This window comes from Sciurus vulgaris, assembly GCF_902686455.1.
Source record: "Sciurus vulgaris genome assembly, chromosome: 2".
Classification (NCBI taxonomy): Eukaryota; Metazoa; Chordata; class Mammalia; order Rodentia; family Sciuridae; genus Sciurus; species Sciurus vulgaris.
The window spans coordinates 71,451,877-71,596,055 of NC_136462.1; the positions used below are offsets into that span (position 1 = coordinate 71,451,877).

At 36.1% G+C, this 144,179-nt stretch overlaps 1 pseudogene across 1 annotated transcript; it reads left to right on the top strand.

Annotated features, from left to right (window-relative positions):
* Positions 1-85,292: 85,292 nt before the first annotated feature.
* LOC306654751 (cullin-4A-like) lies at positions 85,293-86,272 on the top strand (annotated as a pseudogene). The gene has a single exon. The product of its transcript is annotated as a cullin-4A-like (transcript).
* The last annotated feature ends 57,907 nt before the right edge of the window (positions 86,273-144,179 follow it).

Here is a 144,179-nt window from a genome sequence, read left to right on the forward strand (position 1 = left end):
AGCTTCAAGGAAACTTCCAAAGTCTGGTAAGGGGATTCCAAGAAATGTACTTAGAAATCATAATGTAAGCAAGAATTATCTCAGTTGACTTAATGTTTTAAAAAATTAGTGTCTGTTGTTGACTAGCTCTTATGATGCCAAAGGAATTTTTGAAGGGGCTATTTAATTTATCTTTTTTTCTATTCAAATTTGTGAGTATGTTAATTATTAGGTAGGAAAAAGTGAACAGGGAAGAAGGAAACATTTAAATAAAAAAGCCATCTAGATTCAATAAGGAGAAACTATTATAATAAAGTGAATTATTTCCAAGAGGCATCATAGCTCAAAAAGCATGAGAGAGGAAGCCAGAATAATTATGTATATATACATTAGAAGGCACAGTTGCCTTTAAGAAAAGCATATTGGCTAGCTAAGCAGTGTTCTAGAGAATATGATCAAAATAACTGTGGTCTATCTGGTAATTTCTCAAAATTTCCCATCAAAATAAAAGAAATTATTTTCCTAGAAAAACTAATGGTTGATGGAAATAGACTTTCAAATGCTATGTTGAAATAAGTTATTAATAGAACTATGAAGAGCAAGAGTTTTGAATGAATATTTGTATTACCTATGCAATATTTCCAGATGGTGGTGAAAAGTCTGAGGACAAAAATTTAAAGATGATAATGACTGTGGTCTGGGTTTTCCTCTTTTATATAAGAGAACTTAAACCGTTTTGGAAAAGTAAACAACATTTAGAGTGCAGACTTTCTAGGGAAAAATTCCATGCCATGAAGGGAGTGAATATAACTCTCCGTGGATACAATCCATGCTGGCCTTATTAGAAAAATAGTAGTAGAAAGTAAATCCATTAAGATAAAACATTTGATGAGAAAATGTTCAGTGGGGCCAATTGGCACTGAATTAATGATTAAAAGGAGAAGGAGAAAAAGAAGAGATGCTTTTTTTCTTTTAACTTATCTTGACTTTAAACTGACTTTACCAGACTTAGATTGAATAATGCTAAAAAGTCAAAACAAGGCCAACTCTTGATTATTGGTGTGACTATATGGTTTATTGGTATATAATTAATAACAGTTGATTTCAAATGTATATTACAATATTCCTTAAACTTTGATGCATTTTGGAATTACATAGTGATATTTAAAAATACTGTTTTTGGTTTCTACTTGTAGAGATCTTGATTTGATTTGTTTGGGTATAACCTGAGCAGATTTAAAAAATTTTTTCTGTGTCATTCTAGTGTGGAACCAAATCTGGGAATAATGTACTGCCAGTGAAAACAAGTATTACCTACTTTTTCTTTTATTGACTTGAGAATTCCCACTACTCACATTGCCCCAGAGGGGTTGATATTGAAACATTTACTCTCTGTAGCTAAAGAAAAGTTTGTACAGACGCATGCTATTGGATAGGGAGTGGATAAAGCAGGGGAAGAAAGGAAATAGTCTGAGAATAGAAGATTATAGGAAAGGACTAAAGAGTCTGATACAAAATGACGTCTATATTTTGAAGTCTATATTACAAAGAGTATATTCCCCCATTTCACCTAATCATGGACTTTAGTGAAGCCTCATTAATTTGCTTAAATTGATTTTCTATAGAATATATATATTCATATTCAAATGTCAGTTCAAAAATATTAAAAGGTAAATTTTGATGATTCACTCTTCTGAATTATTTAAGCTGTGAGCAATAATCAGAGGTCTATTTTCTGAAAGGGAAAAACACTTCAGATTGTTGATCATTACAATCACTACTCTAGGTAGATATATATTATACTTTTGTTGTCTTTAATTTCAATGATTCTCTGAACTAAAACTTGTTGTAATACTACCCTTCTTAATGGCCCTTTGGCTGGTTCTGTGATAAAAGAGCAAGATAGTAATTTCAAGATGTATTTCCTACATGACACTGCTTTTGTGACTTTATTGATCTCAACATTATCTGAACTCTTTCCCCCCTAGTTTTGGGATATCAGATGAGAGGGAGTTATTTTTACTATCTCTTGGAGAAGAACATCGATGAACTATTTCGTCCAATGCAGCATAAATTGTTTCGTCCGCAGTGGATTTCCACCTAAAGAAGGCACACTCTGATTACTGGTTATTAAGTAGTTTTTTTTTTTTTCCTTCCCCATATGTCTGAATGGAAAAGGGCAGATTTTCCTTTGGGTTTCAACAAAGTGTTTTCTCAAACTGCAACAAAACTAGTTGATTGAAATGCCATGATAACAGTGGTGGTAGTTGATTGTTGTTGCTTCTTGATAAAACAAGATTGTGCCATTTCAAAATCAGGGTAACTCTGAGCAAAGGGATAAGGCCTTGAGACCAAAGATCCAATTTGCTGTTAGCCCAATCCCAGTTGGTAATGAAGAACATTTGCTTGTTTGGAGATTCTGTAGACAGGTTATTAATTTCTTTTCTTCCTAAACTTACAAGAAGCACCGCAGAGTGAGGCAGAAAATGCCAGAGCAGCATTTACATTGGGTGATGTTTGTGTACTTACGTGGGAGGGAAATGGCACTTTTTTCCTGTTCAGAAGCATTCCCAATCCATTTGGGGTGATGGTTAATGGGGCTGTTCATCAGCCCAGAAATGCATAAGAGAGAATGCATTAGCCACGATTTGTCTTGATAATGTTCTCTTTGCTCATTCTGGTACAAGACAGATATATTCTGCAGAAGATTGCCTTGCTAGCAGCACCAATCACAGTGGTTTTGTTAGGTTTCCTAAGGCATCGAAGTGAACACTCTTGATTGTGATGTGATGTAATTGTTTTATTTCCCAGTCTGAAGACAAAAGTGTTTATCTAAAATTAATGAGGAAATTTTTGATAAAACCATACTAAAAATCAAAGTCTTAGAGTCTTGGGTATCATGCAGACTGAGACTAAAATTTATGATGTTATATCACTAAAATTATGGACCTTGATATATTGAATTAATTATATATATATATATATATATATATTTGTTTTCATCCCAAACTATTTATTTTTTATTGTGGTAAAATCTACATATTCTAACATTCGTTGTTTTAGCAATTTTAAGTGTAAAGTTATATGTCATTAAGCACATTCACATGTTGTTCAGCAATTATTATTATAAATCCTTAGAAGAGTTTCACTTTCCCAAACTAAAATTCCATATCCGTTAAACAATAACTCTACATTACCTCCCCATAAACCATTATTCTGCTTTCTATGAATTTGACTATTCTAGGTACCCCATGTAAACAGAATCATACAAATTTGTCCTTTTGTCTTATAAATTCTTTTTAAAGCATCTGGTTTCATAAAATCATGCAGTCATCACAATTTAGACCAGAAAATGATTAGTAATGCCAGTCTACTTTCATGGGTAAGACAGCTGATAAAGAGAATGCTGGCTAATTTATTCAGCTAGTTCAGAATGCATTTTATACAGTTTAAGATAATCCATGAAATACACTGTGTATTCCTATATTCACTTTAATGCCATTTGGGCCCAGAAACTCTTCAACATTTCTCACTTGTCCTCTCTCTGCTGGCCCTGAACTTTTTTTTTTTTTTTTTTTGCTTATTTTAAACCTCATTGCTAAGTTATATCCTTGATATGGATCTCATTTAGTCAACATCTTGTAAGGTCAGCATCCCTAAAGTACTCCTATTATACTCATTTACAGATGAGGAAACTGAAGTGTAAAAAGTCAGGTTGCCTCCACTAGGTTGTAAAGTCAATGATAGTAGAGCAAGGACTCTGAATGATAGCCTTTATCCAACTGATATTTAATAAATAGAAACCTGTATATTGAAATGAACTGGGTTGGACAGCATATTAAAATTTTTTAAATATACAAAATTTCTATTTTTTAGTTTTGCCAATTATGAATTTTCATGGTAATTCAGTTTATTAATATATAAAATGATCACCTGCTTAGTATAAATCAAGGAGAAGACTAAATTGGCTAAATAATAGGGTTGCATTATTATTCAAATGTATAAAATTTTGAAAGGATTATCTTTGACTCTTACCTATATGATTCGATTTGTGTTGTACATATATGGTAGACATTAAGGAAATCAGTGACAGTAAGAACTATGAAGAAAGAGATGAAAACAAGTTAATCCTAATATGGGCAGAATGGTATTGTGTTGATTCTCTTAACTGCAGAAATTTAAAGTTTTGCATCCTAAATCCACATTCTTGGATAGACCAGCAGCACCTATCAGGCTACAATTTTCTGTCTTCTTTTTATGGTTTTATTCACAATTTGCCTTCCAAATGAAGCCAATTTGGTGTAAGGATTCTCTCAATTCCATCCAAGAGTCTTTGTAGAAGGGAATAGACCCGACCAGTCAGCAAGGCAGAGCTGAACAATAGTCAGCTAGGATGTTGTGGGTTATCCAGTGACTGACAATATCTGATAAGGATTCAAATAATATCTTGTTTCTCAGTCTTCCACATCACATCAATCAGTGATTAGAATTCCCTTAGTCACTTCCTCTCTGATAGCCCAACTTCATACACAGCACATGAAAATACCTAGCCATGCAAGTCTCTTTTGTAACAGGTAGTAGGAGTGCACACTACTACAAGACAACAAGGTGTCTTTTAAAAATATTATATTAGAGTTTTATTATGATTAGTTTGACAATGTGGAGATTTTAACCCCTAGATATGAGATCGAATATACATATTTAATTTTTTTATGTTTTAGACATTTGTTTAGGATTTAGCATGTGGTTGTACTTTTTACTAGTGATGTTTCATTACTCATGTTGGACAATCCTTCTCCTTTTTTGTACAGTTCTTATTTTTTTCTAAGACTATTTTCTAAAACTGTTACTTGTAATTGCCTGGTTTTTTTTTTTTTTTTACTTTTTGTATGTATTAACTAGAAACAAGTATACATCATATATATGCAAATATGTGAGTAATGAAGCAAAGGACTCTTGGTCAATACTATCCCTACAGTATGCTACATAGAAGAACAGAATACATAATTTGTACCTACACATGCACACACAATCATTTATTATAAGGAATTGGTGTACATTTTGAATTTGGAGGAAAGGTCTTTTAACCTCTAATCTTGGGGAAAAGTTTTTTTCCTTACTTTGAACATTTGCTTCAGGACTAGACCAGTTCAGGGCCAGAAAGGAGCCATGGTGTTTATTCCCAGGTTCTCCAGCATTTAGTTTAACACCTGAAACAGATCTTCATTGGATAGAACCTTTAAATTCAGGTTATCTATATCCAGGTACTTAGGGCTGTGTCATCTGGGTCTCCTCCCTTGCATCTTTCCTCTATTTCACAGTCTTTCATCAAAAAACTCTTCCCTGGGATTACATCCCCCATTAAGTCATCATAATTTTTATATAATGTATATATTGTTTGTAATGTGTCATTTTCCTTTATATTGTTACATTGTAAACATGCTGTGTTAAAATATGTTAAATTGGTTTAAACAAGTTTCCTTTTTAGATGCCTTTAATTTAGCTCACATTGGTCTAAATCCATGAAGAACCATATATTAAACACTCTTGAATAGCTTCTATGAAAAGAAACTTAATTTATGATATTTAGTATTATACATTATACAGTTTCTTTATTTTTCACTCAGTTCATCATGCTGTGAAAATTCATGAATATTTAACTATTAAATGAAATGCAAAATTTTCATTATCATTTTATTGAAAACTTGACATCTTAAAATACCATACATACCATTAGTATTCTAATGCATTGTCACCTTATTGAAAAATGCTGCTAAAAAACAATACAGCCATTCAGAAAAAAAAATTTTGTCCGCCCAAGGCTATTAACTATAGTTCTACACATACATTAGTGACAAATAAGTGAAGCAGCCAATGCTCACAAAAGATGTCACTAAAATGCTAGGAAACAACTGTAACCATAGAAACCATCTCACACTGCAATCTGAACATCTTTTGTCAGTGTGTGACTAGAAATGAGATGCTTAAAATCATTAGACTATCAAAAAATCTGAACATCTCTCCATTGAAATTTACATATTTAAATATTTTGAAACCTGCAAAAACTTCAACATGATACTTCTATAAAATATTGTTTCAGCTCCTAGCCCTCAACTATCAGTTTAGATATAACAACAAAAATTATACATGAAGACTTACAATTTTTCTCCCTCTTTCTTTAGGCTACACGCTTTGTCTGAGGAGCCTAAACAAACACCCCAGAGAACAGAGGTTAGCTCCGAGGGCTGTCTACCTTCCTGCTCTAATCTTTACAATGGTGCCATTCTTCACCTTTCCTTTCTCTCTTGAACAATCACTGGCTTAAATTGTACCTGTTCCAGCAAGACAGGTTTGCAGGTTTCATAAGCCTTCATGACAGTAAGTACAAAATTGTCTTAGATAATGAGATATTTAAATAAAGGATTTGACAAACCAGTGTAGGAGAGCGTGAGTTTGGATGAATGCAGAGCAGCCTTTGCAACCATGGATATGGAACTGAATTCTTCCCCTTGTCTTCATCTTCTCAGAAACTCCTGAAAGGTCTGGTTATTTAGCTGAATGCTCTGCATTTAAGGGGCAGTGGAAGTCATTTTCCTTGAAACCTGTTTGAAACCAAAGGTTAAGAAACTCCTGGAGCAGCCTGGATGATTGAGACTTTAATGTTTCTAAGTTGAAGGAGTTTAAAAACTCCCTGCCTCCTTCAGTCATCATTCTGCAAACATTTATGGAGCACCCACAATGTACCAGGCACCCTTCTAGGCATAAGGGATCCATCAGTGAGCAAAGCAATGCTCACCACCTGAGGAGCTTACATCTTAGCAGAAGGGACAGACAAGAGACAATGGAACAAGTACATAAAAGTCTATATAGTGTGGTATTTGCTGAGCACTGCCACATGCCAGTCACTGTTCCAGGCTTTTGGGCACTGGACAGGAGAGCAAGTTTTCATCCTAGAGAAATCATAAGAAGTATTTAGCAAATTCATGGATGCATAGGATCTTTAATCTCTGAGAATTTATCATTGAGGTTGGAGAGGTATAATATGCATAGCTCCTACCAAGCATATTATTAGCGGTAGACATGACATAAACAAGGAAGTGTCATGGAGTAATTCTAATTGGTTGACCATGTATCTAAAGTATAGTGTCCAGTGACCTATTTCTTCTCAGTGTATTTCTTTCCTGCTTTCCAAATCCTCTTCTCTATGGAAAATGATACTCCTATCCTTCGTGAATAATTAATTTCTATTCCCCACTGTCAAATAACAATGGTGTTTACCCCATGAATTTCTATAAATTTAAATTTGCCAGAGTTAATAATAAATATTTAATATGTGAAATGTATATTTATACTCATAAATAGGTATATATCTGAAACATACAAACATATGCACTATCTTTTTGAATACTTACTATGTGCTGGACACCATCTGAAAATATCATTTACATAAAAGATCTTGCCGAGATGGGCATTACCATCATCATTTTCCAGGTAGGAAAAGTAAGAATTAGAGTAGTATAAGAACTGGCCAAAAGATATATAGCTACTGTCTGGTATTGCTGGGACTTGAACATGAACCCAACAGACTTCAAACTCTATGCTTTCTCCCACCATTTTGAGTCAGGTTGGAGAAAGATCCTTCTCCCCAATCCATCATGTGCCCAAAAGAGGATTCTCCTGGGTGACAAGGGTTACACTTCTTCATGGTCATGGAGCTTCTTCTATTCCTCTTGGGGTGATTCCTTCCTACTCACCACATTCCAATATCTTCTCTATACAGCTGTAACTTCTCCATGAACCCCAATGTCCACAATGTTAATACAGGGATGGAGTTAGGGATCAGGTTAAACAGGGGAGCTTCTCATGATTGTTTAGTAATGACCTCCTGTTCACAAATGTTTAGGCTCTTAAAGTCATAAGGGACCATGAGGATATCTCTTCCATTATATTGATGCATAAATGGGGATTTAGAGCACATATTAAAGTTCTTTGTTTTAAGTTGAATTTCTGGTGTAAATTTTACTTCTGGATTATTGACTTTGTTTCTCATTTAATTTCTTTTGTGATTGTTTAAAATGCCAACTGTCCTATCATAAACAACCTTGAGTCATTTGAAAGCATCAGAGGAGGGACTAGAAAAATGATTTTGAGTCTTATTCATCAAGGCCTCCATTTTACTCCACCCCTTAGTTCCTCCCACAGAGTCAATACTATTGTTCACACCATTCCAAATCCCTACATTGCCTGTGAAGATTCACTTGAGAGCAGGAATTCGTTGTTTTTTTTTGTTTGTTTGTTTGTTTGTTTGTTTTTTCTTTTTTTGAGGTGGCCTTGTGCTTGATAGGAAAGCACTCCACAAACTAAGCTAAATCCCCAGCCCCTGTTTTTAAATAATCTCTACATGATATATATGCATACATGTGTGTTCTATATATATATAAAATGTGCATCCATTTAAAGTCCACATATTCACATATGCACTTCTCTTTACAATAAGTATAAATGTGCTATGAAATAGTTAAAGTACCTTTTCAGATAATAGAGAAGGCAATGCTGAGTGTTAAAAGGTTCTTTAATAAGTGAATAAAATAACAAAAAATTTAATAAAAATGGAACATCAACTTACTCTTTGCCTTGCTGGTACAGGGTGGGCTTCTATTCCATCCCTCAGTCACCAGAATGATATCAAATCTAAGATGTAAGTGGTTTTTGTTCACATTGCAACCTAATATCCAGCTGTTTGCTTTTCTTCCAGCACCCTGCTGTACACCCCACCTCTACCTGAGGGCAGGAAGCACTATTAATCATTCTTTTGCTCATTATTGAACTGAATTCTTCTCAGTGCCTCAGCACCCCCCAGGGTATGGGGAAAACCTGCTTAGGCAGACCACCCAGGATTCCACAGAAAAGTGGTCAGTCTGAACGCAGGTGGTTGGTCTCCTGCTCAGGTTTCTGTTAAGACCATTAGCTTGACCCTGATGGGCACTTAAGAGTATTAACTCCTTCATTCCCAGGCCTTCCAGACATTGGAGTTTTTTGAATGTGTGGACGAATTACTGCCACTCCTGGAGAATCCTGGGGACTAGAAACTCTAGTTCTAATGAGAGAACAGCAATCAGAAAAAAAACAGGCTAGGATCCAAGTTAGCACCAGGAAATTCCAGCAGGCACCTCTTGGATAACAGAGAAGTGCTCTCAGTAATGGAACTGGAGATCCAGTTATATTTTAGGAGACTTTGGGAAACTTCCTCTGAGATCGTAAGGACTTTTTTCTCTCAGTTTTCCAATGATTTCAAATGTGCCATTACAGCTCTATTCATTTTGCTTAAGATTTTGTCATCTGTAGGAATGCAAATACCCGTGGAGAGCCAGCATATTAGTTCTTATGAATTAAGTAAACCCTTAAAGGAGAGACCTGACCAGACTCATTCTAAGGTTCGGATAGAAGGAGTGAAAGTGCAAGGAGGAGGGCATAGAGTAAGGGCAGGTGGAAAACAAGAAGAAAGGGAGGCTGGGTTTCCCATTATTAGTAGAAATTATGATAATTGAAGAATTTTAACTGGGGGGATGGGGGAGAGGAGACAAACGGAAGAGGGAGGTAGGAAAGGAAAAAGGAAGAGAAAGAGGCAGAGAGAGAGAGAGAGAGAGAGAGAGAGAGAGAGAGAGAGACTGATAAGACACAAGATTGATTTGCTTTAAATGCAAACACTGGACAGAAGAGGTGCTGATTATTTTATGGAGTAGATATTAAGCGGGGAAAGGAGAGGTTGATGTCATCATAGTAAATTCTGGTTGGCAGTGCAGTGTAGGTAGAAATTAATATTTTTGTTTGAAAATCATTCAATTTCTTTGTTGTCATCTTCTCCTCTTTTTCCAGTAACATCTTCAATGTTGCACATGAAGCATGGAGACTTAGTACATATTTGTTGCATTGAACTAAAATTAAAACACTGCTAAGCAATTTCTCTTAAGTCTCTTCGCACGATATCACTACCCTGACAAATAGGTCTGGGAAATTCCCACCCACAAGTGAATGAAAGTGAGGCTCTTTTTCTAGGCTTACCACCTCTTAGATGTCAATAATTTCTCCTCTAGGCAGAGCATGTTTGCTGTCTTCTGTATAGTTCTCCTGTTTTCTAGTTTTGAACCTCTCCATATACCAATGTCTCACATTAAATCCTCCCTCCGCTGGCCTTCAGTTACTTTTCAGATTTTTATCAACTAATAAAAAGTAACCATTGTTAGCACTAGACTAACAATGCACTTCCATAAATAGTTCTGACCCAGCATCCCGACATACATTGAATTGCATTTTGATTAATACACTGAGATATAAAAGATAATACGGGGATGGTAGGGAGGAGAGTGGGTGATGGAATGAATGAGGTCATTAGATCTGGAAATTGACTGATTGTTGACACCAACCTTTCTGACTTGTAACTTCAATCAAGCCTTTACCTATGGTGATAGAACATAGACTTAGGGAAGGGATATCAACCAGATGTAATGGAAACATGTTAAGAATCATTTTTGGAGCTAGTTCTATGGTAAGCATTGAGACAGTACTATAAGATAACCAAGACTTATCTCTTAGACTGTTTCAATATAACCCTTAAAAACTGGTCCTAAAACTCTGGGGACAATGTCCATGTCTCTTATCTTCTTCCATAAGACATGCACTTTCTGTTTGTGTTCATTCCTGGGAGTTTATACACCCTAGTAAACTTATAAATCTGGATTTCCTATCCCATTAGGATAAACATGGGGTTTGGTTCTTGCATTGCTACCTTTAATTTTCATTGCTATACAGTGTGGCGGTTAAAAAGCCCTACATAGATAATAACCATGGTGATCCTTACTGACCAAATCACTTCACCAACGTATATGGTCCTTGGATAGAGTATGGTTATCTGGGAGGGAGAATAAAGTGCGAAGGGAGGGAAAATGACTAATCTTAGCTAAAGATACCCAAGAACATTTTGAATGATCCCAGAATCATGGTTTTTTGGATCACTCCAGAGTCATGGCTCTTAGAAATCAACTCCTCCAAATCCATATGCCATGGAACCCACATGCCCAGGCACACCACATCATAAGTAATCTAGGTAGCTCCTCCTGCTAAAGACATGAAATACCTGTCCTTCTTTTATAAAGATCTACCTCCAAGAATTTTGGCAATTTTTCCTTCTCAACCCTTAAGCCCAAAATGTACGTAAACAACAAAATTGAAGTGCTTCTGTTAACTTGGTGCAAACCAGGGCTTCTCTATTTTAGTGGCTTTTTATAAGAATGGCTAACAGAATTTTTTGCTTGGAAGAGATTTAGAGACTCATTAATCCAGGATAAGTCTAGCAAATAGACTTTAGAATAACTCTAATTTTCTCTCCAATGTCAGACATACCTAATCAATCATATAAATATTTACTGATGAACCCTTATTCAACCTTGTAATTCTTCCCCATTTAAGTCTTCAGGAAGGTACTGCCAGTTGATCAGAGTTGTTCTGCAAGATGAAAATTATTTGCCACCTAAATTTAACTTGACTTCCTTTGGGAGAAAGAGAGAGAGAGAAAGAAATGGAAAGGAAGGAATGGAGGAAGAAAGGGTAAGTACCTTGTCAAGATCATATAGCTAGTAATTATAGAAGCCAGACCTATTTGTTGTCCAAGATTTTTTGGTACCACTGAGAATATGATTAATATTATGCCAGTCTTTAACATTTTCATTAATATTAATAGTTTTTGCTTCACAGAACTTATATTGAAGAATAAATTCTCCCTAGAGAGCAATCCTATAGACAAGTTGTGGCATTGTCCCACATACTGGCTCTGAACCACTAGAATGAAAGGAAATTTGCTGCTCTTTAATTTCCAGGCAATTTTTGTTTCTACCCCACTGGGAGCACAGCTACTAATCCCACAAACTCACTTACAGGCTAAGAAGTGATGGTGTGACTTGGTTGCAGATCTTTATTGTTCATGAGTGCCTAAATGCCAAATGGACTCAACTCCAAACTTTCTGCCGTCACTTTTGTTATGGAGACTGAAAGCAGGTCAAGTGTGTGGGCTCATCATTCATCTATTTTGAAATAAATGGTCCACTTAGGCTGGGCCTACATAATGCCACATCAACTCATTGAAAAATGAAAAACTAGGTCAATCACCTAGCTATTTTGATACCAAATAAAAAGTCATCAGTGTGTTCATTTTGAGTTTTAGGCATATGCCATCAAAATCCATTATTAGTAGTACACACACACACAACACACACACACACACACATATATATATATACTAAATGCTATGAAGATCCTTGATTCAATAATAATATGTGGCATTAACAAATACCTTCATATGCCACATACAATGCTGTCTTAGAACTTTAAATATATTATCTTATTTAACCCCCACAATAACTTTATGAGGCAAATTCTGTTTTCTCCATTTCAGATATGAGGATTAAGAAGCATGTTTATTTTTCTTCTTTATTTAAATATGGATTATATATTTAATAAAATAAATGCACTTTAATATTGTGGCTTATTATAAGCCTGAGGAGCTTCTATTAGAAAATGGATCAGTGCACTGCCATAGATTTGATTTCTAAAATTCTTCAGAGTAAAAAGTGAATTTAGAAAATTAGGCTAGTGATCTAGATTACAGAAATCATTCAGGAGAGTTGAGACTTTAGTGGAGTTTAGAGTCTTTATTTTCCATTTCCTGACCCTCTAAAATGGCTGGAGGCCACAGTGTCAAAATTTAGATCCTGTTTACATTTCACTCAGCTCCAACTAAGGGGACCTGGGCTATGGATGAGTACAGAATGGGACAGCCTAGATGTTCTACCTGCCGAGATCACTCAGCAGAAGGCACACAGTCTAGAAAAGTTACATTACTCACTATCAATCCTTCATCGTTTGTATATACACATCAAATGCTAAAATTAAACAAGAAGGAGGGAAGTCCTGAAGGGAAAAAGAAGTCCAAATTAATCCATCAATAGGCTATGTAAGAGAGGGGACACGTAAGGAAGATAGGAGTGCACTGTCATTTTGCCTTGGTAATGACAAAAGAGATGGTAGGTCAATTGTAAATATGTAGAGTTTCAAGTCATTTTAATAGCCTTAGGTAAACTTCGTTTTTTACTATAATCAGTTGCCTCTTTGGGTCAGTAATACATCCTGACGGATAAAGCTCTCTCCAAAGTTTGCAGCTCAGATAATAGCTGCAACCTCCCCCAACAACTTTATGCTTTGGTCATAGATGTGCGTGCCAGGTTTGTTTCTTGATCAAGACATAGAACAAGACTGCAAGTAGAGACTTGTGCAACATGTGTTTTATATGAGATGGCAGAGAGAGCCATCTCTTCAAGTCTACACATTGGACCTGGAAGTCGGGAAGTTGGTAAGTGTATGTGCATGAGTGAAGAAGCTCTTAGGGCCAGAAGATGAATGTGAAGGAGAAGAAAAGAAAGGCACACAGTACAGGAAGTGGAAGTACAACAGGAAGTAGAAACTAGAAAACACCCTTTTGATATTGAGGTTGATGCTTAAGAAGCATTAGTCTCAGAAAAGTGTTTGGGTGGGGGAAGAGTTTGGCGAGGGGAAATAGACAAAAAGTGTTTTGTTCCTTTCCAGATTAAACCGACTTTTTAATAGTCTGAGAGATGTACAAGGTAGTGACCATAATATCAGCACCTTCAGACTTTTGGAAAAATCTTGGCTTCCTGCTGCCTGGCCTGGGAAAGCCAGGGATCAAAATATATGGGCAAGATAAAATCGATGAATACAAATGTGTGAGGTTTAAAACTCAAGGGTAAGTTGCTATCTTGAAGCAGATGACACCAAAAGAGGGCTGCTGACACCGCCCGTTCAAAGAATCGCACTTGGGCAGCCAGTTTGTCTCAAGTGCAATTGTGATTTGTTTGTCAAGAGATTTAGTCTCTGGCAAACAGAAATGAACAGAGAGGAAGTCCAAGTAAGGTTATTGAATAAAAATGTTTTAAGTGCTTTTTCACTTAAAAAGTAGCTCAATGATCTCTCCTTATATATTGACGGAACTTGGATTGGTTTAACTTTGTTGAATGTTGTCATCATCTTTGACTCACTGCTGCTATATGAAGCTGCAATTTTTCCATCATGGGAAGATTTTAATTTTTTTCTGGTGAGATAAATGTTCTTTTTTGGTAGTCCTCACTCAACTCCCTGTTCTGTAGCCTTTTATTCTGCTCACTATTTTTCTAAGCATGAAGTTCAACCACTGGAGATTTCACTGACATCCAACTGCAATCATAGTCTTTGGAAGATAGAAATAATTAAACTAGATTATATTCATATTTCATATCTTTTTATAACTTCATATACTTTAATACACCCACAGCGACAGGTAAAAGTGAGTCAAGATTTCCATAAAGAGACATTTCACCTCATGTCTAATTGAAAATGCAAAATAAGAAGTGAGTTTTAGCAATGAAACCACATTGGAAGAGAAGCCCTGGCATACAAATTAGTTTGCTCTTCAGAAAAATGCATAAAGATCTATTGTTTAATTTGACCAAATCCATTCCCTTCTATTTTTGTTGGAGGTGGGTGAAGGGGAAGAATATTTACTAGATATGTGAGCTTGGACAAATCTTTCAATGTTCTGGGCTTGAGTTTTCTCATATGAAATGAAGAAATTGGATTAGATTATTTTAGTACTTTCTCTGGTTTTCAAATTCCATGTTCAGTTCTAGAAATCATAGAAGCACTCTGCATAAGAGATGAATGCTTTGGAAAGAAGAAAAGTTTTCAAAAGATGCCCCAGTTTAATTTATGATGTTCATTATTTTCCTTAGTCTATTATAGTAAATGAAATATCCATGTCTACAAGGAACAGCATCATTTTCTTTTGGACTGAAATTGATTAAGTCCCCCAAGCAGCATGGTACATAATATGTGAGATGATTTCTGCATTTTACAACCACATTTTCCTAAAGGCAACACTAGTTACTTTTAGTATGTGTTCTTGAGCAGAGGGAGTGAGTTGTATGTGAGTTTAGAAAGCTCAGTAGAAAGTAAGGCCAGCTCATGAAGAGTCTTGTATGCTGCAAGAAAGTGGCTTTGATCTCAGTGCCTTATTATGGAGGTGGTGAAAAGCCATCAGAGACTTTTAATAAGGGGAGGATTGGTGAGAAAGAAATGATCTGATTTGTATTTTAGAGAGAAAACTCTGGCACAAAGTAGAAGACAAATGGTTGTGGGGATAGCCTCCAACTGGTGCCAACAGTTAAGATGCTGTGGGCAGAGTCTAGGCAGAAGATGAAAAGTCAATTAAAATGGAACCAGTAAAGATGCAGAGAGAGGGATGGACACAATGGTAAGTTCAGGGGGGGAATCTTCAGGTTTTAGCTGTTTCATACATGTGAAAGGCTAGAGAAGGAGGGAAGTTGAAGAATACCCTTAACTTTTTATCTTGGGAAACCAAAGAGTTGGTGGATGTTTGGGTAGAGAAAAGTGTGGACTCAATTTTCTGCCTAGTGAATGAAGTATTTCAGGAATGGCCGAGGGAAAGAAGTAGGAAGTATTAGAAATATGGACTTGAAGCATGGGGAAAAAAGGGAATTCAAAGAGAGAAGGCACAGATCTTATAGGCAGGGCTGTGGACTTCACAACACATCTTGTTACTGCGGCCCTTGACTGGATCAGCTGATTGAACAGACAGATCTTCACATCTCAGGAGCTTGGGTTTGAGAGACAGAGAAAAATCACCAAACCACCATGGGAGAAGCCAGCCGCATGCTCCTCTCTGTATTCCTGATGCCAATCATGATGTGTGACAAAGAGTAGGCCACATCATGCTTGCAGAATGAAGGGATAAATTCTTTAATGATGTTCTAGAGCAAAATACGAAAAACATGGTAAGGATATGGGACCATAGAGGAAACCCTGGCCTATTTTTGAGTAAAAGTCAGATAATATTTCACAAAGAAAGTGGCATTTAATCTTTGTCATGAAAGCAGAGAATGAGAAAAATAATAGAGCAAAGGGAATGGCATGTGAAGGCCTATCACTATTACCCTTTATTTTGAGCTCGGAAGAAGGATGTCCTTTTCTGACAGTAGTGTTGAATTCTATGTTAGTATGGATAATCACACAGGAATGGTTTCTTTCTTGAATTCCTACAAAGACTTTTTTTTCTTGAAAATATGACTCTATTTCATGGTTTGTAGGATTAGTATGTTATTATGCTTTGTACATAAAATAAACATTAATGATATATACAGTTTCCCTCATTTAAATCTAACAGGGAAAATAATTCAACTAAGTTATTCCCTCAGTCAGTGGGTGAATGAGGCAATGATGCTCTTAGGTGAACCATAGCATCAAAAGTGATGGGCAAACCCTGGTAATGTTTAAAGACCTAATTTTTGGAATAAATTAAGTTCTAAAAACTACTATTAATTTTTAAAAATAAACTGTAGAGCTGAACAGCCACAAATATGCATATTTTCACTCTCCTTTCGATCTTTACAGATGGTAGTTCAGAACCCCATCCTAAGGTGTCAACATTCTGATATCTTGTAACTTATTTGTAAAATATGACAAACAAGATTCCTTAGCCTATTTACAATGTATGTTCCCTTCTTTAAATTACCAAATATTGTTTAATATAGTATAATATCATATATCACGAGTAGTATTTTGGCTTATGAGAGGCTTGTAGACCAGGAGGAAAGACAAAATATACCCAAATGAAAAACAGAAAGTAATCAACAACCGAGCTTTGTGATTCTGGTTATTATCCCCAAAGAAGTTAAGTTCTCCTTTTAGATACTCTCTTGTATTGCATGTTGGTAATAAAAACCTCTTCCCACCCACAAGCCTAGTGTACTCATATGAAGTATTTAAGTTTTATTCACCTTTGCCACTAGATCTCTACATACACCCTGAGCTTTTATCTGACAGAGTTGCTTTTATGAGCACTTTCAGAAGGCTTGAATTCAAAGCCATTTATTGAGTCCTTCCTATGTCACAGTCACCCTGCCAGTTAGTTTGGAGGATTCGGAGACGAAAAAAGTCACAGATCCTGCCCTCAAGGTGCTGTATTTGGGGATGAGAAGGACAGGACTGATAGGAGCTAGACAAGTACTGAAATGAGTGTGCCCTAGACAGTTAGTTAAGAATCACAGAAGAATGAAATCAAAACACTATGGTTGAAAGCAATGATCTCTTAAGCCATCAGAAAAAAAAAAAATAGTAGTGGGAACCTTCTATGTATTTGTTACAATGTGAAATAAAAAGGTCAAGGACATAGTTTCTCAAAGCCTTCATAGAAATAAAACAGTAAAATCAAGATTTTTGTTTGCATGTAAACCTTCAATAGATGATAGAGAGCATCATCTCCTGACTTTGAAAGGTTCAAAGAAATCCTATTGTGTTGGATAATAGCATTGTGTCCTAGCTACTGTCTGAGCTCAGGACCTGGGACAGTTGTCCCTTATTTTTGAGATTTGAGTACTTTGAGAGGAGAAGACAACTTGATGGTTTTCTCCTGTTTCTCACAACAGCTCTTATTAAGAACACCACTGTGGGCTAATTTCTAGCATCAATCATCTAGTGCATGGGTGGTACCCAGTTCCAGTTTGGCTTGCTATTATGACTCCCAAGAGCAAAATTTGGTGGAGCAGCTCTTTGTGCTTCACATAATTAGAACCACAACTTATTTTCAACTCACGCTTTGGGTGGGTGTATTAAATCGCAAACTTGTATTTCTGTCTCTTGTAGAGTTGACTTCCCAGCTGTTCCAAAGGTTCCGTGGATTCTACTGACCTAGATCAGCCTTGAGGATTCCTCAAGGAGGTTTATAGTTTCAGATCCTGGCCACACCCCTGTGAGATTTTTATTTAAGAAGAAAGCAAGTGTTTTTTTAACACTCAGAAGTGATTTTTATAAGTAGGCAAGTTGGAGAAGTGCAGCGTGCTCCATTGGGTGACCTCTGGGTTCTGGTTGCCCCTTGTTTCTGAAAGAGCAGACTACTCCTTTAAGGTAGGAAGTATGACTTTACCAAGTCCTACTGTTCTAGGAAAAACCAACTAGAGTAGTTCGTGGTCAACTGAAAAAAGTGTGTGTAAATATTTTCCTCACAATTCCATAGTAGTTTGTCAGTTTTCCTCAATCCTTCGATTGACAAATATCTCTTAAGTAGCTATTATGGCAGCCACTGTCCAAGACTGATGGGATGCAGCCATAAGAGACTTTCTTCTGCTAATAAGAACATTGTAACAGACATTCTTACCTCATGTACATATATGCCTGCATGACTGATGTGATCCTACAACATGTACAATCAGAAAAATGAGAGATTACACTCCATTTATGTACGATCTATCAAAATGTATAAATGCATCCTATTGTCATGTACAACTAATTAGAACAAATAAAAAATTAGTTTAAAAAATTTTAAAAATCTAGGTAAAGGGGGAAAAAAAAAGAAGTTACATCGTACAACAGAATGAATATAAGCTTCAAATCAGAAAACCCTCAGCTGTCAGCCAGCACCAATTTCCATACATATGAATGAGACTATTCTGGACTTCTGATCCCAGTCAAGTCGTCAGGTGATTTAGTTACTGGGAGATCCTCTGTGAGACCAACGTAAGAACCACCTACTCAAGACCCAAGATTGTGTGAAAATAACAAGTCACTGAATTTGGGGGCTATTTGTTATATATCAATATATAACTGAAACAGAGATCAAAACAATTTCTTTCAATAGTTTTTCTAGAAAAAGTACATAAAAACTTAATGTATTGTTCTGCACACAGCAGGTGTTTATTAAATGATCACTTTCATCATCATCATTATTGGATCAGGAGGCAAAGTGCACATACTCAAAGATCTCACTAACAGCAGTGATAATAAATGATAATGGGTTAAACAGATGTCATGGGAATCTAGGAGACATTCACTTTGGACTAGAAGATGGAGTAGCCTTGGAGCTAGTTTGTGAAACTTGTGGGCATTTGAAAAACCTGCAGAAATCCCATTGTCCTGCAAAACTTTGCCTGGTTCAGCTTACTGTCATTAATTTTATAACCACTGCCCACTTCTTTTTACTGCTCCTCATGTTATTAATGTGAAGGAATATGAGCCCCTGCTAACACTCTCCAAAGTCACAGAATTCTATTAAAAACAAGAGGTTTCTATTAAAAACAATTGCTATGGAAGGAGAAAATTTAAACAGAGTATAAGCAATTACCTGAAGACCTGTTCTTTGATTTCCCTTGGGTGGTTTTCTGGGTTTTCTGAAAGGTGCTGGCATATGAGTCAGTGTGCATAGTTTCATGACTGTGAGAGGTCATCAGAAGGAGGATATTCCTATTCTTTACAGAAAAAAATAAGGCAGATCAACGTAAGAGTGTTAAACTCGCAGTAACTACTAGGATCTTGAATTTCAAAGACATCTTGAAATACTTTAGAAAGGATTTCAAGTCATTGCTATTTTGATACTGCCAAGAGGTTAGTCTAAGTGCCATTGCCTTTGAAAGCAAAAAAAAAAAAATTTTTAACCAAAAGATGAGTTAATCATTAAATGGCAATTTGGTCCAATAAGCAGGAGTAAGGCAGTATCAGCATGAATTTCAAAAACCTGCTAAGAGCTATAAATATAGCCTGCAATATTTTGCAATATCTAAAGTGTTTGGCCTAATGTTGAACATGCTCCATTGTTCAAACCAGCTGTGTTCTTTCACTCTTTCATTTCTATAAAACTAGGATAAAGGCTGTCAAAGCAAACGCGGCGGCAGCAGCAGCAGACTTTCTTGCTGAAAAGTTCTGTGTACATAGTACATAGCAATCTCAAGATGGAACTTTGAATGTTTCAAACCAGAACAAAATCTTCATCTAATTATAAGTGAACTATATTAAGCACAAAAGGCAATTTCAAATTATACTGAAGAAAGTTACATTTTACTCTTTGCTTTCAAAATGCATTTATCGCAATTTCACAAACTAATTGCAAATTCATTTTGCTTAATTTTCTTAGGTTATTTCTTTTATTGCTTTCAAGTGCTCTGCATATTTCTAAACCATCAAAATCCATAAGGAGATTTAGAGGGGTTTTTTCATTTTGTTGTTAATTTGTATTTAAAATTGTAGAATAGGAAATGAATCATTTTTTTTTGTTTTGTTTCTTATTCTTGGATTAATATGGTGACCACTAAACCAGCTCCACTCACTATAGACACATTCAAAATAAAGGAAGACTGAACAAAATAAGGAAGAAAAAAATTACCAGTTGACAAGCACATTTGGAAAATTGGATTTGGAGAAAGATAATTTCAGATGCAAACTCAAATGGGGCCATATATAACCATCTTCCATCTATACCTATATGATTGCAGGTCTTTGTATAACTGCATGGTTTTAAAACAGAGGAGGCTCTCCATTTTCCACCAAGGTTGATTATACATTTTGTAGATTATTGCAAATGGTTCATCGAGGGCTTAGCAATTTGTTCTGTTTACTGTAATTCCAGTTTGTCTCTCCCAATTACATACTTTGCCTGGGATAAAACAATTCTAATGTCTAAAGCTCCTGCGTTCCAAAGTTCAATACAAGTTAATACATTAAAAAAAAAAAGTTTCAGTTATTTTTTTTAAGTTTACAGTCTGGCCTCCTCTCTCATCATAAGTGGGGATAGTAGAGAGTGGCCACATGGCTGCACGTGTGACTGTTTAAACAGATTCACAGATGAAGCACCTTTTGGGTAGGGTTGAATTCATGCTTGATGTAGACTGTATTCATAACTATCCTAAATCAAAGTGAGTGTCACCCCAGTGGTCTGCACTGAAGTCTTAAGGGGGTGTATAGGTATGTGTGTGTGTTGTGGGTGTGGAGGGAGGAAGGAGGGGTGGGAGGGGAGTCAGTACAGTATTGTCCTCCCTGCTTTGGGGCAGATAAGACAGCTACTGTAATTGAATATCTAGGCCCTCATGTTTTTATTATTATTAGCTATCTTCCTGTGACTGATTATTGTTTATGTGCTTGTTAATTAATTTCCCCCAAATAATAGGCACTGTGTATACTTCATTCTGTACCTTGAAGATTTTAGCAGGTTTTGTTTGAGAGGAATGTCATTAAATTGTAATAAAACCCTACATTTACATAGCACCTTCAATACTTTCATATTAAAGGAAGCTAAAATACTTTGAAATTCCTCTGAATAGATGTAAGAGCTATAGATATCTTTCTCAACATCCCAAAATACCATTCTGCCTATAATTAAAATACAGTCATTCTTAAAACATAGCCATGGGAAATGAAAAGCATTATCTCCTTTATTGGAGCTGGGATTAACCAAGCATTTTGGATCTAAAGAACTGGTTTAAGGAGATAGAAATCCAATTCACATTTATGTCGGTACCAGTTCCCACTCTTGTTTGGCCCACCTCCTTGTGGTCATCTAGTCTATCACATATCCTAGAAACAGTCTTTTAAAAAAATTTTATATTAAGCAAGCTGTTCCTCCCCTGCCTTTGCCTCATTGATAGCTGAAGTTTATGGCTCTGCTCTTAATGAGCAAGTATTATCTTCTCAGGTTCTTGCTGAAGATATGATCTCAAACTTTCTGTTGCCCAACTCTTACTGAATGTTCAGCTGAAAGAGACAGTGGCCACACAGAATGGCCTGAAGGATTTCCAGATTACTCATTTCTCCATATATTTTTACTTTCCAATAGGATCGATTTCAACTACAGGAGCTGGGTAGTTTGTTTCTTATTTTACCCTCTCAGATTTTTTTTTCTGAATTTTATTTACTAATTCATTTTTCTTAAGATCAAGTCTGTACATTTATTTCTTATTTTACCCTCCCAGATTTTTTTTCCTGAATTTTATTTACTAATTCATTTTTCTTAAGATCAAGTCTGGACATCTGCTTTTGTTGAGCTGTGTCTGCTATCATGTCAACCTTTGACTGGAGGGAGGTTGGGGGACAAGGTCACTTGAAGCTTCTTTGTTGCAAGAGCATCATACAATGTTCCCTTTATGTGGAACTGAGGGAGATATTTCTCTCTGATTTCAATACTAAGACAAATATGGTTTCTTCATGGCAACTGTGTTGTTTTTTGTAGTGGACAGTATGAATCACTATGTTTTCCCCATTTTAGTGCTCACAGACTCTTAGCCCAATTTGTAGTTCATCTCTAGGAGATGTGCAAACTTTATGTTGTACTTCTCTATGCTAATCTTCCCCTTTTCTTTATTTAAATTTTCTACTTATTTTCCTAGCCCTTCACCCTCTGCAATTTCCTCCTATTATTTTAGCATGATTTACTATATGTATTTTTGAGGTTTTTTTTTTTTTTCAGAAAAAGAGCAGTTGGTATAAATAAACAAATAAGTAGCTAGGGAGAGTATTTGGTGGATTCCCAGGAGTGCCTGGGTTATTTCACCTACAGCTAAAACACAGCAACCTCAGCCAGTGCTTCCTGGTTGGGCAAATCCATCTTTGGGGCCTGGGACTTCAGACACTGTGGCAAGACCTGTTTACTCAGGTGTTTAAGAAGAAAAACTGTCTCAACTCAAGTGTGTGAGTTCTAATCTTCTCCCTTTCCCATGTTGGGTGCCAAAATTCTTAAGGAATGAAATGGGATATTTGGAGGGAATTCCAATTCTATGAATCTTTGAGTGAAGTCAACAACAGAAACTCAAGCTGGACTCCATGGCTCATGGTTCAGTTTTCCACTGAAGAAAATTCTCAGGTAGGAGGAAGAGGCAGAGTCAGGCCCTTGAAACCTCATTAGGCTAAAACAACCCCACATAGGGAGAGTAACTGGTGGCTCATAGAAGATAAACACTAGATAGTCATGGGACAGTCTCCAAGGATGGATCTGCGTAAAACAATTGCTACAGGGTTCTCAGATGGCCCCAAGAAGTGTGTATGACCCAGTTAACAGCAATCTAGGTCAGGAAATTTTAGGGAACAGGGTTCTCAGATAGTTGACAGCTAGAAATCCTATCAGTTTTGGGACCACTAAGCTGAGATTCAGTGAAATGCTTCCATTTCATCCCTTACATGCTTAGCAAACATTTAAATCTTTTGCAATAAGTCCATGCAATTGTGTCCTGTTTGGAAGACAGGAATAGCACAGTCAAATTGCCACTGTGAGCTCAGATTTTTCCCTAACATTCCCCATGGTGGAAACCTTCTCTTAACTAGGTTTCTAATTGGGAAGTTTTATTTTCCCGCAAGGTGGAAAATGGATGGTAGTTCAGGTAAACAAAAAGGCACTTGGATAAAAGTTTTATTTTCTTACACTGACTCTGTTCCCAGGTATGAAGTTTTGTATATTTTTAAAATCAATTTTACTTTAAAAAATATGAACAGAAAATGAGGAGAACTGCACATCACCTCTGACTACCTTACCAACTTCTGTGGGGTGGAAAACAGCACACTTCCTATATATGAGTGATTTGCTAAGGGTTACCCAGAAAGTAGAGTAATTGGAATTGAGACAGATGAGAAGCATTTTAGATTTTCTGAGACAAGACGATAAGATAATAAAAGTTGAAATCAATCAAGAAGATCTAGCTACAACAGAAGACCCCTCTGCCCAGGTTGAAGGGGCACACTTTTCAGCCCTCCTGTGAACTGCAAGTGACAGTGTGGGGAAAGGAGGCATCTGCTCTCCAAACACGACAGTCATGGCACAGGAATGGTAGAACTGGTAGATAGTGCTCTGCTGACTGGGTCAATGACAGGTAAATGAGAGTAGGCTGTCTACACACCTGGGTCTGGCTGCAGGCCTTTGGCACTGTCCCTTCTTTACATGAGTCACAGCTCAGATATCCTCTGGCTTCCTGCCTGGTCTTTGAGTCACAGCCAGTCTGGACTGAGCTCTCAGGGATGCACCAGATACAGGAAACCCTTGGCTTTTAGCATAGTCACAGATCTCTTTGGTCCCACCCTTCTTCTAGTAGCATCATTTGACTCAACTGTTTATGACAAGATTACACTTAAACTAGCTCCCCTAGTTACTTGAGATAAACAGCACAGAGGGAGAGAGAGAACCAAGTAAAGTGATAGAAAAATACATGCTTTCGTGCTGAGACTTTCAGCTACTCATTTTAATTTTCTAAATAGCCCCCACTTCTGAATTCTGAATTTCTGAGATAAAGATGGCAAATCTGATGATTGCCATTTAGAGTTTCTCAGTGACTCATTCATACTGTAAAATAAGGATTCAAAGGGCCAACACAGGATAGGGGTTGGCCAATTTTGGTTTCCTTTCCTCCCAGGATGGTCACCAAAATGAGGTTATTTTGTACAGACACATATCATGTTCTGTCTCCTTATGCCTTGCTTTGCATCTCAGTTAAGGTATGGGTGGGAAATTTCTCTCTTTGCTTCCAATGAAATTATTCCAGTAGAGTAACATGAATTCCCAATTTAGTCTTCCACTTAACTGATATTTGAGTGCCTCCTTTTCCTAAAAATCTATGCTACATGAATCCTACCAGGATGAATGGAGTGGTTCTTTCCTTAAAACAGAGTACAATCCACCAAAGAAGCTGTGGCATATATTCAGTCACTGGCTTGCTGTGACACACACATTGGAAAAGTTAGAAGTAAAACTCTGAGGATGTTTCAAGAATCCAGAGGACATTTTTTTCACTGAGACACTGGAAAATCTCTTCTTAAAACTGGCTTTTATGGTCTGGCCTTGAGAGACATATAAAATAGAATTTTAGATTTGTAAATAAGGAGAGAGATCTAATTTATAGGAACAGGAGTGACAAGAGCTAAGGCCAATGTTAAGTTTAGGGAGGAGACACTGGCCCAAGTGTAGGTTATATAATAATATTAATCACAGCTTATCTCTAGAATGATTTATGACTTTCACATCTTTTGTCCATATATTATCACATTTGATCTTTGTAACAACTCCAGAGAGGAGCTGATTATTAAGGATAAAATTAATGAATGTACTCCTACTCAACAGGCATCTGAGAGTCACAGAAAGTATTCAAGGAGTGAGTGATGATCTGAATTGAGCATAATGAAGGTGTTATGGATTAAATATGTGGTGTCCTTCAAAAGTTCATGTGTGAGTCAATGAAAGAAAGTTTAGAGATGAAAAGATTGGATTATGAGAGCCTTAATTAATCAGTACATTGATCCACTGATATGGATTGACTGGGAGATAACTATAGGCAGGTGGGGTGTGGCTGGAAGAGGTAAGGCACAGAGGTGGGCAGGCCTTTGGGGTTTATATGTTATCCCTGGTGAGTGGTACTCTCTTTCTGCTTCCTGTTGTCATGCGCTGAGCTGCTTTCCTCTGCCATAAATTCCACCATGATATTCGGTTTCATGTTAGGCCCAGAGCTATGGAGTCAACTGACTATGGACTAATCTTTTGTAGGAGAGGTGGGAAATGAAAAAACCTTGGGTTGGGAAGACCAATTCTGAGGCCACGTGATAGTACAAGTTGGGAGTGAGAGAACAGAAAGGAAGAGTTGGGAGAATGGAACTGAGGGTAAGTTGGGAAGGTGGCTCGAAGGCTTCAAGGAGAACGCAAAAATTAATATTTTATGAAATTCTCTGCTCTACTCCTCCCTTAATTAGACTTATTTGCTCTTTATCTGTATTCTCAGAAGATTCTAGTAACTTTCTTTAGCTTTCTGTCTTATTTTACGTATTTGATACCCTTATCGGGTTACTAGGTTGAAGCTTCTGGCAGATAAAGATTAAGTTACTCATCTCCATCTTCCCTTGGGGAAAGCATCTAGCTCGGTCACTTGCACATAACTAGTGTTTAATAAACACTTGCAGTATTTAGCTGAAGTTTGGCAGCAAAAGACAAAATTAGAGCTTAAAGCAGCAGGGTTTCAAGAAGGGGTTTATTTATTTATTTTAAGAAACAAGTGAGATACAGCAGAAAAACATGCAATTTGGAATCAAACTTGGGTTAAAGCTGGAGCTACCCATTTACTTTCTATATGACCTTGGCCAAGTCACGTAATATGTTTTAGCATAATTTTACCTCATATAAAATACCAGTAATAAAATTTACCCTTTGAGGTTGCTGTGAAGTCTACCTAAAGAAAATATTGTGTGCAAATTATTGAATACAGTATTTGGCACAAAGGAGAACTCCAACCATGTTAGTGCACATCCAGGCCTGCTACAGTCCCCTAACTTGACAAAAGGGGAGGAGATTAAGAGATGGAACACACAAGAGAAAGGAGAAATAATAGAACAAGTTCTTGTAAGGTGGAGCTGCAGAGGAAGTTCTTTGAAAAGAAAGATGACTACCATTTCCCTTTAAATAGACAAAAGGGAAAAAAGATAGTAAAACTTTAAATAAATTTTGACAAGTGAAAAAGAAGAGTTCTAGGAACAACAATCTCAGAAAAGTTGAAAAAAGATTATCTTGGGAATGGTTTCTTTGGGTACTAGGTGAGAAGATGGAAAAAACAGGAGAGTAATAATTCTTAGAAGTAGAGAAGTTTGCACGGATGGACTGTCAGGGGACCTGGGGACTAATAGATAGATAGATAGATAGATAGATAGATAGATAGATAGATAGATAGATAGGCAGACACATATATATCTTTCAGTTTGATTATATATATGTATATAAAATCAGACTATATAGATATAGATATAGTCAAAGAAAGATGTATTGATATATTCTGACAAGGAAACAGAATAGTTTATCCAATCTAGTGTGACATTAAATAAAATTTTAAAATTTTATATGCACTAACGACTTTGGAAATTATTTAGTTTAATGCAACCTTCTATATGTAAACTGAGTGTACCTTGCCAGCAATGTCACCAGGAGGCCATGTGGTATAATGGTTTAAGAGTATGGCCCTGAGGTCAGACTACTAAGCTAAGCTTTGATCCCCAGCTGTTTGAATTCCAGCCGTGACTTTGCACAAATTTCTTAACCTATATAAAACTTATTTTAGCCATTTATGAAGTATAGAGAGTTATAACATTATTATTATCCATATAGGGTTGTTTTTAAGGATTAAATGAGATCATCTTTGTAGCTTACTCAGCCTAATGCCTGAGATGCAATAGTAACCCCATAAACCCTTCGTAGACTCAGGTCTCCTGCTTCTTGCCCACAGTTTTGTCTTCTTCATGAGGCCACCTCGTAGGCCAACAGATTTTCCTGAGGAGTGCTGTGGGTAACTTAGTGAAAAGTCTTCTGTGGTGCAACTCTTTTTATAAAAAGGTTTCATTGAATCTATTGCTTCGTGTGTCTATGAATTTGTCTTTAACCCTGGACATACCACATTTTCTGCTCAATTATTCTACTGAACTTAGTGTCTTCACAATAAGGATGATCTTGCTTGACACACTTGTAATCAATAATCTTTTTATATAATTTATGAAACCAGTCACATTTCTTTACAATTGTATGGCTTTCACAACCCCCAATTTTTGAAGATTAGTTGTAATTTTTCTTCAGATTTCTGTAAAAGGGGAAACCAAGAAGTGCTTGGACATGGAAACCAAGGAGCAGAAAGAGTGGGTGAGTTTGATGAGGCCAAACAGTGACAGAAATATTGGGCACAAAGCATGGACTGTCCACAACTTGATATATTACTACGGCTTTTGCTCCACTTACAACCTCAAAACAACATGAACTTATCAAGGGACACTTTCTATGGCTGATGGCATTATATATACGCATGAGATAGACTGTGAAGCATCAGACTCTTCTTTTTAGAACCCAGAAATAATACTTTCTTTTCCCCACCTCGCTCCCTTTAATTTTTGTGGTGATAGAGAAAGAATTAGAAATCAGACTGAGCAAGGCCATTCAGGCCTCAGGGAACAAGTCAATTGTTTGTGTTTACTGCACTCCTGAGATTTTCTGAGGGTTGTTACACACTAGCCTGGAAGAGAGAAGCACCCATGGACGATCTCTTTTCTGACTCAGTCAGCCATCTGGGTGTTGAGACTATTTCCATGGCTTCCAATTCGTCAATGCTTGAAAACATTTACTACGGAAAGGATCGCTGGCTCAGGGAAGACATTTGTCTAATTCGGCAACAGCACTTTACACTGCATTTCCAGATTATGCCTCTCCTTGAAAACGATCTATTACAGGAGCAGTTTATAAAATTAAACACTTGTCATTATGCAATGCAAAATTCATGAAGCAACCAAATGTCAGGGATCTACATATTTAAAAGATGGGAGCTTTAGCATTTCTTCCCTGGCAGGAATTCTGAGCAGTAAAAGGCCCAGAGAAAAACAGCTAATCACAAAACTGTTTTGGAATGGACCAAGTTATTTGGGCGGTGGGGACTGTAGTCCTAAAGGACCTTTTTTCCTTGTGGAAAAATAATTACCTATCCAATAATTATTTGTCAAATATCTCCTATGCATCAGTCTCTTTGAAAAATACTGGGACAGTATCAATGAATATCAGTAACATCAAAGTTCTCAAAGAAATGACATTCCAGTGATCAACAGGGTGGGAGAAATAGGCAATAAACAAGTAAATACATAAATAAGAAAATGATATTTTTGACATACACAAAAATTTCCCTCCCTTCCCACTCACATCATTATTATTTTGTTATATTTTTTCTGTCAGAGAGAAAGAAGATCTAACCCCTCAAACTACAACAGCTCTTTTTGAATTTCCAGGGTAAAATAACTCATCTGTTCAGTTAGCACTGAGCAAGTATGGGGTGTAAAGTATCACATTAGACATGATGGAATACCACAGGGTGAAAAATAAACTAGCTGTCTGTGAAGAACTTTCTGTTGAAGAAGTACGAAATTACCCCCTTGGTAGAACCAAAGGTCATGCTTTTGGGTCTCTTTTAGCTGTCCTTCCTCTCATTACAATTTTGCTTCTAGGTCTGGAGGATGAAGGAACATTCATCCTGAGCTGTGACCTGTGATGCATACAGGACCACTGGGTGATTTATGCCATTAAATCACACAGGGGTCCAAATATCCACCCATTATAGAGTTATGAAGAACAATCTTTGCTAGAGGGACAAGTGACTTAAGAGTTTACCTCTAAAAATAGTCTTCAATGGCAATTATATCTATTGATCATGATTTCTCTTGGGTGCCTTCTCTAACATCTGGAGACCCATGAATATGCTAGGGCTGCCCCCTCAGAGCTCTCTTGTCAGTTCTCATACCATGCTCACCAGCTCACCTCAAAGTTGCAATTATGTTACGACATTTAGACCTGGCTGCTTTGGCATAGTCATTTTGATGCAAGGAAATTGTTAACGTGGAAACATGACTTTCACATAGTACTTTAGCCTCTGACTTTCAGTGTTTTAAAATATGTGTCATAGTGAGAGCTAAGGGTATAATAGTAAGAGTCAGGGATATTGGTTTCACATGTTAATTAGTGATGACAAAACAAAAAAATAGTGATTTTATAAATTGATGGTGCCATTTTGGTGTCAAAACAGTTACTCCAAAATGACTGTTAAAATAAATGCATCAAATCACAATGTCAAAAAGTTCTTCTTGAATACTTCATTTTCATTGCTCATTTAGGGCATGAGAGAGGTACCTGATTCCAGGAAACTCCCTAATCTGAAAATAACATGGATATCCAGCCTCAGTACCAACTCACATAAAGCAGATACCATGTGGTTCCCTGATGAGGCACAGTGCCAGGCACCTGTGCCAGAAAGCAGGCAGCAGCTGCTGGGGTGATGAGGGCCATCAAATGATGACTTGTTAGCAGTCTTTTAATGAACATCTATATTTCCCTGAAAATTAGGGGAGAGCTCAGAGTAGAGGAGATACTGGGTTCAGATGCAATCCATCTTAGATTGCCATCGGGCTCATATGCACTTTGAGATTAATAAGATCAAGTTTTTGGAAAGAGTAAATGAGTCATTCTAGGAAAGAAGAATGCTGTGTTCAAAATATTTCAGTATAGGGAATGCCATAAAGATACATTGGACTGGAACTTGGGCCGTGTGTTCAGGGAACAAGAGGAAGAAAAGATGTAACTGGAAAGAGCCTTGAGTGTGTGAGGTTACAGAAATCAGATGTAATATTGAGAGGCAACTGAAGCAATTATGGCTTTTAACAGGTGAGTTACATGACATCAAAGTGGTGGAAAGACTACCCAAGCTTCTTTTTGAGAGGAACTGAGACAGTAGTAGAATCAGAAGCCAGAAGAGTCATTCTGGAAATTACTTTCTAACACAGGTATAAAGCAATGAGAATTTAAACTCACTGTGCATTGGCTTCAGAAGTGGAAATGAAGATGCATATTTGAATGAAATCAAGAAGAAGGAATTTGAAAGACTTTGGAAAAGATTAAATGTTGGGGGTAAAAAAGAATAAGCTCCAAATGAACCCAAGGCATTGTTCAGGCATGTTGTTGACATTGATGATAGTGAACAGACTTCAGAAGCAGGTCTGTCTGGGATAAGAGTCATAAACTCAAACTTCACTGTCATAGTGTGGTAGGACAACCAAGGACTATTTTGTTGTGAAGATAAATGGTGGTCTGGTCTGGAAAGAGGTTGAAAAGTCATTGTAGGAAAGGAAAATTTGGGAGCTATCTTTGTAGAAGTGGAATTGTGAGCAAATCATCATCATCATCATCACCACTACCACCACTGTCAGGAAACATGATGGGATACAGTAGGGGTTCGTAAGTACACTCCTAAAGACATATGCATGGACAAAATCCACATTAGAGAAAGTCCCCATAAAGACAGTAGTGAAAACTGGAAAACAAGGAGCTATTTGAAAAATAGAGTAAGAAAGGAGAATAAAGAGTGCTTCAAGAAAGAGATGTGTTCAGGGTGTCATGTTGAAACACTGAATTCAAGAAGGGGAAATAGGAATTTGACCATTTGGAGAGGCTAAATTTCTCTTTAGAAAGTTCTGAGTTTACAGGAATGGTTAAGTTGGCTGGAGAATTGGAGGTTGTAATAAACAGCATACAAAAAGGGCAGACTCAAAGTTGGAAGGAACTCAGAGGTCATATGTTCTAATTTTCTCCCATTTCAGGAATCAGTCAGCAACTGCAGTTCTGGCATGCACTCGTCCTTGGGAGAAGAGCCCTCTCTAGTTTGTAGGCAGTCGATTCCATATTTGGACAATGACACACTAGATGAATGAATTCTTCATTTTGTAGAGACAATATATGAAAAGATACAACTGCAGAAGTTAGAAATTTGCTGGCAACAGGAACATACAAAATGATCAAGTTCTTTAAGAGAAGTTTGTTCATTGTTAGAGGAAAAGAGAAAGAAGCATTACCAGGAAAGAGTTAAAGAGTCTAGAAAGGAGAGAGATGGTGTAGATTCTGAGAGGCCAGAGGCAGGAAGTGATTGGAGATTCAGAGGGAAAGGTTGTTTTCTTTTTATTTATCCACCCACTAACCAGAGCCTGATACAGTGCTTTTAAGCATAGCTTGTGTGCAATGGCGAGACATGCTGATTGATTAATTGAGGAGAAGAAAGGTATTTCTGAGATCCAAGAAAAGATAAAGGGAGGGCTTCAGAGGCAGATCTAAGATCTAACTAGTGATACAAATCATGTGAGCTAAGAAGGAAGACAAAATTCTAAAGCTTTCCTTTTGGGCACTGCAAAGAAAATGGCTGCTGTTTTAGCCAATTTTAAAGATAATGGTTTTGTTTTTTTTTTTTAAAGCCATCTGACTCCTTTGTACCTTCTACCCAAACTGAAGTAATAGCAAGGCATTCAGATCAAACTGTCCCTCCAGGAGGAAGAGACTTGCCAAGAGAACCTCGCCAGATGGGAGCTGCAGAAAGAGGCTCAGAGGGGCATTTTGCTTGCCCAGTCAGTTTGGATTTAAACCAGGTGCCTCCAGGGTAGAAGGCCAGAGCTTTGCCAGTCAAGAGCAGGGATGTAAGCTGCCGTTGTGTGAAAACAAGTTAAGTTGCTTGGTTCCAGGGAACATGGTCCAAATGTCATAAATGCATCTGTTTAATAATGCATATCAGTAGCTGTTCCAGAATTTGGGCGCCTTGAGCTGCCTTTGTTTCCTCATTTCCTGAAAAATGAACAAGCCCATGTTTTCACAAAAGCACTAGATGGCAGCATAGGACACATATTCAACTGTCTCTCTCCACAGGCTGCTGGAATTTTGACAGATACAAAACGGTACCTGTGGTTTTGTGTATAAAACTGGTATAACTGTTTGTACATTTAAAAAATGTAACAATAAATTAAACATAAGGGAGAGGGGTTGCTAATAAATACAGTGTTAGACTGCATTTTTGTATACCAGGTGACAAGCTTGGGCATTCAAACCTGATTTGTGTAGGGGATGGGCAGGATGGGAAGCAGGTTGAAGGAGTTGCAAAATGTACATGCTGGGTGGTTAGAGCTTCCTTGAGGGTTGTTGTTGATTTACCCATATGTCTGTGTGCATTACACAGAGGTGAAAATTTAGGAAAGTGAGGGGTACGATATGTCTGAAAGTCTGGTTACAAGGGATTCTAGAAGGAAAGCTGTATTCTGATTCGCTAACTGACTGTTTTGATGGGTGGAAGGTGAATGTGTGAGCTCATTATATTTGTTTTCTTAAAGAGACATAAATCATGCCTCTTCATGCTCATCTTCTTACTCATCATTTAGAAAATGGGCCTCTTAAGCCTGCACACATCCTATCCTATAGGACGAGGCGCAGTACACGCTGTCATCTTTTTCTCTTCAGTCTGGGTTGATTCATTTTCTTGGTTAGAGCAAGCTCTGTCTGAGACACCAAGGATGTGGGTTTGATTCCAGCAAGGGGCAAATGGCATGCTACAGAGAAGAAAATAGAAAACATTTCCAAGACTGTATCAAGTAAACCTCAGCTCTACAAAGATTCTTCATGACTTTGAGATAGATTCAAAGCTCAGATCCTATCAAGATAGTCAGAAGCTTTTTATTGATTGATTCTTTTATTCAATAAACTTATATGATCCATTATGTGCCAAGAATTTTGCTGGGTAATGAAAAAGATATAAAAATAAAAATAAAAACTAAACAAATACCATACAATACTATACAAAGCAGTCTGAAACATAATACCCATCTTCTTTATTACAACGATAACAATAATCATAGTCATAGTAGTTACTAGTGGTCTATGTTCTATAGTGAATGATATACTTTCACCATAATATCTTTTGTTTTTGATTTTCACATTAATCCTGACCTTTGGATCTTTTTTACAGGCAATAAGTCCAGAAGTCCAGAAATAGTTAGTAATTTGCCCAAAATCATAGTCAATATGGCACTTTAAGCTGGTCTTTTGACTCAGTTCTTAAACACTCTCCCTTATACTATACAACTGTAAAGAAAATGTTTCATGTTTTATACTGTTCCAAACTTTTCTGTGAAACTGTCTTAGTCTAAAAGTCTAGATAAAATATTTGAATTCAAGGACCGTGATTATTTAGTTAATAAATAAACAAAGCTTAGAACTCATAGTGTCTACTGCTAAGGAAGACATTTCACTTTGGTTTGTTGTTTTATTGTTTATTCATAAATAGGACAAATGATCTTTTCAATAGTATTCTTTTTTAATTATTTTTATTAAGCTTTTAATTTTTTACAGACTGTATTTTGATTCATCGTACACAAATGGGGTACATAATTTTGTTTCTATGGTTGTACACAATGCAGATTCATATTGTTCATGTAATCATACATGTACATAAGACAATGATGTCTGTCTCATTCCATCATTTTTAATACCCCCCTCCCTCTCATTTTCTTCTACATATTCTAAAGTTCCCCCATTATTCTCTCATTCCCCACCACCTCCATTATATATCATCCTCCACTTATCAGGGAAAACATTCGGCCTTTGGTTTTTTTGGGCTTGGCTTATTTCACTTAGCATGATATTCTCCAATTCCATCCATTTATTTGCAAATGCCATAATATTATTCTTCTTTATGGCTGAATAGTATTCCATTGTGTATATATATACCAGAGTTTTTTTACCCATTCATCTATTGAAGGGCATCTAGGTTGGTTCCACAATCTAGTCATTGTGAACTGAGCTGCTATAAACATTGATGTGGCTGTTACTGTAGTTTGCTGATTTTAGGTCCTTTGGGTATAAACTGAGGAGTGGGATAACTGGATCAAAAGGTGGGTCCATTTCAAATTTTCTTAGGATTCTCCATACTGCTTTCCAGAGTGGCTGCACCAATTTGCAACTCCACCAGCAATGTAAAAGTGTGCCTTTTTCCCCACATCCATGCCAACATCTATTATTGTTTGTGTTCTTGATAAAAGCCATTCTAATTGGAGTGGAGTTGGTATGCATTTTCTTCTGATGAAGGAAGAATGTTCTCCAGATTGGTTTTTGTGTTTTGTTCCATGTAGAATACTTATCATTCTGCCTCACATATGTTCTGTTGACTGAATAGAGTAAATGAAAGTAAAGGGTCTCCATCAATTGCCTTCACTTGTTCCAGCATAAGCCAACCTTTTACTGCATTCCAGAGACTCTCCTAGCTTTAGAATGAGAACTTACCTCAAATCTTGTCTACTAAACAAAGCTGTCCATAACTTTCCCCTATAGCCTATAGTCTATTGCCATACAATCCAGCACCTATTCTAGGTTTTCTTGCACTGTTCTGATTATTTTATGTGGGCAAGTCATGATTTCCAGCCAGAGTGTCAGGTCGGGAGGGTAGTGCCTGCCATCATACACTATCAGTTTGCTACTTCTTAAAACAGGTCTCTCTAAATCTGTAAATTCTGTGTGGTCATGCCTTTCTATGGTGGCACATTCCAGTCCAATCCCATCTACAGGCATTTGAGCATGAGCAGGGGGATAGAGATGCTATCTCCAGGGGGTGCTGCCCAGGTAAGACCATTCTATTTCAATGTGGGCATTCAAAGCCAACAAAGAGGCTGTGTCGCTTTATTCCCAGAGGTTGCTGATTGCCCATTTTAGTGATCTAGGTCCATCATCTCTCTTTTAGCTGGTCACAAAGGGCTGGTTGTAAACAACCACTGTCCAAATTGGATCATATTACCCAGGAGATGAGCAAATGCCAGGTATAGCCTCAGTTAAAGTCTGGAATGCTAAAAACAGCCAGTGATGTAAATCAGAAGCAAAAAGCATGAAAAAGTAGGTTGATTTTCTCTTACTTAGCATTCAGTGGAATGAATCATTTAAGTACTTAGTGATTTTTTAAAAATCTTCAATATAGAGATTAATGAGTTTTCTCCCCGTCTGCTTTCTGTGTATGTGAGCCCACACTTGGATTATCCACAGGCAATAAATACATTGCTGTGTACATGGTAAAATTTGAAGTACACTACAAAGTCTCCAGACTTCTCACCTGCTGGCCCGCAATCTTTGGAAGCATTTATTTTGGATAAAGCACTATTTCCAGAGAAGTTCTCACAAAATAGTTATTACCTGGAAAAGGCATTAGAATTTACTAACAGGAGTAATTCATTAGACTGCCTCATTTTTTACCTAGCACCAGCACTGTCACACTCCTGATGCCATACAGAATAAGTAGGAGGACAGAAAGGGAGATCTTATTACTAAGGGTAGGAGATGATAAAACCACTTTTATTCAGTTAACCTTAGAGTCAATGGAAATTTGGAAAAACACCCAAGTGGAAAATTCTGATCTTGTGAGAATATTTTAGATAGTCACTTCCCACTTCCTATGTTAGTGCGGTTATACTCAATAGGAAGCAATTCAGAATCCTTTCTAAACCTTTAAGCACAACCTCAAGCATACTAAATACTTCCACTTTCTACAGGGATCAGGGACTTAGAAATCCATGTCAATTCTAACAGGTCAGAGATCCAGGCTGAACACCGAGCTCCCGGCTGGGAAGCAGGAGCGCCAGACCCCATCCCTAGCAAGGGGTGTGCAAGTTCTCTTTCTGGCCTCTAAATGTCCTCTTTAAATATGAGGGAAACTTGTAAATCTTAAATTCCAGCTGGTGACCAAAGCATCTCTGCAAATAAGTCCCTGAGTGTGGACGAGAGAGTGCATTTGCATCTGTCCTCTGGAGAGGAGCAAAGGAATTCTCCCGCAGAACAAGTGAGATGAAACCTAACAGTGCTGGCTAATTATGCTGTAAGGATACTGCCTACAGCTCACACTTAGATTTAGTACCTGCTTTTTTATTTTTTGTTCAGCCACTTTTAATTTTATTTTGTGGTGAAGTATAGTTATACATAACAGTGGGCTTTATTTTGACATATTCATAAATGCATATATAACATAATTTTCCAATCCCAAGTACTACCCTTTCCCCCTCATCCTACCTCCCCCTAATCCCCTTCCTCTACTCTGTTGGTCTTCTATTTATTTACTTTCAATTGATGTATTTTAATTACATATAAAATTAAAATGCATGGTGATATATTTATACATGCATACAGTATAACTTCATTCCCCAGTTCTTCCCCTTTCCCTCCTCTTCCCCCTCCCCCTTGGTTGCCTGTTTCTATTCTACTGATCTCCCTTCAATTTTCATGAGATCGCCTTTTTCTATTCTTTATTTTTCTTTAGCTTCTATATATGAGAAAAAAACTTTCAACCCTTGACTTTCTGAGTCTGGCTTATTTCATTTAGCACAATGTTCTCCAGTTCCATCCATTGACCATAATTTCCTTCTTCTTTATTGCTGAGTAAAACTCCACTGTGTGTATATACCATATTTTCTTTATCCCTTTGTCTATTGACAGGCACCTGGGTTGGCTCCATAACTCAGTACCTGCTTTTATAAATGAAGAAAAACTTTTAGACCAGAGGTATAAGATCAAAAGTCTATGGAAACCAGAGGCACATTATCATTACTTTTATATTTTTGTTGGGCATTAGAGGAGAGACTGACCCCAGTTCTATACCTTTAGTCTTCGCCCCACTAGGTTGACTTGTGGTTTAATGCACAGGTCTGTGGGAGCCAATTAAGAAGGTAATCTCTATCAGATTGCTTTAAAGTGACTCAGGCCTTCATTGCCTCAATTGCCAAATGGTCAGCTTTACATTTGACAATGTGCCTAAAGTTGAACTGTTGTAGGGAAAAGAATGAAAATCAAAGTTGTGTGTGTGTGTGTGTGTGTGAACTGTATGAGAGTGTGTGTGTTTGTATATGTATGGGTAGATGTTTAATCTTATATTTCTATAGCTTAGTGGAATGACTGAGAATAATATTATGGTATGAATTTTGACAAATTGCTCACTTACATTATTGGCACTTCCAAGTATCAGCATCTGGGCCAAATGAAAACTGAACTAAGTTACATTCTCAGTTAATTTGCTCTAGTTGTACCAGGCCGCTCAAATGTTGCTAGACCAGTAGGTGATGTGGATGTAAACAGCAGAGGTTATGGAAAGGGCTCAGCTTTAGAGAGGAGTACTCTGGCCTTGACATGTTATCCTACTAGAACACCACCTCATATGGTTGGCTGTAGAAGGAGAAAAATGAAGGCATCTCAAGGTAAGTCCTCAGGATGTGACCTATCATTTAGCAGATTTCCAACAAAGGGACTCTTTCCTTCTACCTGGCATATGGAGCAGGTTGTCCTTCTTACTCCAGAAACCACAATATTACTCCCTTGTTACCATTCTCCCCAAACACACTTTATTTCCCAAATAAGGGCTAAGATACAGTAACAAGATGCCCCCGCCAATAGCACATATTTCTGACATGAGAAAACTATTTCCTATGATCACTGTGGGGACTTTAAATTCTGGAATTTAGCTTTATGGCTCCAACCAGTACTCTAATGACTTGGAACAAGACTTGTAGGAACCCTGTCACTGTTTTCTTTGCACTAACATAAAAATTATCCCTAAAGGCCTAATTCAAATGTCTATGCTGGCCCACAGCCATCTCTTTCACTTTTGTGAATTCTGACTGCCACTAGAATTGCAAGCTCTGGAATTATTTATTCTGTTTTTAACATCTTTCCAAACACATAGTCAGCTCTAACTTTGTGCCATATTTTCTACGATGTAAAATTTTATTGATTGGTGAATAATACTAATGATTTTCTTATCTGAAGAGTAATTATCTAGAATATGAACTACTGCATTTGAATCTCTTTATCTATTTTAAAGCTCCAAGTTCTTCCATCAGACAATGGACAGAATAGAGAAAAGACAATCTGGTCTTTTGATCCATTGTTGGGTGAAAGAAAATTTGAGAAACTACTGTGTGGAATGAGATTTTGAGTTATCTGCAATTCTTCAATTGTCCATGCATTATTACTTTTGGCAAGGGCTCCTGGAGAGAACTTCATGAAAGCTTTATGTAAGAACCACTATTATTACAGGGAAGTAAGGGTTAAGTGTAACATTCAGAATTAAATATAAGTGCTACAGCTGCTCAGCTGGGTATAATAATACATACCTAATGCTACTTATCATTGCTGTCCTAGAAGCAGCTGCTAAGAATTTTTTTGAACCAAGAGAGCACAGAATACTTGTATAATGAATTCCAAATTTAAGAACTTGCTTTATTATTGTTAAATAACAAAAAGAAGAAAAAAAATCAAGCTTTATAATTGGTGCTTCCTTGCCATTTTCTCCCTTCCTTTCTACTTTCCTTCATTCCCTCTTTGCTTTCTTTCCTCCCCTCTATCCCCCTTCCTTCCTCCTACCCTTCCTCCCTTCCTTTTTCTTCTGCCAAAGTTGGAAGGGAGAGGAAGGGATAAGAAGAGGATTGGGGAGAGACGTGTATGTCACAAGTGGGTAGGTAGTTGTCCTGCTGGCCTCTGCCATGATGATGACTGAGAAAACATTCCTAGCAGCTCCCACATTTCCATTTCAATTGCCACCAACATCACACTATCCTAACACTGGATTGCCACGAGCCAGTTTATGTGCTATAGAAAGTGCTGTAATATAGCTTCTATTTACCAACAGCAGACGGCCCAAGCACTGTGGGCACATTTCCCATATGGCACAGCATGGCAGAAGTGTGAGTTTTACCAAAACATTGGTGACCCTCTATAAAATCACAAAAAAGATCAAATAAAGTTAAATTCCAGGGCCAGAAACAGTTTAAACACTAGTAATAGGACTTCCTCTTCCAGTGTTTATATCCCACTTATAATACTCTTTTAGAGTACACTAGATTGGGCTCTAAAGCTAACGGCAATGTCACAGGGCCTTGCTGTTTTATGAATACTATGCAGACAACTTGCCCACCATGGGATGAATGGCAAAATGACTCCACTTTCTGAATGGAGACAGTACGTCTTCTTTCCTTCTAGATTGAAGAGCTATACCTTCAATGACTTTTGGGGCAGTCAGCTGCCACATGCTTCTGCCAACTCCTCCAGAGTTGGGTGAGGGGTATAGAGGAATGGAATGGGTTAGTCAGGAGGCCTACTGTGGCTTTCTTTATCTCTAAAATTTCAAATTTCCAGTGTAGCTTCCCAGTTACTACAAGATCTGAGGCAAAGAATTGAAAGAAGCTGGCTAAATGTCTACATTTCAGAGTTCCAATTGCTTTCGAAGGAAAGTAATAATATTGAGGCAAATATCACTGTGTGTGACTAAGAAGTATAAAAAAGGGAATATCTGCCAAGGATTATCTTGTCTGAAATTATTTTTTTGAGATGAGATGGAAAAGACTTTAATATCTAGTCTTCATTCTTACTTCCCTCCATTGCTTCACATCTACCCCTAAATCCTCAGGAAGCCAGGTCTGTTTGTCTCAGAGTCATTCACCAACACTGCAGAGATCTTCATTCAGGAGAAAAGTATCATATTCTTGGGGTAAGCAGTAGGCAAACTTCTCTGCTGATAGGCTATTCTTGCAATATTTTTAAGGATCATTCCCTCATTGTTTGCCAAATGCCTTACTAGTTATACATACATTATCCTACCAAATGCAGAAGCTGCTTTATAGTGAGGAATAACTGCCCACTGCCTGTAGGCAATGTGGGGCAAAAAGCCCACACTGACCATCTCCCGAGCCCTTCAAGGACAGAAGACTTTATCTGGCTACTCCAAAATTCTAGATGAAATATCACATTTAATTTGTCAATGTCCTGAAGTCTACAGTGATGTTAGACATTGTCCCTAGAATTTAGAAATAGACTACTTAATAACAGATCTTGGACACTTCTTAGGTTGTTCAAGCTGATTACCCTGGAAAAGGGAAAACTAAATTTTTTAAGACCAATGTAATTTATTTGCCATAATTCAGAGACAAATGCTAAATACATAGATTATATCACAGAATTCTCACAAGATCCTAGTATTTAGTCAGGTTAAATATACATATATATTGATAATCACAGAAAGAATCAAGAGAATAACAGATGATACAGTGTGTGTATCAGTCAGCATAGACAAAGTGCTGCAACAAAAGTTCCCAAATCTCAGAGGCTTCACACAATGAACATTATTACTGTACAAGTCACACTCTAATGCAATTTGATGGAGTGGATGAGGATTTTCTTTTCTTTTTTTTTTTTGTACCAGGTATTGAACCCAGAGGCACTTAACCACTAAACCACATCCCCAGTTCATTTTTTTTATTTTGAGACAGGGTCTTTCTAAATTGCTTAGGCCTCACAAAGTTGCTAAGGCTGGCTTTGAACTCATGATCCTCCAGCCTCAGCTTCATGAGCTGCTGGGATTACAGGTGTGCACCACTATGCCCAACTCATAATGATGAGGGTTTTTCATACAGACTTCTTATGTCTTTAAACTACCCCTCCCCCTGAATTCAGAAGGCTGACAAAGAAGAAAAAGAATGTGGAGAAGGCAAGACTATTCAAAATTGCTTTCTCATGGAAGTGGTACAAATTGCTTCTTCCATGTTTTAGCATGAAAACAAGTCACATGACTTTATCTAATTGGAAAGGTCTGGGAAATGCAGCTAACCAAACAGTAGAAGAAGACAAGAACACAGGTAATAGTGGTAGTGGTTTATCATAGTGCAGCTCTCTGTTTTGACAACAACAATATCTTTGCAAACATAGGTCAAACTCTTTTTAAAGAATTATGGTATCTAGCCAGGGGGTACTACCAGCATTACTTCATGTAATAATCTGTAAAAGAATAGCGGACACAGAGAGTGACTGTAAAATTTTCCTTCTGTATCACCTCTTCAACATACATTCCAGCACTGAATTTTACAGCTAGGGATCAACATTTCAGAGAGACAGTAGGAGATTCACCATAATCAGATCTTGTCAAGTGAGCATACACCATAGGGCCTTCATCTGAGCCTGCATAGTTGGTTAAGAGGATTGTCAGTTTCAAGGCAGTGCCATTCCCAGTTGCAATGCCACCTCATGTTTCATTTCTAGCTCCTTGGTGAGAGTGTCTCCTCCCACTGGCATGGCATTTAGATTGTTTTAGTGGTTCCTAAGATGGGTGTGAGGAGAAAAGAAAACTCCTTTGAATTGTAATCAGTCTGTCTGCAGACATAATGCTAGCAAAGATGCTTAAACAGCACTCTGTAAAGATGTTAAGAAAATATTTGTAGTGCTTCACACACACCTATAGACAAAAAACAGTTCTTGTTGCTGTAGAAGCAGCAACACTGTACAACCTTAATTAAAGCATCATCTGACCTATTTCTTTTTTTTTTTTTTTTTTATGTCTACAGTTGCAGAATCCTGCTGAAGAAAAGGATTAATTACAGATGAGCTGTGTGTCATGATAATTAACTATTGCGGCTTCTCTTATTTGCCACATTCTGGTACTTTTTCCGCTTTGGTAGTTCAAGGATTGAGAATTTTTATCACATCCCCTGCCTGAAGTCCCTGATGGATTTGTCACACATAAATTTGCACAGCATACACAAAATATTGAGCTATCAGCATTTTTCTTTATACCTACACACTTTAGAACATAGAACTAAGTTGAGCATGTTAGTAAGGCAAAAAGGTCCAGGTATAGCAATACCAAAGGCATTGGGACTCATAGGAAGAACAGATGGAGAAAAGATCCTGACATGAGGTTGACATAAACTCGCTTTGGAAATATTTAAACATATGTTGACAGGAGGTAAATTGAATCTGAATGATCTTGATGAGACAAGCTCATCTGACTCTGATCCCATTTAGACCTGTGATTTTCCATTTAATACAAGACAAACTCATTTATTGCCAGTGTCACATTAGGTTATACAGTTTTACATAGGATGTAGGACTTCTGAAACTGTCCGTGGAAAGTGGGACCATAATCCTAGAAAATGTATGACTTCCCCCACTTGATAGGGTTCTGTTAGTATTACCATTTGATTTCTTAAGTAAAGTGGCTAAGAGTGCACCCATCACCACTCAAAGTTCTCCTCTGGTTTGTTTTGTGCTCAAGTCAGTAGAGAACTGTGAGTCATCAATCAAGATGATCAATATGGTTTTCTTTGACTCTGGAACTTTTATCCATTTTGGTGCTCCAGGTAGTCATGGGCTATAGCTTTCCCATGACCACTCCACTTCTGGGATTTCTGAAGATGGTTTTTTTCACCCTCATTGTCTCAGTCCTTTTGATGGTTGTGTAAACATGTAAGTCTCTGTACTGAGATTCTAAGCTAAGCAAAATACTTGGGTGGCTTCTGTTTTCCAAATTAAACCCATAGTGATTGCTAAGTATACCTTTTGAGCATAGAATTTTAAATCTGTATTATGTATGTGAAAAAAATTCTAAGTGGTCAAGATTCCAACTTTTTTGAGGTGAGTTATTTTGTAGCACATAAATTATTTTAAAAAATATGAATTCATCTTACCTTTCAAAATAACTTGCAGATGCACTATAATATTGTCCACTGTAAATATCAAACGTATTAATCTAAGGGTACTAGTAATTATCCCTTCACTTAATTACATGTTACTTTTTGGAACAAGGGATACTATAAATAAATAACTCACAAATAAAGTATATTTTGATTTATTAGAACATATACTCCTCATATTTTCTAATGGATGATTTAATTCTATCAAGTATAGATCCATGATCCATATTGCATAGAGAGGTGAGAAGTGTGAATTCTGCCAATATCTAATTGTGGGACCATTTTCTAGTCACTTGTACTTCTGTCCCCCACATGTAAAATCCTGAGAGTCTACTTAATGCCTTATCAAAGTTCAAAAGTATGTTTAATTACACAAGTATATATTTTGAAATAAGATCCCAAATATGAGTTGTCATAATTTATGTTAAAAATTAAAGTCCACAGAAGAAAGACTTTATGACTGATCTCAAAGTCAAAGTTCTAGCTGACTAGACAGTAGATGTGCTTACTCTCCTAGAGAATTTGAATTTCACATAAGGACATGCCTTCTTATGTATGTACTCTGGTTAAGAACAATTGATGGACTTTGGTGGTGATAATCTAGAAATATAATCTAAACATTTGTTTAATATTTGTAAACTTTAATTGTAGATAGATTTCCTCAGTCAAAGTTAGTTTGAGCAAATATGTGGTCTATTGATAAGTGCTATCAGAGGAACATGGAATTCTTCAATGTGCAACATTAAAACAAGAATATGTGACTTTAACATTCCTCCTCAGATATACTTAAATAAAAATTAAGATGGAAATAATTCTGGGACAGAGTTTAAGAATGAAGTTGTAAACTCTAAAAATATTTTTAAGCTTCTCAATTGGAAGTAGGACAATAGTCCTTTGTTTCTATTAATGTTGCATTTTTAAGGTACAGTTTTTCTTATATTTGTTTTAGATTTCTTCACTTATTAAAGCATCTACTTCCATCTTCATAGTAATCTATTTGTTTTAGGTAAATGCCATTTTATTATTCCTATTTTTTAAAAAGTGAGTATTATCTTCATCTCACAGGTAAGGAAATAGGCTTATATTTTCTGGACCAGGCCTGTTAGGTAAGAGATAGGTGGGTTTGTTAACATCTATTTCAGTGTTCTTCTGACTACACTGTACTTCCTAGTTCCCCATATAGAGAAGATAGGTCAAGTGAGCATACACCATAGGCCCTTCATCTGAGCCTGCATAGTTGGTTAAGAGGATTGTCAGTGCCAGTTGCAATGCCACCTCATGTTTCATTTTTAGCTCTTTGGTGAGAGTGTCTTGTTGCTTCCAACTGCACCCTCATGCTTCACTGGTCAGAGTGTGACATTGGCCAGGCTGGAGATTGAAGGAAGTTCTCCTTAAGTTCAATAGGTGTTCAGGGATAATGCATGATGGAGGCAATAAACAGTTTATGAAACATAGATGATGATAAGTCTATAATTCTGGAACAAATGAAAAGACAAAGAAAAAATGGTGTGATGGCCATAAAACAGAACCAGATCTCTGGTTTCAGGGAACACAGGTGACCACCTCACAGTTACACTCTAAACTCTATCATTAAATTCACCCCAAGCACATTTTGATGACCTGTTTCCAGATGATAAAATAGTATGGCACAATCACTAAGATAAGTCTGCTTTTGGGGCTTATGGGACTCCTTTAACTGGCAACTTCAGCTATGTGATTCCTCATTGGTTCCTTCCAAGGTGGTAGATGTGAAGGGATAAGGAACAGATTAAATTCTACGTATCTTTTAGAGGTAGGTAGGACTGAGAATTCACTGACAGTTTATATGTGGGCATGACAGAAAGAAGTCAAGGATGCCTCCAAAGCTTTTGACCCAAGCAACTTGAAGGACAGGTTACCATTGACTGAGTTAGAGAAGGCTTCAGGTAGAACACATTTCCAGCGGTGATAGAAGGAGGGCAGGAATTCAGTAATTTGGTAACATTGAGTTTGAGGTCTCTATTAGACACTTAAGCACATATGTCAAGTGGTCAATTTAATGTCTGAGTCTGGATGTCTAGATTGGAATCATATGTTTGGGAGATGTTACCACATAATGATGAGACTGAAAGAGAACACAGGAGTGAAGCAGTCTAAGGACTGAACCCCAGAGGTCAGGAAGAAGAGAAAAAACTGGCAAAGGAGCCTGAGAAGGAGTAACCAGTAAGGTGAGAGGAAAACTAGGCGAGTACAGTATACCGAACAATCTGTGAGACACACCTAAGGACTTGGAAAGATCAGCATACCTGATTATTGGCATGTCAGAATAGATTGAATTAGAATTCTTCACTACGAGGACATTTGAATTGACTGTGATGTTTAAGCAAGACCAGTTATGAAACTTCAAACTTACTATAAGATAAGAATTAATAAATACGCTTTTGGCTTTAAAGACTCAAAAATGCAACTCAAACCAGCTTCAATAATAGGGTAAATATCTTGGCTTACCTATCTAAAATGTTCAATGATTAGGTGAGCCTTCTTTGACACTTGATTTTTTGACTGAGTGATATCACTCGGATGTGAATTTTTTTCTGTCTCTGCATTTGATTTTTCGCAGTGTGTACTTTATTCTGAAGCTGGCTTCCTTCATAGCTTTAGGTTTTCTATTAACAGCATCTAGGTTAGTACTAATTGCTTCCTCATTCATTTTTGGTGGGATAGAGAAAGTGTCTTTTATGGTAGTTGCAGAGATAAAGATAGAGAGATAGAGAGATTGATATGGGGGTAGGGAGAGTGTTTTCTTTCAGGAATCTTCCAAAAATAAAACATTTGCCCAACTTAAATTTGTGTTCACTCCTGTGGCAAAGGAGATAGAATGGACAGATATGCTTGAACCATTCATCTCCCTCCCTATGACAATAGCAGAGTTGGAAATAGGTCAATACCATCAAAACCTGTGGGGCAAGGAGGAAATGTAGCCAGGGAGGTCCCCTAAGATATGCAAGATAGGTAGACTTCTTGCTACTAAATGCAGCACTTGGTCAAAGATGATGAGTTTTGATGATGGTCCCTTAGGAACAGGATGAAGAATTTTTCCAATACTGTAAGTAACTCTAGGACTTTTTAGTGTAATTCACTAGAAAAAAATAATTAAATAATTCAAAGAAAGTGGCTCTTCTTTTTCAATTAATGAAAGGCAATTCTCCAGCTTGGACTTTGCCTCAGAATCATCAGATTCCTACCCCAAGACTTCCCAAATCAAAATATTCAGAGATGGGACTCAGGATCCTTTTTTGTTTTTTAAGAAAGCTCTGCACTGACTCCCACATGACAAAATGGGGGACTTTGGGAACCTATATCTAAGGCTTATGCAAAGCTCACCTTCAATAATAAAGAATATCAAAGCTCTGGTCTGTGACCTCAATACTAGGGGACAAGATGATCTTTGTTTTGCAAGTTCAAGCTCCAGAAATATAAATGACAAAGAACGCCAATGGTCGCTTATGGCATACAACTTTCTAGGCAGATGAGAAACACAGATTCTGCTGGGAATTTGGGTCCTTCCCTGTCCTACCACATACTTTTTTTGTCTGTGGATGTCATGGTTTGACTCATGCACCTTTCCAAGTAAGTGGTCTTCTTCAGAATCAAAGAATTAAGAGTGAGTGGCAATAGTCCTATGGGGATAAGCCTGAACATCCGATGTGACTCTACGGTAAGAAAAAAATTCAGATGTTTCCCTCTGGACTTCTTACTGTGTGTCAAGCCCTCTTCTAAGTCTTTAGAAGTATTAAATAATTTAATCCTCAAAACAATCATCAGAGGTAGAGGCTATTATTATCTGTATTTTATAAATGAAGAAACGGAGGCCAAGTAACTTTCTAACATTGATGCAGCTAGTAAGTGGCACACTTGGTTCCAGGGTTGGCATAGTGGATTAATGGTAGGCAGCAGAAAGCCTGAATTTAGAAATGTTTCTGGTGATATCAAACATATAGACCATGTGTTTGTGAAATGACACAGTATTTTGACTAATTCTGGACAACAGGGAGCTATCTTGAGATCATTTAGATCATTAGCACATGTCTTAGTTCTTTTGGGGTGCTATAATAAAAGAACATATACTGAGTAATTAATAAACAACAGAAATTTATTTCTTTTACTTCTGGAGGCTGGGAAATCCAAGAATAAGTCACCAGCAGATTCAGTGTCTGTTCAGGGCCTGTTCCTCACAGGTGGTGACTTCTTCCAGCATCCTGACAAGGCAGGAGGGACAAGGATCTAACAAGTTCTCTCAGGCTTCTTTTATAAGGGTACTGATCCTTTTTGTGAGAGCTGTGCCCCCATGACCTAAAAATTACCTCCTAAAGGTCCCATCTCTTAATACCATCACCTTGAAGGTTAGATTTCAAATCATAATTTTGTGTGGGACACAAATATTCAGTCTATAGCAGCACATTAGATAGCAACCTCATTCAAACAAATGTGGAAGAAAGCGGGATGGCATCCTTAGCAATGCTTCTCCTATCCTGTCACACTGATTCGATATTTGACGTGACCAAATTTGGCATCGTAAAGAATCTTCAGATGATGGTTTTCCATTTTAGACAGAGTCACTTTATGTGTATGAGGGGCAGGACTGTAGATTTGAACATTGGGATTGGATCCATACCAAAGAAATGGGGAACTGGATTGCTAATGAGGGCAATGTCTTTCCACCACAGCATAAGGGGAGGTTTGTGAAGGAGCAGGCCAAGTGAGGCAAAGCTTTGCTAATGCAAATTGATTCCTGGAGGGCTTCCAGGTCACAGAGGGTTAGGTCATTATCGCTGCTGTTGAAATAGTTTTAGATAATGAATGGTAACCATTAGACACTGAGTGAAAGTTACTTGGCTTTTGGACACTTCTGCAGCATGTGCTTATGGCATTTTTAAATAACAGGCCCAACTAAACTAGAACTCATTTAATTCAGGTTAGCTTGCTGAAACATGCTTTTGTCTGATAGCTGTGACTTTCTTTGTGTAGTGGGATTTTGATACAGTAGCACTTTGTTCTGTGCATTAAGGTGGGTAGTATTTTGAGTTTCTAGCCTAGAAATTGATTGATCAGTTGACTGATCAATTGGTTCATTCATTCATTCATTCATTCATTCATTCATTCATTCATTCAACCCATTTATTAAGTAAAGGGAAAATTTACAGATGAAAATGAAAATGGCTTGGGTAGTTTAACATCTCCAGGTCATGATCAAGTACCATCTATACCAATGTCTGACATAGTTCTGTACAATTTGACAAAAAGCCTTTTTACTATATAGCCTTAGAGGAATAATGACCATTTACCCCTCAAAACTACATTAGCTTTGCTTTAATTAACCAGATGTTATGCTTCCCTTCTTTTCTTAAGCATGACCTTTCTGTTTGTTTTCATGTTTCAATTCAATCATGAAAATTTGCTGTCTTTTCTGTTTAGTTGCCTATCCTTGGAAGCTCCTGCAAAGATAGCCCCACACATTTCTTGATTCTATAATGAAGCAACCAAGTCACCATTGGTGGCCATTGAATGATAGCTGTCATTTAGTGGTTATACTAAAGACACAGAAAATCCTTCCCAAATTTTAATCTAATTCTCACTGCAGCTCTGAGTTAGACATTCCTATTTCTATGAATATAATAAAATATCCGGGGCTTAGAGACGAAATTATTTACTTAAAATTGTCCTGCTCTTAAGTGGAAGGGTAGAAGTTTGGAACACAGACCTCTGTGGCCCCAAAGCCTTGATTTTTCACATTGTACTGGAGTTTTATCATACAGGCTAAGTACATAGAAATTAATTTCATTTGGTCTACTTTTAAGTTAATAGCAATTTTATTTCTTCGGGCTGACTTTCTGCAATTATTTTCCAGTGCAGTGACTCATTGATAAGACTCTTTTGGAATTCTTTGTTTGTAAATGTTGGACTGGGCAGTGGTCACTTAGCGCCATTTTGTATTCAAGGGGAGAATAGTCTTTCTTCCTTATTTCTCTACCTCTTTTTGCATTTTCATTGCTAGTCTTTCCTGCTTTTCACTCTCCTGATTTATCATTCTCATCTCTTAGTTTTATATGACTATAAAGAAATGTGATAAGAATGAATAAGAAATTTGAAAAAATTAAGAGGAATATGTGAAGAAATGGTGGGAAAATATATCCAGGTTTATTGTCAAACAAACTGTAGGAAATGCAGGTGTGTGTATTGTTTCTACTAGATTGTGTGCTTCTGAAGTTCATGGACTTGCCTCAGAACTAGGCATAGTTTTGTTATAGTATCCAGATTTAAATGCTGCATAGGAATTCAAGAGCCAAGTGGAATTTAAATAAGCCCCCCTGGATGCAAGAAATAGTTTCTATCCATTTGGTCTTTGCACTTGATGTTGAAGATATGTACTTGGGCATATTGAATGACTTACAGGCCCAAATAATATTCTAAACATAGGAAGTCTGATGGTACATGTCACCTAAATGTATAACCAAAGTAGATATAAATAAAACTACTCAACAGCTGACACAAGTGTTGTTCTGTTAAAAAAAAAAAAAAAAAAGCAGTCTTAAAAGATGTGATGAGAATGAAGGGCCCATCCCAAGTAACGTGTATCATCATGTCTCTTGCTGTCAGGTTTCCTTTTCTTTTTTAATCATGGTAGGTGAGTGTCAACAACTTAATCCAAAACTTTTTTGCCAATAACCTCTGAAACAGAACTTGGTTCTGAGACCAGAATAGGACCTGCTAGATTCCAATCTTCCCTTTTTGTTGTGAAATAATGGCACTTGCAGGTTATGGCATTTCAACCATGTTTTAGGAATCCTTATTGCTTAATTAGAACATACCAAACAGATGAGGAAGCTCTGTGACAGATGTTTCTCTACATATATATATATATATATATATATATATATATTTTTTTTTTTTTTTTTTTTTTACCTGATACCATTGAATCGGCATGCCTCATCGCCTCTGCATAAAATGTGGACATTAGCTTCTCTCTCATCTAAACATCCATCCATCCCTTCTTGTTTGAACACAGTCTTGGGGCCTTGGTCTCTTAATTGGTCTGTGAATCGCAGCAGTCACCTAATTTCAACCTTGCCTCAAGTTGTGTCCACTTTTAACCCTCCTTCCATAAGACATCTGGAGTAATCTTTCTATAAGCAAATATAGCCCACCACTCTCTGCTTAAGGAAAAGCTGAGGCAACATGACCCTTTATATAAAATTTAAAAATTTTAGCATAATATACAAAGAACTTCATAAGCTATCTGCAGTTTAATTTTCAGGTGTTATCTCCTGAATTCCTTGTCACCTTCTTACCACACTATAGACCTTATAGTTTAGCTAAACCAGACCAGTGAGTGTGTCACATTTTTTATTTTCTTTTTGCTAACTGTCCTTCCTTGTGTAATGGAATTTCCCCATTGTCAGCTTGGTGAGGTATTTACTTCTCAATTACATCTTGTCTTTAGTTGCAGCTCATCTCTGAAGATGGCTATATTAGCACCTGAAGAATTAGGTGGCAAATTATGTAGCATTCATTTTTGCATTGCACCTCTGATGTCGACTAGGAGCATTTGTTCATCCATGAAACTATAAACTCTTTAAGAATACTTACATATTGTCCAATTTTGAGTAAATTATGAGTACCCTAGTTACTTTCAATGGTTTCTAGAACATATATTTGCTTTGAACTTATTCCTGTTATTGAGTATCATGCAGTGTCTTTGCTACATTATATGATGTCCCATCTTCCATTCTGTCCATAAAAATGTTCAGCTTTTGATTTATCCCTTTAATATTAAGGAATTACATAATGATTTTCAACAGAAGTCTGTGATTTCTTATACCAATCAGTCAATCAACTGTGGCAAGGTGAAAACAGCTGAACTTAACAGCTGGCACCAAAAGATTGATCTGAGAGAAAGATCAATCTTTGCTTAGGCAACTACTTTGATAAATTGCTTGGGATGGAAGAAGAGAGAGAACATGGAAGGGAGAAAAGATAAAGAATCTGAGTATTTGACAAGAATCTGGAACTCAAGTGAATAACATTAGCTAAGGAACGTTTTAAAGAACAAAGGCTAGCTAAAGATGAATGTTACAATATTTGTGACATAAAATATTGCCAGTTCTCCTGAAACTTTAAATGCTGCTATATGATATACTCAAAAAACCTGATAGAAGAGCATAAAATGTTTAATGTATTTTGAGGGGAGGGGAAACTAAGGAAAGAGATTGAGTTTCATGTTCATGTCATCGTGGTATAAACTCAGAACACATATGTGGAAGAGAGAGATGATAATCTGAATCAGCCAAGTAGAGAAAGGAGTTAAAAACCATAGGTGGCTCTGTGAACTGAAGGCTTCCTAAAAGTCACAGGAATTCTGGGGGTATATTTTGGAAATTCCTTGGAAATGGAAAGGTGAGTTAGGCCAATCAATCTAGATCTTAATCAACATAATCGGTGCACAGAAATTGAATTAAATGTGAATTAAATATATCTCAAAAGCTTAAAATAGAATGTGTTATTGTCTTTTTTATCCTCTTCCACCCAATGTTAAACTTTTCCCTTCTGTCCCTACTCCAAGTAATGGTGTCTTTCATTGTTCTTTTGCTTTTAGCTCTGCAATCAGTACTCTGTCTTTTTTTGTGTGTGTATAGTTCAGGCTTTTCGATCATGCCAGTTTTCATTTAGCAAAATCCAGGATGGCTTCTCCCTTGCTGTGGCTAAAGTCTGGGATTTTAACCTTAGATTTTTATGCTTTTCAAAAGATAACTTTCACAATATGAACCAGTTCAGTGCCCTAATTTTTACCCACTAGACTGGCTGAGCTGACTGTTTCAGGAACAATGAGTTCAAAGCCCTCTTTTGATGTTCATGATATTCCCACTTTTATATCTTTTGAAAGCAAATACTTCATGTCTGACCTTTTCGTTTATTCTTCTTAAATTCTCAAGCAATCCATAAAGGTTATTAAAATGATGAAAGTTAAAATTTGCTGTAATAGGTTTTCAAAATTCATGTATGTGAATTAGGTACAATTTACCACTGTATTAGCTGTTTATTTCTATATAACAAATTTATGAAGAAAGGTAGGTTTCCTTGTTTGTTTTGACAGTTATAAATGTATGTTTGTCTACTGATGAGAAAGGCACAGTGGAAAATAAAAATTTTGTGATATAGGAGAGAGAGAGAGAGGAGAGTTATGGACTTATATTCTTGAAATATTGGATCTACTGCACAAAAGGAGGCATGACTTTAAAGGAATGCCTAGAAAGGAATATGGATAATTAATCTATAGTAGAATATGGAAATGTGGAACATATGGCAAAGTGTCAGTAATTGGGAAGGTCTGGTGGTAGAAATCTGGTAGTAGGTGGAAGGAGAATGTGTGGAAGTTCTCTTATGATTGTTTCAATTTTCCAAGTGAAATAAACAAATTTCTTCAACTTAAAGTGAGGATGTGGGTGGATGTATTGAAATATTTGAAGGGAGTTGTGAGATAGTTATCATGAGCAGAACAAATGAACGACAGAACTATAATGTGATTACTGGGCACCATTAAAAACCCATTGGAGTTTAAAGTGAGATCATTCAGTCATGTTCAATTGCTTAGATGCAGGATTGGATTAGGCATAAAGTCGGATTTATACAGGCTTCTGATTGGTCAAACAACTATAATGAAGTGACAGAGCATATGCACTGGAGTTACTAAATGATGAAAGATGGAATTCAAGGTGATTTAAGGAGTAGTGAAAGAGAAGATATGATAGGATTAATGAATTGGAAATATAGGTTGAGCAAAGGTATTCTTGGAGTTGAAGCACTAGAGAGAGTTTCCAACATGGTAGTATGACAATGGGATACAAGAAATCAAGATCATAAAGGGGTTGAAACTGTTATTGAGGCTAAGGCATGGCCATCAGCTTTAATGACTGAGGTAAGGTGAACACTTAAGGTAACAGAGTCATTCATCCTTGTTGAGATGGAAATTCACAAGGATTAAGCAAACAGACTGTTTGATAGGTAACAATGCACCAGGTGCTTAAATTCCTCAAAAATGAGACTGGTTGATGTGAAGGACCATAAGTTAAATAATAAAAACTGAGTGGTGGATACTAATTTCCAATGGCATGAGATTGAAAAGATGAAGACATAAGTTGGGGAACATAACAATAACTTTTTAAAATCTTGGAGATATACAAGAGGTATTCTCAAATCAAGAATAAATCACTATAAAAGGAAACCAACCTAAGAATGAAAAAACAATACAGCCTTTAGAAATTAAAAGTATCATTGTCAAATAAAATCCAGTAGATTGGCTGAACTATAAAATGGTTATAAACAAAGAACAAATTAATGATATGGGAAATAAAGGTGAAAACATTGCCTATGATATAGGCCAAAATTATAAAGACCTGTTATCTAAAAGAGAAGATCTAAATGACATGGTGTAAAGAAATGAGGGTCCAAAGAAGTTCTGGAAGGAGAGGAATACTCAAATCAGTAAAGGAAGAAAATCTCACAGAACTGAGAAAGATCTGATTTCTCATATCGAAAGAGCTGACAAATGCTGAACAGGGTGAAGAAAAAAAGAAACCTACATAGATATAGCATAGTAAGATTAGAATATCAAGGATAAAGCAAAATTCTAATAGGTTCCCGAAAGATTGTTACTTAGCAATGAGAAACAGATTATCACCAAATTTTTTCTGACCATCTCTTTGAATGCAAGATGAAATTTGAGCAATATCTTCAAACTTTTGTGTGTAAATAATTTTTTTCTTTTGTGGTAAAAAATTGCAAAACATTAAATTTACCATCTTTATTTTTATTCATATAGTTTAGTGATGTTAAGTATATTCACGTTGTGTAACAGATCTCTAGAACTTTTTTGTTTTGCAAAACTGAAACTAGATACTCATTATACTAATTCTCCTCTTCTACTCCCCCAGCTCTTGGCAACCACCTTTGTACTTCCTGTTTAAGATTTTGACTGCGTTAGGTAGTTCATATGAGTGGAATCATACAGCATTTGCCCTTTTGTGACTGGCTTATTTCACTTAGCATAACATCCTTAAGGTTCATCCATATGTCCATGTGACAGAATTTCCCTCCTTTTAAAGTTGCATAATACCCTTTAAGTGAAAAGAATGTTTAATGTAGGTGTCTATATGCAGCCTAATTATAATTAAAATATGCAGGCAAAATAAAATCTTTTTCAGGTGTAAGACTTTATTCAAGCAGTTCACAGAAACTTAAGGACACTTCAGATATTATAAAGAAAAATAAATGTTAGAAATACAAGGAGAAAGTAACATCTGAAATCACAGTTGGAAATGTAATATACCTCTTTCAGAATTTGAAAGATGAAGTGAACAAAAACAATAAAAAGGTATAATTTCAAAACTAATCAGCAAGCATGATATAGAATATTTCTATTTTTTATTTCTGTTTCTATATTTATAATCCACACATAGAAAATACATATTCTTTTTGAACTTTCACAAAAATTATCAATATTAATAGAGCTCCCTCCCAGCAATCTCAATAAATTTAAAAAGACAAATAGTTAAGGCTACATACTCTGAACACAATGCAACAAAATTAGAAATTAATGACAACAGGATAGAGAAAAACTCTCTAATAATTGAAATTAACTATTACCTTTGAAGAGAGTAGTAGAATTTAAGTAGTGTGTAAGAGAGAGGTAATACAGATTTTAATTTTTCAAATAAAAAATACATACCTTTCTACTGAGGCTTTGCAAGATTACCTCTGTAATTTTAAAAAACCTATTAGCCTGTCATAATGGTACTCACCAGACAAATCGTAAGTTTGAGGCCAGCCTTGAAAAGTTCTAAGCCAGCCTGGGCAACTTAGCAGGACCCTGTCTAAAAATAAAAAGGGCTGGGGATGTAGCTTAGTGGTACAGCACCCCTGGGTTCCATCCCCAGTATCACAAAAAATCAATCAATTAATAAATAAAATTGCAATCTATAGAAGAAAAAGCAACTTATACCTTAAGTGAGTCTATAAAACTTCAAAATGTTCTTTGTCTTCTGTTCATATAATATTTTCATGACTATCATAGATATAGGTATTATTCTAAACTGATGCAGGGAGAAACTGAGTATAGCTACAAATCTGATAAAAAGATGAAATGATGAACCAATTTTCCCTGTTGGGGAGCTTAGGGAATAAGTCTGGCTTCCCTTTGGACATTTTTAGAAAAATCATGAAAACATCCATTTGTTTATGCAAATAAGTCAGAATCATGCCATAAAGAATGATATTTCTGAAAATTTTCTTGCTTAAAATGTAATCCATTCTAATACTGTGACCAGAAATACAATTTTTCAGACTTCTTTGTTTGCCAAGGACAAATTCTAGCTGTTGATTGAGGCAGCAGAGTTCACCATGTGCTTCATTCTCTGAGAGGCAAATACTTAGGAAATGATGATTCTTACTATGAGGTTTAAACCTTTCATTCCTTGGAAGGGACAAGATAATTCCATATTTGGGAAAGTCATGAACCCTTATTTTGAAAAGAAAATCTTTAAATCTTTTAAAAATAAATTTCTTAAGCATTGAAGAACATATATTCTTTTTTTTAACAAAATATACAGGAAAATGAAAGCTATCTTTTCTTAAAATGAAATCACACAACCTATTAAGAAATGATTTCAGAATTTAAATTCCTCAACCTATTGCAAAAACTTAATAACTACTTTTTTAACATTTTTTTCTCTAATGCCCCTCTTAAGTTGCATTGAGACTTCCTGTGTAAGTCAATATCCTGAATCTTTTCTCCTTGATTTTCCACCAGGATCTTTAAATTCCTTTCCATCCTACTATATGGAGTAGTTCATCTCTTATCAGTCCATAACCCTAACTTTTCCTGAAGCTCAAGATGGAGCTCAGTAAAACAAATAGACCTCCATGTAATAGGATTCATTCTCCTTGAAGGGAGTTGGGATTATACCTAAGTAGGTCTCAGTAGTTGATAGCTTCTTTTCCTAGTATCCTTCAAAAGTAATGCACTTTTCTCAAGGACAAGTTATTGTGAAGATCCTGGGAACACTTATTTAAGCATTTCAAATACTGTATTTTACATTCCCAAATATCCCTGTGCTATGTTCTTGAAACAGTTCTTTCCCTGAGGCAATCAAGAAACTGCAGAAAGAATAGCACCATCACTTCTAGAAGGAAAATATTTGCTTCCTGTGAGAGCTATCAGGACTGAAACTATTTTAGTGAAAGTCAGTTTTATATAACCAAGTCATTTTCATAAGCTTGACACAATGTAAATTAAAGGGGAAAGTTCTCATGGTATATGACTTAAAACAGACTTAACTACATTTGGTTCAACACTTGAGCTGTATATAAATTAGTCATGTGACAGCAGGCTGAAAATGTGACTCTCAGCTGCCTTGAACAATTTCGCCTTTTCAGGGGCAAGTGGATTTTGGAAGTCTGGAATATTTTCAAGTGCATTCTTAGGTTTTTAAATTAATTAACTGGAAAGTCCTTGCTGAGGAGTCAGGTCAGAACACATTGGTACCATTTTGGAGAAGTTCTATTTGTACTGGTGAATTCCTTTTAAACTTCAGAATAGATGTCTCTGCTGAAGCACACATGTTTTGTGAAAAAGGAGTATTTTAGAGGCCTTGGTGAAGGAAATCAAATGTTCAGGAAAGAATGTTTGAAATCAATCTCATTGAGGGCCCAATAAGATCCAACCATAAACTCTTGGCAGAGGTATGGATGAGTAATGACAAAGTGTTAAGATTCAAGCAAGAAACCTGAATACTCTCTTTCTTTATTACCCAACCATACATAATGACAATGTAAATGTTCTACACTTCAATTATTTTTGCATTCCTGGAAACTTGCCTTTAAAGCCTAAGATAATTTCCAATTCCTTTCTTTGAGCTGCATTCTTTTTAGCATTTGTTCTGGCTGCATAATTCAACTTACTGATCTATATCATTTGATTTTCCTGCTTTCTCCCTATTCTTTAGAATTGTTCTGTCTATATATTTCTTTATATATGTCCTTTCCACTCATGTCTCCCTTGGTTTCATCTGTCTCTTTATTTGATTGAAAGAGTGAAATTGTTGGAGTTTGGGGGTAAGAGTTACTGTGTCTGACAACCCTTGTCTCCCTTCCTGAGGTTTGCTTGGGAATCACCTCCCCATATACTCTCAGTTTAAATTGTGAATTCTTAGTGTTGTTAGTGCAAATTCACAGCTCTGGTGAAAACAGAAGAATCACTGGAGGGGTCAGCTTGGTCCTCTGATTGTGAATGACCGCCATAAAGATAGTTCTTGGAGTCAGGATTCCAATAGGCCTCAGAGGCTTGGGTGCCATTTAAGAGAAAACATCTTCATGCTTCCCAGCTGTTCCAGCCCCTGGCAGTTCCAGACTCATGGGGTTTCTTTCAAGAAGCACCTGTTTGCATTGTAGCCTGAATTTGTAGCAAATTATTTCTACACAGTTGGAAATAACATCAAATTGGCTCTTTTACCAGGCACGCTGGACGTCGCATTTGGGTTTCGTAGATGTTTGTGTGTTCTTGTAGTGTGAAAATGCCTTTATTTAAAACAAATACATTTTCCAGCTCATTATCCCACAGTGTGAAGCCCAATTCTGTTAAAAATAATTACAATGGCTGAATTATTTTGCTGAGAAAAACAGGTATCCACACGCCACTCCAAATCCAAACTTTTGTTTCCAACAGGCTTTTGATGCATCCTCTCAGGATATTGTGGTTTGAACGTTTAAGAAATAGTTCTCTCAAGTTACTGTCATCAATATTTTTACTGATATGATGATGAAAATCCTTACAGATACAATAATTGTATTTCATAACCTTCTTAGATTAAATGGAAAGGAAGGGAGTTTATTCTATTCTATTTTTCTTTCTTAAAACTACTGAAACTCATTAGGTACTATCATCCCATTGGAAAGAAAATAAAAGGTTAACCTTCATACTTCTTACGTGTATTTTTAAAAATCTAACTGGTTTTGGAAAAAACCAGAGCAAAGTTCTTAGAAAGGGCTTTTTGAGATGTAAAAATTCCAATTTTCACATAAAGTCTGAGGCTTTCAGGTCCAAACTGACCAACCTTTAAACTCTTTGTCCATATTTATCTTTGTCAGGACTATACAAGGCACATTTTCATGGTTTATATTTCCCTCCATCTTTAATTTGAAGGAAATTATTTCTGGGCAATAAAAGAGATGGTGAGGAGGAGAGACTTGAATACTCTGTTTACCAGAATTTTTTTTCAATATTTGAACCTTCATAACATTCATGCAATTAAGGTTGATCATTAATTCTCAAAAACTCTCTAAGCTTAAGGAATTCTTGTTGTCCAGGGAGACTGGAAAATTCCTCCAGGCTAATACAAGTTTTGCAGTGTGCAATGAAATTTGTACTGTGACTACACTGGCTCTCCTAAAAAGGATATGAGACAGAAAGACACTCTAGTCCCTACGAGTTTACTTTGATAACTCTTAATAGTGCTCCTTGAATAGTATTGTGAGATGTTGGGGAATACTGTATTCTATATTATTCTCTTGGGGATTCACACTGCATTTAAACTAAAAGTTCTAAGTTCTGCAATAAAGTAACTTGTTTAACTTTATTTTAGTTGGTCTTCCAAACTTACACGATCATGGTCCCCATTTTATATGCAACATTGACATTTTGGAGTTGCACAGACAGAATGCTATTTTTTGCATAAAGAGCTTTGTAAGGAAGATTTCCAGAATAATCTTTTGATGTAAAGGTATGATTAATAAAAAATATCAAATGTACTGATATTTCAAAATTATTCTAAAATTGTGGAAAATGTGTGAAAGCCCAGGGTATCAGGAGGATGTAGCAGTGAATATAAGTGTGTAGTTCAGTCTCAGGTTAGGTTTAGGCTTTCTGGCAGGGATCTCAGTCTAATTTGTTTTAAAATGATCACAATTCAATTCTCAAGAATATAAGCTAATGTTTACAGAAAATAGTATACTTGTGCAGCATGGGTGGAGAGTTAAATGTTGATTAGAGTTAAATTTTAAGGAGAAATAGTCCAAAATTTATATTTGAACATGCATACTGTTATGCTTTGGATATGAAGCATCCAACAAAAACTCCTGGTTAATACAGGAATATTCAAAAGTGAAACAATGGGATTGTGAGAGTTGTAACCTAATGAGACCATTCTAGTTTGAATGAACTGAGTACTAACTGTAGATTAGTGGAGTGTGATGGGTTAATGGGGAAGTGCTCTAGATGAGTTCATCTTCCCTGTGGCCCCTTCCCCTCTCTCTCTGTTTCCCAGCTACCATGATCTAAGCAGCTACCTTCCACCATGACTTTCACCATGATGTTCTGCCTCACCTTGAGTCAAGAGCAATGGAGTCTGCTGACCACGGACTGAAGCTCTGAAATTTTGAGCCAAAATAAACTTTTCCTGTAAGTTGTTTTTGTTGGGTTATTTTGGTAACAGGATGAAAAGCTGACTCTTTCCCCCTCTATCTCTGTCTTTCTCTCACACACACATACACAGAAGTATATATTTTCTTTTTAAAACTCTGTAATAGAAATATTTGATTTTTTTTCTCCACTCTCCCACCTTCATGGCCTTTCGCATGTTTATACAGCAATTCTAGATCACATTTTATGCATAGTACCAAGTATAATAGTAAAATGTTAGAGGTGAATGGAGGGTAAGAAGAACAGAGGGATGACACCTACCCTTGAGTGGTGGCTTAGAAAAAATTTCCAGCTGGTCATATGCTGATGGATAAATAGATTTGGTGGGTGATAAAAAAAAGGCAAAATGCATTGTGAGTTGGAGGTTCAGCTCAATGAACAAGAGAAGTAAAAATAAGCATGGTCTCATCTCATGCTCAATGGCATCAGGAAGCAGAAACAGCTTACGTTGCCTTGAGTCAAGTGATTATCAGGTCTCAGCTGGACAACTGCTTGCTTAAAGGAGCATGACCTCTATCTGCAGCCCGAGGATCTGAGGTTCTGCCAGTTTAAAAAATGTAAGGAAAAGAGTTCTGTTGAGGCATGTGAGGAAACTGGATTGTCATAGGGGAAAATTCTACTATAAAACATCTGAAGGCTGTCCCTCTGATGGATATGATAGATGTGATTTATGCAGGATGAGTGAGAACAATTTCCAGTGAGATCATGTTTATCTCATGAAAAAGTTTTTTAAATGGCATTTCAAATACTCATATTTTCATGTAGTGAAGGGAAAAAAAAGTGTGTTGGCCCATGGATAGACATCTAGATACTAGACTTATATTGGAAAGTAGATGATGTTTTCCTAGACCTGGAAAGAAAAGGAAGAAGAGATTTATTTTCTGCTTTTATAAATAGATAAATATTTTTATTTCCTTTTGGGATATGGATTCAGTTTTGAGAAAAGTTAGAAGAAGAGTCAAGAATAAGAAGAGAAGGTAAGGAAGTGTTGGGCTAGTTCATGGCTATTTGCTCTTGATATCAGGGTATCAATTTTTATAGCCTTGATCACTTCTCACCTCCTCTCTCCCAGGGTGCAAAAGGGACACAATCAGGTATTTTATAGTGACCATTGACTTGGAAGATTAGAAAAAGTCCACATTAAATGGTATTATTTCTGGTGAAAGATTAACAAAACACTGCACTTATGATTTTCTGCTATGTACAACCTTTGTTTTTTATGTGCTTGTTAATGAGGGACTTTACCTGTGGGCTGCAGTTAGTTAACCAATTAACTCTCCAAGAATTAACTAGGGCTTTGTAGTCCAAAGATAGAAAATCCCCAAGAAGAGGAAATGAAAAATTTAATTCCTATTGAAAGTAGAAAGGCTTTGTGGATTTCTCTGTTGGGCTCTGGGATTTTGATGCTTTTTCAGACATGATCCAATCCTGCCTTTGCTGTCATTCCTAGACCAGCCTCTGATATAGCAAAGCGAGTACTGTTTAAATGAGGCAAAAAGGTTTTGTTTAATGTTAAAACCACCATGTCTCTTCTTATAAGTATAGAATCAGTACTTTAAAAATGTAGCTGATACAGGTTGTAAGACAGTGTAATTATTCTAAGGGAATTTAAAATTGGTATGTAGGTACATTTAAAACACAAACCTGAAAAATTGCCCTTCAAAAATGCATTGCCCACAAGCATTGAAATTCTACGTTGTCACTTTACCAACATATCTAAAGTTCATACAAGGCAAAAAAAAAAGAACAAATAGGAGTATCAAGTTTGGTTGTCTTAACTAGAGCTTTTTAACTGCCTTACACTCTATACTGGCTATGTTGCATTTTAAGACCTAAAATGTGTAAGCAAGCATGGAAATCATATCCTTGTAGTTGGTCTCATTGGTGGAGATTGCTAAAAGAATTAGCCTAAATGCCAGAATTTTCTCAGCTTCCGTGAATCAAGTCTCACAGCTCAATGGCCACAAAGATTGAGGTGTAGTCTTTGGGGCTAAGAGGCAACTGAGCAGTTGATAGAGTATGGAATGACTGAATAGACTTCTAGAAATTGGCTGACAACTGATCGAAGAAACCTTTGGCTCAGCCCTTGTTCATGAGGTGCCAATAACGAAGCAGACTGGGAGTATAAAACAGAAACATACATGGCACTACAATAGCTTCCTGCACATTACCTCAGGTTCAGGGGTTCAGGAAAATCTCCTTGGAGAATGGTGATCATTCCATGAAGCAAAAATATATAACATGGAGGTTGTTCTCTAAGTGCGGAATACCTAAATGCCAGTTACTGCAATGTTCATAGATGATAAGAAGTATGTGGTATGATGATATTAAGACTTTACATGTGTGCAGTGCCTCAGTTTAACAATGCTCTACAAGCATGACCTCATATCAGTTTAAGGCTGTCTACCTGAGTGTTGCTGAATCCCCTCTTTTCCAGACACATGGCAGGATTATCCTTCCCTAACCCCTTGATCTAAGTGTGGTCATGAGACTTACCTTGACTACAGAAATGTGAAAAGAAGTGATGTGTGTTACTTTGAGGTGGATTTTAAAAACCCGTACACAAGTCACTCTCTCTTTTTCTCTGTTGTGATGATTCAGGAAATCTCTGTGTGAATGAGATGCTCAACTGTGTATTGAGTGACTATGAGAAGCAGTCTCCCTGCCAACTTATAATGGACACATAGTATGAGCAAGAGACACATTTTTGCTGACTAAGTCACTGAGATTATTATGATTGTTATTATTATTACTATTATTATAAACAGTACAACCTTATCTACCAAGGCTGATAGAAATACCCATCCATAATTGCTCCTATGAACACTGAATAAAATATAGAAGCCTTTAATGATTTTTGTGCCTGGAGTCATTCATGATGCTCCAAAGAGGCCTTTCTTGGTTTTCTTTCCTGATGATAGACTAACAAACAGCTGAGTTCTTGTTCAGTGAGGAAGTATTATATAGCAATTGTCTTTAGACATAGTCTAAATGTGCAAGATCTGAAAGAGACATGTAAGTAATGATAATTAAAAAGTCTGTATGATATTAGTTCTAGAATTAGATGACCATAGTTCCAAATGCATTTCAACAGATCTAGAGTGGCCTTTCAAGTTATAGTTTAAAATAATCCAATAACTAATTTGTGCCAACGTATTTACATTGTCTAAGCAAGCAAAAATAGCAATTTGCTTTTTCTGTCTTGGTTAATGACAGCAGTGCTTTCCCTGTCACTAGGCCCGTTTCTCTCCTGTATTTCCCAGGGTTCAAGCAGCCACCCAGGCCTACCATGTCCTGTTGCCCTGCTCCAAAGTTCCTTGCCCATCCATCCTACCTTCCCCCTTCAAGAAAAAGGTCTGCTCCACATTCTGTTCTAACTTTCTGCATTACTGTGTCTTTCTGCCTCCAACTTTTCAGCCTCCAATTTATACTCCATGTTGCTATCCTTTTCTTTCCTCAATCATATCTGGATTTTCAGTTAAAAATGAGAAACTAGAATTTGTACCCTTAAACATTTTTAATGTATCTCCTATTATTTTCACTTTCTGAGTTTTTTTCTCCCTTTACCTTTTCTTATTTGTGTTTGAGCTTCTTGTGCCTATCACATATATGAGTATAAAGTTTTCTATTTATGCAGGAGGACATTTGTTATACTATGCTATAAGAGAGATACTCTTTCCTTATTGTACTGTGATGTACCATAACACACAAAGTATTGTCTAAAATTAGAATAGATTACATGTTTGTCTTTTTATCAAAAAACTTACTGGCCTCCTTGTTCCCACAGAATCAAGGAATTCAGTGATATCTAAATTTATTTTTAACTTCACCTACTATTTTCTCCTTCAAGGTAGAAACTTTTAGTTATTAACTAGTATATAATACACAATATAGTATATCATCAAAATAAATGTTTTCAGAATTGGTTTGCTAAAAGTATTATTTATACAGTGATTTATATTAGGTATAGAAGAGCCTAGGGTTATTTGATAAATTTACTGAAATTTTAAATACGTTTAATAAAACAGAATAAATACCTTCAATGGAAAAAGAACAATTACCTCAGTTGGACTGAGCTAGTAATTTTAGCACTGAATGTAATCTGTAAATTTAGTGGAGAGTTGAACCAAAGTGTCATGTATAACAACATCTTCAAAATTGATCAAGTCTGGTGTTCTTTCAATTACTACTTAATTAAGAATATTGAAGAAAATAGAACAAAAATAAGAACTAGAAAAGGCATTTCACGTAAGTAGGAAGGAGTTACTGAGCCAACTGCTCAGGCCAAACACAGATCTAGCATTTACAAAATATGCAACATCCATTTTAAGTGAATTCAGGCTATAGCAATGTTGAAGAGCAAATGAGGGACCAAACCAAGAAGAACACAAATAGAATATAGTTGTTTGAGGGGAACCAGGAATAATATCTCAGAAAAGGTGAAACTGAACTAGTCTTGATTTGGAAAATAAATGAAAAGAAAAATATTAGGTCCTGGAACAAATGTACAGTTGAGAAAATTGTTTGGAATTCTATTTGTTAGAGAAAAGACTGAAGAAAGTTTGATTAGATAGATTAGACTAGAATTGAAAAGCTTTGAATAGCAAGCAGATGTCTGAACTCTGCACTGAGGGCTCATGCTTCTTAACCGGAGTCAGAGGTGAAAAGGATAACAAAACCTCTAGAACTTCTTAAAATGACTGCCTTACTTTACCCTCTCATGTCGTGCCATCAAAGTAACACTGTGTGGTTTCACCATAGTGAGCTACTGTTACTTATGGAATGAAGGAATAAATTGCCCTAGGAAAGAACAAATACTTGAAAACCACTAGTATAGGTATTTAGGGGCCATTGGAAGTTCACGTGCGTGGAAGAATTTATTCCAAATTCTGTTATATAATAGACAATAAACACAACAGTGCTCCAAATTCCTCTTGAGCTTCTTGGACACCACTTAAAGAACACATGGCAGATGGAAGTAATAGAGACTCTGTTTGCCTTTTTCATTTACTACTATGACACATTATGGAGTTATAAACAACAGCAGAAACGTTCAACTCATATCCCTAAAAATTTGAAGAGGAAATATGGAATTGAAATATCTGTGCACATCATAAATTCTGAAATCACTTTTTCCACTCAATACAGATGATTTTATTGTACACTCCAAGGAGAAATTGTTCTGAGTGAAATGTGATGAAGTAAACTCTATCTGGGACAGAGGTAGTATGGCCAATTTATAAACCTTTTTTAAAAGCAAACCAAGAAGTGCTTCTCTCTCCATCTGTTCTAAGTGTTGCACCTGAAATCAGGATCTGAGTCTGAAGCCTGCCAACATTTACATGCTGATTAATCCTATAAAATTTGATAGAGTCATTCCACTACAACACCTGGAATAATTGCATAGTTGCTGGCAAAAGAGAGCAGAAGGTACTGTTAAATCTGCCAATCACAGTGCAGCTAATAGTTCCCCAGAAATTGCACTAAATACTAGAGTCCTGACCTTTTTGTTTATTCACGACCCATTTTCTTTGTATTCTTCTTCCTTTGATTTGATTGTTTGTTGCTACATTTAACAACAACAAAAAGAAGAAGGAAGCCACCCACACCAAAATCCTCCCTTCATCCATTAAAATTAAGCATTAATAATAACAGAGACTGAGAGAAGAGTGAAGCTGCTGAATCCCAAAGCATCTCAGTAAAATGCAGGAGGGCCCTTTCATCAGCAAGGGAGGTCTGCGGGTTCCCTGGGCCCAAGCCATGTGCACCCCAGCCTGGGAACAATTCTTTCTGGTAAATTATGCTAAATTGTCATTCTAGAGCTCCTTTTGATTTTTTTTTTTATGTTTTATTAATAGTGCTCATTTCTCATATCAATTCTGAAAGCCAAAAAAACACAGGTGCTTTGTTTTCCCATTTTATTAATAGAAAATGAAGACATGAAAGAATTAAATACTTTTCTATAGTTTATTCTGGTCTAATATTAAATAATCACATGAATAAAAAAACTGGTCTACAGAAGTAAGAGGAGTGGTGAATAAAATGGGCTTTATAACAGCAGACCTTCAGTAAGTTACTCAAGCTTGAAAATCCTCAATTTTCTCATCTTTAAAGCACAAATGATAATTGTATATGTTTGTACTCAAGATACATTATTCTCATAACTATATAATTTGCTCAGTTTTTACATTTTCTAAATTTGTAAACTACATTTTGTGGAATGTGTTATGTATGAAGTGCTAATAATTTATTAACACCTTTGCAAACAGTATTTGCCTTTTAATAAAATAGTTTTTTAAAGGAGTAAATGGAATAATTGGGCCATTTATATAAATGAGAGATGCCTGAAATTAATTTTTAGAAACAGATGATTATAAGTAAATTAGAATGAATGAAGATAACAATTTCATTAGACTCTAATCTTCCAAATTCTTTAAAAATAACATTTATTGTGTTTTTGTGATTATAAAAGATTAAATATTCATTATAAAAATTTTGTAAAATATAGAAGAGTTTGGAAGGATTTACAATTATGCACCATAGACTGAAGATAACCCTTTTTCCGGAAAATAAATTGTCTAATATATCAACAAACAAATTTTAAAAAGCATAAAACTTCAAGGACACACAGAAGGGATAGGAGATGACAGCAGACAGAGATGTCAATAAAATTTTGGAAGATGAGAAGCAGAAGGACTGGTGCTAAATAGCTCAGAAGAGTGAGAAAGTTGAAATCTAGTTACAAGGGTGTATAAGGGACGATTAAAAAAATGTCTAACAGTTGTGAGCTTCCAAATTCAGGATCACAGACATATAAAATATTCAATAGCCTGGGGCTGGCGAGGAGCTGAAAATGGGAGGACTACTTTAGAGTCAGCGCAATGAATACTTAGATTCTCAGATTCTCTCACTCCAGCAGAAGACAACTTCTGTGAAAGGCTGAACCAAAGAGACTGCGGATCCAGGATACAACTGAGACACCAAGTGTATTGAGAGAATGCTTATTCCCACTTCTCAGATTACATGTGGAAGGACTTTCCTATAGTAACATTTTTGGCATCTTGTCTTACCCCTGTCTTTCAATTTTCAACAGAGAAGGACAAAATTACCTGATTATTGAGTTACAATTATTGATCTGTTTTATAACCAGTAGGATCTAATCCATCTAAGTTATCTCTCATTGTGAGGTAGCCATCATGGATAAATGACTTGACTTTGAGAGCCTGAATGTTTCCCCATGTTGTGTAACCAAGGTTCAGACTTAGACAAGTACATGGAACTTGATGAAACCCATTCAGCCTTCATATTAAAGCTACATTCTCCAAACTAAATCAGTGAGAAAGATGAGAGCTGGGCTTCTGTCTCTCAGAGAGTTTAAAAATTGAGAGGGCAACAGAAGTGTAACTAGTTGATTCTCTAAATATCACCAATTTGCATCTTAACAAAAAGATGCACAACCCCTTTATCCATTTGATTGACAAAATATTGGCCACTGGGCATTATGTGCTTCAAAGCACATCTCTGGGGGAACTGACCAAGGAAAAACACATATGATATACAATGACACTTGGGAATTTCCCAGAGAAATAGCCAGATTCCTTCCTGCTTACCTACAGTAACACCCACTGACCAATAAGCCAGTCCAGGCAACAAGAGTTTCCAATCATCATTTTAGTGCCTCACTTTGAAATATAAATGTGCAGTCAAGGATGTTGAACTTTAGAGGAAAAGCTCTAATATAATAATCAAAGACAGGGTTTCAAGATGGCGGACTAGAGGGTGGCTGCATTTCATGTTGCTCCAGGACTCAGGATTCAAAAGAGGTGATATTGAGAGACTTGGGACCAACTCAAAGCAGCCGGGTGAGTCTCTCCCGTTGGGCAGGCGTCTTGGATGGGGCAGTAGTCCCAGAACACAGGAAACTTTGTGAAGTAGAGCTGCCCGGCGAGACACCCCTCCCCCCGCTGGAGCAGTGAACTCGAACAACTGCGAGCATCTTAGAGGAGGTCGCTCAGCACAGCGCTTGGACTTGGAGCAACCACTGGGGCTCCGGGTGGCTGCACAGAGGAGGGGCTGTGAGGAGAGCTGTTTGGACTCAGAGCAATCACTCCTGAACGCTGGGGCCTGCCCTGAGGAGGAGGAGGGGGAGGAGGAGTGTGGCCGCTTGGATTCGGAGTGACTATACCAGAGCTACGGGCGGTTGCCAGAGGAGGAGCTGCGCCGCGAGCTGTTTGGACTCAAAGCGACCGTTCCTGAACACCAGGGCCTGCCCGGAGGAGGAGGAGGAGGAGGAGCGCAGCGGGTCGCTTGGACTTGCAGTGACTGCGTTGGAGCTCCAAGCAGCTGCTCAGAGGACGAGGCGAGTGGTGAGTTGTTTGGACTCAAAGCAACTGCTCCTGAACACCGGGGGGCTGCCTGGAGGAGGAGCGAGGTGGGTCACATGGACTCAGAGCGACTCAGAGTGACCGCTCCTGAACACCTGGGGGGCTACCTGGAGGAGGAGGAGGAATGGGGCGGGTCACTTGGACTCGGAGTGACTGCCCAGGGCTACGGGCGGTTGGTGGGAGGAGGAGGCGTGCAGTGAGTTGCTTGGTCTCCTAGCGACTGCACGGGAACACCGGGCAGCTGTCTGGAGGAAGAGGCGTGTGGCGGGTCTCTGGGACTCGGAGCGATTGTACGGGGCTCCAGGTGGCTGCTCAGAAGAGGGGCTGCATAGCCAGGAGATTAGGTGCAGAGCGGGGTCCCGGGACCTAGAAGGCTTCTTGGTGGAAGAGCCACACAGAGACACACTTAGGGGCGGAGCGAAGGTTCCAGGACTGCGGGCAGATTCTCTTAGGAGAGGCAGCCTAGGGAGACTTGTCTGCAAAGGGTGAGGCTCCCAGGCCCAGGAGGTAGGGCCGGGCCCCTGGGAACATTGCAGAGGAAGGCAGCCCAGCCCAGGCAGTAGCTGTAGATTGAGGGGAACCTCTAGGAGGGGAACTGACCAGCAAGACCGCCCCACCAGGTGAGTCTTCCCTGCCGGGTGAGGTTTTCCCACAAGGCCGGTAAAACCAGAGACACAGGCCCAAACAGGCCTTGCCTCAGCCCGCAGCCTAGTTCCTATTTGGATGACCATTGGTCAACAAGTGGAGGTATCTCTGCCCACTAGCAGGGAATATACCCCACCTGAAGGCCACCACCCCTAGAGAGGCAGCTTCCTTGTGGAGCACTGTGCTATCAACTTCCTCCAAGACTTCAGCCCACTGAAGGCTAAAGGGGATATACTAGAAATCTTCAGGGACACTATAAGTCAATAGAGGAAATCTGCAATATCTCAGCGGTCCACTGATACCTGAACAATATGAGAAAAGGGAAGAAAATGCCCCAAACAAATCTAGATGTTACATCAATAAAACCCAATGACAGCATGGCAGAAGAAATGACAGAAAAGGAGTTCAAAATGTACATAATTAAAATGATCAGGGAAGCAAACGATGAGATGAAAGAGCAAACGCAGGCATTGAATGATCGCACCAATCGACAGTTAAAAGAGCAAATACAGGAAGCAAAAGATCATTTCAATAAAAAGTTAGAGATACTGAAAAAAAAACAAACAGAAATCCTTGAAATGAAGGAAACAATAAACCAAATTAAGAACTCCATAGAAAGCATATCCAATAGGTTAGAACACCTGGAAGACAGAACCTCAGATATTGAAGACAAAATATTTAACCTTGAAAACAAAGTTGAACAAACAAAGATGGTAAGAAATCATGAACAGAATCTACAAGAACTATGGGATATCATGAAAAGGCCAAATTTAAGAATTATTGGGATTGAGGAAGGCTTAGAGATATACACCAAAGGAATGAACAATCTATTCAATGAAATAATATCAGAAAATTTCCCAAATCTGATGAATGAAATGGAAAATCAAGTTCAAGAGGCTTATAGGACTCCAAATACACAAAATTACAACAGACCCACACCAAGGTACATTATAATGAAAATACCTAAGCATACAAAATAAAGACAGAATGGATTAAAAAGAAAGATCCAACAATATGTTGCCTGCAAAAGACTCACCTCATAGAAAAAGATACTCATAGACTAAAGGTTAAAGGATGGGGAAAAACATACCAAGCACATGGACTCAGCAAAAAAGCTGGAATATCCATCCTCAATTCAGATAATGTGGACTTCAACCAAAGTTAGTCAGAAGGGATAAAGAAGGACATTTCATACTGCTTAAGGAAGCATAAATCAGCAAGATATAACAATCATAAACATCTATGCCCCAAACAGTGGCTCATCCATGTATGTCAAACAAATCCTTCTCAATTTCAGAAACCAAATAGACCACAACACAATAATACTAGGTGATTTTAACACACCTCTCTCACCACTGGGCAGATCTTCCAAACAAAAATTGAACAAAGAAACCATAGATCTCAATAACACAATCAATATTTTAGACTTAACAGACACTTATAGAATATACTATCAAACCAAGAGCGAATACACTTTCTTCTCAGCAGCACATGGATCCTTCTCTAAAATAGACCATATATTATGCCACAAAGCTAATGTTAGCAAATACAAGAAGATAGAGACACTACCTTGTATTCTATCAGATCATAATGTATTGAAGGTAGAAATAAATGAAAGAATAAAAAACAGAAACTACTCCAATACTTGGAGATTAAACAATATGCTATTATATGATGAATGGATAACAGAAGATATTAGGAAGGAAATTAAAAAATTCTTAGAGGTAAATGAGAACAAAGAAACATCATATCAAAATCTCTGGGACACTATGAAAGCAGTACTTAAAGGGAAATTTATTTCATGGAGCGCAATTAATAAAAGAAGTAAAACTCAACAAATAAACGACCTAACACTACAGCTCAAAGCCCTAGAAAAAGAACAGACCAGCACCAAAAGTAGTAGAAGACAGGAAATAGTTAAATTCAGAGCTAAAATCAACGAAATTGAAACAAAAGAAACAATACAAAAAATTGACAAAATAAATAGTTGGTTCTTTGAAAAAATAAACAAAATTGATAAACCTTTAGCCACAGTAACAAACAGAAAAGGAGAGAAAGCCCAAATCACTAAAATTCGGAATGAACAAGGAAATATCACAACAGACACGAGTAAAATACAAAACATAATTAGAAGCTATTTTGAAAATCTATACTCCAACAAAATAGAAAATTTTGAAGACATCAACAGGTTTCTAGAGACATATGGATTGCCTAAACTGAACGAGGAGGACATACACAATTTAAATAGACCAATTTCAAGTAATGAAATAGAAGAGGTCATCAAAAGCCTACCAACAAAGAAAAGTCCGGGACCAGATGGGTTCTCAGCCGTGTTCTACAAAACCTTTAAAGAAGAGCTCACTCCAATACTTCTCAAAGTATTCCATGAAATAGAAGAGGAGGGAACCCTCCAAAACTCATTCTATGAAGCCAATATCACCCTGATACCTAAACCAGACAGAGACACATCGAGGAAAGAAAATTTCAGACCAATATTCTTAATGAACATCGACGCAAAAATTCTCAACAAAATTTTAGCAAATCGCATTCAAAAACATATTAGAAAGATAGTGCACCATGATCAAGTGGGTTTTATCCCAGGGATACAAGGTTGGTTCAACATCAGGAAATCAACAAATGTAATTCACCATATCAATAGACTTAAAGTCAAGAATCACATGATTATTTCAATAGATGCAGAAAAAAGCATTTGATAAAATACAGCATCCCTTCATGCTCAAAACACTAGAAAAATAGGGATAGTGGGAACATTCCTTAACATTGTAAAGGCCATCTACACTAAGCCCATGGCTAATATCATTCTAAATGGTGAAAAACTGAAAGCATTCCCCCTAAAAACTGGAACATGGCAGGGATGCCCTCTTTCCCCACTTCTATTCAACATCGTCCTTGAAACTCTAGCCAGAGCAATTAGACAGACCAAAGAAATTAAAGGGATACGAATAGGAAAAGAAGAACTCAAACTATCCCTATTTGCTGATGATATGATTATATACTTAGAGGAACCAGGAAATTCCACCAGAAAACTTTTAGAACTCATAGGTGAATTCAGTAAAGTAGCGGGATATAAGATCAATGCACATAAATCTAATGCATTTTTATACATAAGTGATGAATCTTTGGAAAGAATAATCAGGAAAACTACCCCATTCATAATAGCCTCTAAAAAAATAAAATACTTGGGAATCAATCTCACAAAAGAGGTGAAAGACCTCTACAATGAGAACTACAGTACCCTAAAGAAAGAAATGAAAGAAAACCTTAGAAGATGGAAAGATCCTCCATGTTCTTGGATAGGAAGAATTAATATTGTCAAAATGGCCATACTACCTAAAGTGCTATACAAATTCCATGCAATTCCAATTAAAATTCCAATGATGTACCTTACAGAAATAGAGCAAGCAATTATGAAATTCATCTGGAAGAATAAGAAACCCAGAATAGCTAAAGCAATGCTTAGCAGGAAGAGTGAAACAGGGGGTATCGCAATACCAGATCTTCAACTCTACTACAAAGCAACAGTAACAAAAACGGCATGGTATTGGTACCAAAATAGAAAGGTAGATCAATGGTACAGAATAGAGGACACAGACACAAACCCAAATAAATACAATTTTCTCATAGTAGACAAAGGTGCCAAAAATATGCAATGGAGAAAAGATAGCCTCTTCAACAAATGGTGCTGGGAGAATTGGAAATCCATATGCAACAGAATGAAACTAAACCCATATCTCTCACCATGCACGAAATTAAACTCAAAATGGGTTAAGGATCTCAGAATCAGACCAGAGACCCTGCAAATTATAGAAGAAAATGTAGGTCCAGATCTTCAACAGGTCCAGATCTTAGGACCTGACTTCCTTAACAGGACTCCCATAGCACAAGAAATAAAAGCAAGAATCAATAACTGGGATAGATTCAAACTAAAAAGCTTCCTCTCAGCAAAGGAAACTATCAGCAATGCGAAGAAAGAGCCTACAGAGTGGGAGAAAATCTTTGCCAATCATACTTCAGATAGAGCACTAATCTCCAGAATCTATAAAGAACTGAAAAAACTCTACTCTAAGAATACAAATAATCCAGTCGACAAATGGGCTAAGGAAATGAATAGACACTTCACAGAAGATCTACAAGCAATCAACAATCATATGGAAAAATGTTCAACATGTCTAATAATAAGAGAAATGCAAATCAAAACCACCCTAAGATTCCATCTCACCCCAATTAGAATGGTGATTATCAAGAACACAAGCAACAACAGGTGTTGGTGAGGATGTGGGGAAAAAGGTACACTCATACATTGCTGGTGGGACTGCAAATTAGTGCAGCCACTCGGGAAAGCAGTGTGGAGATTCCTTAGAAAACTTGGAATGGAACCGCCATTTGACCCAGCTATCCCACTCCTTGGCCTATACCCAAAGTACTTAAGATCAGCATACTACAGAGATACAACCACATCAATGTTCGTAGCTGCTCAATTCACAATAGCCAGATTGTGGAACCAACCTAGATGCCCTTCAATTGATGAATGGATAAAGAAAATGTGGTATATATATATACAATGGAATATTACTCAGCCATAAAGAATGATAAAATGATGGCATTTGCAGGCAAATGGATGAAACTGGAGAATATCATGCTAAGTGAGATAAACCAATCTCAAAAAACCAAAGGTGGAATGATATCGCTAATAAGTGGATGAAGACACATAAAGGGGGGAGGGAGCGGTTAGTGTTAGGGTTAGAGTTAGGGTTAGGGAGGGGGGCAAGAATGGAGGAAGGAAGGACTGTATAGAGGGAAAAGAGGGGTGGCCAGGGTGGGGGGGAAGGGAAAAAATAACATAATGAATCAAACAACATTACCCTATGTAAATTTATGATTACACAAATGGTATGCCTTTACGCCATGTACAAACAGAGAAACAGCATGTATCCCATTTGTTTACAATAAAAAAATACAAAAAAAAATCAAAGACAAAAGATTAAAGAATGAAAGAAGAAATTTCAGAGAAAACAGAATCAATACATGTATCCAAAGCAAATGTCATGCTCTGTATTTAATATACTCAAAGAGAAGATAAATTATTTCATGATTTAAAGTATAGGATGCTAGCAAAATATAATATTTAGGAATAAGACAAAGGTCTTTGAAATTGAAAATATAGTTGTGAGAAAAGAACAGAATGAAGGAAATAGGGTAGGCGACTCAACAGTAACAGGTTTATTTGGGATAAATCTGTGGAGGGGAGCTTAGTGGAGACTAAGATCAATCTTTAGCTTCCAGCCTGGGTATATATAGGGGAGTGAAGGAGTAGGGGATTTTTATGGTTAGGCCATTCTAAGGAGATTATTAGGGAAGGGTCCTTGTGGTGTCAGTTTCAAGTGTTCAGGATTTCAGTCCCAGGTAACAATTTTCTTTCTTATGATAGTGGAGCGTTTGGGGTTTCTTTGTATGATAATAGAGTACTGATGGGGTTTAGGTTTTTAGATTAAAAATTTGGACCTGTATTTGGACAATTACTTTGAAAAATATGCAAATGAAACAATAAGGCAATCTGAAAAAAACAAATTAGCTATAGAAGAAAGCAAACATAAAAATAGTACACCATGCGATTCAGTTCTAAATAGTGTATTTTCAATAGTGAAAATAGAAAAATACTAATTTAGCTAAATCACTGCTATATGAATTGGGGAAGATGGGGCTGTGACTAGTTGATCAACAGAATTTGTTAGCAGAGACATTATGCAGTTCCAGGTTTAGTCTTTAAGAGGATGGCAGTTTCTACCTTGCTCACTTGGAGCCCTAAACTGTCATATAAAAAGTCTGACCACACAGAGGACACTGTGCTCTAAGAAATTCAAACCCAACAGATAATGAAGTACAAGTTTTGTACTGGTTTGCTTGAACTCATTGGGTAGAGGGGAAAGCTCTGGAGTGCTCTCTCCAGGTAAAGGCTAGGGGATCTCCCAGGATAGATTCTGTTCCATTCCACAAGATCCCTCTTATGTGGGCCCTCACCTCAGCCCGGCCCTTCCAATCTTCTCATATCCTCCTACTCACTTCTCCATTTCCTGCCCAGCCTGGTCTCTCTAAATATTCTTTGACCTGTAGGACAGTCTAAGAATGCATGCATATCCTTTCAAAGTAATGTTTCTGGAAAAATCTTTAAGCCATTTTCCTTTATGGGTTTACATATTTCATTATCAAGAAACAAACTGCCATATTGGTCAATTTATATTGTTATATTGTGTACATGTATGAATATGTAACAACAAATCCCACCATTATGTACAACTACAATGCACCAGTAAAAAATGTTTATAAAAACCAAACTCTCAAATTATGGCATTTGCAGGCAAATGGATGGAAGTAGAGAATAGCATGCTAAGTGAAATAAGTCAATCCCAAAAAACCAAAGGTCGGAACATTTTCTCTGGTAAGTGGATTCTGATCCATTGTGGGCGAGGTGGGGAAGGATGGTAGGGAAGAATGAAGGAACTTTGGATTGTGCAAAGGAGAGTGAGGGGAGGAGTGGGGCAGTGGGGATGGGAAGGACGGTAGAATGAAACAGACTTTATTACCCTTTATACACTACTGGTGTGACTCAGCCCAGTGTACAGCCAGAAGAATGAGAAGTTATGCTCTATTTGTGTACAATGTGTCAAAATGCATTTTCTACTGCTGTGTATAACTAATTAGAACAAATTTAAAAAAAATACCTCTTACAATTCTTCAAAAATTCTGATCATTGAGAATATAATGGATTGTCTCTGCTTATCAACTTTATAAAAAATAAAAGCTCAAAATCTGAGCTTTTACTTTTTGTTCCATCCTAAATAGACAATGGAAGTCTCTGACTTAGTAGGCTGAGTGAGAAGAAGTTGGTAGAGTGATGGTATCTACAGGACATATCCTACCACATTATCATGCTGCAGAGCTGGAATTTGAATTCTGACATGATGACTTCGAAGTCACCATGTAACCACTGTGTTACAAGTCTCTGAAGAATTACACTTGTTTAAACAAATTTACTTTTTTCTCCATCACTAGAGAAAAGGAAATCCCTGGGTTATAGACTTTCACCAATGCGTGAGCACGTAGGGGAGCACATTTGACATATTGTCATGTTAGTTGAAAAATGGGTTCTTATGCAAAGCTGATAACCATCTCTCAGCTGATAGCTTTCTCTAAGATTGAGCTGAAAATGGTTCTTTGGTCAATGCCATAGTTTGGATCTATAATGTCCCCTAAAGGCCTGTGTGATGAAGACTTGGTCCTCAGCCCATGGCACTGTTGGGATATAGTGGAGCATCCAGTAGGTGGGGCCTAGCTGGAGGAAGTTAGGTCATTGGGGGCATGTCTTCAAAGAAGATATTGGGATCCAGGACTCCTCCCCTTTCTCTTTGCTTCCTGGCTGCCTGGACATGAACAGGCCTCCTCTACAGAAATGCTGACAGATGCTATCCTATCCCTTCTACTCTGGAGCTATGGGTAAAATATTTTCCCTAAGTATGAATGCTGTGGGTCAGTCAGATTTAAACCATTTGAATACAAAAGTAAAGACAAATTACTACAATATTGTAGGGTGATGTTTTAGTTTACTTGTTTGTATTCCCAATAACTCTAAATTTGTTAATCACTGTTGGAAGCTTCTTTATCCTTCCTATTTCTCAGGAGTGTTATACAGTGTAAAAGCCATGTAGACAACCATGTTGTCTTACTGGCCGATACCCTAAAGGTCCCCAAAAGTTTATTAACAGTTTCTGGAGGTGTGCGTCCTATCTATTAAATCCTTCTTAGAACATTCAATAAAGCACTATACCAGGCAACTAAGACCTTCATTTACCCAAACATTCTGAGATACACAGCAAAGATTCCCTACCCCCTACTTCTTTGATGACTGATTATTTCTGAGTTTCATCACTTCTTCTATACCATTCAAACTCTTTCAGGTGTTTTTTTCTTTGAAGCAAAAATGAAATGAGCAAAGCAATTAATAGATGTTAACATCAAATGGGATAGAGAAAAGAAAGAATCAGGATATGTAGGTTTCCTACACAATGAACCTGGCAGCACTCATCATATCTTAAGTTTTGTAAATTGTGAAATTAAGAAGGTGACTGGAAGTTGTGGGGATATAGTATGTGAAAATAAGAAAACTGATTATTCTGATATCTAAACAAGTACAATGAATCTGGTTATTCAACTTCTAAGCTTTACTACGTCAAGAATCTGGTTACTGGAATAGAAGTTCAGAATTAAAAGGACATGGATAAAGAATTCATTATATGAGGATATTAGAATTTTCAACTGATTCCATTTACTCTTTGAAGCAAAAATGTGCACTAAACATCCATCATCTAGTATCTACACAACTGAAAAAATCTTTCAACTGGAAACTTGGTTAAAAAATAAGCTAAGAGCCATTTCAGTAAGCTGATAGAACATGAATACCTTCAGAGGAAAATGTTGTTTAGTTCTTTTTGTCCCATAATGCAGAGCATAGTGCCATGTACTATTGATTGTTGCATTATTTATTGATCGGGTGATCAACAATGCCAGTGCAAGATAATCGAATTACTTAGTTGACCATCAGGAAAAGAAGAACTTGCCTTTAATATAATTATAAAGTCAAGTATGAAAATTGAGAATTGGTAAATGCTGGGAGCATAAATAATAATATTAAATTTGGATAAAAATTTATCTCAGTACTCTGATTTTCAATTGTTTTTACTAAATGGGGATTTATTGAGGAATAAAACCCTTTATTTTTCTGGGTTCATTTTATGTAAGGGTCAACTATGAATTTGTTTACTGTCTTTCAAGCATTCATTCATATATTCAGTAAATATATATTTATTTAGAATTTAATATCTGCTAAGCAAGGGAAAAGCATATAAGAGTGAAAAATTCTTCACTGTTCCTTTAGAAAGGAACATCTAGTAGTCACAGAAACTATAGGGAGGAGGCGTCCAGACCATGAGAAAATGGAATGATGTCATTGCTGCTCAGAAATGGATGAGTGGTCATTTAGTCATTTAATAGGACTAGGAGAAGATGTTTGTGGAGTAAGAAAATACTTTTTTCCCTTTGATAAGGCAGAGAAACATTCAGAGGAAGATGGCCTGTAAACTGGTGTTTTCCAGATATTTTTGACCACAGGCTGCCAAGAGGAAAATATATTCTGTCTTCTGATGCAGCACATTCAGACACCAATATCAAAAGGAAGTTCATGAAATAGTCCCTATCCTTATTATGTGCAGCTCACCATATCATTTTACTTTTCCACTCTGTCCTTCTCTGAGTGCTCTGGTTGTGATCTCCTGAGTGGTTGTCAAGCCCCAGGTACTGCTATTGACACTTGTGAGTGTGACCCTGGAACCCAGAGTAAAGATAGAGTTGAATGCAAAGACTTAGGCATGATCAGCAGTGGGAGGAGGCAGAAGTTACAAGGGTAGTACCCAGGTTCCTAAAATTGGTGTTGTTATCTTTGGTGTCCTTTGGTGAGGCCAGGCAGACTCACTTTTAGGATTTCAGGAGTCCTTCTTCTTTGTGGACTTTCAAGTTCCTTTCTCTTCCCATATTTTCCTTGTTTTTTTTTTTTTTTTTTTTTTTTAATATTCCTCTAACCTCCTTCTCAGTTTCTTAGCACCATCCTGAGAGGGTTCTTGGTCATTCAGGAAGCACGGTTATAGATCTTACAAATACATCTTCAGGGAAATAGGCTTACTTTTGAAGATTCTTACTTTTGAAGATTCTTTTTTTTATTGTAAACAAATGGGGTACAACTTGTTTCTCTGGTTATACATGAAGTAGAGGCATACCATTTGAGTAATCATACAGTTACCTAAGGTAATGGTTTTTTATTCATTCTGCTATTTTTTCCCTTTCCCCCACCTCTCTTTTCCCTCTATACAGTCCCTCCTTCCTCCATTCTTGGCTCCCTCCCACTTCCCATTATATATCATCATGTACTTATCAGCAAAATCATTCGTCCTTTGGTTTTTTGAGATTGGCTTATCTCACTTAGCATGATATTCTCCAATTTCATCCATTTGCCTGCAAATGCTGTAATTTATTATTCTTTATGGCTGAGTAATATTCCACTGTATGTGTATATATATACACACAGTTCATCTTATAGAAGGCGTTCACACCATGAGAAATGTGGAATGATGTCACAGTTTCTTTATCTTTTCATCAATTGAAGGGCATCTAGGTTGGTTCCACATCTGATTATTGTGAATTGAACACCTATGAACATTGATGGGCCTGCATCACTGTAGTATGCTGATCTTAAGACCTTTGGGTATAGGCCAAGGAGTGGGATAGCTGGGTTGAATGGTGGTTCCATTCCAAGTTTTCTAAGGAATCTCCACACTGTTTTCCAGGGTGGCTGCACTAATTTGCAACCCTGTCAGCAATGTATGAGTGTACCTTTTTCCCCACATCCTCGCCAACACCTACTGTTGCTTGTATTCTTGATAATCACCATTCTAATTGGAATGACATGGGATCTTAGTGTAGTTTTGATTTGCATTTCTCTTATTACTAGAGATGTTGAACATTTTTTCATATATCTGTTGATTGCCTGTATATCTTCTGTGAAGTGTCTGTTCATTTCCTTAGCCCATTTGTTAATTGGGTTATTTGTATTCTTGGTGTAAAGTTTTTTGAGTTCTTTATAGATTCTGGAAATTAGTGCTCTATCTGAAGTATGAGTGGCAAAGATTTTCTCCCACTCTGTAGGCTCTCTCTTCACATTACTGATAGTTTCCTTTGCTGAGAGAAAGCTTTTTAGTTTGAATCTATCCCAGTTATTGATTCTTGTTTTTATTTCTTGTGCTATGGGAGTCCTGTTAAGGAAGTCTGATCCTAAGCTGACATGTTGAAGATTGGGCCTACTTTTTCTTCTATAAGATGCAGGGTCTCTGGTCTGATTCTGAGGTCCTTGATCCATTTTGAGTTGAGTTTTGTGCAGGGTGAGAGATAGGGGTTTAGTTTCATTCTGCTGCATATGGATTTCCAGTTTTCCCAGCACCATTTGTTGAAGAGGCTGTCTTCTCCATTGCATGTTTTTGGCACCTTTGTCTAGTATGAGAAAATTGTATTTATTTGGGTTTGTGTCCGTGTCCTCTATTCTGTACCATTGATCTACCTTTCTATTTTGGTACCAATACCATGCCATTTTTGTTACTGTTGCTTTGTAGTATAGTTGAAGTTCTGGTATTGCGATACCCCCTGCTTCACTCTTCCTCCTATTGATTGTTTAGCTATTCTGGGTTTCTTATTCTTCCAGATGAATTTCATGATTGCTTGCTCTATTTCTGTAAGATACATCATTGGGATTTTAACTGGAATTGCTTTAAATCTGTATAGCACTTTTGGTAGTATAGCCATTTTGACAATATTAATTTTGCCTATCCAAGAATATAGGAGATCTTTCCATCTTCTAAGGTTTTCTTAGAGTTAATTAAGTTTCTTTAATTTCTTTCTTTAGTGTTCTGTAGTTCTCATTGTAGAGGTCTTTCACCTCTTTTGTTAGATTGATTCCCAAGTATTTTAATTTTTTAGAGGTTATTGTGAATGGGGTAGTTTTCCTAAATTCTCTTTCTGAGGATTCATTACTTATGAATAAAAATGCATTAGATTTATGAGCATTGATCTTCTATCCTGCTAGTTTACTGAATTCATTTATGAGTTCTATAAGTTTTCTGGTGGAATTTCTCAGTTCCTTTAAACATAGAATCATGTCATCAGCAAATAGGCATAGTTTGAGTTCTTCTTTCCCTATTGATATCCCTCCATCTGGGGAGTCTCGCTGGGCAACTCTTCTCCACGATGTTCTGGAGACCACCACTCTGGCCGGGGACCCTCGCCTAGCGGGAGAAACTCACCTGGCAGCTCTGAGTTGGTCCTGAGTCTCTCAATACCTCCTCTTCTTGAATCCTGAGTCCTGGAGCGACATGAAATGTAGTCACCCTCTAGTCCGCCATCTTGAAACCTCCCTGAAACTTGAAGATTCTTAATGGTAGAGAAGTTTCAAGACAAACACTCATCTTGTTATTTTTCTGTTTTAGGGAAACCTTACTCTCCTTCCAGATGCTTCCTTCACCTGTAGAGACTTGTGTAACAACACTAGTGTCCTTCTGTCTCTTGGCTCATCCCTTACCAGTGAGAAAAGAGTGAATTCTAACCCATGTATCTAGTAGCAGATGTAGCTATGCTGGCTCAGTTCCTTCTTTCTGCCTTTCTCTTAGGACCTCCATTTTTTTTTTTCTTTTCTCATTTTGTATGTTACCACAAATGGGATCTATGATTTAAGCTTCTGGCAGGGCTTTGATTGAGAAACTTTGAGGTTTTGTGATACTTTAACAAGGTGACTTTGTTTTTATTGTTTTATTTTTGTTTTTTGTACTGGGAATTGAACCCAGGGGTATTCTATCAGTGAGTTACGTCCCCAACTATTTTAATTTAGTATTAAAATTTTGAGATATGTTCTTGCTAAGTTGCCCAGGTTGGCTTTGAGCTTCTGATTCTCCTGCCTTAGCCTCTTGAGTAACTGAGATGACAGTGGTGTACCACCATACCTGGTTAATGAGGCAGTTTTACATTTGGCTGACAGGCTATGGAAGTCCTGGTAAACAAGTACAAACTGATGCAAAAATGTGAGTAGAGGAAAAAGGGAATTTGTAACCATGCATTTAGACATTCAGAGGAGAATAATCTTTAGCTATTTCACTTCATTTTTTTTCTGTAAAATCTGGGGACTAGACTTTAAGCTACATTCCTTGTGTACGTACTAGTGTAGGAAGAGCTAGCTTTGACTTCTTTGTTTCAGGCCTTATAGGTAACAGAGGGAGGCTGTCCAGAATCTTTTTCTTTTTAATGATGCATTTGAAACAAATTAATTACTTTGAATTCATGTGGCTTTCCCATAGTTTCAGGTCCTGCATCTCACCAGAAGTTCTCAAGTTAGCTTTGTTATTGTTAGAGATATAAAGCTAACCATGGTACCAGAATTCAGAGACCAAACTTGTAGACAGGTTTATAGAACTTTGGTACAATTAAAAAACAAAAACCTGCAAGAAGAAATTAGGTCTTTTTAGAAAAAATAAAAAGTCATCTTTAGGGATAAAGCATGGAAACAAGTTGTTGAAATTATTGTAAATATAAAGGCAATTTAAAAACTTTTATATGAAGCACTGTCTCTGGGGATTATAAAGGAAAACTGTAGTGATGTCCAGAGTGTGTTTCAGCCTTACTGTAAGAATAAGAAGAACAGAAGTACACTAAGAAAGAAAGAGAGGCATTTCTGTAATAGAAAGATTTATATATATGCAGGACAGAGATGAATAAAAAATTGAAATACTAAATATCAGTCAGTATTGACAGCAGTGACAACTATGTTTGGTTTTCTATATGGAGAGCATTATCAAAAGGGGATACATTTTAGTAGTTATTAGCCATTACTGCATAAGAAATTGTGATAAGTTGATAGGTTCTAGAGATTTCCAATAGAAGGCAGGCATGATTTCAGGGGGAAGACTGAAATAAACTATGAAAGGGACCCAAACTCCAGGAAACTATAAGAAATTCATTCAATACCACTGGTGGAGTATCTGTAGTGAAAGCAACTGGGTTGCCACTTGTGAAAAGAATGGAAGAATAGGCCAGCTATATTGAATGCTACAAAAATCTCAACCTAACTGAGAGGAGTAAACCAGAAAAATACATGCTGTTGTTGGATATACAGAATAAGGGTGAATGGCTTGATTCTTGGATAATTTTTTCAAACTCAGAAGTTACTGGTTTTATGTTTCTCATTATGGAATAATGCTTAATACAAACTTTCAAGGAATATGTTAGGATAGAAATATGTCTAGGCCACAAAGTAAAGAAAAAACAAAAGGAAGGAAACTTGGCTTTCAATTCCAGCAAATAATTCTAGTCTGTGTTCATTCAAGTAGAAAAAGAACAAAGTAAGTATTTTAAACTATTGAAAACTCAACTGAGTTTCCTGAAGGGAATTATAAGACCAGACACAAGAGACATAAGAGACCACTGCAAATGAAGAAGAAAGAAAGAGAAGCTATTCAAAACTGGGACCATCCAAAAGCCAAGGAAAGATAGCAACACAGGGAGCCACAGAAACCTATTGCATGGTCACTAGTCTGCCCTAGAATCATAGGTGTCCAAGTTTTGGAATCTCAGTAGCAGCTACAGTTCAAGAAATACCTGTGATGTTTCTCCAGCTGAAACTAGTGTGGAAATGGGAAGAAGAACTTCTTGGAAAATCAATTGAATTATCTAATCCAATTTTCTCAGTTTGGCACTATTGACATTTTGGAATGAATAATTTTTTGCAGTATATGTCCTATGCACTATAAGCAATTTAATAGCATCCTGGCTTCTACATCCTAGATGCCATCAGCAACCCGCACTCAAGTTGTGGAAATAAAATGTCTCCAGATATTGTTAAATATCCCCTAGGGGTAAAATCATTCCTATCTAAGAACCACTGTCAAGAGCAATTCAATAAAATGAGGAAGTCAAAGAAGTCACCATGACATGGAATGAAAATGTCTGCACCAAAAACATTAAAAACATTGTGGGTATTATAAGGTGGAGTGTGTCTTCAGTTAATCATTGGTGCACTAGAAACTTAGAGTTACCGAGAACCGCTGCTTGCCCCAGGGCTGCTTCAAGCAGCTCCAGTTATGGAGGAAAACCATGGCTTCTTTGCCTGGCTTGCTCCAAGCGGTTTGGTGCAGCTTCATGCTCTTTTCGCTTACCTAAACCCGCCGCTTCTCACGCTTATGGCCCGACCAGCAGGAAAAAGACATGTACACTTCAAAGGTTCATCAAGCAGCTTCCCCTTTATTCAAATAACACCCTCAATATATAAGCAGTCTCGTGCATAAGCAATTGTAACCAGATATGTCCATCCAATCCTGTTAAAGGTCAAATAATCACTCGCTCGAGCATACATGTAAAGTATATCTGTCCACGCGCTAGGCAGCTGAACTGATTATAATACAGCCAATTGTAAACGCGTTCTGCCTTTCTCCATGCATAATCAGAATGCCGTTTGCTCTCTGCCAGTTGCCATCTTTGGATACACGTGGCGTAACCCTGGGCCCCAAGTTCTGCCCACCACAAGAGTCCAAAGGAGAAAATGAAATTAAGAAACTCAATATGTTGATTTAGAAAGGATCTCAGATTAGACTTGAGGTCTAAGGTTACCACTATTGAAAATACTAAACTTTACAAGAAGGTAAGATTATCTTATCCATCTTTCTATTAGAGGTAAAACATTGATAGATGTCATTCCCCCAACCCCCCCCCATCTCAGATATGGAAAATACATAATGACAAAAATAATTTCTTTGTGGGAGAGTTCTCATATTTTGTTGAATTTTTTAAAATTTGTAGACTATAAAATCCATCATAGATGACTGATTGCCTAGCTAAATGGAAACCAAGACTTTCTCTATCTAAATGGCATTTCTTGGTACTGCTGAGTCTCTCCTATGGTCTTTGGAAATACTGAAGTCCTTTGTCTAAGAATATAATTTGGCCTGGAATAACTGTTTAGGGGTTGAGGATTATTTTATATTGAAAATGTTATTAAAGATTGGCCCAGTGCTCAAATAACAGTCTTGTATGTCTTAGTAAGCCTTTGGAATCTTGAAAAGTGAAGGTCATTGGAGATTTTGAAATAGATTAATTCAGAACCACAGGCTCTAAGGGAACCTATACCCCATCTATTAGAAGACAGAAACTACTGTGCCTCTTAAAAGAACCTCAAATCCATCAAGTCTTTTAATAGAGAAGTTATAGCCTAGACTGAACAGGATAAAGATACTAACCTTAATTTAACTTGAAATATTTGTAGCCCAACTTTCAAGATAATTTTCATTTGGCTTCAATTTTATAGGACTTAATTTGTGATACTTTCAAAGTAGAACACATAAAAAATTTCAATTTCTTAATATTCTGGGAAATTAATAATGGGAGAAAGTATACATTAAAAATTGAGGACATTTAACTGCTGTTATTATTGGAGCACCTTTGATCTCATTGTAGAACCTCTGGTAACTTAGTTAATGTGGCTGGAAATAGTTTGGAATTGGAAATAGAATAGTGTGTTAACGTTTGGATAATGGAGTAGCCTTAGAGGTTTTAAGCAACTGCCTGGTTCTGACCTATTTCATGGCATTCTGGAAGCAAAATTTATCCTTAGCTGAACTAAGGAAGTTCAAAATGGTTCAATATTTGCTGTTGGAGACTGGTCTCTTGTCTATACTGACAGTATGCTGTGGACCTCCTTCCTTGAAGGACAGCTCCATTTTCAGCCTGACTGTTATCTTCATGGATTTACAAAATGAGAAGCAAAGCAAAGTTGTATGGGGGAACGCTTGTTCTCTTTTCTTTGTATTTCCTTGAATGCGGAGGGACATGGATTAGTGCAACACTCTTGGCTTCTTTCAGTGCAGGCACTTTTTCCCAGTGGTGGGCTGAATTCTGATTGGTGATTTGACAGAGAAATGAGTAGTCTCAGCTCCACCCCTTCCTCTCGCCCTCTTCTGAGCAAGCTACCCCGGGGAAGCTCATTTTAGAGGCTGGTATTTGCTCTGCAGGTAGGTGGAAAGTGTCCCAGGACGACGTTCAGTAGAGGAGAGGTTAGCCCTTTTTTCTCAAATCCCTTTTTACTAAGGGGGGGGGGGGGGCGTCAAAGACATATGGATTTGGATTCAAACATTTCTGATTCTGATAAAAATGAACTGAATGTTAACGCAAATGTTAATTTGACTGCTACACATTCCTTTTTCTCACTTTGCTCTGGTACGGGGCTTTGAACCCAGGGATACTCTACACAGAGCTGCATCCCATCCCTTTTTATTTTGAGACAGGTCTTGCTAAGTTGCCTAGGCTGATCCCCAACTTGCAATCCTATTGCTCTTGGAATTACAGGCATGTGCCACTGCACCTGACTGCTTAATGCTTTTTCTTAAAAGGAAATGGCGTCTGGCCCAGCCATGGCGGACGAGGGCCCGCGGAAGGGCAGCGCCTCGGCGCTCGTGAGCCGCACCAACGGCCTCACCAAGTCGGCGGCGCTGGCCAGCGGCCCCGCCAAGCCGGGGGGGCGCGGGCGACTCCAGGATGCTGGTCATCAAGAACTTCCGAGACAGGCCGCGGCTGCCGGACAACTACACCCAGGACACGTGGCGGAAGCTGCACGAGGCGGTCAGGGCCATCCAGGGCAGCACGTCCATCAGGTACAACCTGGAGGAGCTGTACCAGTTGCTTTTTGTGGATGCTGTACTTTTCCAAGAGAGGGATCCAGGGAAACACAACTCAGGTTCTGAGGACTCTCTACTCCCAAGCCTGATGTGATTTCCCTGTTGGAGCAAGGGAAAGAACCATGGATGGTTTCGAGGGACATTATGGAAGGATGGTGCCCAAGTATGTAAGAAGTTTGAACAGGTGGGCAGGCAGTGCCTTTAAGAATCAGCTGGTCAGGGAGGCAGAACCTCAGTGGTGTCTACTGAGGCATCTTCCTCAGAGGCCCAGTCAAGGGTGTGGGGAAGCATGCTGTTCATTTGTTATACTTCGTATCTTTTATATGTAAGTATGTATATATGTCTAGATATATGCACACAAAAACACTCTTGTTTGAAATATTTTGTAATAAAAACTACCCAGCTTATGTGAGGCAACCCCCAGTACCATAAAAATAAAAAAAGACAGAACAACTTCAGACTATTAGTGAAACTAATATAGAAATATGTTGGCCATTTAGGATGCTGAGTTAGAAATTTACATACAAGAATAGGTGAGACCAGAGTCAGCAAACTATGTATGGCCTATGGGCCAGTCATGTGTTATGGTAAATAAAATTTTATAGGAACATAGCTACACTTTCACTTAAGTATTGTCCGTGACTGCTTTTGGGCAACAGTGGCCAAACTGAGTAGTTGCAATGAAGCCTGCATGGTTTACAAACCTCAAATATTTTCTTTTTTTTTTTTTTTTTAATTTATTTTTTTTCTTTTATTGTAAACAAATGGGATACATGTTGTTTCTCTGTTTGTGCATGGCGTAAAGGCATACCATTTGTGTAATCATAAATTTACATAGAGAAAAAAAAAAAAAAAAAAGGAAATGGATTCTATAGAAGACAACTCAAATTTCCAGTTCTTTAGATTTGTAGTATTTCTTGAGCTGATGAGATTTAAAATCCATATAAAACTTGCTTTTCTGTCTTGTATAAGTGAGGTTTATAAATACAGGATGGAGACTTGTGTGTGGTACTTTACCCAGAGGATGATTTTCTAGTACCTGTCAGTTACAGGTGTGATCTGCCCCAAAGTGTTTTTCTTCATAGAAAGATGCCCTCCCTTTATAAACAGGCTGTGCATGTCTCCATGGTGCCAAGCCTCTGAGCTGTGTGTCCTGGAACAGCAGGCTACTTCAGTTTCCCATCTCTCTTTTTCCATTTTAGTAAAAACCCAGGCCAGAGGACACCCTGAGGATAATGAACAAACACCCAATTATGTCCTCCATGGCAGAGATTCGACTGTTTAGAAGATGAAGGAAGTGCTTTGGCTGTGTTCTGTACCCTCTGGGGACTGTTCTGCTTTCTTAGGGGATTAGAAAAACACCTCTCTATAGAATTATTTCAGAGAAGTTTTTCTGGCTCACTATCCAGTGCTTATTTCATCATACCATATTGTCTAGTAAAATCTAAAAGCTCTTCTTTATATATATATGTCTACTGCTGTGTGACATGCACAGAAGTGTTCAGTGCATTCATCCCATTAGTAGACTGACATCAAGGTATAATCCAACCTTGCTTTAAGATGTTCCCTACCAGTTCAGTGAGCAAATGCTATGAGTATCATAACTATAGAAAGCACAGTTTTAGAAGGCAGCCTCACCTATGCCAACTTGGCCTTTAGCCATCTGGTAATTTTAGACAGTCACTAAACATTTCTGAACTTCAGTTTCCCAATATGTTAAAAATTATATATATATGTATATATACGCATATACATATATATACGTATATATACATATATATGCACACTTAAATATGTGATGCTAAAATAATATTATAGATGTAAAAGTGATTGAATAGTTGGGAGGGTTTTAGGAATATTTGGCATATGAACTACAGCATAACCACATCCATGGAAAAGTAAGGCCATGGATAATAGGTCTTTGCTGCGTGTGCTTTTTATGTCTTCTATTGTATAGATGCAGCACTGGGAACAAAGCAAGCACTCTAAAATACATATCCAACCCAGTTTTTAAAATGTTGTTAGTGAGTTAAAACAGTGAAGACCATGTGTTTATTTTGTTCCTTCTGCATGGCTGGATGCTGTCTGCTTTTACTTCCTTTTCATGTAGGGAAAAGACACCTGAAGGCCCACAGTGGGCCTTTCTGTAGAGCACTGTTCCTCCAGTTAGTTAAGATTCAGATTCTGATTAGTGAGTCAGGGCTTGGAGCAAAAATACAGCATTTCTAGCAGTCTTTCAGTGATGCTGAAATTGTTGGTCTGTAGATCTTATTTGGAGTGGCGATCAAGACCATCAGAGTAGATAGGCAAGAAAGAAAGTTAGCTGGCTTTCTAAGAAGTATCTTTAAGGAGAAAGAAAAAGAGAAAAAGTACACTTGCACTTAAAACATACACTGCAATGGATGAACTTTCCAATAGGGAATGATAGTGCTGCATTTTCCAGCCTAGCACCTATGACTTGAAGAATGTTATGGCTATGTAGAAAACTTTATGAAATTCACAGGAAAACAGTTGTTCACAGTTCCAATTTGAACAATCTTTGTAAACCTTAGCAGCTGGAAAGAGTTAAAGAAATATGGTGCACATTCTTTGCCCATTGATGTCAATTAGTTGGTAAATAGGAAGAGTTGTCTGTCATATCATTGTCATTATTATCATCAGTGTCTTCATTATGAAAAGCATCTTTTTAGAGCACATCGTTAGTGATAGATTTTATTTTGCATCCTGTCCAAAGTCTGTCAAATAGTTTGTACCATATAGGCCACATCATGATATCAGTCATATCTAAGTAAATAACAATATTTAACCCAATACAGAGATTTTTCATTTTGTATATATGAAACTATTACAAGAATTAAATAAAATATGTATTTATTAAAGTATTTATTTCCTCTTTGATGGTAGGTAGAAGTCAACAGAATCAGAACATTCACTAGCTTTCAGCATTTTCTCTATAATCTTTTTATATTTTTCAGGATTATAATCAATGATGAATCCGATATTCTCATGATCAAGAATAAGATAAAATAAGGTGCCCCAGTATTGAGGGCCCCTTTTTCATAATGCAAATGTTAACAATAGGATTTCATTAAGTTGGGTTAAGTTGGAAAATATTTTAAACATGTTACTTTTAAATACCTGTATTAACTAAAATGAATCTCAAAGAGCACATTTTAATGCATACATAAGACTACAACTAATTAGCTATTCATTTGATAGAAGCTTCTTAAATATTTGAAGGTGTTGGAAAACTTCAAAGTCAGACTATTTTGTATCTTTTCATCACTAACATGCATGTAAACATCTTTTTTAAAAAAAGTAAATTTCACCAACCAAACAAAAAAATTCTCATTCTTCTTCAACATACACTATGTGATGGAACTGGAGATAATATCGTTTTAATGACAATGCAGTTTGCTTTTCTCTTTGGCTAAAGTTCCCTTAGGCCTTAGGCTTGTTAGCACATGCTTTGGTTATATTTTGACCATGTCATGAGATCATTTTTAGGTAATATAAGAATATGCATGTGTTGCTTTCCAGCTTTTTAAGTTGGGTCAATTCTCCTTGGTTTCTTTGTTTTCCAGTGTGGTTTAGTAGCAGGCCATGGTATCCTTCCAGATACTTGCATTCTGAGGTTCTTGTCTATAGGTGGAGCCGCCTATCTGGGGTTTGATGAAAACTCCTTCACTGATGATTCTATTTTCACATTTTTTTTAATAATCTCCCAATTAACTGCTTCAATATGTTTATGAAATTTCTAACCTGATAATACCAACAGGCGTAACATTTGGTGGAGATATTTTGATGTGAGCGGAGCTGGTAGTGGTAATACAGCAATAATTGCCGGCTCATTTACGGACTATTTAGGTCGTGCAGTGAGCCAGATGAGAACAGCTAATGAGCACAGCTTCTTGCTGTAATTAGTCGAACAGTGGTGGCTCACAGATGATTTACAGTTTGCAAAAAAATCTGTGTATTTACTGAAGTGCTTATGTATTCTGTAAAGTTGTGACAAAGTAACAACTTGGGGATGTTGTGCTTTCTGCTCCCACATATTCTTCGGAGAGATTAAACAATAATGTTATCAACACCCACGGCTTTGGCGGAGAGTGGCACAAGTGATAGGAGGTTTCAGGTTTTCTCTTTGCCCGCTTCTCACCCTACGCTTCTTTCTCTCCCAGTTTCTTTCACATGTCTCTTTAGCAATGTGGTAGGAACAATGAAGCATCTCCACGAATTTTGTGTACCCAAAAGTGAGATTGTTGGGGCTCTTATGGCTCTCATTTTGGTAATATTTAAAAATAAAACAAAAACCAATCATCTGGAATAAATGGTGTCAAATAGTTGCAGAATATAATGGTCTATCTTTAAAAGACCAATTCCCCATATCAGAAGAGGATTTAGGCCAGAAAACCATACCATAGTAAACTGAAAATGGACCAGTTATTGAGAATTAGAGGAGATCTCAATTTGGAAAACAAACTGTTTAAAAAAAAATGGTCTAAGGCTACCCTTGTTTTAAAATTATATTGCAGGTCTGAATGTTTTTTGTACTTGTAGATGAACACATGCCTTTATTTTATTTGTTTATTTTTTATGTAGTGCTAAGCATTGAACCCAGTGCCTCATAAGTGCTAGGCAAGCACTCTGCCACTGAGCTTCAGCCCCAGGCCCCAGGTTTGACTTTTAATCTCTACAAAATGATCATTCTACATGGTATCAAGGAAAGACTGTGCTGCACTTCTAGGAAAAATCCTTTTATTTTTTCTTAATTTCTCTTCTTGTAAAATTAATTTCTTTTTATTCTAATACTGATAAAAATAGCTTATTAATGTTTCCAATCAAACTTAAATGTTGCCACCTTCCTTGCTAACTGAGCTCTGATCATCATGGCCATCAGAGCTGACAGTCTTACAGAGCAGTTCTACTGAAGGCAGAATATTGCTTTCTTTGGAAATCTGTTGGGAATTCTACAAATAAAAAGCAAGTAGACAGAATAAAAATCTCTTGGGCTATCTTTGAAGAATTTTTTAAAAGGTATTATTTTCTAGTTCCTTCAAAGGAAATTCTTGCTAAAGGATATAGGTACAAAAAGTTGTTTTGTATCTCTTGTTTATAAATTGAAAGCAGCTTTATACAAGCGATGGCCTGCATCATTTCCTGGTGGCAAACAGAGTTGATGTATTTTGTCCTCAGATTTGTATTTAAGTGAGAAGTGTGTAAGCAGGGCAATTTTGAACTTATTTGATATTGGTAATTACCATTTAAAAGAAAGACTTTGGACCCAGAAAGTATCTAAGGAAAGGATAATGTTTATTGTCAAGATTGGGCAAAATTAGGCATAGGATACTCAGAATGATAAAGTCTGTACCTTGGCTTCTGCAATGTGAGTATATGAGACTTTATTATGAACACATCAGTGAACAAAATCACTTTCATTCTTATTGTTTTACCCTTACACAGTTTTGTTACCTACTTAGTTACTTGTATTAATCTCTAGTAGTGAATCAACAATGAAAAAAATCCATCCTCACAACATATTTTGCAAGAGAGAAAAGATTGTGGCTCTTTTAATAAGTATTAACTCTATTTTACTGTAAGTTGATTTCAAAGCTTTATAAGTCAGAATGGTTTGGGTGTAGTCAAAAAGTCAAAAGGGTGGCTCAGGAGGCTGAGGCAGGAGGATCCTGAATTCAAAGTCAACCTCAGCAACAGCCAGGCACTAAGCAACTCAGTGAGACCCTGTCTCTAAATAATACAAAAAGGGGCTGGGGATGCAGCTCAGTGGTTGAGTGCCCCTGAGTTCAATCCCTGGTATTCACCCCCCCACAAGAAAAAAGTCAAAAGGACATTAAATTTTTTTGGTTCATGAGAAACTATCAATTCCTTATTTTACAGAAATGTGTTTATTTTGACAGCTTAATGGCATCTACTTATTTAAAAAGGCAACCTTTGGCCTCCACCTTCCCATGCTCCAGTGCAATTCACTGAGCAAAGTAAACGCTTTATGTCCTTTCAGAGAAAAAAAAAGAAAGGAATGATGTTTTGAAATTAAGTAGCTCAAGAGAGCTCTGGACCAACTTCTTAACAGAAACATGGCACAGAAAACAGTACTCTAAATTCTAAGCAAAGGTAGTGATATGCTGTGAACAGAGAAATCCTTACTTTCCTTACCTATGAAATATAGATGATGCTAGCTATTATGAGAAATTAGGGAAGGTTGAAAACCTACCTTAGTGCCTGACATTTAGTAGCTATTCCATAAAAAAGTAGCTATTGTTGTCAATAATAATTTTTATTATGGATGTAACTTATTAGAAAAACTAGTCACTCTCAAAAAGTTGTCCAAGTATACTTTTATGACAGTGATATTCCCTTAAGAGATATTAAATGTTCTTTGAAATAGGTTCTTTAACACGATGTATGTGGACACAGGGTGCACCATTAGAAAGACAGATTAATTGGTGGCCTCGAAGGAAGGAGAAATGTGATTCATACCTGAGCGACTATCTACAACTCATAACAATAATGGTGAAAATGTCTAAGCAAATTTTCTACTACACTACCTTTAAGCACTTTTTTCCTTCACTTTCATTAGTCTTTTTTGACATTTTACTTAGAAGTGAGTGTTAAATATAACACTATTCTTTTTTAAAGAAAGTATGCAATAGCTAAGTTTCAACTATCATCTATATATGCTTGACTCCTTAAGCTTCTCTACTTATTTGCTAACTATTTCTCTAATTGTTTCTGCCATAACCTGGAGAACACTGTATCAAGATTCTGTTGCTCCAATTAACAATTATTTAACAGGTGTGGCAAAAAAATTGACAGTAGAATTTCCCTTTCAGTCCATGATAATTATCAAACAATCTTGTTTACAAATCTTCAAGGCAGTTAGTTACTTAACTGAAATTAAAATTAATATGTGAGCATCTTCTACCAAATCCCCTTGGACATTCTTGATTGTTGTGTAAGACAAAATTATTTTTCTCTACATGGGTCTTTTAAGAGTCTGTGAGGCCACTGTGTAATCATCTTAAGTATGGCCTCTTGAGGAAATGGTATACACACACATACAAGAAACACAGTAAACATAGTTATAAGGTCTGCAAAAATTAACTGAACTTTCAGGATAAGGGAATGTGACAAGTTCATTAAAAATGAAAAAATGAAACTTCACATAGCTAGAATATTTATTATCTCAAGGAAGTAGCTTCTAAATGCTTGTCAGTAACCATAGATCAATTAATTTATGTGAGAGGAAAGAAGTAGTAAGCAGATAATGTCAGTAAAATTTAAAAATTATCTGCAATTCTTCTAAAAAGATACCATTTTGTATTTATAAAACTGACAACTGAAGGTGAACTGTTCTGATATAAGTGTATAGAAATGGGCACTTTTATACCTATTTTGCAGCTTCATTAAGATGTAATAGATGTAAAATAACATGCACATATTTAAAGTATACAACTTGATGAGTTTTGACATATCTGTCATACCTGTGAAACCACTGCTGTGTCAAGAAAATGAACTTATCCATCACCCTTAAATTTCCTTGTGCCTATTTGTAATTGATCCATCTTGCCTCCTCTCCCCTTTCCCCAGGCAATTAGTGATCTGCTTTCTGTCTCTATAAATTAGATAACATATCTGTAATTTTATATAAATATAATCACAGAGTATGTACTTGTTTATTGTCTCTCTTCTGTCACTCAGTGTAATTATTTTAAGATCCATTCATGTTTAAGTGTATTAATAGTTCATTATTTTTAAATTCCATTGTATGACTATACCACAATTTGTTTATCACCCAGTGATAGACATTCAGAGGTTTTGTTTTGTTTTGTTTTGTCTGAGGGGAGCTATGGAATGCTGCTGTGAACATCAGTGTGGACACGTCTTATTGTAGGTATATGTTTAACTTTCTAAGACACTTCCAAACATTTCAGAAGTAAAAGTTTTCAGCAATGTATGAGTTTATGTTGCTCCATATTTGTTCTATTACTTAGTATGACCATTTTTTAAGTACTATTATAATAGTTATGTATATGGTTTGTTATTGTGGTTTTATGTAAGTTCTCCAACTGTATTTTCTTTATCAAAATATCATTTTTATGTATATTTCACAATCAGCTTGATAAGTGTTGCCCAAAGGTCTACAGGGGTTTTTATTAAGATTAGATTAAATCTCTAGACAATTTGGGAAGAACTGACATCTTAAGAATATTGAGTCTTATGGGTCTAAAACAGTATTTCTCTTAATGTGTTCAGGTCTTCATTAATTTCTGCTTTCAGTGTGCATCTTGTGCATCTTTAATCAAATAGCTTTCATAATTTCTCATTTTGGTGTCATTATGAGTTTTTAGATTGATTTAATTTTAGTGTCCAATTGTTTTTCAGTGTTATATAGAAATACAATGAATTTTTGTTTATGGACCCTGCATCCTAAACTCCTTCTAGACTTGCTTATTTGCTATATCTTTTGTAGATTTTTTGGATTTCTCTGTGTAGACAATAATGCTATCTTCATAAACATGATTTTACTTATAATTTTCCAATCTGCAGTCATTTATTATTTACTGATTTAATCTCTCATTGCACCATTTAGGATCTCCAGGGTCATGTGCACTAGAAGTCATAAGAGCAGATGAGTCTGTCTTCCTCCTGATGTTATTTGTACCTTTATGTGTGTGTGTGTGTGTGTGTGTTTGTACCTTTATGTGTGTGTGTATGTGTGTGTGTGTGTGTGTGTATCAGATGGAATGTTTCCTTCTATTACTAGTCTACTGAGAGTCTTTATATCATGAGTAGAAGTTGTATTCTGTCAAGTGCTTATTGTGTTTCTTTTGAGATAATCATTTTGTGATTCTTTTTAGTCTGTGAAATTGATTAATAGCATTGATTGATTTTTGCATGTTAAGCCAATCTTGAATTTCTGAAATCCCACTTGATCACAATGTATTATTTATTTCTTAATATTTCAAAACCATCTAGATCTTGATTTTTCTTTGTGGGAAGATTTTGTATTTCAAATTAATGTACTAAATATGGGACTAGTTATTTTGTTTCTTGATTGAACTTTGATAGTTTATATTATTCCAGAAAAAGATATAAAGTTTCATCTAAATTGTTCATTCCCTCTAAATTATTACATTTCCGGGCAGAAAGTTGTTCATAGTACTTCAATATTTCAATAATACTTTTGCCCTTTTAATATCAAAAGATATAAAGAAATGTCACCTCCCTCATCATGGATATTGGTGGTGTAAATTGGGCCAGAGAATTATCAATTTTATTGATCTTTTCAAATAAACAGTATTAATTTCTCTATTTTCTATTTTCTAGTTTTTTTTTTTTTTGTCATTCTGATCTTATTTCCCTTCTCCTATTCACTTTGAGTTTAATTTTGCCTGTTTCTCATTTTCTAATGTAGAAGCTCAAGCCACATACTTGAGATTCTTTTTTTTTTTTTGGCTAACTTAGATGTTTAGTGCTACAAAAATTTCCTCAAAGCATTTCATTTGTATAATTCCACAAGTTTTTGTTGTTGTTCTGTTCTTGGGTGTTGTTTTTTTTGTTTGTTTGTTTTTGGGGGTTTTTTGGACTTTTTTGTGCTGCTATGCATTAAACCCAGGACCTTGTGCATGCTCGGCACACATTCTACCACTGAACTATATCCCCAGCCCTCCCACAAATTTTTATGTGTCATAATTTCATTTTCATTTAATTCAAAAATTTTAATTTCCCTTATGATATTATTTTTGAGTCAGAGTTTATTGAGAAGTTTAATTTCCAACTGTTTGGGGATTTCCCAGGTACCTTTCTTTTAATGATTTCTAATTTTATCCACTTGTGTTCAGAGAATGTTCTTTTTATAGATATTATATACAATAATATGTAATATCTACATATAGTTATGGTGTTATTCTTAGAAGCAATATATGATTGAGTTTTGCCTTTTAAATCGAATCTAGCAGTCTTTCTTTAAATTGGAGCATTTGAACCATTTGCATGTAATATTGTTATAGATATTAATAGGTTTAAGTATCATCATCATCATGATTGTTTTCTATCCTATTCTTTTTTGACTTTTCCTCCTCTTTTTCTGGATTTTATCAAATTAACTTTTTGTGTGATTACATTTTATCTTCTCTATTGACTTATTTTACTTTGTTCTTTTAGTGGTAGATTTAGGTTTTTCAAAAGCACATCTATTTTTAACAGTCACCTACTAAAAGTGAAATAACATTATGTAGTTATCAGGTGGACAAAAATTAAGAAAGAGGACTCTGAATTGATGTAAATGTGAGGAAATGAATATTCTCCTACACTTTTGTAGGAGTATAAATTGACACCATCTTTCTGGACACAATTTGGTAACAGTATCAGAAACTCTAAAATAATCCATTTGACACTTCAAAGAAGGAAATAGGTCGACAAAAATGTATGCATAATGATGTTCATCACAGTATTGCTTGTAATATCAGAACAGTAGAAATGTACTCAATATTTAGCAACATATGGCTGGTTAAAAGTTATTTCATAGCCATTTTATAGAATGGCATATTATCATTAAAATTAGATCTTTAATTTTGCCATGGAATGGTATTCACAATAAATATTTTTAAATGAAAAGCATTCAAATTACAGAATAATATAGGTAATATCACTGTTTGATTGAAAAAATCCACATGCTTGTGTGAATTTATTCTCAAGGGGAAAAACGTGAGAGCATAATAGTGCTGTTCCCTAGGTGATGGAATTTTATCAATTTTAGTTTAATTTAATATTTTCTTCCATTTGTAAAAATATGATGATCATGAATCATGTAGGCAATTTGTTTTAATTAAAGGTAAAATGTAGTCCTGGCAGTATCAACTACTTTAAGATTAATTTTCCTATTATTTAGTTATTGCAACAGAATAATCAAGGTGATACTGTTGTCTTTCTGCTTCATAAAAATGTTCAAAATATTTTTTTTTGCTATCAAGGCCAGCAGCTAGTTCCATATTGATTTAGGATATTTTGCATTATACTGTAACATTAATCTTTTCATGAAATTGATAAACAGTCTAAAATCACAAATAAGAGATTTGCAACAAGGACACCATAGCATCACATTATTCTGACTATAAAATCCTACTTCTCTGAGTTATATAAAATGAAATTATCTTTTTACAAAAAATAGTGGGAAGAATTTAAGCCCTTGCTTTCATGTAGTTTAAGTACGTAACCCAGTCCTCTGCAGTTGCTTCATCTTGAAAGGGTGTAATTTTCAGAGACATTCTCTGATTTTCTCATGTTAGAAATATCTGAGAAGTCTTTTTCAGTGAATTTCACAGTTCTGTTCTGAGCTTTGGACAAAAGTATCATTGCCTAAAGGAGGTAAAATTTAGAAACCAGAAGTAACTGACTTGTGTTGGAACTAAAGATTTTTAATTTAGTTTCATACTTTTCTTCTTCATTGTTTGGGGCACATGATTCTTTCTCAAGGGAATTTATTTTCTGATTTGCTTTCTTGTTTTTATTCTCCTGAGAAACACCTGCAACATTTCATGAAAATCATTGCTCTCATATATTTCAAAGATTGTTTCCTCTGAATAATTAGATTACTTATAGTATAAGCTGTAACAACCAACCTGAGACTTTGGCTTAAATACCAATATTTTATGACTTTCCTATCAGTAATTTTCCAATGTGAATTTATATTATTGTTAGGGTAGCTGAATTTTTCCTTTGTTTTTGGTTAAGAAAACAATGTTTTAAGTGTAAATTTCAACCCAAATTGAAAGGAATAACCAAGTAGTATGCCACAATTTGTTAAGTAATTTAGGCAGTATTATGTAGAATGTATCATAGATACCCTTTCTTAGGGCATATATTAGCTACCCTAATCAATACTTAAAAGATTGAAAAAGATAAAACCAGGAAGCTGGAGATGGTTTCTTAAATAAAACAACATTTAATGTCCATTTCAAAATATATACATATGGAAAAAAACTCAGATAGAAAATATTCCTAGACAAGCTAGATTTTTCTTTCAACAAATTTTTATTGAATACTTTCTGCCTGCAACACACAGGGAAATTCAGTGAACAACATAGACATGGCTCCTTCTTTTCAAGGTATTTAATTTATTGGATTATAAATAAGTCCATCTAAGTGTATTATGAAGGTTTTTTATTTTTTGTGCTCCTCTGTATTTTAAAAAATTCCTTACTCCTGAAAATAAGATTTCAGGAAAAAAATGACCAAGCCTTTTGTTTTAAAAAGTGACACACGAATAAGTAAAATCTATTCAGTAAGTTCCTTTGTGTATTAAAATCTATACTTGTGCTTCTAGACTATTCTCTTGCTTTGGCTCACCATCATGAATGTTTTTCCTCTCATTTAACTGTGTAGATTTGGTTGCTCTCTCTCTCTCTCTCTCTCTCTCTCTCTTTTTTTTTTTTTTTTTTTTTGCTTTGCAAGCAATTTATCTGTGGCTATATACTTTCAAGATTTTGTATACTCTGTGTTTTCCCAGCTTTGCAGCCACTGATTAAATAACTATTTCTTAACTAATTTTTGTCAGGTTAGTCAGATTATTTTGGCTTTGTTCTTTAAATTGTCCCAAGTAGAACAGCCCAAAACTTCAACCAATGGCATTTCATGTTCTATTGTAATTACATGCTTCATTTTACATTTTGAAAATTAGAGAGGAAATTTTAATTTTCCTTTTGCTGTATTTAGTGAAATGTCTGAAAGGGTAGTGTGTTGATATATTTTGTATTGACTCTCATTCTCTTAATCAATACATATTTAAAGCTTATATTTATTGTGTGGTTGCTACATGCTAGGTATCATGGTAAGTACTCCACATACATTATTTTAATTAAAATTTATAGCTGTTTTATGAAGTTTTCTATAGATGCCATAATAAATATTATTCTTCAGCTGCCATACAAAGTGAGAGGTTTCCACAATAAAAATGAATGCTCTCACAGTTTATACCAAAAGTTAAAAATCCAGATGTTATGAGGACTTATTCTTTCTTGGGTGCTCAGAAGGAGAATCTGTTGCATGCTCTCTGTTAATTTCTGACAGTCCTTGGTTTGTAGCTACATAATTACTGTCTCTGTATCTATCTAGACATGGCTGTTTTCCTACTGTGCATGTGTCTACATAGGTGTTTTCTTCCTATAAGGATATCAGTCACATTGGATTAAGGGCCAATCCTATCCCAGTACAATTTCTCATCTGAAGTAATAGCATCAACAGTGACCCTGTTTCCAAATAGTCATGTTCTGAAGTTCTGGATGGAGCATGAGTTCCTTTGGGGAATACCATTCATCCTAGCAAACATCATTATTATTCCCCAAAGACTGAGGATAGCTAAGTAATTTGTATAAGATAACACACTTCACAGATAGTTTTAACTCAAGCTCAAATTTGTCTGAATCTGAATTGACAAAGTTCATTCTCTTAATCATTCTGCTGAGAAGTATAAGAAACCTTCCCATTTCTAAGTAAGTTTACAATCCAATTAGGAAGATCAAACATAGAAATTTAAATAATAGCAAAATGAAAGCTGAAAAGAAGCTACACAGAATAAACCACAAGGTATTTCACTGCTTATCTTTCCAAACAAAATGGCACACAGATGTAACTGAATTCCATTTTTCCTTTCCTTAAATTATATGGGGAGAAATATAAACTACACAAGCACAAACATGATTTCTTTGCCTGTAGGTGCCCTTACTTTTTGCTTCCTTCAGTGAAAATTAGAATTGAAGTCCTCTGCTAGACTCTGCTTCTTATAGTTCATCTTATCTTTGTTTATATATAATCTGCATTTAAATTTAATCAGACCAAGGCTGACTATCCCATAGAATCTTCCCTTTATTTCAAACACAATTAAGTATTTTGTATAAATATCTTCTTTTTTGTTCCTAGAAACTCACTCTCATGTGCCAGTGCCTGTGGGAATAATTGGGCCTGCTAAAGACATACAAAGGTACTATTGGGAATCACCATTTGGGAGGTAGAAACAATGAGGGTAGACATTAAGGGTGCATTGGGGTCTTAGGTTTAAAAAAGAGCTAGTTATTATTTGTGTCAAAATTGGTGCTTAGTTGGACCAGACTGGGGCAATGAGGGTTGAAGGAACCATTGAAATTCACAGTAATGTAGTACAAAGACAAAATGGAATGAACCACTAAGTTGACTTGCTGCTGGTCCTATGAGCTACACTTCTTGCTTCCCTTACATTATCTTAAGCATTTGTTTTATATCAGTAATAAAACTCAGGAATAATTGAAGGTGCTTTTGCTGTGTAGTTTGTGTTGAGGGAATGTGTAGAAGATCACAGAGATTAAGTGGCTCATCTCATATTAAGACTGTTGGATTTAGTCTACCCTTGTTTTTCCCCAGAAACAGTTAATTAGGGGAGCGAAATCACATTTATTAAGCACCTTAAATATTGAGGCATTCTGTTAGATATTTAATGTTATTCTTACCATGTCTTTCTTCATTCCTCAAAATAATGCTGGCAAGAGACAGTTTTATTATCTTTATACTACTGGGAAGTAATATTGTTTTAGAAAAGCTAAGGTCTTCTCCAAAGCCACTTGACTAGGAAACTCCATGAGAAGAGGACCATGTTTGGGGGTGATTTTGGTTGTTTTCTATTGCTTTTGTTTGTGTTTGTGTTTTGTTTTCCATCATAGCAAACCCCAGCCCAGAACAGCATATTAGTACACATGTTGGCGTAAGTGCCACTATGTGTTTATCTTAATTTTAACTCATTTCGTTGTTGTATAGAAAATGTCACAAACTGAATTTGTGGTCATTAAATATCCATGTGCTCCCTACATTTCTAGCCTCCCTTTGTATGAATCTGGAGGCTTGTGACTAGTTGTAGCCAATGGATGTTAAGTGGAAGGTATTTGTGTCATTATACCTCTTTCACCTCCTTCTTTTCTTCAGATGGTGATCTTTAAGGCCAAGAGTTTCAGGTGGCATGACTCTAATATAGAATCTGCTCAGATCTCTCAGTCACTGCTTAGAGAACTGTTGCACTAAGACAGCAAGGTAACCCATATATGAAATGGAAATATAAACTGTTATTGTATTATGACCCTGAGCTTTGGGGGTTATTACTATATCATAGCCTATTCTGTTCTTACTAGAACATGAATCTTTTGTTGGTTTTCTTCAGTACCACTTTCCTTCCAAGGTAGTTTTCCTTTATATGTTGCTTCCTGGAAGAAGAATGGTATGCTTTTAGAGAAAGGTCTTTGTTCACAAATATTGTCAAGAATATCTTTTAGTTAATTCATGGTCAGTGCCCAATGAACATTTCAATAGTGATAAATTTAATGACATTGTCAGAAGTCCAAAATTCTATTATTAAGCGTATCTTACAAATTACTGTAAGCATTGTGCTATTTGGGTCTGCTCAATGAAACTTTTTCAGAAGCACACTATTTGCGATGAAAGTTGTCCTCTTTACCTGTCATAATTGCTCTTCTGTCCGGGAAGGAAAGATAATTCTAAATTTTCACTCATAATATTAGATTTTTAGGATTAGAAAAAAATGGTAATTTGGACCTAGTTATAATACAGGCAACCTAAAAGCTGCTACTTTTGTTTTTATTGACTCAGAGTTAACAGAAAAATTAAATAATTCAGTGCAAACTTACAAGGAAGATTTTCTTTTGCTTTTTGCCAGCAGAGAAGTAATAGAGCCAGCAGTTCTGAGGAAAAATGTAAGATATTCACTGAGGCTGCCTTCAGTTGCTTAGGCACACAGACCATCTGGCAACGAGAGGAGATAGGGGCTCAACATGGCCTTTGTAAATAAAGTGATTGCCACTGGGAGGAATAATTCCTCCTTTAATTGTGTACCTATTTGAGAAGAGAGAGCAAATAAAGGGTCTCCCTTCCCAGATGAAAATGATGAATGACCTTGAAGACTCAGCACTAGTCATCCTTGGAAAGCTGGATTCTCATCAACTCTGCTCATTATGAGTCCGGTCTGAGTGTACACAAAGCGCCTATTGACTTCAGTGGGACTAAGGCACAATCAGTTCTGAGGGAGGTGATGTTTTTAAATCATGCTTCCTATCTCACTGAAAGGCTAGAAAATGAAGGCAGAAAACATGGAGCACTCAATTATGAGCCTTAAAATAAGATAAAGCATGCAATGTGGTTTCACATTAGTATCAACAATTAACTGTGACTACTACTTTCAAATGGGAACTTGTGCTTGGTGTCACTCAGTAACTGATATTATGAGGAGGAGAGAAATGTAGAAAGATCTTCTCAGAAACAAATATTTAGTTTACAATTCGTTAGAAACTAGTGTAAGTGAAAGAGATGCTGGAGTTCTTGGAGCCTAGATTTGTATCAGTTTGCTATTAATAGATAGTGAAAACTTGATGATTTTTTTTAAAACTAAGGAATACTGAACCAAACTTTAATTATGCTCAGTTCATTATTTCCTACAGCAATTATCAATGCTTTCTGTTGAGGATGACAACAATCATGATGACGATAGAAATACAGAAGGGAATAAGGCAGAAGGAAGCACCCTAGAATAGGGTCCCTTCTCAAAGCTTTTGTGGAATATGGATATTGGAACTTGATGAACTTAATCATATTTTAATTTCCTTTGGATTAATTTTCATAATGATTAAGTGTCAGTACCATATATTCTTTCAAGATAGTTGCTGTGTGGTAACAAAAAGTAAATGTTTCAAACCTGTGTTGATTCACCTCACTGAGGAGGTATGTGGGAGACAACTGGGGTGGAACAAAGGTATTTATGCATAAATCATTATTATTTATTGTCAATTAAACCACTTAAAACTTCGAGGAATAAAATATTTGCCATGAACAATATATAAACCTTACTAGGTTCATATTCATAATTTTATGACCAGAAAATGCCTTAAATCCTTTCCCAGATATCATAAAAATGAATTTTAAAGTCAGACTGAGTGAAGTCTCAAAATTCTAATTTAAAATACATGTAGACCATTAGTATCTATATAGAAACACCTTAGCACAGTGCATTAGTAATTTTGAATAAGAGATTTTTAATGACATAAATTTTATTAATCGGAATACCATACAGGATATATTGTAAGTGAGCAATAAATTTATTTTGAATAGTTTGCCAGTTAAGCACCACAAAGACCTGTTCTCTAGCAGGTTTCTCTTTTTTTCTGCCTTTTATCTCTAGCATCTTCCTTCACCTACCCCCAGTGACAGAATCTTTATAGGAGTTGTGTGTACCTTCTAGCACACTGCAGGTTTTTCATAACAGTTAAACAACAACTCTAATTACTATGCATAATTGAAGAGTAATTTTCCACAGTACAGGTGCAGTTACCTGAAATCTATTCTCCTACCACGTACATAAACACTCTTCCCCATGTTAATTCTACAAGGAAACTGGGTATCATTTAATAACCTATTTTTTCCTATTTAGCAGGAGAAGTGCAATTTACTTTCTTTAGAACAAGGTTTATTCTCATATAAGTTTAATCCTGTTAGAGAAAGTTGATTTTATTGAGAAGAGAATTGGCTTTGTCCAATTACTAGAACTGACTAATGCTTAGTTCAGCAGAATTATTTGCTTTTATTTCTTCTGGATAGTGATAATTAATAAGTCCTACTAAACATCTAAATACTTCAATCTGAAATCAACTTTGCAAAAACAAATCTCTGTTATTTTTGTATTCTTTGCAGAATTCTTTGTCTCCTCCACAAATACGCTTTCCTGATTTTTTAAAAAGTTCGATGTAGACAAAATGTTACTTTCTTTGCTATAATAAATACATAAATACCAACTTCTATCATCTTACCTAAACTTTAAAAAGTATAAATGTTCAGTTCTGTGTACACATTTTAAAACATTCTTTATTAATGAATTTGTTGTTTTTAGTTTTTCAATTAGTAATACAGTGTTTAATTTCAGGTACTTTAATGAATAGCTTAAAAAATTGCCAGAAGTGGCAGCTTTGTAAAATGGAGACTCCTCACTGTCTAAGCAAGTGATATCATCAGCCTAAGGTTTCTCATCTTTTCATGAGTAGGATTAGAAAATTACATCATGGAATTCAGTGACATTCCAACCTCATTGCCTCATGCTAATTTTGCCTTCATACTAAAGCGGTAGTTGTTCCACATTTTAGAACATTCTGAAAGCCTAGTGATTTTTGTAACAACATGGAATTGACCAGGGAAAGATTGGTATTTTATGCTGCACATAGTACTTCTTCATCTGTAAGAAACTCAGACACCCTAAGTGAGGGTTCTTAAATGTGCTTATGTGCATGTGTGCACTTGCAACTGCTCTCTCTCGCACACACACTCAGAGTAAAAACAATCTTATAGGACTTTGCAGGGCAGATTCTATGCCTGGCTTTGCTGATTAATTTGTGTAATTCTTTCACAAGTGTTACACAGTAGGCTTCTTGGGTATACATTAATACAGTAGACTTAAAGTCACATATGTACAACAAAACAAATCATAAATAATGAGACACTAAAAACCAACTGTCACTGAGGTAGCAATTATTGGTGCCTCTTTTTTGCTTCAGTGGCTTTTTCCTTTTACCCTGAGACATGCAAACAGAACAAACAATTAGCGAAATAATTGATGATCAGTACCTTCAAAGCTTGTGGTGACCTGGTTTATGCTTTATAAGTTTAATAATGAGAACACCTCTTATTACTGATTAGTGTGCTGCCTGGTGCTCTCTGATGGTGCTTGGGAGGTACATCTATATCAGACAAAAGGTTTTTATCTGCCCTTTACAGTTAGTTGGTCCCTAATGAACTGAGCTTTTGTCCCTTGCTGTTTTTAGATTCCAATTAAACTTGTTTATAGAATAGACAAATAATTAAAGATGTACTGTTTTCAACGACTTAATATTGTCTTCCAATAGGGTTGTGTTGCAGTTGGTGGCAATTAACATATATAGTTACGTTTTTAATCATTTATGTATTAAAACACATGCGAAATGTGCCCATGTTTTCTTAGTCGTCTTTGTGCTTGTCAACCCATTCCCTTAACTTGCATTGGGTATGCTAATTACCCTCTGTCAAGCTAGGGTAATTCATCTTTCCAAGAAAATATTCAGTTTTCATTTTATGCTTGAGAAAGTAAAAGAATGGCAGTTTATTCTGGAGCTTTCAGAACCAGAAAAGAATGCTTTAAGGTTATGACAAACTGATTTTATGTTGTGCACAGCAAGAAGTTTTAAACAGATAAATAGCATGTCATGTTAGAAATTTTAGGTTAAAATATATTTTCTTATCTCTTTTATTGAATTTCTGTCAGCTTGCATTCTACATAGGTTTTATGTAAAATATCTGTATAATATCTATATAAAATATTTCTTGATCATCGAAAACATGGAAAATGAAATAGGAAAACCTTTTGCTAGTTGTGTCATCCCTAAACAAATGAAAATTTCCCACGACTCCAGACACTGAACTGTTAGTTCTATTGTAATCTACAGAGAAATACTCAAAATAATAGCTTCAGGGTCCTATTTTCACAGTTTTTAAACAAAGGTCTTAAATATGGTTATATTTTATCAATGAGATAATAAGTTGCACACTTATCAAATCACTTTCACTAAAGTGACTACCTTCAGGATTTTTACGAATTGTTTGACATTAGTTAACACTCTCATATTCCAAACACTCTTCCTTTCACATGGCAGGCCCTCAAGTAAATATCTGTTAATGGGTTAAACTGTTCATCTCCATCCATGGGGTTCATCTATTTTAAGTTAAGTATTATACCAGAGGAGATGCCCTGAAATTCCAATGGATTTATATGAACATCTGGAGTACCTAGGAGGAATAATTTGGATAGGTGAACTTTCCTGTCTCTCTGAAACATCCAGAATGACACCTTTTGAAAGATGTGATATATAATATTTGTTGACTTCAATCTATTCAGATAACAAGTAAAAGCAGAAAAAAAATGTTCTTTATTCTTTAGACCCAAGGGAAGGATGAAAATAAATTCTAGTTGTGTTGCAACTGGAAAACATATAGCTATCTTGGGCATTGTATAGAAGATATATTTTGGATGGCTAGCAACTCTTCAGATGGTAAAACCTGATACCTCACTATGTAATATAAATAGCTTAGATGATCCATAATTTTAAAGATGTATATTTCCAGCTATGTTTTGAATTTTTGTGGTTTGTATCCAGTTGACATGTTTTCCCTTATACAATATATGGTCTGGAAAGGGCTAGATAATCACATCCTACACAATTGAGGACTTCATAGTAGATAATGTGTAAGTAGCCAGGGTAAGTGTGTGGAAACACATAACCAATTGTTGGATTATATTTTCTTTCTGATCCTTTAGTAAGACAAGCTGATGGATAACCACAGCATATGAAGTGCTTGTGCCAGTAGGCCACTTGCTGGGGATCCTATACAATTCTGCTTCTACAGATGAGTTGCATGTTTATCAAAAGTTGGTGGTGTGTGTTTTTATTTGTTATTTTAACCACATAAAATTACTTGTAATTTTATATCCATGAAATATGAGTGCACAAAGTGTTATGTTTCTGTGACAACTAAATTGAATGCTTTGGCAAAACCTGGTTTCCTAAAACTTGTATAGATACCCACACAGAAACCCAAACTAGAACTTATAAAAAATGCATTATGAATGTAGTTTAGGCAAGAAATATTAAGAGAAATGCTAGTCAGAGTCATACCTATGTTCTGTGAAAAGGTCCACACAGAGATGAATAATTGTTTCCACATCAAAATATTAGCAAAGTAATAGTCTTATATTTTAAGTTAAAATGAAATGCTTAGGTAGGATGTATATCCCACGTTACCTGTTTTATTTTTGGGGAAGTGATTAATGGGACAACTATTATTTTTATTTGCTTCTGATCATAGAGCATATACCATAGGCGACAACTGGAGTTTCCTTATATCCAAGTACTTTGGGTAATTCATTAACTAAACACCTTTGGATGGGAGCCCAGACTCATGCTTATTTTCCTTCATTTTGCTTCCTGGTGATGTTGGATTGAAATAATTCTAGATCATGGGAAAATATTATCATTCCAGGATAAATCATTCTAAGAAACTAAATCATGGGTAAATCCAGTGACTTATGAGGATCAGATCCTTGATATAGTGGGCATCTGCATGATCTCACACTAGTTTATGCCTCAAAACATGAATCCTGCACACATTTATATCTGGAAACATAATTTCTTCAAACACTAGCTGTTCATATTTGCTGAAAAGTAGGCTATCTGGATTTTGGCAGCTAGTTTCCAGGATTTCTCCCATTTATATGCATATCTAATGCAGAGTGTGTAAGTGAGAACTAGACCCTGGGTAACCAACACATTAGCATGTGTGAAAATAACTCAATTAACACAGGTAGAACGTGAGAATGTCCATTAATTCCTCAGGAAACAATGGCTTATAGCGCTAGGACCAATGCAGGGTCTTGCAGATGGTGTCAAACCAACTGTGTTTGCAGAAACACAATGCAGCATCTGGAGGGCTGGCAAAATCCAACAACTTGGAGACAGCAAGTTAAATTTGATCAGAGCGACCAACACTTGACCACATGAGTATCTCAGCTTCCTGGGATGTGTTCCAAAATCCATCCATCTCATCCAGTGTGACAGTCAAAAAAGTCACACTTCACATCTCTGCATCAAGTCATCTCTTTAACTGTCACACAACTTGGCCTGCCTGACAGAATAAATTTATGGCATCTTCCAATGGCTTCCTCACCTTTTTTTAAATACATAACCTTTTCTTCCCCTTAAGTAAAAGAACACACATAATAGACAAACCGAACTACACATGCAGTTTCCTGTGGACAAAGGGAGAATTCAGGGATTTGAATGATTTCATTGATTTTAGAAATGACTTCTTCTCCCAGTTGAGAGAATCAGGTGATCAGGCAGTATAACCACCTGAGGTGTATGATGGTTAAGAGCAAGGCACTTGAGATTAGCTTTTTGAATATAAATAGCCCTATCTTTTATCAGCTGGGTGTTCTGGTGTTAGGCACTGATCATTCGTGGGCTTAATTTTTATCTTTTAAAAAATTTCCTGGGTGGCAAATGTAGTGATTTAAAAAAAAATTCTTGGATACTTTTGTTTATTTTTCTTTTTTACAACTTTACTAGCATTTTATTTAACTCTATATATCCAAAATTCTATCATTTCAACATGTAGGCAGTATACAAAATTGAGATTTTTTTCATCATTTTTTCATACTAGGTTTTCAAAATATGATATGCATTTTATAGTCACAGTACATCTCAATAGAGACTCTAAATTTTAATTGGAAATACTTTTAAAATTGGCACATAATGTACATATTTATGGGTTATGGCTTGCTATTTCAGTACATGTATATAATGCACATGATTGGATCAGGGTAATTGGTATATTGATCATCAAACATTTATCATTTCTTTGTATCAAATATTTTCAAAATCCTCCCTACTAGTTATTTTAAAATGTTACTTACTTGTTTTCAATAAATTTGTCCTTCTGTGCCATAGAACATTGGAAATTATTCCTCTGATCCAAGTTCTCCACCTTCTCCATACCCCTCATGGACTCTGGTAAACACTATTCTACTCTACTTCTATGAGATCAATACTTTAGCTTAGATATAATGTGAGAACATGTGGCATTTGTCCTTCTGTGCCTGACTTACTTGATTTAACAAAATGTCCTCTAGTTGTATCCATGTTGTTAACAAAATGACAGAATTTCCTTCTTTTATGGCTAAATAGTATTCATAAATACACACACACACACACACACACATAACACATTATCTTTATTCATCTGTGGATGGACACCTAGGTTGATTTCATATTTGGGCTATTGTGAATAGTGCTGTAATAATCAGACAGATGCAGATGTCTCTTCAGCATGCTGATTTCATTTTCCTTGAATGCAGAGCACCATAATGTAGTCCTATTTCTAGATTATTGAGGAATCTTCATACTGTTTCCATAATGACTATACTAATTTGCATTCCCATCAACAGTGTGTGAGTTCCCCTTTTTCCACATTCTCACGAGTGTTTTTATTTATTTGTTTTTGTCTTTATGTTTTTTAATTGTGAGGGTCATAATATCTATCTCATAGGGCATCATGAGGCTGTAATGCATGTAGAACGTTTAGCATACCGTCTGGCATATAATACAAGGTAAATAAATGTTAAGCATGTATTATTTTTGAACCTTAGCTTTAAGTTAAGACTACATCAAAGTCATGCAAGGTAGAACTGAGTGAGGGGCCAAAGGAAAAGGGACTGGGAGGTGGTTTTCCTGCTCTAGTCCAATTTCTGGGTGAGAATTAAAAAGAAAGCTATGATGGGTACTGCCAAGTTTTCTGGGGCAGGAGATTGTTATAAAGTGTGCACTTGCTTGGAGTTCCCCCAAGCCATGTGTATCTGCTATCAGGAATTGATGACAGCAGATGGCAGTTAGTTGAGGATTTGGGGATTCAGGATCCTGGTCATCTTCCCATCTGTTGTGACAGTAATAATGATAATAAAAATAACAATACAAGCACAGTAACCAAGTATGCAGTGTTTAATATTAGGCCAGACACCATTTTAAGTGCTTTTCACATATTAACTCATTTATTTCATTGAACTAGACTATGAGTTTTTATTACCATTTTACAGAGGAGGAAACTGAGACACAGTGATTGAGTAAGCGGAAGAGCTGAAATGGGAAACCAGGCTAACTCTGGAGTCTCAGCCATAGACTTTTCCTAATATATTAGGAATAGAGAAGTTTTTCATTAAAATCTATCATTACCTTATATTATGACTTTCAGCTCTTCCATAGTTTTTAGTCCCCTAAACAAGTAAGAATTCCACAGACTACTGGAAATTATAAACAATAAATTCATTAAAACTCAAAATAATAACATAATTTACTGATACTAGAAGGGTACTTATAACTTTCATAGTTGCAATTCTATCAAGTCTCCGAGGGAAAAATAATTGAGAGGCATTCCCAACTGAGGAATGATCTTGTATTCAATGAATTTCATATCGTTACCACTAAATCACATCATAGCCTGGTATAGTTCAGTCTGGAGAACAGAAGCCATCAAAGTCTTTTGGTATGAGTTAGAAATTCCTCTAAAAACAATTAAAGGATTACACAATTTTGGGGAATTCCAGAAGATGAAGGCAGGAGGTCTTTCAGGAAGTGTTTCAGAAAGTTCAGTTAGCATCATGGTTTGTAGAGAAGCTGCAGCCAATGAGCACAGCTGAGTAGAGAACATAGCAGGGTGATTCTCAGTAGAAATCCTCAGAAATGAAAGGCAGGCCACACCTTAGTAATCCAAGCTTCCTGCCTGGCCACTGGAGAATGAGCTTGTCTGTGGAAGTTTCCCTCATGGGCCATGGGCTTATGGAAAATATAATTCCGAACTTACCTGACATGATGCAGAAGTGAATATAGAGGGGAGTGACACCACTGCTACACTCAATATAAAACCTGTGTCACACTGAGACATATACTCAGGAAGTCAGCTCAGTCACCCACCTATGTCTGGACAAGGTTTTGTTAATAATACTGGCCAGTTATTTTCAAAATACATTATAAAGGAGTCATTTTTTTCCATATGATAATGAAATAGTGTAATATAAAACATTTAGTAATCTAATAAATATTTTTCAGAACACTGCATTGGAGACTTTCTCATGAGTCGGCACAGGCCTTGCACATGTTTTCAATAAAGAATTTTTAAATAAATAATTTAATTGAATACCATAAAAATATTGAGATATTTATACTTTGTAGCAGATAATGTAATCATTATGTATCACAAGAATAGAATAGATAAAAGAGGAATTCAGAAGAGGAATTGGCCATTTTTCAACTTTTGTCATCAGGAAGCTCTTGTTAAAGACATGGGATTTGAGCAAGGCCTTACAGAGGAAATCACCCGGTACCGCCCTAAGCAATTTATTTACAATAGAAACTAGATCTCTGTGAGGTGTATACACTTACTGTTTTCACTGAACATCGATGGGAACCATGGCACAGAAAGGTTATCATGCACCTAGCATGTGTTAGTTAGCTTTCCCTCATTGGACAAAATACCTGAGAAACCAACTTAGAGGAGGAAGGATTTATTTTGACTCATAGTTTCAGAGGTTTCTGTCTGTGGTGGATTGGTTCCATTGTTTCTGGGCCTGTGATGAGGCAGTATATCATGGCACAAGGAATGAAAGAAAGAAAGTGGTTTACTTCATGGTGTCTGGGAAGGAGAGAGAGAGGAGGGGGCAGAGAAGGGAGCAGGGCCAAAATATCCTCAGGAGCACACCTCCCAGAACCAACTACATCTCACCAGCTACAGTTTCCACCATTTCCCAATAGTCCATTCAATGGATTAATCCATTATTGTGTTTAGAGCCTTCATTACCCAGTCACTTCCCAAAGCCCTACATTTGAGTATTGCTGTATTGGGGACCAAGCCTTCAACACATGAACCTTTTGGGAGACTTTCCATATCTAAAGCATAACAATCACACAGGCAGAATTTATCAGATATGGGCTTCAAATTCACATTAGGGAGTTTCCAAAGACCCTTGTACCCTCACCAGTCGTAGCATAACGGTTTTCAGGTCTAAATATAATTTGAGATAAACAGAGCTCCCCAAAGTAAGTATGCATAGACTTTAGTAAAGATACACAACTAACATGTTTTATATAGAATAAAACAAGTATAAATTGAAATGTCTATATTTAATAGAAGCTTGTCTGATATTGAAAAAGACTCATTAATACAATTGTAAATCAGGGTACTAAAAGCTCTTTTCAATAAATTCTTAATCACTTAGCTATTTTATAGTCAGTGGGCTATCCAACAAAGAAAGGAATTTTATTCATTCATTTATGCAGCAGTCTAGCTTTGTGGTTAAAAACTTAGACTTGAGTTATACTGTCCTGATTTGAATCTTGCTCCTGTCACTTACAAGATTCCTAACCACAGTGTTTTCATTTTTAAAGTAGGAATAATAATAATTCTACATTGTATATTGCCTCATAATAAATTGCCACAAAACTGAGTCAGGAATCCAAGTGTGAATTTTTGATTGCTTCTGCTTCCAGGTCTATCATAAGGATGCATTCAAGAGATTATCAAGGGCTGTGGTCTCACCTGAAGGCTTCACTGGGTAAGGATCTTCTTCCAAACCCACATGGTTCTTAATAAGTTCAGTTACTGATGAATTTTTGGACTAAGGGCCTCAAGTCCTCCCTGGCTGTTGGCCAGAAACCTCTCTCAGTTCCTTGCCACGTGGGCCTTTCCGTAAAAAAGCTCAAGACATGACAGCTGTCATCCCTCAAACAAACAAAGAGGGAATGCAAGATGGGAGACACATACATACCCTGTAAATTCACCACAGAGGTGACATCCTATCACTTTTTATTTTCTCTCTTCAGTTTCTTTTCTACACTTTAAAAAATTGTTTTTGGTGTTTTATTTAGTTATACATGGCAGCAGAATGCATTTCGACTCATTGTACACAAATGGAGCACAACTTTTCATTCCTCTGGTTGTACACCATGCAGAGCCCCAATGTTCATGCAGTCATACATGTACATAGGGTAATAATGTCCATCTCATTCCACCATCTTTCCAACCCTCATACTCCTTCCCCTCTCCTCCCTCCCCTCTGGCCAAACGAAACTTCCTTTATTCTTCCCTTGACGCCCTGCTGTTATGGATCAGCATCCACTGAGAAAACATTTGGCCTTTGGTTTTTTGGGATTGGCTTACTTCTCTTAGCATGAAATTCTCCAACTCTATCCATTTACCTGCAAATGCCATAATTGCATTCTTCTTTAGGACTGAGTAATATAACATTGTGTATATACATACCACAGTTTCTTTATCCATTCATCTGTTGAAGGGCACCTAGGTTGGTTTCACAGTCTGGCTATTGTGAATTGAGCTGCATTTAGCAGCTGTGAATTGATGTGGCTGCATCACTGTAGTATGCTGATTTTAAGTCCTTTGGGTATAAACTGAGGAGAGGGATAGCTGGGTCAAATGGTGGTTCCATTCCAAGTTTTCTGAGGAAATCTCCATACTGCTTTCCATAATGTTTGCACCAATTTGCAGTCCCACCAGCAATGTATGAGTGTGCCTTTCCCCCCGCATCTTTGCCAACACTTATTATTGCTTGTATTCTTCATAACTGCCATTCTGACTGGAGTGAGATGAATCTTAGAGTAGTTTTGGTTTGCATTTCTCTAATTGCTAGAGATGGTGAACATTTTTTCATATATTTGTTGATCGATTGTATATCTTCTGTGAAGTGTCTGCTTAGTTACGCCCATGTATTGATTGTGTTATTTGTATTTGTGTTAAGTTTTTTGAGTTCTTTATATATCCTAGAGATTAGTACTCTATCTGATGTGTGTGGTAAAGATTTTCTCCCAATCCGTAGGCTCTCTCTTCACGTTATTGATTGTTTCCTTTGCTAAGTAGAGCTTTTTAGTTTGAACCCATCCTATTTATTGATTCTTGATTTTGTTTCCTGTGCTTTAGGAGTCTTGTTAAGGAAGTCAGATCCTAGGCTGACATGATGAAGATTTGGGACTACTTTTTCTCCTATTAGGTGTAGGGTCCCTGTCTTAATTCCTAGGTCCTTGATCCACTTTGAGTTGAGTTTTGTGTTGGGTGAGAAATAGGGGTTTAATTTCATTTTGCTGCATATAGATTTCCAGTTTTACCAGCACCATTTGTTGAAGAGTCTATCTTTTCTCTAATGTGTGTTTTTGGCCCCCTTGTCTAATATGAAATACCTGTATTTATGTGGGTTTGTCTTTTTGTCATCTATTCTGTAACACTGGTCTACATGTCTATTTTGACATCCTACCACTTTTGTCATACTGTATTCATTGAAAACAAGTAATTCTGTCCAGCCCATACTCAAGAATTAGTGATTGTAGATAGATATGAATAATAGGAAGCAGGGATCATTGCAGGTTATTGTAGAAGTTGTTGACCATGTTTATTTCATAGGTTTGTTGTTTGGGTTAATATATGTAAGAAACCTTTGAATAGGCCTGGAACATAATAAGTTATATGTAAATATCAGCTCTAATTATTTTTATATTCATTTATCTAGAAAGCAGACTCCATTTCTGCTTTCAAAACAATGAATAGGAGTACGGTTTTGACCATTCAGGGTTGGGGGAATCTCAGGGGAAGTTTGGATAGGGAGCTGTCTTTGAAGGCAGTAAAGCAGGGCAGGTTTTCTAATGTAGTTGAGTGTTATCCAAGAAACCCTGGATTATCCAGTTCAATCCAAAATGCAGCACTTAACTGGGAAATAAGGAGGAAGTATCAACACCTGGTTATTGAGAACATTGAACCTAAGTCTGGTGTAGTTGGACTTATTCATTCAGTAGTGAACATCATTAAAATCAGAAGGGTGTACCACACATGAACTGAACTTAGGAAATTTATTCTGGTAGTTGGAAATAGGAATGGCTAAGAGATAGAAATCCTGGAGAAGAACTTAGTGGGTCATTATTATAACAATTAAGTGATGAGGGATGAAGATGTGTTTGAACTAGACAGCATCAGTGGAATGGGTAAGAAAGGAAGCAGATTTCAGTACAGAACAAACTTCGTTAACAGTTTATGCTCCTAATTTAAGTTTAGGCTTAGTGACTTCAAAGACAGAACTAAGGACAAATTCTGACTCTCACAACTGTCAACTATGTCAACCTTTGGTAAATTTTTAAAAACTCTTTTAACCTTACTTTCTTTGTTCAATAGAGTTAAATGAGCTAATGTATAAATATACGTAAAGGATCCAGCATGGTGAATTGCATAGTACATGCTTAATCATTACTAGTTTCCTCACTCTGAAATAGTTATTATGTATAAACAATTGCACACTGAATTTTGGGCCATTATTTAATAATCAGTCCCATTTGTAATGAGTGTAACTTAAAGAAATATATAGACAGTTCTTCATGGTCCAATTAATGAGTTTCAACCTTTATAGTGATGTGAAATTGATACACATTCAGTAGAAACCATACTTTGAGTTTCGAATTTTGATATTTTCCTGGACTCTTAACACATAGTACAATAACTTTCTTGCAATGTTAGGCAGCCTTGGTGGGTGTAGCTCCCCATCAGCCACAGAATCACAAGGGTAGACAGCTGATATTCTACAGTGCATCATGTTGGTAAGCTCTTGTGGACAGATGTATTAAATGCATTTAGACACATGATATTTTCATAAGTTTACTCCATTATTTGTTGAGGAGCATCTGTGTGAATTAAATGAAAACTATAGTTAACTTTCACTATTTATTAATTTGTGCTCAGCACCACTGAGCACTATCCAGTCATCATCTCATTTCATCCTGCCATCAACCGCATCAAATGTGTGTTTTCATCATCTGCATTTTCCAGTTCAGAAAACTGAAACTTAGAGAAATTAGTTTTCTTAAGGTCCAATAGCTGGTAAGTGATAGATCTCATGTAGGAACTGATTTGTGCTGATTCCAAGTCTTTGCTGTTAGTTACTGAACTTCCTTTCTAAAATATGAGTACACGTAAATATTTATCTTTCTATATAAAGCTCACCTGCTATACCGTTTTCACCACAGGAGTTGCTAAATCAATACATGCTTGTTGATGAAGATCCATCACTCATGTTCTAATTAAGATGATGTGGCTGCCATTTTTCTGGCTTCTGACTTGCCTGGCACTTCACCTTCTGAGTGATGAATGTGGTTTTACTCCTTACTATTTTGGCACTGTTCAAGTGCTTCAGAAATGTTCCCTTCCTGACTTCGAGAGGTGATTTACCAAAATGTCAGTCAGAATTAATTTGAATGATATTCATTGCAGTTCCCTAAGGCCTATGGTTACTGGCATGTTGTTTTTGGATGTCATATTTTGATGGGAGATAACATTTTAACTGGAGTGGGAAGGGCACGATTTTGGATGAGTCAAGCAGTAAGTCACCAGGGACTATATTCATAACTGTAATACTGTTCTGCTTTTATAGGAGTTGTCTAATCACAGTGATTCCAAGGCATTTAAAAGTTCTAGCACCCTATCTTTTATTCATCTTGCAAAAATCCTTCTCCTTAAATTACTATATGCCATGTTTTTATAAAGAGATTTAAATTTTAATTTACTTTGATAACTTTTTCAAAATTATGCTAAAACCAATGAGATAATTAAGACCATTCCAGGAGACTGTAACACCATGATCTGGAATTCTTGATGCCATAATTCCAAGATCTCAGCTCTGTTTATTCAAGCGAATCTAAAGTTTCCTTCTCCTTCCCTCCCTCTCTCATTTCCTCCCCCCTCCCTCCCTCCCCTCTTTTCTTTCTTTCTTTCTTTCTTTCTTTCTTTCTTTCTTTCTTTCTGTCTTTCTTTCTTTCTTTCTTTCTTTCTTTCTTTCTTTCTTTCTTTCTTTCTTTTTCTTTCTTCCTTCCTTCCTTCCTTCCTTCTTTCCTTCCTTCCTTCCTTCCTTCCTTCCTTCCTTCCTTCCTTCCTTCCTTCCTTCCTTCCTTCCTTCCTTCCTTTCTTTTTCTTTCTTTCTTTCTTTCTTTGAAAAGATACAGGTATAAAAAAGCAGAATAACAATGTTTGCCCTCTTCTGGGCTCATTGAGAGCAGAATCTTAGACTCTTTTAATGTTAGTAATCTCCTGATTTATACTTTGTTTTCTAGGTACAAGAAAATTAAGATTCAAGGTAGTGAGGTAACTCATTCAATAACATAACTGCTTAGTGATGGAACTAGAAGTAGAATTCAGGACCTCTTAGCACCCAGATAAAACTCAAATTAAGTGTACTTAGCAGTTACTCAGCTCTTCAGAAATGTCCTGTCTAGGTTTTCAATTAAGAGGTGAAGTAGCCATAATTCTTGAGGCTACATTACTGTTTGCTAATTGGGTAGCAACTTCATTTTGACTTTTAATACATTGATTAAAACATAAGATTTCATCAAGCCAAGCGATTTTTCTAAAGTATTTTTGAAATAGAAACAAGATCCACTAGTACCAGTATTGGACAGTGTTTATTAGGCATCTATCTCTGATACAGTTTAGACATTGCATAGAAGAATATAAATATATATTCTGATTTTCCACTTCTATAGTATGTGTTTTAAAGGAAATGGAATTGATGAAACACCATCAAGTAAGTTAAAAGTGAATAACATGAAGACACATAACAAAGTGGTTACTTTGTAAAGAGATTAAGGAAGAAGGATCATATGAGCTTTTTAGATCATTTTTCAGACTTTTGAACTTCAAAGACAAGGGAAATTTCTCCCTCCAATTTTGAAAATCAATATAATGAATCTTTCTTATAAATAAATTTTGAGGACAGCCAAATTAAAAAAAAAACACTTTAATCTACCATTGCCATTTTTATCTAAGAAAAAAATTTTAAAGTGTAAGAATACAATAAAGGCTAAGCTTTCCTAAGAAAAGTCAGCTTTAGCAGGTACCCTTTATACCAGTAGCAGTATGTGCATGTGAGTGTACCTCATGTTTCTCACTTTGCTACAGAAGGTACAAACTCTAACAGCAGTGGTCCAAGGACTGGTATTTAGGAAACATTAGTTTTTGTTATGTGGAACTAGTAGATTTTTGCTTCCTGTTCTGAAACTAGGGAAGGATTCAAGGAAAAGGTAAAAATTACAGAATCATTTAAAAAATGAAATATAAGAGGTGAGAGGTGCATATTCAAGTTTAGGTATAGCCTGGAAAAAGTCTCCAAAATGCAACTATTTAATGAAGAAAGCATGTAGTAACTACATCTGAGGGAAAACAAACAAACAAACAAACAAACCCCCAAAATTATTAAGGGAATGAGATGGAAAAGGAAAGGTTGAAAAAACCCCGTGAGGAATCTAATTAATTAATTTAAATTTGTGGTTTTAAAATTTTTTTCTTCTAAGTTTTAATTATGGTCAGCAATAATGAAGAGCACTGATTTAAGAACAAAAAATATTGTTCTAATGGCTATTCTGAATGGGTAACAAAAATTGTTCCCTTTGAAAATACTCTATTGAAATAAATACATAGCTGCCAGGCTTCAAGGTAAATGCAGTAATTCTTTTTTATGGAGTTTATCTTTTAAAAACATGTATTTTCTGCTAAGAAAATGTCATTTAAGAATCCAAATACAGAAGATAGTAAACAGTCATCACAAATTAATCCTGAAATATCTTGCCTGAGAATGGCAAGGCCATCCTATGCCATAAACAGATCCTCCCTTTAAGATAACAAGTATTTCCATATTAACTTCCTTCCACAGTAGATTGTTAGGGTCTTGGGAAGTATTTTTTTTTTTTTTTTCTTTTCATGTGGCTAATAGTTATTGTGATTGGAGGAGGTGGGTTGGAGAACTGTGTGGGAGATTGTGTTCTTCCTTGCTGACTGGCCATCACTTTCTTCAAGGTTATCCTGAAACAATATTGTTACCTGTTATTGGAGTCCAAATTAGAATTCAGGAATCCATTTTCTCTCCAGAAACATTATTAATAATAGTTACATTATAGGATGGGGTATAAAGGATTATCTAGTTCCTCATGTAACCTCAGTGCAAGCTCTAATTATTTATTGTGCCACCTCCAGTTACCACTCACAATCTGGATCAATTTTGAACTTCCCTTAATGTATTTTAACTCTGTAATTGTGACTTGTGAGTGTTTGGTTTAACTAGCTATGACTTGCTTTATGTATTCTCCATTTCAGTTCCCCTAAATAGTTGCAGTTGTACTTTACTTGTAAACGAAGGGGACCAATTAGTCATATTTGTCTGTTTATGAAATAATTACTAATAAAAGCATCTAGAAGGAAATGAGAGGGAGGGGGTATGAAAAATGGTGGAATGAGACAGACATCATTACCCTATGTACATATATGATTACACAAATGATATGAATCTACATCGTGTCCAATCATAGAAACAAAATGATGTACCCCATTTGTGTACAATGAATCAAAATGCAGTTGCTAAAAAATTAAAAAATAAATAAATAACTTAAAAAACAAACATGCATAAATCCTTGTTAGATTATGAGAGTTTCCATATTCAACAAAATTCTACTTTTCTCTGGAGTTTTGTCTTATAATATTACTTATAAGTAATCAAAGGAACTCTTTTTCTTTATTTCAGGTAATGCAACTAGGTATTTAAACAGGATCACAGTCACAGTTCAAGGAAAATAATTACACTGCCACCTTTACTGTTTCAATAATGGAGATTTGACCATAGAGATGCTATTATTAATGAATGTAAAAAAAGTGGCTTTAGAGACATATTCTTTCCTCATCAGAAGGTCTTTTGTAGCTTACTGATGACTGCTCTGAAGAGATTACTGGTAGGGGCAGCTGGGGAACATTTGGAAAGATACAAGGCAAACAAAAGGATATGTTCTTCTTTTATAGAAGGCACCTTCCTCTCTCTCCCCACACCCTCTCCTCCCCAGTTTTGGGGATTGAATTCAGGAGCACTCTATCATTGAGCTATATCTCCTGCCATGTTTTATTTTTTTTATGTTGAGACAGGGTCTTAGGAAGTTGCTGAGGCTGACCTCAAACTTGACATCCTCCTGCCTCAGCCTCCCAAGTTGCTGAAATTATAGGAGAGTGCCACAGCACTCTGCTTCTCTGTTTTCAATTTTAAAAAGATTTGTTGATTGTGTTAGTCAACTTTTTGTCACTGTGACCAAAATACCTAACAAGAATAAGTTAGGGGAAAAAAAGTTTATTTTGGGCTCAGGGTTTCAGAGTTTCAGAGTTTCAGTCCATGGTTTGCCAATTCCATTTCTCTAAGTTCACGATGAGGAGGAGCATCATGGTAGAGGATATGGCAGGGAAAAAGTTGCTCAGTGCATGGCAGAAGCAGAGTAAAAGAGGGAGAGGGATAAAGGACTAGAAAAACCCTTCCAGGTGATGATCCTAGTGACCTACTTCCTCCAACTAGTCCTACCTCCAAAAGTCCTTTTGCTGATCAGTGGTTTAATCCACTCACTGGATTAATCATGCCTAAAAGCCCCTTTTTTGAACTTTGCTCTATTGAAAACTGTACTTCTAGCACAGGGGCTTTGGGGAATATTTTAGTTCCAAACTATAACATTGATCTTTCAAATAATAAAATTAAGTGTAACTTGTAGGGGAGGTAGTGAGATGAGATGGGCAAAGGATTGAGAGGTTAGGTATGGAGTGAGACAGTAAATTGCCTTTCTGTGTACAGCATAGAGGTTGAGTTCCCAATCTGTGAACCCAACTTCCTGGATTTGAATCCTAGCCCTACTATATAGTGTGAACTTAAGCAAATCACTCAACTCCTCCAAAGGTTTGATACCTCATTTGTAAAATGGAGATAGTTATAGTACCCTGTTTGGGGTTGTTATCAGGATTAAGTGAGCTAATATAGCTAGAACCCACAGAATGGGAGTTTGCTGTTAATAGGGAGCTATGTCTTCCAAAGGAGAATGAACTTCTCAGAGACTGAAAAATCAGACATCTGTGTATGCTTATTTTTATCTTAATCTTTTGTTTCCTAATTTTTGTATTCTAGCATGTATAATTTTTATGACTATTTAGTATGTATATGTATTTCATAAATATTATGTATATAACTACGTTAGAGGTGAACATTTTTTTTCCATCATAAAGGAGACTACTGAGCTGGTGTTCTCCTAATTTTGTTTTAAAATCTAAATTTAATTGGTACTTTTTAGAAAGAATCCTTATGCACAGCAAATCATATTTTTATATTTTATTTTTTTAATTTGTTTTAATTAGTTATACATGATAGAAGAATGTACTTTGATACATTATATATAATGGAGCATAATTTCTTATTCATCTGGTTATATATAATGTAGAATGCAAATTACATTTTATATTGAGGCAAATGCATCGGAGTAGATGACATTTTATATTTTAAATAGTTTCTTCAGCAGGCCCCCTACTAGGGGACAATTTTTAAATTTTTGTGAACATTCAAATAATACATATTTTGACACATTCTTGAAGATAAGGAACCATTCTAGGTTTTGTGTGTAAATTTAGAATACCTCATTTGGGTATTTGTAAACTACTCCTAACTTCTTTTTGTTGCCCTTTTATTTAGATTTTCATCTGGGTATTGACACACTAATTCTCTAAATTCTCTCCTAAAAATTTAAGGACAGGAATATAAAAGAATCATTAGCTAGGTGAATGTTTTCCTTTGCAAGTTAGGGATCTTAAAAATTTATTCAAAATATGTCCCTTTGTCCAAACCGTTTTATTGCAACTGAAGAACAAACCCGTGCTATCAAATGTGGACTGAAAATTAGCAGGAAGCTTTTTGAAAACCCCACTGTGACTATAGCAGAAATACATGAAATAATTATTATCTTTGAAAAGTTCCGAGAGGCTCACTTCCAGAAGATGTCATTATATAAATGATCTTTGGAGGGCCTCAGAGCTCATGATAAAACTACCAAATTGCTTATTAGGAGGCAAACAACAGCTCTGCTGAGATAAGTGTAATAAACTTAGAAAAGCACATCTATGGTGCAGTCCACCTACACAAATTCAGCTCCTACAGGAACACTTTGGAATTCATTAGCATGTAATATTTACTCAAAGCTGCAATAACATTGTGTTTGCATAATTTTATCAATTGTCAATAGCAGTGCTTGCCAACATTCATATCTTTATTGAGATGCAAAATTAAGAGGAAGAAGAAAGTTTGTATCAATATTAGTACTGAAATTACTTGAAAAGATGACATTTATTAATAATGCATCTGGCTCAACATTCACAATTGAATTTAAAGGCCAAATGCAGTCCTAGTGCAGGAAATATTTTTTTAGCAAATTGTGTTCAACAGCTACCTTATTTTTTATTTGAAATATGTAAACCATTTTTTTTTCCATTCCACAAATGGCTACTTCCTAAAAATTCTATTGAAATTTGTGATGGGCTGGATGTAGTTAGAACAAGAGCAGTAATAAGACAAAGATTACAATGCATTAAACATTTTATGAAGAATTGTGTTGGTGCAAAGCATATTAGTTTTAAAAACTCTGTTTGGGGAACAGCTGGTGTGGGCTGAACATGAAAACAACTGTTGTAAAACAAATGTTAAGAAATTGCTGTAAACAAGACTCCATTTATTTATAGCATGTTTCAATTCTCTTTCTTCCCTCTTTTTTCTATTTCAGTCCTCTATCTAGAACCATCCTGACCAACACAAACAGAATGGTGAGATATTCCTGGTGTGTAACAGTGTGTGTGCGTGTGTGTGTGTGTGTGTGTGTGTGTACACCTTAGGACATAAGTTCTGGGGGGGTGGGAGGATGTTTTCAGTGCCATTAATTTTTCTCCTTCATTTCGACCTTCACTAAACACTACTCTGTTTTCTAAAAGACACTGGTTATTATCATGTCTTGATTCTCATTAACATTTTATGTCTCACACAAGCTTAGGGATCATTATAGGCAAATATGCAATGGCTGCCTAATGTGGACCATTTTTAAACTTGAAATTTGAAACACTGGGGAAAGTAGTAAAATATACAAAGAAATATTACACACCAAGTTTAATTTTTTTAAATTCATAAACCAGCTTCAGTTCATCATGAATCCTCATTAAATCATTCATGCCCTTGCTCAAAATTCTGAAGTGATTTTCCTGGTTCTAGAATTAAGAAAATACTACTTTTGTTTTAATTTTAACAACAAAATCCTTAACAACATTTTGAGAGTATATTGGTTCTCAGAATTTTTTTTTTTTTTGGTTCCAGCTTTTCCTTAACTGCTCATTTTCTTGTGACATGATTTCATGTGTTTTCTCTCTTTGAAATGAGATAACTTATATTTAGGAAATTAATGTTTTTCTATAGAAGTTATTGCCTATTATTATATTTCAGCCTTCCCTATAGGTATTGTTTAGTGTCATGAGTTCTAATTTTTTTAATTTCAGTTTTTAGGGAAAAATTAAAATGTAGAATATAAGGATTACTTTTGTTATGGCAGAAAACCTACCAGACTAACACATTCACCTTTATTAGTGAATCCTACTTACTTTCTTTTGTTTCAATAAATAACATTGAATGACTACTATTTGGAAAGTGGTACATAATTGAATTTCCTTATTATTAAGGAGTCTGAATTTAATAGGGCAGGAGAAAAAGACTTCTCAAAAGTATCAAAAGTTTTTTTAAAATTGAAGGGAAGATAGCATTTATTGTGCTACACTACTTACATAGTGATCTCATTCAATTCTTGCAACCATCTTGCTTTGCAAGCAAAGTAAGGAAAATTAGGGTTCTGAGAGGCTAAACTGCTAACCAGAGGTTTCAAGGCCTGGTGGAAGGAATAAGAGAAGTTGGTGTCATTCCAAAGGCTACATTTCTCTCACAATAGTGAAAGTGTGTTCATAATTCAGAAAAATGGGCATAAGGAAAAGTGTCAAAGGAGTGGGAATAGGGAATAAAATAGAACAGGAAGAATTTTAGAAAGTATAAACAACATTGAGAAAATCCTGTTTCATCCAGATTTGCAAATGAAAAATTTTAAGCTTACTTTGTCAACTTTGCTCTTCAATTGATCTGATGCAGAAACTTGAAACAAGATTGGAAGGGAATTCTTAACTCAAAGTTAAATTATTAAAAACATTTCTTTTTCTGAATATGAAGGCATGACTAAACATCTTCAGAAATTATAACTAACACCAAGCTACCTATATTACAGTGTAGTAGGTTGTTAATTTATTTATTACTACTAACCTGGCTGTTGACCTGTGACAAGAGCTTGTGGTGAGCTGATGTACCTGTGTCTTTCAGAGGAGGCCTCGGGAAGGTTTCAGAATAGCTCTGTTGCTGCCTTAAAGACTTCCAATAGTCAGCATAGAAGACAATGCCCAGAAGAAGACAGGCAATTTTTATGTTAAATGGAGGGCAGCATGCAGAAAACTAACTAGAATGTATAGTGGTTGTGACCAATCTGTATTCACCTATAATTTTATAGGAATCAGTATGTATCAATCTGATTGAAAATAAAACAAGCAGTTCCAAGTGAAGACATACTTCCAGTACTCAAATACACACAGTTAGCAGACAGTGAGGGACGTGGGAGGCTTTATTTTAAAGTCTGTACAAAAATTAGTAGCCCAAGCAAATGGGTTTGATGTTCTCCAATGTATCAGAATTTGATAGAGAACTCTTAGATATATGCTTCTTTTTAGTTATCTATTTTAAAAATAGTTAAAATGTGTTTTTTAAGAAATTAAAATTTTTGAACAGCTCTGGAAGCACTACAACAGAACTCTAGTGTTCTAAAAGACAGAATTTGAAGAGTACTGATTTAAAGCATAATTTTCCTCCTGAAAATTCTCTAAAACTGTTGAATATAGAGGTAAACACTTCATTTTACTCTAAGCAAACAGGGGTCATTCGTGCCTGTTCAATTGCTCTTTCCAAATCATAGGATTTCCTGCTGTTTTTGTTGACATTAGTAATAGCCCACTGGGAAAGAACTTTATGGAGAAAAATGTCAAATATTTTCTTCTAAAACCTGGCAGTGGGGAAACATACAAGAGGGGACTATATGTGAGTAAATAAGGTGCTCTTGAATGATTTAAAATATGAAGTCACATTAATTTTTTTTTCATTTTTGAACTTTACCACTACAACACTATTTTGGCTATAACAGAAAGAATTACAATAAAAATGTGTTATGATAAATTGCAGTACTTCCAACCGTGTCAATGATAATCAAAAGTTATTGCATTCAATTAGGTGATAATTCAGTCATACACATCCACATTTCTGTGAATTTCATTTTAAGATTTCACTACATTATAAAAAGAATAATCATTTTAATAGAACAACTTGAATAGAAAATTAACTAGAAGAATATGTCCATTTTCAGATTTGATGTTCTATTGTACATTCTGGCATACATATTTAACAACATGTCCTTTAATATATTAATCCAAAAAATGTTAGTTTTCTTCTATTTAACTTTTAAAAGAAGAAAGCTAACCACAGAAAATCCATCTATGGAGGAAGTGTAATGAAATACAGTCATCTTTACATAACGATGTTTTTGGTCAATGATGTACTGTCTACGTGATTGTTGTCCCATAAGATTTTAATGGAACTGAAAAAGTTCTGTTGCCCAGAATTTTACTGTAAATTTTCTAAGTTTATATATGTTTAGATAAATAACTATCATTGTGTTGCAATGGGTTACAATAGTTAGTACAGTAACAAGCTGTTTTGGAGCAATTGACTATGTCATATGGCCTTGGCCTGCAGAATTAGGATGTACTATGTAGGTTTGTGTAGGTATACTCTATCATGTTTGCAAAAGGTGATGGATGACTGTAAAATACTGAACATTTATTTACTTAGTGTAGACTCAGACTCTATCATCTTTGCACTGTATATTTATATCTTTATTATGTGCTGTTTGTATATTGAAAAATTATATTTGGATCAGTGATTTAAAGGTATTTCCATGTATTAAACTGTCTAAATTTACTTTTGAAGCTTTTATTTAAAAATCCTAGAATATCTCTTTATCTAACTATCTATGAATTGATTGTTGTTGCTGCTATGTAGTAACAGTGTATCCTGTATCAGTAGAGTACAGATGGAACAGATACTATAGATGATAAGGATTTTAGCCATATGACTCTGCCATAGCTACTTATGTCTATCCTTGAGCTCAAAAGCAGTCATAACCAAATAAATGGGGGTGTTTGTAATCCAACTAAAATTTATTAATAAAAATAGGCATTAGGTGTTGTGGTCTATTTGATTTCTGGAATTGAGAAGGATTTGTTTGACGTACATGGATGAGCCAATGTTCGGGGCATAGATATTTATGATTGTTATGTCTTGCGGATTTATGCTTCTCTTAAGCAGTATGTAATGTCCTTCTTTATCCCTTCTGACTACTTTTGGCTTGAAGTCCACATTATCTGATATGAGGATGGATACTCCAGCTTTTTTGCTGTGTCCATGTGCATGGTATGTTTTTTCCCATCCTTTCACCTTTAGTTTATGGGTATCTTTTTCTATGAGATGAGTCTCTTGCAGGCAGCATATTGTTGGATTTTTCTTTTTAATTCAATCTGCCAGTCTATCCAAATAGACCACAACACAAAATAACTAGGCAATTTTAACACACCTCTCTCACCACTGGATAGATCTTCCAAACAAAAATTGAACAAAAAAACCATAGATCTCAATAACACAATGAACAATTTCGACTTAACGGACATATATAGAATATACCATCCAACAAAGAACGAATACACTTTCTTCTCAGCAGCACATGGATCCTTCTCTAAAATAGACCATATATTATGGCACAAAGCTACTGTTAGCAAATACAAGAAGATAGAGATACTACCTTATATTCTATCAGATCATAATGGATTGAAATTAGAAATAAATGACAGAATAAAAAACAGAAACTACTCCAATACCTGGAGATTAAATAATACACTATTATATGATGAATGGATAATGGAAGACATCAGGAGGGAAATAAAAAATTCTTAGAAGTAAACGAGAACAAAGACACATCATATCAAAATCTCTGGGATACTATGAAAGCAGTACTTAGAGGAAGATTTAGTTCATGGGGCGCATTCAAAAAAGAAGTAAAAATCAACAAATAAACGACTTAACGCTACAGCTCAAAGCCCTAGAAAAAGAAGAGCAGACCAACACCAAAAGTAGTAGAAGACAGGAAATAGTAAAAATCAGAGCCGAAATCAACGAAATTGAAACAAAAGAAACAATCGAAAAAATTAACAAAATAAATAGTTGGTTCTTGAAAAAATAAACAAAATTGATAAACCTTTAGCCACACTAACAAAGAGAAAGAGGGAGAAGACTCAAATTACTAAAATTCGGAATGAACAAGGAAATATCACAACAGACACAATTGAAATACAAAACATAATTAGAAGTTATTTTGAAAATCTATACTCCAACAAAACAGAAAACCTCCAAGACATCAAGTTTCTAGAGACATATGAATTACCTAAACTGAACGAGGAGGACATACACAACTTAAATAAATCAATTTCAAGCAATGAAATAGAAGAGGTCATCAAAAGCCTACCAACAAAGAAAAGTCCGGGACCAGATGGGTTCTCAGCAGAGTTCTACAAAACCTTTAAAGAAGAGCTCTTCCAATACTTCTCAAAGTATTCCATAAAATAGAAGAGGAGGGAACCCTCCCAAACTCATTCTCTGAAGCCATTATCACCCTGATACCTAACCCAGACAGAGACACATCGAGGAAAGAAAATTTCAGACCAAGATCCTTAATGAACATTGACACAAAAATTCTCAACAAAATTTTAGCAAATCGCACACAAAAATATATTACAAAGATAGTGCACCACGATCAAGAGGGTTTTATCCCAGGGATACAAGGTTGGTTCAACAACCAGAAATCAATAAATGTCATTCACCATATCAACAGACTTAAAGTTAAGAATCACATGATTATTTCGATAGATGCAGAAAAAGCATTTGATAAAATACAGCATCCCTTCATGCTCAAAACACTAGAAAAAATAGGGATAGTGGGAACATTCCTTAACATTGTAAAGGCCATGTATGCTAAGCCCATGGCCAATATCATTCTAAATGGTGAAAAACTGAAAGCATTCCCCCTAAAAACTGGAACAAGGCAGGGATGCCCTCTTTCACCACTTCTATTCAACATCGTCCTTGAAACTCTAGCCAGAGCAATTAGACAGACCAAAGAAATTAAAGGGATACGAATAGGAAAAAAAGAACTCAAACTATCCCTGTTCACTGGTGACATGATTATATATGTAGAGGAACCTGGAAATTCGACCAGGAAACTTTTAGAACTCATAAGTGAATTCAGTAAAGTAGCAGGATACAAGATCAATGCTCATAAATCCAGTGCATTTTTATACATAAGTAATGAATCTTCAGAAAGAGAAGTTAGGAAAACTACCCCATTCACAATAGCGTCGAAAAAAATAAAATACTTGGGAATCCATCTCACAAAAGAGGTGAAAGACCTCTACAATGAGAACTACAGAACACTAAAGAAAGAAATGAAAGAAAACCTTAGAAGATGGAAAGATCTCCCATATTCTTGGATAGGTAGAATTAATATTGTCAAAATGGCCATACTACCTAAAGTGCTATACAGATTCAATGCAATTCCAATTAAAATTCCAATGACGTACTTTACAGAAATACAGCAAGCAATTACGAAATTCATCTGGAAGAATAAGAAACACAGAATAGCTAAAGCAATCCTCAGCAGAAAGAGCGAAGCAGGGGGTATTGCAATACCAGATCTTCCAACTCTACTACAAAGCAATAGTAACAAAAACAGCATGGTATTGTTACCAAAATAAACAGGTAGATCAATGGTACAGATGAGAGGACATGGACATAAACCCAAATAAATACAATTTTCTCATACTAGACAAAGGGGCCAAAAATATGCAATGGAGAAAAGATAGCCTCTTCAAAAAATGGTGGTGGGAAAACTTCAAAACCATATGCAACAGAATGAAATTAAACCTCTATCTCTCACCCTGCACAAAACTCAACTCAAAATGGATCAAGGACCTCGGAATCAAACCAGAGACCCTGCATCTTATAGAAGAAAAGTAGGTCCAAATCTTCAACATGTCAGCTTAGGACTTAACAGGACTTCCATAGCAAAAGAAATAAAAGCAAGAATCAACAACTGGGGTAGATTCAAACTAAAAAGCTTTCTCTCAGCAAAGGAAACTATCAGTAATGTGAAGAGAGAGCCTACAGAGTGGGAGAAAATCTTTGCCACTCATACTATAGAAAGAGCGCTAATTTCCAGAATATATAAAGAACTTAAAAATACCAAGAATACAAATAATCCAATTAACAAATGGGCTAAGGAAATGAACAGACACTTCACAGAAGAAGATGTGCAAGCAATCAACAGATATATGAAACAATGTTCAACATCTCTAGTAATAAGAGAAATGCAAATCAAAACTACCCTAAGATCCCATGTCATTCCAATTAGAATGGTGATTATTAAGAACACAAGCAACAATAGGTGTTGGCGAGGATGTGGGGAAAAAGGTACACTCATACATTGCTGGTGGGGTTGCAAATTAGTGCAGCCACTCTGGAAAGCAGTATGGAGATTCCTCAGAAAGCATGGAATGGAACCACCATTTGACCCAGCTATCCCACTCCTTGGCCTATACCCAAAGGACTTAAAATCAGCATACTACAGAGATACAGCCACATCAATGTTCATAGCTGCTCAATTCACAATAGCCAGAATGTGAACCAACCTAGATGCCCTTCAGTTGATGAATGGATAAAGAAACTGTAGCATATATATACAATGGAATATTACTCAGCCATAAAGAATGATAAAATTATGGCATTTGCAGGCAAATGGATGAAATTGGAGAATATCATGCTAAGTGAGATAAGCCAATCTCAAAAAACCAAAGGACGAATGATCTCGCTGATAAGCGGATGATGACATATAATGGGGGGTGGGAGGAGTTAGCGTTAGGGTTAGGGTTAGGTTTAGCGTTAAATGAGTGCATGAAAGGGGATTAATTCTTGGCACAGTTCCCCTAGTTTCAATGGTTTAGAGAGATGCACAGGAGAAGCAAGAGCAGTAAACTTAAGGGTAGTAATTGTCAAAATCAGCCTCATTCCCTTCCTCAGTCATTCTCTAAGTTCCTTTTTTGTGTGCATTATACAGGTAGTATGTGTAAATCCAACCAGATACACTTAAATGGGTTTAAAATATTCAGGAATACAACTTGAACATAACCAACTTATTTATATCTTTGGAATAATGTTCCTATAGGACTCATGCTGTCATTTATTCCACACAAACCCCTACTAACATACTAACATACTCCAACCTATTGATTTTTATTGCTTTACCCATGGATTCCTTGGCAATTATAATGGATTTCAATTATTACTGTCAATTCTGACATTGTCTATTACCATGTAGGAATTTGGAACTGATAATGCCTTGGAGATTTGAATGTTCTGTCTCAATAGCTGATTCTATGTCTTTGCTGCTCTACTAGTCTTAAATTATTTAAGATAATTTTAATTCCAATGTATGAACATTTTAATTTTAATAATAATACAGAAGCTTACTATTTAACAATAACTTATCTTTCAAAAACATGTGATGAAGAAAAAGCACATGAGTATTTTATGTACTTTTATGCCCTCTGATTGGCAGTCCCCACCAGATGACATGATTAACATGGGAGGAGAGCACAAGAATCAGAAGAAAGTGAAGAGACCTGCAGCAGAAGACCACATGAAAGGGTCACTTCTGAAATAACTTTCATGGTCTTTCTATATTCCACAGAGATATGCTAGCTCTCAGGTGCCTTGCTGAGAACCTTAATCTTATTATTTGTTTTATTCAGTGAAACAAAGGGATGCTTATCAACTCAATGGGTGCATCTTAATTTAAAGGTGCTGCACAGTCTCTAAATTATTATCTGGCTCTGTTAGTTACTGACATTGTGATTTTGGGCAAGCCAGTTAGCCTCTGTGCTTCACTTTGCTTATCTGTAAAATGGGAATAAAAATGCTATAATTAATAGGACCATGATGAAAATAAAATGAGTTGATTCTTAGAATAATATTTAATATATAGTTGGTGTTGTGTGTTTTAAAATAAATTCAACTTAACATTACAAGCAAACCCTGAAATGCAGTCAACTGGGTTTTTGTCTTGGTAGGGCTCATTGTCCTTTGCTTACCTACCACATGCATCTATGTCATAGGTATAAAAGACTTTCATGACATGACAGTCTTTTCTTTTTAATAATATATTTAACTCAGTTCTTATAGACAATAGGAATTACATTTAAGTTATCACCTGTTTATTCAGTAACTATTTTGGTTGAATTCATTTACTTTGATTTTTCTTCATGACTCTTTCCCTGATAGCAAGTGTTGTTATTCCCCATCTCGCTTCACTTTCTTTTGATCCCTGTGCTCTCCTCCCGTCTTAATCATGTCTGTCTGGTGGTGGCTTCCGATCAGAGTGCCAAAGATTGACTTTATCATAGTACTCCATCATTCTGAACACAGAGACTTTGGAATGTAGTCCTTAGTTGGACCAGTCGTAATTCTCCCTTGAAATTTTTACAAACTGAGAAAAGGCTTTTGAATTCTTGGGTCTAAAAGCGTATGAGTCCAGAATAACCAGCAACCATGCTCCCTGCCATGAGAATAAAACCCATGTACAACAGGAGAGAATAAGGGCAGGATCCTCTTATAAGCAGAGAAAAATCCATGGAAAGATTCCTGCTGCTGTTCCAAATCCTACATTCTAGTTACAATCACTAAGATATCTTGTTCTGTCCTTGCATTTTCTGTTTATGTGAGTCCCTAAATTCCATATTGTTGTCTCCTTTTTAGTTGTTTTTACTTAAGCTAATTGCATATTTCATGCAATAGAGTTTCCTGACTTAGACAATACTTCTTTTTTCAAGCAACCACTTTCTTCATATGTTTGGAGATTTAAAAATGTTTCTTCATTGTTTAGAAAGGATTGTTTAAAAGTAATCAACACTAATTCCATATGGACATGGAACATGTCTGTCTTTTTAATCACCATATCTCTAATATTTAGTATAGTGTATTCTGGCATAAATAAGTTGGGTGTTTGAACTTCTCCAGTGAATCATACAGAAGCTGCTTTCCCTAAAACATGGGCTGAGGAGTTACCAGATGTTTTTTTTTCCAGATACAGTAGACAGGACCATAGTTGCAAGTAGACCTCCCATTAAGTGTGCTAGATAGAAGTGTGCTAGATAGTGGTGGTGCTTTTTTGGGTAGGAGTGAATTTTATTTCACTTGACCTTATCCTGTTGATAGGACCCCTCTATAATTATCTGTGGTAGAAGAGATGCTTAGTACTTGTCTACTGGCACTGATTTATCTCACTGAGAATTAGAGACAGAGTCAACTTAGACTTAGTTTATTATATTGGTTCCACAAACCAATAAATATGAGTTAAATAGGCCATAAACTGTTAATATAAAAATATGTTTGGTTATAAGAAATTTAAATATGTTAGGATATTCCATTCTGCAATAGTTTCATTTTCATGATTTCTATTGTAAGTGTATGTTTACGTATGTTATGTTTTTTATGAGTGCATTATAGTTATTCATAATTGTGGAGTTCATTTTGACATATTCATAAATGTATGTAACATAATTTGCTCAGTTTCAATCCCCAATACTGCTCCCTTCTCTCTTCTTCCCCCTTTCTCCTTCCTCCTAATCCTCTTTGACTACTCTATTGGTCTTTTTTCTATTAAATTATTTTTTAATTGGTACATTATAGTCATATATAAAAGTGCAGTTCATTGTGACATGTTCATACGTGCACATAGCATAGTTTGGTCAGTTTCATTCTGCAGTTCCCCCATTTTCCCATCGTTCCTTCCTCCACTTTGTCATCCTTCCTCTACTACTATGGCAGGCGAAATCGGGGCCCAGGGTTACGCCAGTGCATCTAAAGATGGCGTCCTGATTATGCCTGGAGAAGGGCAGAAAGCGTTTACCATTGGCTGTATGATAATCAGTTCTGCCACCTAGCGCGTGCACAGATATACTTTACATGTATGCTTGAGCGAGTGATCGCTTGACCTTTAACAGGATTGGATGGACATATCTGGTTACAATTGCTTATGCATGAGACTGCTTATATATTGAGGGTGTTATTTGAATAAAGGGGAAGCTGCTTCATGAACCTCTCAAGTGTACATGTCTTTTGTCCCGCTGGTGGGGCCGTAAGAGAATCGGCTGCGGAGCTGCTTGAAGCAACCCAGGCTAGAAGCGGCGGTTTCCTGTATACTACACTGTTCTTTATTCTATTTTCATGAGATCCCTTATTTAAAAATTCCTTATTTCTCTCTGCCTTCCACATATGAGAGATAATATTCAATTCTTGACTTTCTGAGTCAGCTTGTTTCACTTAGTGTGGTATTCTCCAGTTCCATCCACTTACCAGCAAATTTCAACATAATCTTTTTTTTCTTTATTGCTGAGTAAAACTCCATTGTGTGTGTGTGTGTGTGTGTGTGTGTGTGTGTATTTCTATCTCACACTTTATTTATCCATTCATCTATGGAAGGATGGACACCAAGGCTGGTTCCATAAATTGGCTATTGTGGATTGCATTGCTATAACGATGGATACATTGTGCATGTATCATTATAGTATGCTGAGTTTATTTCTTTTGGATAAATAATAAAGAATGGGACAGCAGGGCGATATGATCAGTATATTCCTAGACTTTTGAGGAATCTTCATACTGCTTTCCAAAGTGGTTATACCAATTTGCAGTTCCACCAACAGTACATGAGTGTACTTTCTCCCCAAATCTTCATCAGCATTTCTTGTTATGTGTATTCTTGATGATTGCCAGTTATAACTGCAATGAGATGAAATCTCAGTGTAGTTGTGATTTGCATTTTCTGATTGCTAAGGATGTTGACCATTTTTTTCCATATATTTGTTGGCCATTTGTATTTTTTCTTTTGAAAAATGTCTGTTTAGTTCATTAACCCATTTACTGATTGGATTATTATTTTTTGGTATTAAGTTTTTTGAGTTCCTTATATATTCTGGATATTAATCTCCTGACAGATAAGTAGCTGGCAAAGATTTTCTCCAATTCTGTATACTTTCTCTTCATACTCTTATTTTTTTCCTTTGGTGTGCAGAAGCTTTTTAATTTGAGCCATCCCACTTACTGATTTTTGGTTTTATTTCTTGTGCTTTAGGAGTCTTGTTAAGGAATTTGGCAGGAATATGTTGTGTCAGTATGTTGGAATGTTGACCCTATTTTTTCTTCCAGCAGTTGGAACATTTCTGGTCTAATTTCTAAGGTCTTTGACATACTTTGAATTGATTTTTGTACAAGGTAAGATAAAATAATCTAGTTTCATTCTTCTACATATGGATGTCCAGTTTTCCCAATACCAATTTTTAAAAGGTTATTGTTGTGCTGAGGCTGAGGCCCAGGCCTAGGAAGCAGGTTTGGGGGTTCTGACAGTTGAAAGAAGATGTGAGGTATGGTTGGGATGGTAATCATTCTTTATTTGGAGGTGGCAATAGCCCCTAGCCAGCACCTGGCCCCTAAGTGATTTCCATTGGCCTTTTTCATATGTAGGCCAGACAAAGGTGGCACACTGCCAACAGGTTACAGCAAATATTTATGACCTTGACCAACTCTGAAACCATAGCCTGTGAAAAGCTTTGGCAAGGGATCCTAACTACAGCCATTTGGGGCCTTCTTGAAAGCGATCTTTTCTCCAACTTGTGTTTTCAGCACCTTTGTGAAATATCAGATGAATGTATCTATGTCGATTTGTTTCTGTGTCTTCTATTCCATTGGTCTTCCTGCTTATGCCAATGTCGTGCTGGTTTTGTTATTATAGCTCTGTAGTATAAATTGAGATTAGATATTGATATGCCACTAACATCACTCTTATTGCTAAGTATTGCTTTGATTATTCTGGGGCTTTTATTCTTTCATATGAATTTTAGGACTTAGTCTAGTTCTGTGAATAATGTCATTGGTATTTTGATGGGGATCATATTGAATCGGTATATCACTTTTGGTACTATGGCCATTTGGATGATATTTCTACTTTTCCAAGAACATGAAAGGTCTTTCCATCTTCTAATGTCTTCAATTTCTTTCTTCATTGTTCTATTATTTTTATTGTAGAGGCTTTTTTACCTCCTTGATTATATATATTCCTAAGTATTTTATTATTTTTTGAGGCTATGGATGGAATTGTTTTCCTGAATTCTTTCTCAAGAGATTTATTATTGGAATATATGAAAGTTATTGATTTTTATATATTTTTCTTGTATCCTGTTACTTTGTGGAATTTGTTTATCAGCTCTAGAAGTCTCCTGGTGAAGTTTTATGGGTCATCCATGTACATATCATCAACAAATAGAGCTCTTTTAATTACTTACTTCTTTTCCTATTTGTGTCCTATCACATTATTTTCCTTCTCTTGCCTGATTGCTGTAGTTAGAGTTTCAAAGACTATTGAATAGGAGTGGTGAGAGTGGACATCTTTGTCTTGTTCCTGATTTTAGAGGAAATGTTTCAGTTTTTCTTTGTTGAGTATGATGTTGGCTTTGAGTTTGTTGCATATACCCTTTATAATGTTGAGGTGTGTTCCTTCTCTCCCCCTAGTTTCTTCCATGTTTTTAACATGAGTGGGTTCTGGATTTGTTAAAAGCTTTTTCTGCATCTATTGAGATCATCGTGTGATTTTTTTTTCTCCCTTAATTCTATTTATGTGCTGAATTGCTTTTATTGATTTGTGTATGTTGAACCAGGCTCTCATCTCTGGAATGAAACCAACTTAATCATGGTATACAATCTTCTTAATGTGTTTTGAGTGCAGATTGCTAGTACTTTATTAAAGATTTTTGCATTGATGCTCATCAAGGATATTGGTCTATAGTCTTCTTTCCTGAATATGTCTTTATCTAGTTTTGGTGTCAGGGTGATACTGGCTTCACTGGATGAATTTGGAAGTGTTCCCTCCCTTTCTGTTTCATATAGAATAAGTTAAGGAGGATTGGCACTAGTTCTTATTTAAAGGTCTGATAAAACTCAGCTGAGAATCCATCTGGTCCTGGGATTTTCTTGGGAGACTTTTAATTGCTACTTCAATCTCATTGCTTGATATTAAATAAGAATAGTTAATGGTCAGCAATCAGAAGTGATAGGCCCAATTGAGGCCTTTTTAAAATACAGAGACCACACCAAGAAGCTAATTGGTAGAAATACTAATGGGTACCATCTGGGCCTATTTCAAATGTAAAAGACCATGAATCTCACCTGTGGGAATACTCCACCTAACCCTTTTGTCCCAGAGTCAGGAAAATGGAAAGTGGGGGTAAACCTGGATGGGAGTTATAGGAAGGATTAAAACTCACAGGCAATAACCTTGGTACTTTTTCAGTCCCTGTTTTGCATAGATTTTGACTAATGCTGTTGGTGTTTTTTTCAATGCATGCTTTACATAGATTTTGATCAGTGCTCCACCCAGAACCATATAAGATACATAGGTTAGTACACCAAAATGAATTTTCCCTATATCTGGCCCCTTCCCACATATCGGAAGTTCTATCTCTTTTTACTTAAATAAATCCTACTCTATTTACTCTTACCTTCCATTATTGTCCATGGATTTTATTCTTCAAATTTGCAAGACTAGAACTCTGATTTCAATATGGGTTCATTTAAGTTTTCTATGTCATTTTGGTTCAATTTGGGTAGTTCATATGTGTCTAGAAATTTATCAATGTCTTCTAGATTTTTTAACTTATGAGAATATAAGTTTTGGAAATAGTTCCTAATGATCCTTTGGATTTTAGAAATTTCTTTGTGATTATCTCCTTTTTCACCTCTGATTTTGTTGATTTGGGTCTTTTCTTTCTGGTTAGTTTGACTAAGGGTTTGTCAGTCTTGTTTTTCTTCTCAGAGGACTAAATGTTGTATTGGTCCTTTGCATTGTTTTATTCTCAATCTCATTAATTTTGTCTGTGATCTTAATTATTTCCTGTCTTCTACTGGTGATGATATTACTTATTACAGTTCTAGGGTCTTGACATGTAACATTAGAGTATTTACTTGTACTCTTCCTTTCTTTTTTTTCAAGTAGGCACTCAATGCTATAAACTTTCCTCTTAGAACTGCCTTCATACTGTCCCAGGAATATTGATATATTCTATCTCTTTCTCATTTATTTCTATGATTTTTTTACTTCTATCCTGATTTCTTTTGTGACCCATTTGTCATTCAAAAGTGTATTATTCATCTTCAGTTTTTAAAATGGTTATGTTTTTATCTTGTTGATTTCTAATTTTACTCCTTTATGATCTCATAAGAGGCAAGGAATTGTCTCCATCCTTTTGTACTTGTTGAGACATGCTGCTTTTCTCAGTAGCACTGGTGAGCCTGCAGGTCTGTGTCAAGCTGCAGACACAAGGTCTTGTTCCACAGGAAGAGTTTTTTTTTTTTTTTTTTTAAAGTTATCAAGAATAAGTTATCAAGGAATTCCACATGAAATTTAGAAGATGAGAGGGCAAAGCTAATTACTATGCTGAGAAACACTTGGTGATACACAACAAAAGTAAGTATCATACACCCAAGTACATGCTGATAGTATTTGTCATATATGACAGATACCATTTGTCGGGCTGCTTATGCCCATACAGAAGGGGATATGATAGTGTGCACAGTATATGCACATAAACTATGAAAATATAGTGTGGAAGTTGGCTTGACAAATTATGTTGCAGCATATTATACTGACCTGCTGCTGGCTTGCAGGCTTCTCAATAGGTTTAATGTGGATAAAATCTCTGAAATCCAAGTGGAGGTGACTGGAGATTAATACATTGTAAAAAGCATTGATGGTCAACCTGGTGCCTTCACCTGCTATTTGGATGCAGGCCTTGCCAGATTTGTGAGTGAGGTTCTCTGTGGATGGTCTGGGCACCATTATGGCACAGAAGCCTCCACCATGGCTACTGCAGATCACTGGAGTTTTACCTGTCACTGCCACTAGGGTAGGGTGTAGCTTAGCCTGTCTTCTCCTGAGCTTCTGTGACTAGTGGCAGTGAGGAGCACTAGTCTGGAGTTGGCACTCCCTGGGAGTGACTTGCTTTTGGATTAGCTCTACCCCATTCCCTTGTTGGCGGTAAGGGTGAGAGGGTACCATAACTTCAGCTAGCAGCAATACCTCTAAAGTGTCTTTCTACACAGATTACTAGGACAATCTGTTTCAGAGGCATTCCCTATGGCTTTATTTCTTGTTATCTGTAGGTGGGGATAAGTTGTATAGATTTATTTTTTTCTATGGAAGCTGACTATCTGTGTTCTCTACAAGATGGCTGCCTGCATGGCACAGTTTTCTGCCAAAAATTTGAGCTGAATTGTTCAACTTTCTTCACTGTCTTTGCTGCTCCTGTCCCATTTTAACTTGGTCTGACTTGCTTTCCAAAAGTTATTAAGGGAGTCAGTTTGTAGATTTTGCCTCTCCCTCTTTCTCCTTTTGTTACCCCTCTCCATTTTCCCTACCTTGGTCAGGAATTAGGGTCCAGGAATTCTATTCTTCTTTTCTGCTCCAGTAACAAAACTTAAGACCCTCCAAGTCTTAAGCTGTCCAATATTGAGTTTTAGAGTATTCACTCTCAGCCACCTCTCTGGTCAGCTGTTCTTTCACTGCTTCCATTATGGGCTGCACAAGAGTTAAAAGTAGATGAACAAATCTGCTCTGCCATCTTTGCTCTTCGTCTATTGTGTTTTTAATCAACCATCCATAAAATTATGAAGTTTTCCAGGTCAAGAATCATTAAAACTGTAACAGAACCTAGCTGAAGGAAATGTAATATGTACGTATATATATGTTAAATATATATATGTGTGTATATATATATATAAAATCACTCTAAAATTCACTATTTGTCTTCTTATTTAAATAAATAAATAAATGGAAAAATAAATTTTTTAAAGGAATGGAAATTGAATGAGCATTCAAATTCCCATTGTTGGACCATAGTTTTAAAACAGGATTCTTCATAATGTTGTTGGCTATTGAACCACCAAACAAAATTTATTTCAAAGATTATTTTCTAGTTCTAGGTAGTTAAGTCATTTTTTTTCAAGGAAAGCAATCAAAGTAAGAGACACTTTTCTTTCCATGAATCCTCAGAAGCTGAGTTTGTTTCTAAATGCAATATCCCAGTATTTTGTAGCTAACTAAATCAAGAATTTGTGCACAATCAGTTGAATGACTTGACATTGAAAAACAAGGATCTTTAATAAAAACCTAATGAGAAGATAATTCTGAGAGAGAAGGAGGTGGGGAGATCTTACTGAATGTGCAGACAGAAGAAAAACCTGAGGTTTTGTATTAGGATAATAATGGGTACCCTTGGCATAAAATATGATTGTACCAGTTGTTTCAGATCAGCTAGCAATTCTCATCCCTGAATGTTAACTAAATGCAAATTAAAACTGCCTTCTGTGGAAGTTATGGTACTGGCACTTGTTTTCTAAATGCATTTTCTTTCAGTTTCAAAATTTAATTTCACCACCAATTACACTTTCTTTCTATATTCAGATTTTCTGCTTTCAATCCTGCTATCAACTGTATTAGTTCTTGTGTATTAGTTTTGGTACTCTAGTAAAATTATCTTTTGATTACACTCAAAGGGAAGTCAAAATATGATGAATATCGCATGGAAAGTAGGAGAGAGTTTATATAATAATGGGGTCTTCCTAATAGTTAAGGTGGATCTTCTTTTAAAAAAAATCAGATTTGACAAACTTAAGAAAGTATTTTTTTCAAAAAAAAATTGTATTTGTCATCTTAGTGTTGTGTGAAAGAGAGACATGTACTGTGATGAAATGCAAACTTTTGGGCTTTCAGCTGGGCTTGTTGCATAAAGAGTAACTGAACAATAGCTTATGAATTCTATTAGAAATGACAGCAATGTTTCTGTCAAACATTTCATCTGTTGTATTGATGATTCACATGAGTAGAATGAAAACTTTCACCATTTTGTATACAAAACTTAGTAAAGCAACACACAGCAGCCATTCACAACTTGTACACACTCATCATCTGCTTTGTAAACCATTAGGTTTGGACTGAATACACTGTTTGACAGATGCTTCCAGCCTCTTTGGTTTTAAACAACAATTTTCACTTGCCAAAATTCTCACTTCTTTCTTACGAGCATAAGATGAGATGGTAGCAGCTGGTTCAGGTAAGCTATCATTCTTATCCACACTTAACAGCAAATTCCAAATTATAAGACATCATCTCATAAAGGTAGAAAAATCTATATTGGCACTTTCAAGTCCTTTTCTGTTTTCAACTTCAAAAAATTGTTCAAAAATCATTCTTAAATTTCTAAGCAATACAATCACAATATACCCCAAACTCAAGAAAATAACAAATATAAGTTATGTAGAAAAATCTATTTAACTATGTTGGTGTGTCTTGTCTTAAGTATAAACCTTAAACCCAATGTCCTAAAACCTGTGGGAAGGGATGTGCAGTACTACAAGTGGAAGATAAATTCACCCTGAATTCTGGCATGCTGAGAAGTGTAGGGAAGACAATACAAAAGGTTGTCTTCTCATGTCCAGTCTTTCCCTGAGTCCAGACTGCCTTAGAAAACTTGGTTCAGGAAGATGTTGAGAAAAGCATTTGAAGTCATCTTTCTTCCTTCTTCCCCACCTTTCCCGCTCCCTGTTCCCCTCCAGTTTAACAGAATATTCTAATTGAACTTGGATAAAGACAACTTATAATCATCCCCTCAAACCAAAAAGACAAAATTATCCAAAATTATGCTAAAGAAGATAGGTAGACAATTAGAATTTAGGAATTCATAATTGGAAATTAAAATATGATGACTTAGGGCCTGGCATGGTAGGCTTTTTTGTTAGATAATACTGGTATTTTCCTTATTTTTAGTTTCTTTCCTGACAGACTTCCTCTTTTTATAGTGTAGAACAAAACAGGAGCAAAACTTATGTTTCATAGAGTATGTAACTTAATTTCATTGCTCACATGTTGATATTTAGAGTTTCTGATAATTATAACATTTTTCCTTACCTCTGAGAAGACTTCATAATGATGTCAGAGGGATACATAATAATGAAGAAAGCAGCACATTCATGCCACCACCTCTTCCTTCCCCTGCTTGTACATCCTTATGAATGTGTTATTTCTCTTATTTTATCAAAACTTTTTCTGTTTGGTGGAAGACTTCCGGGTATGGCAGTGGGCAAATGAACCACAAAAGCAATGGAAACTTAAGTCTTAAGTGTATGAAAATATTAAAAATGAAGTATACGTTCCTTTTAATCATATTTCCCTATATTTACTTTCAAATACAAGAAAAATGCTGTTTTTTTCTCACAGGTGTATTTGTGTGTGTGTATGTGTGTGTGTGTGTGTGTGTATCAGATTTTTCCAGTATTATTAATCTTACTTCTCCAGTTCAAGTACTAACTCAAATTGAACATATTCTTTTTCTAGTCTTATTTTTCTTTACCATGCATGGGCAGTTTTTATCAGGCCTGGTTGTAGAATACCCATGGAAAATAATCAGATGCAGTGCTCTTTGTTCCTAATACAAAGATGTCCAAGTTCCAAACTATTTGAGGAATTAGAAAAATAAATACTATGCATGAAATATAGTCAAATACAAAAATAAATTCTTGCGGCAGTATATGTTTTTACTCTCTCCATAGATAATTTGTGTATAATCTTGGGTTAACTTTAATTTTTTTAAAAAAAATAGTTTTGGTTATAGATGGACAGAATACCTTTATTTATTTATTTTTATGTAGTACTGAGTATCGAACCCAGTGCCTCATAAGTGTGGGGCAAGCACTCCACCACTGAGCTACAACCCCAACCCAGTCTTATGTTAACTTAATAAAGATATTTCCATGATTAAGGCCATGTTCAGGGCAATGAGTCTACAGGTTCTATGTCTTCATGTTTATCTATATTTATCAATAGGAAATGATCACATGAACTGCACCATGAGTAAGTGGTTACAACCCAATTTTTATAATCATTCTCTCGCCTGCATCTTCCATTATGTAGATAACTTATCATCTATGCCAGAGCTTTCAGAGTTTTCATTAATGGGTCATTTAATTGACATTATATGTACTCAGGATATAAACAGTTTAAAACTTTACAAAAATACACATTATAGACTACCCTACTAGATATTAAAGTATCTAGTTATTAAGTAACTATTAAATTTAATAGTTATTAAGTAACTATTAAATTTTAATGATTTTTTATATAAAAAGCTTATTGTTAAAAGCATATCACTTGTTATTAACCATTTTATCAATCATTGATAATAGTGCTACTTAATACATTGAGTTCATTTCAAGACCTGTGGGATATTTTTAGTCAAGACATATCAGTTCTGATGCCAAATTTGTATCACTAGAGGTGGCTCCCACTTTTGAATTTGAAATTTCATGAAAGAGAACACATGTTTACAGACCTAAGTAAAATCAGAGAATAGCCATATTTTTGCTACATAGCCAGAAATTAAAGAACAATTCTGAGACTTATATATTCATTTTCAAATTCAGGGAAACTATATATTTACTGTAATTCTCCCTCAGCTCAATAAGTTCCATATCAAATTAGCAGCTGTTTCATATTCCAAATTCATTAGGACACTTTTCCTTTTTATACTTTAAGTGAAGAAACCTAAATCATGGTAAATATTTACCAATCTGCAAATCACTTCCAAAATTATGATTTCCACTGACCTCATAGAAGTTCAACCATAGGAATGATTTTTTTTCCCTGATGGGTAGAGAAAGAAATCCTACATAGTTGATACAAGATTCAGGGGTCATGGTATCAGTTATCTTTAGTAGGAATTACTCATAGGTTCATAGGAAAATGGGCAAGATATAACTTGAAATTGAGGTCCAAGTTGAAACCAAAAAGATTCATTTAAAATCAGTCATAAATCTAGATGGTATTTCCACAATCACACAGGGCTGGGGACTCGAACCTGGGTCTCCAGCATGAGAGTCAGGCACTCTACGAGAGGAGGTATACTGCCAGCACTATAAATCTAGATGAATGAAGCCATAAGAGGAGAAAGGGTTGGGCAAAGGGAGAAAGAGCAAAAAGTAGCTCAGCGGTGGGAGATATGTTAATTCAAGAGACAAGGTGTCAATATTTATGAAAGACTTGTGGAATATTCTTACATACATTTATGCTAACCAGTCAAGTTCATTAAGAGATCTGTTTTCCACTTGCCCTTATCTCAATCTATGTAAACAATTAGAGTTTCTTCTAAATATCTTCATAAATTGGCAGAGGTAAATGGAATAAGCATAAAGACATAAGCAGTCATGATTCTGGTTACATTATTAAAGAAACTCTGATCCTGAAGTTAACAATGTATCAATGTAGTAATCAATGCCCATGATACGACAGACAATGGTTCTTTGTGAACCTTCCATTTTGAATTGAATAAGTTGATAAAACTTTTCTTCCCTTTTCATTTTGGCTGCGTTATCTAAGAAAGTCAGTGTTTTCAAGTTAAATTTAATTTGTTGATTTCTTTTCTAGCAGGGAGCTGGGACTTCCATTTGTGCATTCTAACTGCAACATTAGTTTTCTTCGATTTGGTCTCAGTTTTGTTGTCTTAAAATTCTTGGGTCTCAGATAAGTTTTATTTGGGACATGGATGAACTCTGGGGCTATTCTTTGGCACCAGAAGTATAGTGCTTAAAACCCCATTTAAAATGGATCTCAACTGGTCAATGCTGCTAGAACATAAAACTTTATAAGGATTTCAACTAGTAACTTGACTTAGAGAAGCAGAAGCAGTCCCTTGGCTACCAAGTGGTAACTCAGGTGGTACAGGAGTGAGACTCACAGCCACAGTGGCCTGAACAATCTCGGGAGGAAGGTAGCCGTGCCCTTGGCTCACTCCTAGACTGGAGATGATGCCAGTAGAAATTCATCTGTCCATAGCCTACAGGTTTCTGCCTCATGCCAGGGGCTCATCTAGAGGGAACTCTGGCTCATGGAGGGCCTTCACTTTCTACCTAGTGCTGGGTCTCATTTTGGTGGGCCTGGCTTGGCTCCAAGACAAAGCCATGTGCTAACTCCTGAACCCTGCTGCCGATTGGGTGAAGTCCTACTTCCACTTCTGCCACTGTAAGTTGAAGTTCCAGCTGCTCAGTCTATGGATATTAGCTTGGCAGTAGGAGTCATGGGGCCTTGCCTATCACTGGGATTCTAGTGTAAGGCCTGGACTTAATTCACTCTCTCTCCCCCACTCAGAAGGCACCTCTCTCCACACTGGGCTTCATGGAGTTGGGAGAGGGGTGCTGGGATCAACACTTACTTCCTGCCTTCTTCAGTGTCTTTTCCTTCTGTTAAACTAAAAGGAAGCACTATCCTTCCTCACCTGATTTCCTTAGCTCTTTTTGAAGGAAGTTTGGTGCACAAACAGCTAGTTCTTCAACCTGTGTCTGTGGGGACATGATCCCACTCAGTCACCAACCATAATGCTCTGCTTTGGCAACTAAATGAGTTTTGACAATACTAATGTTGTAGATGAATATGTCACAAAATTTTTGAAAAAAAATTTTTTTCTACTTATTCTTGAGTTGATTTTCAGGAATCTTTTCTGTTATGTAGATTTGGACTCTTAATTAAAATATTTGTATTATTTGTCTTACCCAATTTATCTCTCACTTCAGGTTTCTATAATTCCAATATTATTTAGATTGGGTAATCAGAGTTTTTCTTCCATCTCATCTTTCTAAAATCATTTAAATCTTTTTATCCTTTACCTCTGGAAAAATTCTAAAATGTTTTTTCTGTTTCACTGCAGTGAATTTTCTGCAATATCCAGTCTGCTCTTCATTGCTCTATA